Source organism: Zeus faber (assembly GCF_960531495.2).
Source record: "Zeus faber genome assembly, chromosome: 3".
NCBI classification, from domain to species: Eukaryota; Metazoa; Chordata; class Actinopteri; order Zeiformes; family Zeidae; genus Zeus; species Zeus faber.
Window position 1 is genome coordinate 8,468,566 of NC_137190.1, and position 144,179 is coordinate 8,612,744.

The window sequence follows — 144,179 nt, forward strand, 5'->3', positions numbered from 1 at the left end:
TAACGCGGTGCACTTTCTGCCCGCCCCCCCTTTGAACATGGCACGCGCGCGCACACACACACACACACACACACACACACACACCCACACACACACACACACGGCATCACTTCATTTTTTACTTTATTTATTCCATTATTCTTTATTCCCTTACTTTTGATCTATGCTTTGTTTTCATACTCTGTTAATTATTGCTTGTTTTGTTCTTTGATCTAATTGTTACTATTTTTATGCCTAATTCAGTATTTATTGGGTATCATAAGTTATTTTTCTGTTTTCATGTTGATCATCATTTTTTTCCATTAACCTTGGTAGAAGTTGGTAGAAGTGAAAAAATAAGTGACAAATAGAAAAAATGTCTCTGTCTGTCTGTCTAGAACCACTGATATAGACTGAGCGGTAATTACACTAATAGACCCTTATAGTATCTATCTATCCATCTATCCATCTATCTATCTATCTATCTATCCATCCATCCGCGATCCACAGTCACAGTGTGCAGAACAAAGACACAAAAGGGAAGAATTCCATACTGCCTTGTGCCACCGTCACCTCTCGCTTTGACCCACACTTTCACACACTCTCTCCATCCCCCTCCCTCATTTCCTGCCTCTCCCTTCCTCACTGTCTTCATTCTCTAACTCTGGTCAATCTATTTCCTTTTTTTCCCCTGTGCCTCCAATGTTTTCTCTCCACCCCATCCTCTCTCTCTCTCTCTCTCTCTCTCTCTCTCTCTCTCTCTCTCTCTCTTCTCTCTCTCTCTCTCTCTCTCTCTCTCCTCTCTCTCTCTCTCTCTCTCTCTCTCTCTCTCTCTCTCTCTCTCTCTCTCTCTCTCTCTCTCTCTCTCTCTCTCTCTCTCTCTCTCTCTTCTCATTTCAAATTGAGCGGGGGGGTGGGGGGGTGGAGGGGGTGTCTACATTAGCGTGACAGGGCAGGACCTCTTTGTGGAGCATCAACAACTTTACAATCCAACACGGACTAGGTTTTACTATGTGCAATAAAACTGTAAATAATTTACAGAATCAACAAAACAAAGCATATAAATGTCAGTACCGACCCCCCCCTCCCTCCCTCCCTTCCTCCCTCCTCTCTCTCTCTCTCTCTCCAGGCTGATTCCTCGTCATGCTGTGGGGTGGAGTGGAGGATGGTGTTGGACTCGTTGCGTGGGCGGAGGAGGATGCTGCCCTGCTCCTTCTGGTTCGTGCTGCTGTTTGCAGCTGGAGGAGTGGTGCTGTTCATCCACCTGCAGGACCTGTCTGAGATGGTGCAGCAGCAGGGCCCCGGTGAGCTGTGCGCACACACACACACACACACACACACACACACACACACACACACACACACACACACACACACACACACACACACACACACACACACACACATACTTTCTCTCTCACACACACACACACACACACACACACACACACATACTTTCTCTCTCACACACACACACACACACACACATACTTTCTCTCTCACACACACACACACACACACACACACACACACATACTTTCTCTCACACACACACACACACACACACACACACATACTCTTACATGGACACACAGACAATCATACACACACACACAGACTCATGCACACATGCACTGACTCCCTGCCACACACACACACACACAATCATGTACACACACACACACACACAGACTCATACAGATTATTTCACACAATAAAGGTATACACACACATGCAAACACACACAAAGACTCACACCAAAATACACACAAACACATGATGCACACAGACTCCCTGTCACACACACACACACATACACACACACACACATACAAAGGTATACACGTGCACACTCTTACACACTCTCTCACACACACATACACACACACACAAACATGTATACACACATGCACACACACACAACAAAGGTATACACACGCACACACATACCTACACACAGACTCACACACAATCATACACACACAGACACATCATGCACACAGGCTCCCTGTCTCACACACATGCACGCACGTACACACGCACGCACGCACACACACACACACACACACACACACACACACACACACACGTACATGAACACAGACTGGCCACATAAACATATACACATAGACTCACATTATTCACATGACTACACAACCTTTCACACTGAGGGCAATACAGCTTACAAAAACCCTCAGACACACACACACACACACACACACACACACACACACACACACACATAGATGCTCTCACAATTACTTTCTTATACACACACTCTCTAGACAAATGAAAGCACACAGTTTTTGAAGAGTTTAGCTTCTATGGAAAGAAGATCTGTTTTGCTGAAAAGTGCTGTATAGCAGATGCATCATTTTAATAATTGCTCTTGACTAAAACAGCAGCACATGCAGTCGGAAACCATGTGGGAACCACATGCATGCAAATGCAAATGTAGTTCCACCTGGAATGACCAAGACCACTATTACACTATTTACTGCTCGGCTTGTCGTCTTAAACTGATTCTGGGAGATTGTCGGTTCGAGTCCTGGAGCAGGCCCGAGACAGATACCAACGACTGCATCCAACCCCCGTAAAACATCCGATGAGCGGCCGTCAAACAGATTTATATTTACATGCCGATATCCCTCCCTGACGGCAGTGATATTCGGAGTCAACAGAAGAAAGGCCACGGCCGACGCACTCTCCCCCTCACGTCACATTGTGTTTTCATTACCTCCTGATAGCGGCGCGTCAGGCTAAGAGGCACGAGTAATTGGTGGCGAGTGATGGCGAGACAGTTCGACGTCCTTGCCGCTGCGCAGAGGGCGACGGCTGCGAAAAACACCTGCCCCAGCGGGGCGGCGTGGCGCCGGGGCCCGGGACCCCCCCCGCGGGGGGTTGGCGGGGACAGGGGAGGCCTCGGCCCCGCTGTGCCGCGGCCTGCGGTGTCACCGCCGCTGTGATTTATCATGGATATCAACACAGCGGACTCTCCAGCAACACGAGTCACTCGCGTCGAGTGGAACTTCAACGGGGTCTTCAGTCTACTTGCATGTACTGTAGTACACTCATACGCTCAAGTACCACAAATATCTGGTTTGCATAGCTCAATGGGGTGCTGTTATGTCATAAAGTCAATGGTGGAAAGTAACCAAGTACAAGTACCATGTTTACGTCTGAAACTTGTACTAGTTTATGTCCGTCCAGGCAGGAGTTCACTCAGCCATAACCGTGAGAGACCTTGATGTTAAATCGTCAAAGTCTGAAACCACAACTTTGCTGAGTGGTCCGCATCTTCGGGGTTCAGATTGCAATCGCGGACATGATGTGTCTTCTCTGGATCCCTCATAATTCAGTCGAGTCGAAACGCAATACTTTTTCTGGTACTTTTTCTGGAGTAATTTGCGGTTAGGGTATTTGTACTTTTACTTAGGTGACAGCCCTTCTCCCACCAGTCGTTCTTTTCATCTTTCGGAGGTTTTGTAGTTACTCTTGCACGGTGTAAAGCAACATTATACTAAGCAAGAGTATTGCCAACAGGACATAATGGATTTTCACTGAAGATTTCTCAGCCTTTGGACTTCCAACAGTTTTCCGAGTATATAGTATATGTTTACGGTGCAGAATTTTCTACACCGGCCCATCCCTCCATATTGCTTGCCCAATCTCTTCACTAGAATATTGCCAGTTGAGAGAGAGAGAGAGAGAGAGAGAGAGAGAGAGAGAGAGAGAGAGAGAGAGAGAGAGAGAGAGAGAGAGAGAGAGAGAGAGAGAGAGAGAGAGAGAGAGAGAGAGAGAGAGAGAGAGAGAGAGAGAGAGAGAGAGAGAGAGAGAGAGAGAGCTATCTAGCTAGCTCTGTGCATAACTCAGCTGCTCCACCGTCCTCCCAGCCCCTACGTGAAAGCACAGTGTGCAGGCAGTAGCTTCGCTTGGAGCTATGGTGCATCACCGGAGCACGGACTCATATCTAATAGTGTTGGGTCGGAATACATTGGGTGTCAGCTTTTATCTTCCTCTCTCCCCTTCTTCTCCTCTTTATTTAGGCAGCGCTGCGCCACGGAGTGTTGACGCCCTGTGATTTAGATAACCCATAATGCAGACCACAACAGCTTAGGAAAATGCAGTTTAACCTCTCAACAGCGTCCCCCTTCATCTCCTCCCTGGCCATTGTTTAGGGGCGATTCGGGGGAAAAAAAAAAACCACCCCTCTCTGGGAAGGGAGGCGCCTGAGGAGTGAGCAGTTCAGTTAAATTGGGTTTGGAAATAAACGCCCCCGAGCTCGTGGTGGCCGAGCCCAACGGTGGCTTCAGGTGGAGGATCTGACAATTTCTGGGCTAGAAAACCCTCAACTGGAAGGGAATGTGGAAGGGAGGTGTGAGATTGTGCTACTGTGCAAGCATCGTGTGTGTGTGTGTGTGTGTGTGTGTGTGTGTGTGTGTGTGTGTGTGTGTGTGTGTGTGTGTGTGTGTGTGTGTGTGTGTGTGTGTGTGTGTGTGTGTGTGTGTGTGTGTGTGTGTTTACACGAAAGATGCATGTGCATATCATTTGACATAAAGTAAACATTTTACTTTTCTTTTTATCAATAAGTCATTACATTTTAAAGGATAGTTTTTGCCACTTTTCAACTCGGGCCTCATTAAAATGTTGGTTCCCATTATTTCTTTTACGAATGCTTTACAATTGAGAAACTTACCGTTCTGCTGCAGCTTCTCACTGTGATTAAATGCAGTCCACTGGTGTACAAACCCCCGTTCCAATTAAGTTGGGACGTTGAATAAAATGTAAATAAAAACAGAATTCAGGGTTAGGGTGCAAATCCTTTTCAACCTACATTCAATTGAATACACTACAAAGACAAGATATTTAATGTTCAAACTGATAAAATATTGGGTTTTCTTTTGCAAATTTTCACTCATTTTGAATTTGGTGCCTGCAACATGTTTCTAAAAACAGGGGCATGTTTACCACTGTGTCAAATCACCTTTCCTTTTAACAGCACTCAATAAGCTTTTGGGAACTGGGGACACCAATTGTTAAAGCTTTGTAGTTGGACTTCTTTCCCATTCTTGCTTGATGTACAACTTCAGTTGCTCAACAGTCCGTATTTTGCACTTCATAATGCGCCACACATCTTCAAAGGGAGACAGGTCTGGACTGCAGGCAGGCCAGTCTAGTAGCCGCACTCTTTTACCACGAAGCCACGCTGTTGTAACGCATGCAGAGTGTGGCTTGGCATTGTCTTGCTGAAATTAGCAGGGACGTCCCTGAAAAAGACGTTGCTTGGAAGGCAGCATGTGTTGCTCCAAAACCTGTATGCACCTTACAGCATTAATGGCGCCTTCACAGATGTGCACGTTAGCCATGGGCACTAACACAGCCCCATACCATCACAGATGCTGGCTTTTGAACTTTGCGCTGATAAAAATCTGGTCGGCCCTTTTCCTCTTTGGCCCGGAGGACACCACGTCCATGATTTCCACAAACAATTTGAAATGTGGACTCGTCAGACCACAGCGCACTTTTCCACTTTGTGTCGGTTCATCTCAGATGAGCTCGGGCCCAGAGAAGCCGGCGGCGTTTCTGGGTGTTGTTGATATAATATATATAATACATTATATGTTGTTGATATAATATATATATATATAATATATATAATATATCGACAACACCCAGAAACGAAAACCCAGAAAAGCTGGCCCGCTTATGGCTTTCCCTTTGCATGGTAGAGTTTTAACTTGCAGTTGTCGATGTAGCGACGAACTGTGTTCACTGACAATGGTTTTCCAAAGTGTTCCTGAGCCCACGTGGGAATATCTTTTACAGAATGATGTCGGTTTTTAATACAGTGCCGCCTGAGGGATCGAAGGTCACAGGCATTGAATGTTGGTTTTCGGCCTCGCCGCTTACGTGCAGAGATTTCTCTAGATTCTCTGAATCTTTTGATGATATTATGGGCTGTAGATGATGGAAATAAATACATTCCCTAAATTCCTTGCAATTGTACGTTGAGAAATGTTGTTCTTAAACTGGACTATTTGCTCACGCAGTTGTTCACAAAGTGGTGAACCTCACCCCATCCTTGCCTGTGAACGACTGAGCTTTTCGGGGATGCTCCTTTTATTCCCAATCATGACACTCACCCGTCTCCAATTAACCTATTCACCTGTGGAATGCTCCAAACAGGTGTTTTTTAAGCATTCCTCAACTTTCCCAGTCTTTTGTTGCCCCTATCCAACTTTTTTGGAACGTGTTGCATGCATCAAAATGAGTGAATATTTGCGAAGAAACATCCCAACTTCATTGGAATTGGGGTTTGTATTGTGCATTTTTCACATTTTCCATGTTTTTATTTACTCTTTTGCACTTCAGCAAATCTGCTTTTTTTGACTACATCCACGCTAACGTAATAGACTAGAAATAGGAAATTTTGTCGCTTCCCACTGGCAACCCGCTGTCGCCAATGCTATGCTGTGGATGTGCTGCAGCAATTTTTGAAAGTATGTTTTTTCTTAAGCCTTAAAACTTTGCCCCATTGGACTGCATTATGCATTTCCACAAGCTGCAGCAGAGGGGTACGTTTCTCAATAGGAAAGCGGACAGTGAGCTTGTGTTATGCACATTTATTAATGATGAGAGAAAACATTTTAATATGGCCTGGGTTGAAAAAAATAGCGAAGCTATCCCCCAGTTTGTTACCCCACCTGTTAAACCGCACGTGGGATTGGACCGACGTGCGGTTTACCCCCCTGCCAGTGTGTGCTCCACCCGCTAAGATCCACTTGGAAGGAATCCCTTCCCTGCTCAGTGTCAGGGCCATGCACTGCCCATTAAGCTGCACAGGGAGTGGAACCTCTAATCCTACTGGCACAGCAGCATGTGTTATTATTAAAATACACAAGGGATGGAATTGCTAACCCTGACACTGGTACCATTATGCTCTGCCTATTAAGCTACACAGGGAATAGAACCCCTAACCTGACAAGTGTTCCGACGTTCAGGGCTAATGGCTCGTCGCCCGGCTCCATTCATTTTAAATTACAGGGAGTGAACTGAGGTGATTTGTCAGTCTGCAACATGGAAAAATTAGAAAAAAAAAACCCCTTCACATATATATCAGCAGGTGATCAGAATTGAGCACATGACATGAATTACATTAAGGGATTCCACAACAAGTCACACATACGAGGTTGTTAGAAAAGACATTGTGAACTTGCAGCTCTGCCCGCTGTGTCTTTTTGGAAGTAAAGTATTGAGCGTCATCCCAGAGACTGCAGCTGCATCATTTACAGAAAAACATGATATCTCAAGTAACAATGTTTAATTATTTGTAACCGAGGGACCTCGCATCATGCTATTCTATAGATTATTTATTGTTTACCCGGGTAACTGTTGACAATAAAATGTCCTACGGAGAAAACAATGGAGGAAAAACATTTCCGGAACAAATGGACTCGAGTCAGACATGAGAACAAAGCAAGGTCCGTACAGGACAAAGAGACATTAAGAAATTACAACAAGACGCAAAGGTCTTTGTTCTCCAGGTTTACCGGAAATACAATTGTATAACTGCATTACGAATATATCAATTTGTGCTGAATTACGATGCTGCTTTTGCCCCAGACAGTCTGAAATCGGCTTTAAAATGATCAAAATCTAATTTCATTTCAAAGATCGATGATCCATCTGCCTTTCAGAGCCCTAATCTGTCCAATGCCGCAGCCCTCCGTCCCAGCAGCTTTCCACCTCCTGCAGAGACCGCCGGCAGCGGGGCATATTGTTTCATGTCGGAAGGTAGAATTTGATCTCTTGGTCAGAGGGTCCAATAATCCCTTGAGCCCTGTCTGTTTTCAGAGTCTAATTTAGTTGTCCCTTAATGTAATTAAACTGTGCTGATGACCCCTGGAGTGGGGCGAGCTTGCAATATTCCCGCGCTAATCCACCGCAGTATGTTTGTGGAAAAAAGGTAGGGGGGGGGGGATAGTATCTTATCTTATCTTAGTAACCCGCGTTTCACCCCCCTGCCTCAAAGCTCCTTTGACAAAGCCTCCTTGTGTTGTTTTGGCGGCGCCCTCCATTTCCCGCCGGAGCAACGAGCCGACTCCGTCACTGAGCTTTTGCATGACTGGGGTGCAGCGTGCGTCGCTAAAACAAGACGGATATTGTCTCCTGGGCAACGGCGCGACGGCGGATGCGGTTGAGCGGCCTTTCTTAACGTCCTCGCCACAGCACCCGTCTGGGGGGGGGGTGTATCACGGATGCCGTAATGGCAACCGCCGCTTGAAACCCAACTCCGCCGTCCTCCTGGTTGACCCGGAGAGCCGACGGATACGCAGGTGAAGGGGGGGGGGGGGGGGGTGGAGAGGAAAAATAGACTTCCTCCAGAAAACGCAATCTGGGATGTTGTTTAGATATGAGCTGTCTGCGTAACTCACTCCAGCATCTTCCAAACTTGTGCTTTGGCAACTGGATTTTAAGTGGATCCGGTTGAAGGTCATGTGGATTTTCCATTACCATTAAAGCCTGGGGGTTATGCCAACGGCCCTGGCAACCTAATCTGTTTTCCCTCACCATTTGATCCTCCCTGCCATTAGTTGTTATTTGCCAATCTGTTTAAAGAGATTCCATTTCCCAGTTTCCTTCCTTTTGGAACAAAAGCATAAACGTAAAAAAAAAAAAAAGTTTGAAAATCAACCAAGAGCACATTTTAAATTGCCTGGAAATGTTTTTATATATTTGACGAGGGGGGAACTCAGCAGGAATAGGGGCACAGCCCCAAATCATATCAGTGCAGAGCAAAAGCTCAGATGAGCCCTAACCCCGAAAAAAAATATTCTTCACTGTCCAACAAGGGAAAAAAACCCCCCAAAAAAACCCATGAAAACGGCTGATGTGGTGATTTCGAGAAAGCCACCAAATATGAAATACAGCTCTGGAAGCCGTCGTAAAGTATGAGGCCGACTGAGAGAGAATGAGAGAGAGAGAGAGACTGAGGAAGCAACCTTTTTTTTTTTTGACACTTAAGGGATCTAAAAAAAGAAACAAAAAAAAAAGGCTCCGATCTGCGTCCTTTCAACTCGAGAGTAAGCGAAGCATCCAGTGGCCGACGGAGGTGGAGAGCAGGACGAGGACACAGGAGGCCGGAGCCGGGGAGGGAGGTCGTTTGGTCGTCATGTCGACCTTTTCCTTTAATAACACGCATCGCTGTGTTAAGCACGCCAAAGGAAAAGAAGCAGAGCACCAGGCGGATCTTACATTTCGGGAAATCTTTGAAGCGTCCCGGAGTCTTTGAAGAGACGCGATCTCTGGACGCGGTGCTCCGGGTCGCCGCCAACACAAAAGAGGCTTTTTGCTTTCAAGAACAAGCCTTAACGTGAGGCAGGCAGCCGGGCAGTAATGGACGGCCCAAACGCCCAAAAGCCCAAACGCCCAAACGCGTCTCGTTGATGTCGATTTGTTTATCCTACCTGTCTGTTCTTGTGTATTCTTTGACGTCTATGTCACAAATCAATATCCATACTACGAGCTGACACTGGGTCCTCTTTCCAAAATTGATCCATCTTAATGAGGATGAGGAAAGTGATACGCCCTTGTTGGCACCTTTTTTTTTTCTTTTGGTAATGAATACAAACAGGTCTGTCGGCGCCGCGCGGAGACGAGGGGCCGCTGATTAAAGTCGGCGCCGAGGCGGCCCTGACCGTCACTGTCTCCCGCCGCTCCGCTTCCTGTCCGCCTCCTAATCCCGACGCCTCACCAGAGGAGACGCAGTTATCGCCGACCGGATTTGGGCTTTCAGACGCCCTGTAATGAGCTCAACCGCGACCGCTGTGTCTAATGTTTTTGGCAAAACCTTACGTTTGGTACTACACCAGGCGCGTCAGCGCACGGTACGTGAGCGGCAGGGGGCGGGACGGAGCCTGTCTTTTTTTTTTTTTTTACCTGCTACACCGACGGTGTGGTGAAGCATCCCAGACCCGTTGAGCCCGTAGAGGGAGGGGGAATATTTAAAATCAATAGCGATTTAAATCTTTTTGAAGACATATTTGATAGTTTGAAGTTTTATGCCTGAAATACCACCCATGCTATTATTAGTTATTGTGTGAAAAATATACATTTCGGCTCATTACTTGTTTAAAAATGACATCACGACATGTTGATCTTGGTTAGACTCTCACAGCTTACAGTATGTTCTCCAAATCCGCAGACACTTTAAGTTAAACGACATCTTGCAGTTATCCAGTTAAAAGCAATAAAATATGTCCCTTTAGTAGTCTGCCATAAATAAATTTTAATAGAATTGAAATGTGAGCTACAACTGTAATTGTTGAAATTGGTCAGTGGGATATGTTCGTACTGTATTGCATTACTTCTGTGTATTATGACATTTATGTTTGTTCTTTATGTTTAAAACGGGTCTGGATCAATAAGCAAATCCGACAGCAGCTCTAGGCCTCTGGTGCAATGTAGACTCATATAAAAAACATTTCAATTGATTGCACTCTTTACAAAAACACTTCTATGAGACACATAGAGAAATAGCTCGCGGCCCCACATGGCGGACGTGGGCAGTGTAGCACCAACAGTGGATTAACATGTATTCAATATTGTTTTTTTGGGGGGGTTTTTTTCTATCTTTTCAAAGAGAATCTAAATGAACCTCACGTTCGTGATTTCAGGTTTCGGGGTGTGTTTTGAGTTGTGCTCGTCAAAGGAGAGCGGATAAATTTGGGGGCTGGGAGAATGGAGCGCACGGGTTCCCGGCAACCGCACACAGAGCAACTTCCCGTCCAGATGATTTCGCGAGAAAAGGCTCGTTCGCCGGCGGCGGCGTGCGAGCGAGCTCCCGCTCTTATCGGACCCAGAGTTCCTCCCGGGGAGCCGGTGTTTACCTGCCGCGCGCGGTGGCGGAGAGGCGGGGCCGCGCGTCTTCGCTGAGGCACAAAGTGTCAGGAGCTCACATTGTCATGAAGCGTCTTGAGGCTCGAGATAAACTGCAAATGGAATTCACAGACGGGAAACGTCACAGCAAGAGAGCGAGGCGACTTTGAAAGGAAACCTGAGCGAGCGAAACTCAATTTATCCGTCATGGGTTTTATTTTTTATTTTTTGTTTTATAAGAGGAGTTGCTCGGTGCGTTGTTAGCACAACAAACATCCAGCCTTTCATTTGAGTCAATTGACTTAGAGAAAATATAGAGCTGGAGGAGCCTGAATCTACTGCGTTTCTTTCCCTGGGTTTTTTAGGTTAAATTGTGCACGTTCCGACTTCCTTGTAAAGGCTGTTTTCCCGCAAGTTTGCTTCCTCAGCTCTGATACGCAGCACTGCAGAAGGGAGATGTGGCACTAACTTGTAATGAAGTTCTTGACTTTTACACAAAACAAATTGTGTGCATTTTTGTGTTCCATTTTGCATCTTAAAAAAAAAAAAAAAAAAAAGTATAATCGCTCCCAGCAATGATAAGTTCCTTCTGGGAATATAAAAATCCTCTCCCATAAGAGTCTCACACAGCTGCTACACTGAATGTGTGTGTTGGTATGAGTCACTGAAACACAGTGAGCGGCTAGGATCCAATTATTACTGCATGAATAAAGGATATTGTCTTCATTTTAGCTCTTATTTTACTTAATTTTACTGTTAAGTGAATAAGAAAATGAAACGACAACACTTCCACATGACACACACGGGCCATCGATGTATTCTGCTGACACACACACACACACGCTCTCTTTGAGTGCTCAGATGATGAATGTCAGTTGCTTCTGAATTGGAAGCGTGTGACTGTTAATGTTGATCTGCCTTGGGAGACACCGTGTCAACACCATGCGAAGCTCGCAGACTTAGGGGTCGTTTGCAAACGAGCGGCAGCAGGGAGACGCGAGAAGGGAGGGGCACCGCGAACACGTCTGCACACATGTCACTCTGCCTCACGCCACGTTCGGCAAGGCGCTCCGATAAGATCAGACACGGCTTTTCTGACAGGTTTGCTATTCTATTATTGGGTCCTAATGTATAATCATTCACAACATTGAAATAAACTGTGTTAATATGGTTGCAATCAGCAGCGTATTACTTATGCAAATGATGAATTCTGGTGTGTACATGTACATATATTGTTGAGAAAGCGGGTCCACTATTTTCCGGAAAGAAAAACAAACACTCTAAGAAAAATCTTTTTACCAATACAGACATCACAAACATTTTAATGTTTTTCAGTGTGGAATCGCTCCATCGATAACGTAGGAAATTGCATTTCCAGCCCTGGTGCAGTTCTGCTGCGAGCCACGTCGTGTTAGAGCATTGTCGCTGGTGGAGGATGTGTCGGAGAATTCACCTCAAACGGTGAGATAAACAGTCATTTTTGAGATGAATATTCATTTGTGTAGTTTTGCACGTTGTGAACAACATGGAAACAGATGCAATTATATGAGATGCCAAATGGAATTCTCACACTATTCTCCAAGTTGTCTGATTGTTGAAGAACACAATACAAAAAGTTTGAGTATATTTTGGCAAAGTCCTAATTACATGATCAAAAATTAATTTGATTTGATTTCTGGTAAATTTAATTATTTTATGCGGTAACAGGTCGATTTAAGTCATAAGAGAGAGAATGAAGAGAAAAACAATTCTGATGGCGTATGACAGTCGTATTTAACCGCTGTTTGGTTGAAAATAACACCGTGCAGAGACTTTTTGATGCCGCCTTCGGACATTGAAAGGACATCGCGACCGGGCAGGGAACCTTTACCTTATCTCATTAAATCTCCACAGGCGTGCCGACGGTGAGGTGCAAAAGAGGCGAGGCGGGGACTCAACCGTCACGGTTGAATCTATTGATTCAACGGGTCTGTTTCCATTTCTCCCGTAATGGAGCTCATATCTTACACGTGCCTTCCCATTCAGAGCGTCTGTGCGCGTCGGTGTCAGGGTCGACAGCCGCGCCGTCGAGCGTCTGCACCAGAGCCTTCTCCTCACTCGAGTCTCATCGGAGAATCGCGCTTGATGTGGTTTGAAAGGCCGCTCAAAGTGACTCAGGCACCAAACTGGGAGGTGTCGCGCTCTCTAGATCAGGGGCCCCAAACTACAGGCCCCAGGGGGCCACATCCGGCCCGCGAGACGATTTTATGTGGCATGGTGATACATACATACATGGTGATAATGTATTGATAAATGTGGCTCGCAAATGTTTATCGAATCACAATGCTTGATTAATCCACACTGTGGAAGTTCCGGCCAACCCCCGCGCCACCCGAGTGGCCTTTCCAGGGCAGATAGACGACAATGGGTTGTAGACATCAGTTTATTGTAGAGAGGAGGCGAGGTGAAATTGGCCAGGAGCGGTCATGGCAAGGCTCCTATCCTGAGTTTGTGTGAAGATGGGGGTTTTAACCTGCTGCTCATTAGCCCAACGTATGAGCAACAGGTATGCAGCCACCCTGACCCCATCACCTAGATCCAGGTCAGGTGTGGCTGCCCAAACCATCCCATCTCCACACCACACACACAAATGTGCCTAATCCTTTCACAATATAAAACGGGCTGAAATGGATCATAAGAGAGCTGTTTCTAACAGGATTACGAGGCAATTGACTGATATGCGGGAGAAAAAACAAACAAAACGCCCCCCCTAGAAGAAGACAACCTCGCCAGGGGCCCCCAGGTCATTTGAGTTTGAGACCACTGCTCTATCTGTCAGCGCATGGTAGAAAACACCACCTAGATCTGAAACCTGGGATTATGCAGTTTGACTCAGATTGACCCGCTCTATACCTGTCTGCTTCGATGATGCTGCTTAGTGAGTGCTTTTAGAACTATATACTGTACCTCACTGTATTCTGAATGTGTTCAAATACAGTAGGTGACCCATATGATGATATTCATATGTGATGTGTGTGTTGTATTGCAAAAGTGTGAACTTGTGTACCAGATAACACCTTGTCTCCAAAGTACTAAAAGAGTGGTAATGGGATTTAAATGATTCCTTAATGTAAAATTGTGGGAGCGGGTGTGAAAATGAGGAGGCAGTTCTCCCAGAATCACAATAACAGTCAAATTGCAGAGGGTGTCACGCTTCACAGAGAATGGTTTTCCGGCTGTGCCATGGAACCAGCCTCACTGGACTGGCTGAGCTGAATTCGCTTCCCGATGAATTTGTAACTGATAAAAAAATAATAATAAAATCTGATCTGTACAGATCTTTAGCGAATAGTATTCCACCGTGACATCACAGCGTCCTCGCACCTAAGATGCTTAATTGTCTTAAGTGGAGTTTCGGCAAAGACTCATCTGACTCATCATCGGCAATGCAACGTCTGCCCCGGCTCTGCCGAACAAAGAACCCTCGCGCCTTCACCCCTCCGTATCACCCCGGAGATAATTTTTTTTTTTATTCCAAAATGGATTCCAAAAATGCGTGTTGATCTGATGCGCCGTCAGACGACAGGCTCCACTTCAGAAGCGGGGAGCCGTCGCCAAGTCGCCCAATAAGCCGATGAACCCTCTGTCTCCCAGATCGAAACCTGGGATGGATATCATTGTGTGCCGCCGCACCTTCCATCACCGTAATCCCCCCCCACAAAGTGGCGACGCTCTGAGAGGAAGATGAAAGGAGGCGAGGAGTGAGCGGCCCATTCACCCGCGCGTGTGACACCGCGGAGGGCAAAGAGCCGCCGCCGCCACCGCCGCCGGACTGAGCCGGCGGGTCCTGATTCCTCCGCCAGCCAGAAAAGAACAAAAGATTAAGCCCACCCCGCCCCCCACCCCGCCGTCCGGGGCGATAACAAGCTGTCAACTTCTAAAATGTAATCTGCTGACTCTTGGAGGAAGTGGCGGTGTCGGTGGAGTGGAGTGGCCTGCCGTCTGATGCTTATCTCCTGAATGGCACCCGGTGATGGAGAGGCTGCCGAGGCTCCTGGCGAACGCGCAAACCCAGCGCTCCACCCGCCGACCGACAAAGGACTTTTCGGAGTGGGAGGAATTGAACCTCATATCCGTACGTCCCACATGCGCACTCCATACCCCCACCTCCCCGGCCGTCAGACTTCACCTCCGTCCCGTGATGTGGGTCACCGCGGTGAGGTGACGGAAGGATAAATGACAAGAATAATAAGGCCTCGCCCCTGACAATTTTGACGAGTGACGCGCGCCGCCTCCCCGTTCGGCCCGTTCCCCGGCGCTCCTCTGTTCCATCTGGGTCAAATTGTTAAACGTAAAAGCCCTATTGCTGCCAAGCCCCCTCCCCTCCCCGTCCCGACGCACCCTCCAGTGGGCTGCGGAGCGGCTGCGTGGGAGCGCTTACGCTGCCGCCGCCGGTAAATCAATCCAGACGGGGCATTTTTCATTCTTTAAACAGGGGGATTGCCAGGCGCTTAATTGACCCCACCTTTCCCTCGGAGCAGTAAACACATGTTCACCCTTTGTTTCTCACAAATTGTCCGATGCAAAATTGCTCGTATATTATCCGGTTTATCACGATGGCTCTTAAGTTGCGTGGAGCCATCCTTGATCATAGACGGTATTAATATTGACAAGCTATTTATTTATTTATTTTTTTGCTGGAGCTGTGTGGGGTTACACCTCCTAATAGGGTGAGGAATCTAATTTTCTGGTGCAGACAAAAAAAAACACTTAGAGATGAAAGGCGTCATTGCCCAGAGAGGGAATTAGTGACATTGAGGCTATTTCGGGGCCGGACTGTTTACAATTTGATTTCAGACCGGAGCCAGCTGGTCTTCCCCTGTGGACGCGGGGCTATCGATCCCTACACACCGGTCACATGATACGAAATGGATGCCTTTGGTTGTTTTCCACCCGGCCAGGAGAGACACGCCTCGGCCCCGATGCCGTGCCTCATTGCCGAGCGGGTTTGATGAATAATGCCGCCCAAATAGCGCACAGTGACGACGGCTGCCGTCGGATTTTATCTTGGAAAGGCTGGATGGATCTTGCCTCCTTGCCGTGACGTCACCCCCCCCCCCCCCCCCGCTCCGCGGCACCCCGAGGTCCAGTTACTTTATAGAAGCATGCATCCCTGTTGGATTTGACTCTTTTAGTCACCCCTTTTTAATAACATTATTTCCCCTTTCCAACCCCGTCCCTCCTTTTTCATCATTCAACTTACGCCTCCCATTAATTACTTTTTACAGTTTCACCCAAAAATACACAACACATTTTGTGGATTAAATCATTTGGCCTAAACAAACGCTGTTACATATTTCAGCTCCAGAACTTCATCAACCCCGGTACCGACGCCATTTGGACCATTGCGAACCATGTATCGACGTAACCTGTGCTGTTTCCATCATAAAAAAAAATCTATGGGGGGGGGGGGGGACCAAAATGGTGCATTTTTATTTATTCATTATTCTTTTTTTTTTAGTCCTCTCGGAGATACTTTGGCCCGGACCAACGTTTAAAGGCGCGAAAGCGCAGTTGGACTTAAAGCGACAGCACTGGCGTCAGCTCATTTGCGCTCGGCGGTGAAACGTCTTTCTAACGGCTCTGTTTAAAAAAAAAACAAACAAAAAAAAAAAAAACACGTGGCTCTTAGGTTCTTTTTTTTTTTTTTTTGCTGCGGCATCAATGGCCTCTTGCCTCCCACCCAGCCGATGGAACACACGCTGCACCTGCCTGGAGCCCTATTTATTTATTTATTTATTTTTTACGGCGCACACGTGGCGGTTCATTTTTTTTTCCTCTGCGTCCACAGTAAATTGAAAAGCTTTCAAGCAGCTGCCTGGCCGTGGGAGCCGCGTTCTCTTGCTTCAAAAAGTGCCTCCTCCCAACGAGTTTCACCGCATTAGGCTGATCCCATAACAGGCGAACAAGCCATTAAATTATGTCAGGACAAATTGAGCCGTTCGCCGTCTGTTTCCGATGTTCCTCAGGAGCTGGCACCTGAGAGAGTTAGAGTCGGATTCCCCCCCGGATGTGTTTCCCGATACGTGGATAAGGGAGTTTGAGGCGTCGCTATCGGACCTGGCGCCCTTGTTCTGCGAGGGGTGAGAGAGGAGCGTCCGGGGCTGAAAGGACTTTGCGCTGCCTCTCTCCCCACCCCACACTGTGTCATCCAATCCGGTTCCGCTGTAATGGATGTCTTCACCCTTGCCGTACGTCTCAATAGCCTTTTTCTAACTTATTGGGGATCTTCAAAAAAAGCCCAGGCAGAGGAAAGCGTCCCCTCCGCCCCCTATCTATTGATTAGGGGTGAGAGTACATTTCATGATGGAACATTTTCTTATTTTCTGGGAACTTTATTGTGGGCGTTTATGTGCAAAGAGGATTCCAGAGGATCCATAGAAGAAATGGTAGGAGCGCTGTTAAGAAATAAGCCCACTTCAATGGAGGGATTTGCAGGGCCCACTCGGTGGTGGGAGGGAGTCTTTTCAAAGCCGCCCCGATTCCAAGGCTGCGGCGCACTGTACTGCACACAGCGAGCGGCTCCATTCAGCCTGCAGCCAGCGCATTCAGCACCGCATTCACAAGCCGGAGCCCGGTGCCAAAATCTGACAAACCCTTAAGTGTTCGGCCACTCCTTTTCTTTTTTAATAAGGAATGCATCAATTTTTCTATCGCGTGTTTTCTTACGTTGTGATAGAAATAAAATAAAATAATCCAAGTCGTACAAACAATATGGACGTGTGTCTGGTGGTCCATTTTAACATCACGTCTGTTAGCTTTACTAATATAGGCCTAACCTCCAAATTAACCTGTTTTTCTTTTGTAATATATTTAGTGTGCGCGTGCATGTGTGGCTGTTTTGGAATTCTGCTAACCAACCTAGGAGGCTTAAGCCTGACAAATATGTGCACGGTTCTGCCTATCGCCTCGTGGTTGGGCTGACCCCTAAATGCCAAATCTATCAATTTAGTGTCAATCCTCTTGCCGGCGGAGCCACACAGGGTAGTGAGGCGGCATTAATTATGAGCCCCTGGACTCAGAGAGACGGTTAATCTTTGTCGCGCTGATCCGGAAGACATTTGAATCTGTCACCCGCACCAGAGCCAGGTCGCAGCGCCTGACCCTCAGCGGGAAATTTTCATTCTGCTCACGCTCCCGTTTGAGACCGGGGGGCGTTCGTCTTTTAAATTCCACGTAGGATCGTGTGCCCGGTGGAAAGTTGATCTCATTTGAAAAGTTCCGAAAAACAGACCTCTCTAAACGCTGGGAACGGAAGTGAAGAGTTTTGGAATCCATCTGTCACTGAAATATTCCAGTATTTGCCAAATTTCCAGTGATTTCCAGCAGAATAATATTTGCATTTTACAACTAATATTAGTGAAAAGAGCAGTGCCGATCCTTAAGTTGTAATACTAATATGTTGCTCGACAGTAATACCAATACGATCAAAAACGTTGATTAACGTATAATGTTAAATGGAAATTCAGGCATTACGGCAGCAAGTTGACAAAGCAAGGCAAGTCAAAGAAGAGATAAAAATCGAATTAAGTAAAAATAAAAGATATATAAACAGACAGGTTTAGTGAGGTTATAGTGACTAGTATATAGCCATACTGTTAAAATAACAATATGGCTCTATACCAGCATACAAAAACATATAAATAAATATTTATAGATAATGATATGTAGATATATACTGTATATAGATATATAGATGTTGCATATGCAACATTATTTGCATATAATGCAAATAATGTTGCATTATAATAATTACATGTGATGATAACTTGTCATTGCTTTGGGCTATAAATGGTTTCCTTCAGGCACTTTCCATCTAACACTGGAACAGAATTGAACGCAAACTTTTGCGAGGGGTTACAGAAAGTTTCTTTGCAAAGCTCATTGCGCGGCTCTGGCAATGTCTGCTGTCGATCTCTGCAGCGACAAAAGAAAAACAAAAATAATATGAAAAACCAAACAAGCGCCTTCCTTGATGAGGAAACCCCGCCCTCCTCAGGGCTCCTCCAGCACCGCGCAGGCGGGGGTGGGGGTGGGGGGGCGTCAGAACCAGGTGTAGAGGAGGGATTGATCCTCAGTGGCTCCGAACAACAAAGCAGCACGGGGAGGACTCAGCCAGGAAGCATTTGACAGAATTGGGGCATTGTCTCGATTATACCCTCTCAGTGGCCTTTTACTTGTGTTTAATATCTCTGGATTGAGTGCAGGCCTCCATCGCAGTGGCGACGCATGCCAGCCTTTTTTTTTTTTTTGGGAGGGGGCGGCTGTTGTATTCTAGAGTGCAGGTAAAGTCGGGCTGGTTACATGAAGCCTCCCCCATGTGCGCCTGCATACATTGTCTCTGCCCCAGCAGAGTCTAATGCGATGCAAACCCAGCGCCGCAGCAGATTAAGCCGCTCCGCATTATGCAGGGTCATGGGCACAGGTGCCGGCGACAGAATAAAAAGGAGAAGATTGGAAAAGCGTCTGGGAAAGTCTCGTCAGTGCCGTCACTCCGGGCTCCGCCCAAACACTCACCCCATCCGAGTGTTCATCTGTCCTGGCGGCTTTGGCAACATCCCACGCCTCCGAGATGTTGAGCGGCGTTCATCGCTGAGGTTGCGCCACCCTGGCAGACGGGACGAGCCGCGCGGTCGGCCTCGCCCCGTTTCGGGTCTGGTGTCGGTTTTTCAGGACGCCTACGCCTGGAGACGAGCGTGGGCTGTCGACGGGCGTTGGCGAGAGACAGATGTGGTCGGGTCCGTGCTACCTAGAAACCAGGACTCTCTGAGGTGTCTGTGTGTGTGTGAGTGTGTGTGCGTGCGTGCGCGGGGGGGGCGGTCTTCACCGAGTGGGCGTGAGATGGGGATCCATCTAGGATGTGTTGATTGTGTGAAGTTCAAAGGCTTCACCTCGCTTCACCGGTGGCGGCAGATCCACCCGACTCGGGGAAAAAGCCCGGCAGCTGCATCCATCTGTCGGCCCCGGAGGCTGCCTTCCGCCGTCGCCACGGCAACGTCTTGGGCGTTGCGTCGCAGGTTCGACGAGGGAAACGCAGCCAACTCGCACGGAGGTGTCAGCAGTCTGTTGCTATCTAAGGCAAGATCTTAATGCTTCGGCCAATTAGATTGAGCTGCGGCGCCTTCTGGGTGTGTGTGTGTGTGTGTGTGTGTGTGTGTGTGTGTGTGTGTGTGTGTGTGTGTGTGTGTGTGTGTGTGTGTGTGTGTGTGTGTGTGTGTGTGTGTGTGTGTGTGTGTTCTGATGTTATGGATCACCAGCCCTCGCTAAAAATAGCTCCAAGTAGGTGGTGGAAAGGTGATGCTGTAGGTGGAGAAGTTATGCATTGATTTTTTACTCTTTACTTTTTTTCATCTTTCTCAGCGGTGAGGCGCTAATATATTTTTTTCCTTAACAGGAACTGATGAAAGGATGCGATGGTCGAGAAGACAAGATTCGCAATAGATTGTTCCTTCCTTTCAGGAACTTGATTTAAACCCCTTTTCCCGAAATGAAAACACGGGCGCGCACTCACGCGCACCTACGCACGCACACGCACACACACACACACACACACACACACACACACACACACACATACTTTCTGATTATGCGCACGTTACATTGGCTCGGGGCATTAAACCAAAATATCATTGCAGATGTTATTGCAGAAAATAATCTCCTGCCTGACACCGCGGTAGAGTCCCTCATTTGTTTCATCTCATCTTTGAAGAGGGCCTATCAGCGGAGACAGCGGGCTGTGAACCGGCTCTACTGTATATTTTCGGCACGGAGGACAGCCAGGCGCCTTGTGTCCTGTCCAGAAGCATCTGGAAGCATCTCTCCACCGGCGACTGAGAACTAACGTGTAGTTTCAGGTCCATGAGAAATATGGTTGAAATATCAAAGCTGTTGGGGAACCTCCATGTTGGGGCGAAACTGCCTTTGCCATCGGCAGTTTGCCTTTACGAGTTAATGCAGCGATGCCCAGTATTTTTTATTAAGGCTTCTCTATTTTATATTAAAACCTCATTCATTCGTTCATTCATTCATTCATCCATCCATCCATCCATCCATTCATAACCTTTCCTTAAATCCTCAGAAAGCAGATCGAGGCAAAGACCTTCATTTGCTGAGGCACCATTCCTCGTGAGCGCCTCGGTGCTTTATAACTAATACCCGATAAAACCTCCTTCCCCTTTTTCCCCCCAATGTTCCAGGAAGGATTTATTTTCCTTTTCTTACACCCAAGAGTTTCTCGCTTGCAGTTTTTAAAATTTATTTATTTTTCCTTTTTTGGTCCTGACAACTGCTTAAATAACTTTTGATTTATTAGTCCCTTTCAAAGTATACTCAAAAGACAAAGTGCATCATAAAACGTGCCTCGCGTCCGTCAGGGACAATGAAGCATTTCATCGCGCTCATTTGGGCCCCGCCTGCAGAGCGCGCCGGGCGTCGTGCGCTTGGGTGCCGTGCCTCACCCTGCATCACTGTTGTTCATTCGTGGGGGAGGACGGATTCCCACACGGGGGGGCTTCTCTTTCAGCGCGAAGCCAAAACCCAAACACCACACCTGGAACGGAGGCTTCCGTTTCCACCTCGTCTCAGGCGTATTTAATAAGACGAACCTCTGGGATGGGAGCGTCGCCCTTTTTATCTGAGGGTTAGAGCCCCTCCGGCCATTCACTCCAGTTATGTTCACTCCCTACTAAAAATAAAGAAAGGAATAAACATCCCAGGCAAGTTGCCCAGTGGGGGGGCCGGGGGGGTCACGCCCTCCACCCCCACCGCCCCCTTTAATCACTCTGCTCATTAACACCGCTCTGCCCACGAGGGTGACGCTCCCGGCCGCTGCTGCAACCGCCCCACGGGCTACACGGGCGTAGGCTGGTTAGAGACGTCCATGCGATCAGCGACACGACATGAATGGCTTCCCTCCCCTCGCTGCGTCTCAAATGATCCTCATTACTTTGTCATTGTTACTGGAGTTGTACCGACACCGCTAGCGGTGACGCCTCCGAATCGGCCTAAAATGCCGGACGGGGAATCTGCGAGTCCGTGCACCCATACGATATCACGTCATTTATCAGATGATCATTGTGACGTTGAATAACGGAGACTGTCGCTGGAGACGTAGCTGGAGCCGTAGTTGGAGCCGTAGGTGGAGCCATAGGGGGAGCCGTAGCTGGAGCCATTGCTGAAGCTTAGCCGTAGCCGCAGTTGGAGCCGTAGGCGGAGCCATAGTTGGAGCTGTAGGTGGGGCCATAGTTGGAGCCGTAGGTGGGTCCGTAGGTGGGGCCGTAGGGGGAGCCGTAACTGGAGCCACAGTTGGAGCCGTAGCCGGAGCCTTAGTCGGAGCCGTAGTCGGAGCCGTAGTCGGAGCCGTAGGTGGGGCCATAGGTGGAGCCGTAACTGGAGCCGTACTTGGAGCCATTGCTGGAGCTGAGCTGTAGCCGCAGTTGGTGCCGTAGTCAGAGCCGTAGTCGGAGCCGTAGGTGGGGCCATAGGTGGAGCCGTAACTGGAGCCGTAGTTGGAGCCGGATCCGTAATTGGAGCCATAGCTGGAGATTAGCCGTAGCTGGAGCCGTGGCTGGAGCCGTAGCTGGAGCCATAGGTGGAGTCATAGTTGGAGCCTTAGGTGGAACTGACACCATTTAATCAACACACTTCCAAATAAAAAAAACAGTCAGGCGAAGCAGACGCTACGCACGCTCTGTCGCAGCAGTGCCACCTCCTCCCACATTTATTCCATTTATAAGTTACTGTTCTAAGACTGTTTTATGCTGTTACTGTACTATTCAATGCATTTTATTAACAGTTTTTGAAAGGAATTGTCATTTATTCCTAGATTTATATATTTATGTTCTTTTTTTGAGTTATGACTGAGTGTCAAACTAGATAATAAAGTTGGCTTGGCTCTGTATGCATTTGTTCACGTTCCACAAAGTGTTTAACCTGAGTCACTACTACAGCTGTTTAAAAATAATCATATATATTTATATATTCTTTAATGCACTGGTATCGGATGAGTGCTCGATCTCAGCCGACACTTATCTATCTACGAGGAGTCAAAACCAGGAGTCAAATTCCTTGTGTGTGTGAGCGTACTTGGCTGATAAAGCCCGATTCTGATTCTATGTCTGTCTGTCTGTCTGTCTGTCTGTCTGTCTGTCTGTCTGTCTGTCTGCGTTCCCCCTTTTTTCCCCCCCCCAAATTCTAGAATCACGTTGTTTGTCTCACGTGTTTCTTTTTAAAATGTCAACGTTTGCGGCCACGCCCAACTCCGAACAACTGGAAACATCTGTTTTCTTTAAAAGTTAAAGAAAATCCAAAACGACGACTTTGACGTGACGCTCAGACGCAGAAGCCAAACAGACGAACAGAAACTCTCAGCATCCCCCCTCCCCCCCCCCGTCCCAAATCCCAAACGGGCAGATTAAAGAGCGTTTGAATAATGCATGGCCGAAGTAACACCCATTCAGGGAGCAGCGGCCCCTCTGTCGGCCGCCGATAAATCACGGCTGCATTATCACTCCTGCGGAAAAAAAGTTGAGAGGGCGATAAGTAACGTGCCACCGAGACAATGATAAATACTCAGCCTTTCCAATGGACACGGAGGGGATTTGCGGATCCGCCGCGCTCTATCTTGACATTTGCGTTATTGATTCTCCTCTTTTGGACCCATTTTACTTCAAGTTTTTAATTTGTCTCGTTCTCTGCCCAAACGCCCTCACGATGATCCTCTTTTTGGGCCGCCAGTGATAACTGGATGACAATCTGGAAATGGGGACGTCGTCCGGGGAAGCAGATCCTGGTGTAATCCAAAGTGCATGTGACGTCCCCCTCAAAATGAATTTGAATGCGGTTGAATGGATTTTTTGGCTTTCTTCTTTGTCTGTCAGCCCCGGATAATGATCGCAGGTGATCAATGGAAAATGTTATTTTTACCCAGGGTTCACCGTCGGGTACACACAGAAAGACGAGAGACGAGTGTGAAAAAAAATATTAAAACGCAAATAACAAATGCAAATGTGGATCCCTGTTTGAATGGCGTCAAAGCGCCAAGGTATCGATCGCTGTGTCTCGGTGTCTGCAGGTGCTGGAATATTTCGCCTGGTTTGCATGACTTTCCTCTGGGTGCTTGGGTTTTCAAAGCAGTGCAGGTTTGTCTAATTGGAGACTTGTGTGTGTTGACCCTGGGCTGAACCGGCGTCCCGTTCGTCCCGTCTCATCTGCTGGCGGTTGTTGCTATTTGCCGCGTAGAAAAGTTGCCTTTCCGTTGCGTAACAGATTCACGGTCACTCCGGTTTTAGAATTCCACTTAAATCACACAGCATACAATACACAGTTCGCCAAAAAGTTAGAATTCCGATCTTTGGCAAAGTCCGGCAAAGCGGCGGCTTCAAACCCCCAACACAGGCGAGGATGTCAATATGAAGTGTTCATCAAGCAATCCATGTGAAACCGCAATAATAACTTATATCTTATTTTCGTATAACCTTATAACCTAACACAAACCGTAATTTCAGAAACATACAGGAGGAAATTAAGCCTGGCTTTACTGTGCGAAGCAAGACATGGAATTTGAATTATGAGCTAATTCAGTTCAGGCAGCAAACTGACCGGTGCATAAGGTTTACAGCTGCAAGTTTGTTTAATTGAACATGATGTCAATTGCCTTGATCACACTTATCATCCATCCCCCAATGGACATTTTGATTATTGCAGTTGTATAATGCATGCATCATTCGTAATAAACATTCCACCTCTTTTAAATGCACATAACTCCTGGTATAATATCATGTTTTAAGTGCTTCACAATGCCTTACTCTTCCATTCAGCAGGTTTATAGTCGTTGTAAATTGAAAGCAATACGACATACGCTCTCAAAATGACATCAACGAGAGAGGTAAAGTGACCTCTCCTTTAAAAAAAAAAAAAAAGAAATCATACCAATTTAACTGAATAAAATAGATAGATGGGGTTGAAATTGAGGATCCACAGTAGCTCACATCAAAAACTAGGCGATAAAATGAAGAATAAAGAAAATGATAAGAATAAAAATGTAAATGGTAATTTGCAATGAACCTAAGAATTAGGTAAAAATGGGCAAAATACATAAAAAATGATAGTAATACGATTATACTGTGTGTATATATATATATATATATATATATATATATGTGTGAGTGTGTATCTGTTTGCGTACATATATATGTATGTATATGTGCTATAATAATAATCATAATTATAATAATAGTTCACATTTCCGGATAAGAACCATGCATGCTGGCCCTTTCTTTGCAGTTTAAATGCTGATCTAATCCAGAATTGCAGCATAAAACAGGATCTTAACAGCAGTGCTACTGTTCTATCCCTTTCATTTCAAATCCCCTCTCCAGTGCCTGCGTCTCATAGCAGCATCCAGCGCATACACAGTTATCATCAGCAGAGTCCAAATCTGTCCCAGAGGCGATGGAAGGTGCACCACGCCGCCATCTGATACAGACATAGAGGCACCTAATAAGTGACAAATCACTTCCTGTATGTTCCATTTATTTGATTCTTCCTCCTTTGAAAGGAAGCTCCTGTGTACATATACAGTATATATACAGTATATATATATATATATATATATATATATATATATATATATATATATATATATATATATATATATATATATATATATACTGTATGTATGTATATACATGTGGATATGTATAATCTATAGTGGTGGAGCAGCTTTTGCGAATACAACTCGCTGCTTCAAGCCTCTCCCTTCCGCTCCGTTGAAGGTTTGACGTGATTAATATTGTCACAGACAGTATTAATAAAAGTCTATTTTTAAACCCTGACAAAAGGAGAGCTTTCTTCTGCTGGAAAAAAAAATAATAAATTGAGAGCATCTGCTTTGTGTGGATGAAGTGAGACATTGAGTTTTTTTTTTTTTTTTTTTTTTTTTTTTTTTAATGAATATTTAATGAGTTTTGAATAAATCCTTAGCACCTCTTCCTGTTTCGGCGTGTCTATATTTAATCCTGCAATTCCAAGATGGTATTTTATTTTATTTTTATTATTTCTTTTGAGATAGAAAATGAAATAAGAACCTGTTTTTGGGGCTGACGTCTCAGCATGCTACTGGCTATTCGGCGACTAACATGGCTGCAGCAGAACGGGAAGTCCTGTTTGTGTTTGTTAGGACTAGTTATTATTATATCCCACAATGTCTCAATATGCTTAATGCTCTGACAGCGACAGTAGGGTGTAGTTCGTATAGTATACTGTAGGTATTGTACTATAGAATATAGGATATTGTACGGATGCAGCTGCCTCAAATGGCCGGCTGCTCCATGCCAGGCTGGTGACAGCTCCGTGCTTATCTGGATGGAGCGGTACACCACCCTGTTGGGAAAACAACATAAAGAACAGCCTTGAAGGATCCTGCCGCCGGTCGTGGGCCTTGTTTATGGCTCACGCCGAGCGTATACGCCGCCGATATTTATGACAATGTAATGTCAACCACATAAAGACTAATTACAGCTTTACGGTCTCCGTTTAATTATTTTTGCATGAAACATTTCCTTTGGCGAGGGATTAAATAGCGGTGGAGTTCAGCGTAGGTCAAGGTCCCTCCCGGTGTGATGGATCGTCCTTTGTTCAAGGCTTTCCATCGCGGCCCCAAGTTTAGTGGACGGTCTATATAACGCGACCGAATGTGCTTTACGGCTACAAGTTTATAGCCCGATAGGAAGCCTTCAAAGATGAAGACGTTCACAGCTTTAATCAATCATCATTTTGTGTTAGTCTTCTGAAAAAGCGGGAGGGAGCGGCGTCCACCGGGACCTTCTCGGGGCGTTCGCGCTGTTCCGCTTATTTCTCCCCGACGACGCCATCCAAGCCAGAGAAATCTCCGCCCACGTCCGGCTTTGTCGCTCCGGTTTGTTTCCTTCTGCCCTGCCTCGCCTTCTGTCCGAGCCGCTGACCTAGAGCTGACATTATGCCGCGTGTGAGGAGGCCATCGTGCTCGTATGACAGGATTTCACCCCCCTCCCCCCCCCAAAAAAGGGGAATTGCTTTTGACACTTTTCGGGAGCTGTAGCTCGACAACCTGCTTGAGGGCGGGACGGCAGCTAGGAAGCAGACAGGACCAGGCCGGTCCAGTCAGCGGGTGACCGGACCGGCCTGGTCGTCTCTGTGACCCTTCGTTGGTTCCTTAAGACGCTGTTGGTGTCTGCTGCTCTCTGTAAAACAAAATCAACTCCAAATGAGGTGCGAAAAAATGGTATAAATGGTAATGAAGATGAGAAAGTCATTGCTATCCATTTCCATAACATGTGAGTATCCTCCCTGCCGGGTCGTGGTTTTTTTCTCGCATACCGGTCCAAAATCTGCGGGTTGGCGTTACGTTATGGAAACAAACAACAAATATGTTGTGTTCCATGTTAATAGATCATTCGTGTCCAGTCGATATAAGACATTACGGCATGTAATTGTGTTTTTATTCCATTGTTCAACACGACGAAATACACGTTGCTCTCTGCTTATATTTTTCAGCCTCGGTCTAAAAAGCCCAAATAATTATGTAGGAAATGGTGCCGCAAAGTGTTTGTGTGCGCGTGCGTTCCTTGGTTTGTGTTTGTTCATTCACTGATTTCATATTTCTGTTTTGTGCGTATTAGCCCGTGTGTGTGTGTGTGTGTGTGTGTGATTTGCTGTTGTTTTGTCTGCAGGTCTCATTAGACAGGGCAGGCAAATACTGTCCAGCAGGGAAGGTTTGGTTTGGCCCTACACTTCCAAACACATTCCTAAATGTTTAAGACACGTCCCCATTTCCAGATTGTCAACAAGTTGTATATAGCAGTAATTAAAATAATTAAAATAATCAAAAAATTAAAACTAACATGTAAAAAGATGCACTTAAAACCAGTTGTTGGAAGTATCGCTTGTGTCTCCCACTAAGTAAAAACAAACCAATATCTGCTATATGACATAGCTGCGTGCTCCGCAGGTAACAAGGGAAGAACAAAAACCACTTTGATATCATTCTGCTGGAGAAAATGGCCTCCTGCTGATACTACCTCCAAATTCACCAGTGAAACCACGGGGCGGCCAAGCGTGGAAGGTACTGCAGCGACGGGAAATCCCCGTAATCCTGTTGGACTATTGTTTCTCAAAACCCGAGCGTCTGCAAAAAATAAATAAATAACATAAAAAAAATGTTATATATATATTTTGTGTATAGTGTCTTTTTTTTAAATGTACGGTGAGAATTTTCAGTCACGCACTTACACAAGCTCCTCTGCTCTAGCTTTGACACTACTTTATTGTTCATTTTTATGTTTATTTTCATTGTTTATTGTGTGTGGCCAAATTGTTTTGAGTTCATCCCTTCTTTTTCGGTTTATTTTTCTGGTTTATAGTTTACTGTTTTCTTGTATGTTTTATTGTTCATTTCTAGGCTTCTTCGTATATTGCCAATTTTTCAAATTTTCATATACTGTTGTTCTTAGGTTTATTGCATATTGCCTTTTTTTCTATTACCTATCAGTCTGTCTGTCTGCCTGCCTGCCTGCCTGTCTGTCTGTCTGTCTGTCTGTCTGTCTATCTGTCTGTCTATCTGTCCATCTGTCTGTCTGCCTGCCTGCCTGTCTGTCTGTCTATCTGTCCATCTGTCCGTCTATCTGTCTATCTGTCCGTCCGTCTGTCTGTCTGTCCGTCTATCTGTCTGCCTATCTGTCCGTCTGTCTGTCTGTCCATCTATCTGTCTGCCTATCTGTCTGTCTGTCCATATATCTAAAAGCATTCTCTAATTATCATAACTTAACGTCATGTAATCATGGCGTACAGTGTGGGGCCAGCGGTGCACAGCGGTGGTGAGAACAGGGAACTCAGCAAAGAATCCTCTGATTAAAAACAAAAAAACCCAAAACCGAACCCCAAGTCCTGCGCTGGGTGAGCACCGCGCGCTCAGGGCGATATCCTCCACATAATACGCCGGTTGCACCCTCCCAGGCGGCCCCATCACAACGGCATAGACGGAGAGAACGGACGGAAGGAAGAAAGAAAGAAGGGAAGAAGCAGAGAATACTTTACCCCCCCTCTCTTTTCCCTCTCTCTCTCTCTCTCTCTCTCTCTCTCGTGTTTACGTAACCTGTGCTGCGTGGCACGCCTGGCGGTTTGATTCCCACTTTGACTGGAGCTTTTAGCGCCGCGGGGCGTCATGTTGTGGTGGCCGGGCTGAATCGCCTCCGTCTATTTCCATCGAAACCTTGTTTCCCCCCCGCGCGCGGAGAAGATGTTTGGTCTCAGACAGATCGGATTTTTAATTAGAAGAAAACCAGCTTTAAAAAAACAAAAAACGTGACCCCGTTCACCCCCGAGGAGCTTCCGCACTTGTCCACACAGGTCAGGCTCGGTCCGCCCCGGCCCCGTGACGCCGGGTGTGCGCGGTCGGCTGTGAAGCCGCCGGGTCGTGCGTGTTCTCACGTGCCCTCCGCTGCCGCCCGGACTCGGTGGGAGTAACCGCGGCCCGCGCCTGCCCAGTTAAAACGGATTTTACCTTTTTTTTTTTTTTGCACCTGTCTGAGGCGGACCATGCGCAGGTGACACAGACCGAACCGAAATAACAGAGCTGCGATGTTTGGCTGCAGGTCTGATGCGCAGGTCCAGTGGGTTGCGGGCGGTACAGCTTCCCTGGTTGGAGATTATAATGCATCATTTATATATAAACGATGGGAGATTGAATGTTTTAACATCAGTGGAGTGGATGTACGGCGTTGGAATGATTATTGAACTTTGGCCGAACATAGCAGTTCATACCACCCGTCAGTTTGAGGACACCGTCGGGTCGGGAGGGGATGGGGTTTGGTTTGGGGTGTTGTGGAGGAGGACGTAGATTTACTTCCTGCTGTACGGTCCTTCTTTTGCGCCGTCGGTACGGATCCAAGGACGCTTTGACCAAGCTGACTGCCAGATCTGGAATCGCTCGCTTTCCGGAAGGAATGTTTGTCAGCAAATGTCCAATTTTGGTCCAAATCCAACTAGAAAGAAAAATGGTTTGACTGTGATTGAGTGCTGGGACGCCCGTTGTATATTATTACTACGCCGCTGCCACTCCCTGTACTTACTGACTTTATCGTCGCCTCCATTTGACATCCGTGTTAACCCCGTGGATAGATGTGTACGTTATGTTGTTTTATTTGGTCTCTATCTTACTCCTCATCCCTTTCTTGACGTGCGCTGTCTTTGCAGATGTGGGACCCGGGGTTTCCCCCTGGGGATTAATAAAGTCTTATCTCATAACCGCCTCACAGTTGATAGCTGAGACCAGAGCTGCCTATAATTGGGGCGATCTCTATAGGATATCAGCGTCACACTGTACCATGATGCACTGTGACAGATTAGCGGCGATCAATTCCTAATCTCCCAGGTCTGTGATAAAAAAAAAAATCCCCCCACAGGGTACAGTGCATGAAACACAAGTGAAAGGCATAGAAGAGCTATTTTACAGAGGGGGCAGGGAAGCCCGTTTTACAATGTAAATGAGCCTTGCATTTTTTATTTTTTATTTTTTGCAGTCGCACCAGGGAGAATTTAGGAATAAGTGACTCTCCACTTTGAACATTCCTCTTCAGTCGAGGGGGTGCTCCGCTCCAGCCCGTGGCGCTTCCGCCAGGGACGGGGGTCTTCAGAGGCCGAGGGGAAGATGGAGGGAGGCCGCCGCGGAAGGGGAGGCTCATTATGGAGAGTCTTCCTTGGCGCCAGGGCAGGTCAGCGGCGCAGATTAGCATTTTAATGATGGGAGCAGCAGAGAGGCACAGCACGTTGACCCATCAGGTGAAACTCTGAGTATGTAAATGATTAATTACCCACAATACACTGGGATCCCCCTCTTAACAAGCGGATGAGGAACCTGTCAAAACGCGAATCCTACTATCAATATTATCTCTCAGTATCCACCTATCCACCAGCCATCCGCCGAACGGAATGCAATGGTAATTAATCTGGAATTAATGAGATTTCTCTAGGTAACGTTTAAGAACATTGTCTCGTGAAAATTGCTATTAAAGCGCACTGCCCATCCATAGGAGCTCGTTAGGCTGAAAGAAGACGGATTTTCATTATTTTATTTGGATTGACTTTTAATGAAATCCCCATCAAGCAAAACTTGGCACCACCCTTAATCACAGGCACGGCGGATGGAACACGGAAGGATGATGCGCAGTGCTCCATCAGGCATCTCCTTGGAGGAACTAAAAATGTGGCACACATGCCTCCAAAATGATCTCGATTCTACCAGTGGACTTGCACTGAAAAGACAAATTCCTTATTTATTTATTTTTTGGTTGACTGTTGACATTGAAGGCTTGCAGGCTGCCTGCCTGTGTGTCTGGCATAATGAAATGACAAGATTTCAAAATGCTGTGTCCTAGAATGATCCTATGCAATGGATTTGTATAACTACAGATATTGCAAAAGCGTGATATTTAAAACGTAGACATATTTTTCTCCCCCGCCCGATATGTGCTCTATAATTCACATGCGCGCCCCGCATGTCGCGGAGCCTTAAACTTTCCGGTGACACTTTATCACTTTCCCTAAACTCTGTTGAAAGCGGCTGAGACACTGGGCCAATTTGCAATATTTCTCATTGACTGTAACTGGCATTTGCTTTGTAAAAGCTGCACTTAACATTTGACGCATGTCATGTGTCTGACTCGCAGTGAATTATTTTGATCGACAGAGAGGGAATGACTCCGTATCCAATGTGCGATTTAGATTTTTATTTTATTTTTTGTTGGTCTCTGCTGACAAATTATCTGTGGGACAGATTAAGACCGACCGGCTCCAGGAAAATGTAAATGATGTTTTAGTAGTGTATGTGCTTTAAATCACGGAGGATATTTGGAGGACCCCCCCAGTTCCTCGCAGGTGTCGTAAGCCTGTACTGTAGTAAACTGGGTTTGGCTCCAGTGCAACCCACGACGTGAATACGCAGATAAAGAAAATGGACTCAAGGAACAAGTTACCGTCAAGCCGTTGAACAATCAACTGTGAATCAAAACAGCAATCTTCAGTTACCTCGTGAGGCCGTATTGGGGGCTTTCCCCCTCGGCTCACTTTTTTCCACTGAACCAAGACCGTTAGAGTGTTACGTAGAACGTGACGTGATCAAAACATTGTGAGTTGCACAGAAGGAAAACCAAACCACACATTTCAAGACATTACGATCGAGGTGAGTTTTCAACAGCTTCTCAAAGATCTCCACAGATTCTGTGGGTTGTTTTTTTTTTATAACTGAGGGAAGGGGGTTCCGGAGAGTGGGAGCTGCAACAGCAAAGGCTTAAAACTGTAAAAACTGCCCGATCTGTGTTGTCGAAATTTACCTGATTCTTGGTCAATTTTGAAGGATGTCTTTGAAACTACTTGTACCTACTGAAAGTCTAACCTGGTTTACTTCAGTCCTAAGCTTTAAAGAGTAACGGAGGGCCTAAAGCACTCGCAACTATTTATTTTGACATCGGTTCAATTAAATTTGTATCACAGTGGATGGCATCCCAAAATATATCCTTGTAATAGCAAAGGGATGATAAACTAATTGAAAGTAAGCGGACATCTGGCGAAGTGTGTGTGTGTTGTGAAAGAATTTGTTCCGCAAAAATCAGTGAAGTTAATCTGCCCGCTTCAAGAAAACAACAACTGAGAATATTCAAGCTAATTATTCTGCGGAATAAAGAGAAAGATTCAGTACTGCTCCAAAGCAGCGTTCTGATCAATCTGATATCCCCCCTTCGAGACTTGGTGTAGTCTCGAAGGGCGGAAATATGAGGTGTCTGGGAATGTTTGGCGTCCCCAGAAAGTCCCCATTGTATAATATAATTACTAACAGATGTTGGCAGGGGTCTCAAGAGAGAGAGCCCATTGCCAGGGGCCCCGGTGATAAAGGTGGAATGTGCTTAGATGTATGTCAGTCAGCTGAGCTGTGACCCATAGATTGGAATCAGATGGGCTAAGTTGTCTCTGTACAAGTATAAAGGACACTCCCTAGTTCCATTCAGGAGGGAACACATTTGACTTCGGTTCTCTCTCAGACATTCCATGGCAAGTTTGGTTTGATGCTGTTTCTACTTGTAATAAACGTAATATTATAATCAAGTCAGCGTCAGCGGAGAGTCCTTCTTCATCAACACATCATCGACAACAAAGAAACTACAATAAAAACAGAGACAAATGTTTTACCCCCCCCCCCGCCCCCCTCTGGAGGTAGAAGCCTTTGTCCTCATTCAAAATAGTTGATTGAATGCATTTTTCTCTCACAGTGCGTGCGTGCGTGTCTACATGTGCGCGGGTGGCCAAGACCCGTTGGATCCAAATCTTCTTAATTAACCCGGAGATTGCCATCGGGCTGCAGGAGCCCCCTGAAAAATAATCAAAATCACAGTGAAAACAACAAAAATATTTGGATTCGGATTGTTCCCGTCGTGGTCGCCATGCGTGTAATGGCGACCACGGCAGCAGCTGTTGCTTGTTGTGGGGTTGGGCTCTTTTCTTCCCTCTGCCTTTGTTTCCCTCTCAACGCTACACAAATCCCCTAATAAGTATCATGGAAGGCTGCTCCCTCCCTCGGAGAAGATTGAAGTCATTTCGAAAATTAAGTAAAAGAAAAGACAGACGGGTCCCCCCCACCCCCCCACCCCCCGATTATGACACCGAAGACCTTCTGCGGGGAGGAGATTTGGGTTTCCTCCTCGGGGAGAAGTTCTCCCGGAGAACACGTCTCCGTGCAAAAAAACAGAGCTCCCCGGAATTAAAGGTTTTCGCAGGGCGCGGCGTTGCAGTTGCGGCGCAATGGAAGACACGAAGAAGAAAGCACATTATTGAAACAGTATCTCGGCAGTCAGAGTTGCATGGCGCCGTGTTCCCCGCGTGGCGCTCTTTGAGGCCAGACAACCCCTAAAACCCCCTGAAACCCCACAACGGGATTATTAATGCTCTTCATGTCATCGGGACGGGAGAAATGTTTCCAGACGCGCAGCGCTTCCACGCGGCATCTGCCCCGGTTATTAAAAGTAATTCTCGCTGAGAGCTTCTCGCCGAGCCTCCCATTATTCCTCAAAAACAAATAAATAATTGAGAGCTTTTGTTTGAGTTAGCCGGTGCGGCACCACGTCGCTTTTCGCCGCGGCGCAAACTGCGGCGCATGGCGAAGGGGGTAACGGAGCATCAGCGGCAGCGCAGGGGGCCGGCGCTGGGCACAGGATACGCATTAGACGGCAGCCTCATGTATAATGCAGGCTGTATATCAGACTGGATGGGTGGCAGATGTGTATAAGGTTCATTAGTGTTCCATTTTCTGGAGACCACCGCTGAGGCTCGATGATACCTTCGAGTGCAGCGGGCCCTGATACGCGGCAAGTACGACACAATTTCCTCTCGCTTTCCTTTTGTTTTTCATACTGTTAATAACTGTTTGCATCATTTTTTTTAGGGGGGTGGAGTTTTCCCGCTCGCTCACTTCTCCAGGGCCATTGGCTCGGGCGACCCCTGCTCCTCGCGCGAGAGGCACGAGTCCCTTTTAAGGGATGTGCAGCAGTCCAAACTCATCATTACGCTGTACACAGGATTGCTTTTAAAGGTCTCCCCTAAAAACAGCCATGGCTTCCCGCGGCTCCGCCGCCCGCATTCTGATGAGGCCGTCACAGCCGCGCAGGTCGGTCGACTCCTCAGACGATATGGCGGACACCGGGTCTCGCGGGCTGATCACATTATCCAGTCTTTCCACCCGCTTCCAGGGAACAGTGCAGGAACTAGCGAGGCAGATGGGACCAGAGTCTGACTCATTCAAACAGACCTTGGAGTTGCCAGTTGGCATCAAGCCTGTGAACTGAGGCAGAAAATAACATGTTCTAAATAATGAAATAAGCCCTCATTTAATGAAAGATTCAGGCTCCGCGTCCCTTTCCCATATTAAAATAAATCAAAGTCCTTGGATGAGGCCGACGTTACTGTGGCAGAGGTTTTCTGCCGCTGAATATCGTTCACTACCTTTCCCATTCCTCTCATACCTTTTTTTTCCCCCTATCTATCTAAATTGGGTAGGACTGTACGAGGAATTTAGTGAGGTCAAATTATGCTATCCTTTTCAAATAGAGAGGAAAAGACACGCACCCTGCCTACACATAAGGTTAGTGAGATGACAAATGTGTGTAGTTGAAAAGCAACTAACTAAGTACCAGTATATTTGTACCAGTATATTTGTACAAGTATATTTGTACCAGTATATTTACCTTTGGAGCATGTTAATCATATGCTCAAAGGGCATTCTTCAGAACATCCTTTTCCAAATCTTTCTCAAACATTCAAGTGCTGTGAGAATCTGGTTATTATTAAAAATATATTTACCAGTATTTTAGTATTATAAGGTATTTTGAACTTCGACACTGCTGCTTTACAATACAGCCAGTGCAAGACAATGTATGGTGTACTGACTGGGGGGAAGAAAGAATGAAAAACGAGTGTTAACCTTATGTACTGTGCCACGGAAGATGAAACGTCAGCATACTAGTTGTGTACATAAAATGCATAAAGGCTTTTATTCTTACAATGCCATGGTAGGTGAAATAAGCGTTTCACCCCTACCTGTACCTTCTCCTCTTCCAACATTCCATTGTTGTAACCTAAAGCACAATTAAATAATTAAGGGATTCAACCACCTGACACAAAACACTGCCTTAACCTGCGGAAATATTCGTGACTAAATGTAACTATAAAAAATTGCTTCATTTCGGATCATTGCTGTGATTGCTTGTTTCGTATGATTTTACTTTATTGTTCCGATTTTCTCAACTTTACTGCATTTGCTGTCCCAGTTACTACGAGTACTAGTAACTACGACTGATGTCTAGATGATGGTAAATCACGACTTCAAACTGTCACACCAGCAGTAAGCAATCTTGGTATTCTGGTGTTTCAGGGTTTGACTATTTAAGTCTGATAGGGGCTCACGTGTTCTGTAATTCACAGTGTCCCTGGGCCAGTGCTAAACCGTACAACTAAATAAATTTCACGTTTAGACTTGCAGATGTAGCTGTTGTAGACGTTATTCAGTATTTATTCCCAGCTGATCAGCCCAAGGTTTCTTCATTCAATGAGGGTAACGCAGCGGCTGTCTCTATGGCGATGGGGAGGTCGGCGCACTTTTCACAGTGCACCGTACAGCAATGAAGACCGTCAAAACTTGTGATGGGTAATAGGTTGATTGAAGAAGATTGATTGAAGTAGATTGAATCTACTTTATCAAAAGCTTTGATTCGTTTCTTCAATTTTTATGAAAGAGAAGAAAACTATTGAAGTAGTAGTAGTACATTCTATGAATTAAAGCTCTGCTAATAAACAAAGACAAAGCTGACAAGAACTTTGCTAAAGGCCTATGGAGCAGAATTTTCCTTGTTGTTTCGGTGTGTGTTAACTTCTAAATTAACTCCACCCTCCCTCCCTCCCCCAAAAAAAAAGAATATGCCAATCATTCTCCTCTTTGAGTTGCAGCCAGTGAGGCAAAGCAGTCCCAGTCTCACTCTTGTTTTGGAACGAGGCCTTTGTACTTCTCTGGCATCACTGCACTTGTCTTTCTTAGCTACACACAGGATAACTTGCGGTGGCCCTGAGGTCTCAACACACTGCAACGGAAGAAAACACATCCAAACACACATTCAGAAAACATCTTCACCAATTTGCACATGCGCAGCATTTAGAAAACGCTCTGCAAATCCAGACGTGTCGAAGAACTGCGTACAAAACTGCTTTGCAAATTCAAAAAACACAACCACATTCGCAGAAATTGCAGAAGCCACATTACAGAAGTGAGCCACAACGGATGCACCGATTTATCTGCAATACAATATTCACCGATCAGCCCCTACATTAAAACTCGTTCCAATGGCACCTGTCAAGGTGTGGGATATATTAGGCAGCAAGTGAACAGTCAGTTCTTGAAGTTGATGTGTTGGAAGCAGGAAAAATGGTGAAGCGTAAGGATCTGAGCCACTTTGACAAGGAGCACATTGTGATGGCTAGACGACTGGATGAGAGCATCTCTAAGACGACAGGTCTTGTGGGATGTTCCCAGTATGCAGTGGTTACTACCTACCAAAAGTGGTCCAAGGAAGGACAACCAGGGAAGGGTCAGGGTCATGGGCGCCCAAGGCTCATTGATGCACGTGGGGAGTGAAGTCTAGATGGCTGGTTCGATCCCACAGAAGAACTACTGTAGAACAAATTGTTGAAAAAGTTAATGCTGCTGTGATAGAAAGCTGTCAGAACACACAGTGCATCACAGTTTGCTGCGTATGGGGCTGTGTAGCTGCAGACCAGTCCATGCAGAGTGTCCATGCTGACCCCTGTCCACCACCCAAAGCACCTACAATGGGCACGTGAGCGTCAGAACTGGACCATGGAGCAATGGAAGAAGGTGGCCTGGTCTGATGAATCATGTTTTCTTCTGGGGGTTAGGGTCTGATCCGATCGAGCAGCTGTCGGACCAACAAGCCCGATCCATGGGGGCCCCACCTCACAACTTCCAGGACTTAAAGGATCTGCTGTTAACATCTTAAAAGATACTTTTATATCAATCCCCAGTAATTATTTAAGCCATTCCAGTGTGATGTTCCAGAGAAAACAACATTTAGCGGCAGGATTGTGTCGGTCACAAACGATTCAAATCTTTTGGGTGAAAAGGGGAATTAACACGTACGCTCGCCACTGACTGGGCGTTCAACTGAACTGACTGATGAACGCATTGTTCCAGGAAGTGATTCAGTTTAGCTCATTCACCCATGGTGTTGTGTCGTTCATCAACGACACAACACCATCGGGGAGCGGGTAGGAGCCGTTTCCTCTGGAATATTGTGCAATGGCTTTAATAAAAACGGTGGATTGATGTAAAAGTTTATTAATTGCATGGAGGAAGCAGATGGAGGATTCGGAGCTGGTGGTCTCGCGTGGCGGTATTGGTCTGGTGAGAGTTTCGGCTCCAGGTTATTACTTTTATAAATCGTTATATATCATTACAGACAATAAATAATTTAGTTGCATATATTTTATTGCAGATAAATCGGTGCATCCGTTGTGACTCACTTCCGAAATGTTGTGCTTTACTTCCGTAATGTGGCTTTTTGCATTTGTGTTTTCCGTTAATGCGGTCGTGTTTTTTGAATGTGTTGGTATGCAGTTCGTCCAACACGTCTGGATTTGCAACGCCTTTTCTAAATGCTTTTGGTGAAGACGTTTTCTTCAATTTGCTTGTGTTTTGTGTATTTGCATGTGTTTTCATGCGTTGCAGTGTGTTGAGCTCTCAGGGTCACCTTAATAAGTAACCATAAAATAGTTGTTTGCCACCAACTCTATTTAGAAAATGATTTCATTAATGGAAATCCTCCACAATACCCACACCGCTGCAAAATCCAGTTTGCCTTGATGACAGAGCCAAAACCAAGCCTCGTAAGGAAAAATAAACTATATTAGGGGGTGTTTTTGACATGGTTCCACCGTCATTAGAGGCCGGCTGTCTTAGGTCTGTGCCGCTCTTCCCTGATTGAGTTAGTCTGCTTTTCAAGCAAAAGCCCTGTTTTGCAGATGAATGCAAAGTGAGTGAATTCAATGTAAGGTCAGATTAGATGCTAATAGAAAAGAAGAATTGCCCTCGGAACAAATTTGGAGGGGAGGTGATGCGAATAAGGCAAGGATGATGTCTAATGCCATCTCTGCTCCGCTGCTCAACAAGGAAGATGAGACTCTGAGCGAGATAATCACATGGCACGCTCAGCCTTTATGGAGGCAATCATAACTCCCCTAATCCCCTCCCATCGCTGCATTGCCAATGTTGTTGTATGTGCGTGTGCGTGTGCGTGTGTGTGTGTGTGTGTGTGTGTGTGTGTGTGTGTGTGTGTGGAGTCAGCCAGCTGGCTCCACCAGCAACTGACCAGCCTCTTTGCACGGCTGCTTAGGAACACACCGGGGCCCTAAGGCAGTTCTCAACACGCACGCACGCAGACAGACAGACAGACAGACAGACAGACAGACAGACAGACGTGCAGATGTATACACAGGTATGCAACCACCTGTAACTAGATCTTCTGTCTACATCATCCTGCTGGTGGAATTGGCTTCACTGACTCTTGCTTAATTGTCACCTTTAATTAGCTGATTCGAGTAGATCTGTATCCATCCCAAGGAAAGCTGCTCCTCTACCTAAATGACTCTGTCCATCACTGCACATTCCCAAGACTCCACCATTTCCCCATACTCATGATTAATAACACATACGTGAGTTTATCAATTCACCACGTGTGGAATACAATTCATTACCTTCAGCTCCTGGATTTGCGAGGATTGCATTTCTTGCTTTCCCTATTTTATGATGTCTATTTGTGGGGTGAAATTTTAAATATGAATATGAATTTCAGTCGTTTTGCTACTTTAAATAGCAGTTCAGCACACACGTATTATCCCAGAGCTGTATGCTGTGAGGCAAACACATACAACCCCATGAGCAGAAAAGCAGCAAAAAGGTGAAGAGCGGTCATGATAAAATGTTCCACAGCAGAGAAGGAAAACAATTTTATTTTTTTTTCCATTGACAACTGGAGCTGAGGGAGTCACAGCTGATTACATATACACCAACCTTAGGGTGAATGCTTACATGGCTTCTTTGAATACATTGATCAGGCTCATTTCATTCCCGAATCGTCCTTGATTAATTGGGGCTCGGAAAGAGTGAAAGACACACTGATCATCTCTTATGCAGCACATGTAATATTTTCTGTTTGCACTCCTCTCTCAGGCAAAACAAGCCGAGGCTCCTCCATCTGCTCGGTAAGGAGCATTCTCACGGCAGATTTGCCGTCAGTGTTGACACTCATTTCGCTTTCAGAACAATCTCCATTCTTTGCAAGGGAAAATGCACTTACAGATTGTAGTTTTATGATTCATTCTCTTGCATTTCCGCTCTCATCAAACAAAGATGTTCCGTGCATTTGCGATCACTCGCCAAGGCAGGGCACAAATGAGGCTGGACGACAGGGTTGCAGTGCGGTGGTTGATGCCTGTACACAAACTGTAGATTTAGTGCACAAAGCAGCCTCCGTTTTTCCGCATTCCTCGGTGGATCCGGCCGGAGCTTTGTACTGCTGTATGAGTCGATACCCCTCAAGCGGTGACAACACTGGAGCTAGACCTTTAAACTGTATCAGCCAGCGCTGCTGTCTGTAACGTTGCTTTATCTGGAAAGGCGAGGCTTAAGCGACTGCAAGAGATAGGCTCTAAATAGCTTGCGCTGGCTTTTATCTTCATGTCTCTAACTTTATCTCGGTGGCTGTTGGAAGTCATCCGTTGGAGAGCTCCCTTGTGGGACTTTAGTCAGACGGAGTGAAATGAGAGGAGTTCAACACTGGGAGAAAGTGGGTAGCATGGATTAAAAAAGAAAAAAAATGGAGCTGGAGGAAACCACTCGCTGTTATGAAACAGGGGTTCTCAACCGTTTTAAAACCCGCCTGTCCGATGCTTAGGTCCCATGCCCCCCCCCAAACACACACACACACACATAAACACACAACAAAAAGTGGCCAAGCCCTTCCAATTGAAACAAATGGAGATCACCCGTCTACTCAGCCCTGTGGGGACGACGGGCTCAGAGGGTTCAATGATGCCTTCCTACCTAGCATATTACCCAGATGAAAAGCAACAATTTGCGATCCGCAATCTCAGAACATCCCGGTTGTGGAACACCATTATAAGGGAAAGTCAAATGGCCGCCGTCGTCCAATGCAGTGGGCACCGTTTTTCCAGATTGACCGTGCGTGTTGAAGGGTAGCAACAGCGAAATGGGTCCAATTTTCCCCATTTAATTGCCAGGCGACATCAGCGGGGAGACATAGCATGCAACACATCACGCAGAACATGTCAGTGGATCTGATTTATTTACTTGGAGGGAGAATACAACCAGCCGAACCGTGAGGGAAATCATATTGAATTACAGACCTGTCTACACACTTTAATGGCAGTGCATGTTCCTTATTGGTCCTATTACCGTCATAGAATTGCCGATCATGATCTCCTGTGAATCCCTCATCATCCACTATTACTTCTTATTCAATTTGCATTTCGTATGACTCGGGAGTGGTCCCTCTCTGTTCACCAGCCTATTACGGTAACAGCGATTGAGTGCATTACACATATACATCTGCACTGCCCCTGGCTGCCGGTCATTTCTGGGTCTTGCTGCATTCTCGGTCATGCCGGATGAAGAGTTGTTACTGTAATTACAACCCTGCTGCAGTGTCCTTTGGACCTCCTTCGTGCACAAGAACAATGATCCACAAAAAGTAATTATTTTTATTACATTGAAGTGACAAACTAATTGGAAGGACCGGCGTTGTCACAGAATGGTGTCTGTGCTTTGGAGATTGGACAGTGATGCTTCATTTAATGATCGCTATTAAACGGCGGCCTGTAATTCTGTGTGTGTGTGTGTGTGTGTGTGTGTGTGTGTGTGTGTGTCTCATGTACAGTGCATGTGTGTGAGTGTGCGGGGGAGGTCTAGAGTACTAGTTTGGGTTTATGCGTGACCTTGGTAATTTTCATCATTTTTATTTCCTAGACATGATTCAAACACCGAGGCCGTGGCCCCATAGGTCAATGGAACATTCAAAGTGTTTTTTTCCACATTTTATTTCTTGTGGAAAATCCTTGTCTGCATGCATGCATGCATGTGTGTTGCGTGTACGTCCATGTGCATGTAGCTCACGCTCGCATGTGACCAGGGTTTCTACTCCCCTGGCAGACGGTTCCACCGCAGGCCCTGGGATGATGAAATGCGACTTCTCAGTGAGAATCAATGTGAGACACCGCTGTGATAAATTCATTTTCAAACCGGATTTAGAGCGGGGCGGAATACGCACACAGCACATTATCCCATGATGAAGATGCCGGCTTCACCTTCCGTGAATACCGAAAGCTTCTCCTGAACGAGGGCCCCGAATGCTGCCTGGCAAGAGCTGTAAATCAACAGGAGCATGCGTCGTGCCCGCAAACTACCTGTTGAGCTGTCGTTTGCATAATATTAAAATCTGTGATTCTTTATTACTCATATCTTTAATACCACTGAGGATTAGAATTGTGTCAGTTACTTTTATTTATTTTTTTGGTTGTTTTCCTTTTTTTTTTTTTTTTTTCACATATACGTTGGGTGCCATCTGCAGAATGAATATGCAGAGAAGACTGTCAACTGTAATTCATGGCAGCATGTTGTGGGAGGGAGAGGAGGCGTGTAAATGGAAAGTTTATTCATCAAACGCTAAACGTTGCGTCTTTCTCCTCCGTGAGATCAGAAGAACCATTTTTTTTTGTTCCTTTTTAATTTTCTATGGCAAAAACGTTCCCGGTCCCTCTGAGAGTATATACTGCACTGTGTTGGTAATATATTTTCTAAAATACCACGTCGGACAGTCGGCCACCGTAATTCACTTGAAACGTCCTTGGAAAGTTATTGTAGTTCAGTGGTTCTCAACATGGGGTCCGGGAACCCCACAGGCTTTTCGGCAAAGGACGAATAGTTGAACTTCACTGTTATTTCATTAACAAGACATTAGTGCCATTAGAGAATGTACAAAAATGACTTTTTTTTATCCTCCTTTCACTGTTTTTCTACCAAACTGGAGGATATAGACGGGTATAGAAGTTTGGACTGAATCATATCTTTCAATACAACATCCACTCAGATTGACGTCCCGGAGACAGAGCTTGTCAAATGGGGTCCGTGGCCTCATCAAATTGTGGATCCTTGATATGAAAAAAGGTTTAGAGTCACTGCCATAGTTCACATAGGTCACAGTCCAGACCACTGTCTGAGCCCATGGTCCTACTCTGCTCTGAAGCATTGATTTGGTCGACTGAATTGTAGAGACGCCGCTGAATTCATATTAATGCTTCTTTCAACGTACGAGGCACCTTCACAGATGTTTCTGTCGTACAAACACCTGGCCGAATGTTTTACAGCCTCTGTGGTTTAAACCTGGTCGTAACTCAGGTTTACATCCCTGCACTGACCTATCTACCGCCTCTTTCATTAGGTATTCCTGTCAAAATGCTCCCGCTGCTTGCAGGCAGGTTTATGAGCCACTGGCTGTTTGTGAGGCCATGTTTAGTTTATGACCTTCATTAATTGATTTCACTACCTGAACACACTGCGCAATGTTCATGTAACAGCTCAACACTGAGGGTTTCTGCTGAGTGAATTCACTACTGGTCATCCAGTGTGCGGATGCTGATGCTGTTTTAACATCCAGAGCAGAATATCTACAGTATGTGTGGCCTATAGAGTATTGCATGGTTTTACAGTATCATTGACTCATTGCCTGCAGATTATGTTCAACATGTGGTTCTCCGTAGACTATATTTTGCAAACTACAGGTACAGGTTCACCAGAGACCAAATGTGTTCCTATGATGAGGTGAAAATGTTGGTCGGGACATATGATCATTCCTGGAAGAACATGTCTCATACGGTAGAATCTCCATACCAAAATATACTCCCCCTTGCTGAAAAGTCACTCTCCTGAACACGTGTAACTTGTGATATTGGACATGTCCCCCTATATTCTGAAAGCCAGCATGAGAAGTCCATAATTGAACCCTGTACTGTTACAGGGTGACAGTGTGACAGGGTCACAGGGTACGCTGTGAAGAGGCGTCAGACCTACTTTGACAAATCTGCTTGGAACAAAGCATATGATCAGTGGTAAAATAAAGTGCGCAGATACATGAATTAACATATCACACATTGTATGCATGTATGACACACTGAAATCAAACATACATGCAGATATTCATTATTCCATTTAGTTTTGGATTGAGGGATTCACGTATGAACGCTGCAAAGGATGAGATGGAATGACCTCAACTTGCTGTCAGCAGAGTTTCCACTGGGTTTGTGTCTACAATGCCGCTGGATGATACAGAGGAAAAGTTTAGAACGGGGGTCTCAAACTACAGGCCAGGTGGCTGGACGTGGCCCCCGGGCAATGTTATGTGGCCCGCTACAGTACATGGGGATAATAGGCCTATAAATCTGGCCTGCAAATACATATTTTCCAAATGTCAAATCACAATGCTTAATTAATCCACACCAATGTACTTAATGTTTTCAAACTATAAAACACAATTTAATAGATCATAAGAGAGCTATTTCTAACAGGATTACCAGGCAATTAATTAATGTGGAGGAGAAAAAAAACAAAAAACTGGCCGGGTTTCCCTTAAAGTTCAACACGGCCCCCCTAGAGGAAGACGACCTGGCCAGTGGCCCTCAGGTCATTTGAGTTTGAGACTCCTGGTTTAGGGCCGATGGTGCTGACTGGAAACTGCAAACCTGCTAGATGTTATGAAACGAAAAGATATATTATTCCCACAACCGGCAAACCCTTTCATGAACTCTCCCAGCTTCTCTTTTGGAACGGAGCGGAGTCCGAACAGAGCCCGGAAAAGAGTCCGGAACAGAGTCCAGAACAGCGTCCGAAAAGGAGTCCAAAACAGAGCCCGGAACAGAATCCAGACAAAGTCCGGAACAGAGTCCGGAAGAGAGCCCAGAACAGACTCCGAAACAGTGTCCGAGCGTTTCAGCTTATCAACATTGTGTAGCAACATCAATGACCGGGTGAGCCAATGCTCTGATTATCTGCATTGTTTCTAGGAAAGGACAATTTAATGTACTGTAATAATCCAAGCCTGGAGCACGCCAAGCAAAAAACAAAAAAACAAAAAAACAATAAATGATCCGCTCAGAGTTAAAATAATTGTTGATTTTGTTATTTTCTTACAGCCAGAATCAGATATTTTTTAGGCCGTGCACGTTATGGGTGCATCAGTTCATTCATCAAGGAGAGGCGTTCGTAACGATCCAGCAAGGGAATCAAACTTCTGACTCTGCTGCAGGTAGTGAAGGCCATCGCTTCTCCGCATGCAGTTCAAATGATCCGTCAAAGGTTTCCTCAGGGTGCTTCACCTCCCCTCCACCGCCAAAGACGACACACACACATCCTAAATGACCCAGAGGGGTGGGATTATTATGTGCGGCGGTAACTGTGTCCAACACGTCCGGAATCAGCCCCCATGCCATGAATTGACAGTTTAAAGATTCCCTTCAAATTCAATTACAGTCCACCACATTAGATGGATGTGTGATCTTCTCTCAAAGCGGCTCGCCGTGCGGCACAGTGGAATAAAACAGACGTTAGAACCCTCGCATTTGCGTTTAACGCCCATTAAGACTTTTCCATTATTGCTCTCTGTGAGAACACTTATTTCAAATAAACATCCATTTCACATTTACAATGAGTCACGCTCAATTAAATTCGCTGTGTTTTAGAGAACGTTATTAAGCGGAGCGAGGATGTGAATTAATTAAAGTCCTACTTTTTAATTCAGTATAGGTGCCGGAGCCCCCCTCTCGGTCTCTCTCTCTGTGGCAGGATATTGAAATCAATCAGGCTTTAATATCATAGCACCTCCACCCGTGTCAGGGATGGAGCATGTCGGAGTGGCACGCCGGCTGCGGAGTGGCAGGAGGAGGGTTTTCAGGTTCGGGGTTCACCCTGTCAGCCACACGCCTTAAAGCTGGGGACACATATGTATGTACGACACCGTGGCAATCGGCGTGGCATTAAAACAACTACAACAACGCGGGTATTTAGAGGAGAAAGAAACGCTGAGGCCGCGCCGGAAAATTTGATTTTCTCCGGTTACTTAAAGTGCTGCTATTGTGGAAAGGAGTATATTTCCATCAGCTTTCCGGAATACTGGATGGTGTTTGACTGATATGAAAGCAGCAGATAATCCCTGACTTTATATGCTGCTGGGGAGGTTCTTGCACATCGCAAGATAAAGTAAAAAACAAACGTAAAGGGGAATAAATTCCTCCCTTTCCCGTCAAATTCGCACGAGTGCAAAACCAGTCAGATCACGTGCTTTTACGCAGAGATTCAATTTTTGTGTTGACCTATTTTGACACGTTGCATTACGTGAAGCGTAAGATCGTAAGGGGGACCTACTACGAAAAACTCACTTTGGGTCTCTGAAGTAAAAGAAATCCAACCCTGCCACTGCAGTGGGATGCCAAGTGTGGACTCCAAGACCATTCCCAACCTAAATTGAAATTGATTTGTTTTTTTACTTTGTCGTAGAACAAAACCAAACACATTTCTGGAAAGGTCTGATCTTGTAGGTTGCCATATGGTTTCAGAGATATCAGTGGATCCTGAACTGAGATATTGAACTTTAAACCCTGACCAGAGGTCACCTTTGAAGCCCTACATCTTAGTAATTAAAAAAGCAACCAAAATAAGGCCAACTGTTTTGGACAGCTCTGGACATTTCTTTTTAGAGGGGTGGTAGTGTGAATAGGGGTGCCACTTAAAATGGCCTCACATATAATTCCGGGCTTTGCAAATTACATACGTATGTAAATTCTAACAATGCAGATATATTCCCCGACCAAATTAACCCCGAGCAACACAGGTCGTTTTTCACCCACATCTTCTTTTCCCTTTTAGGTTTAAAATAATATAACTACCCTACTTGTGAGGCCATTGCATTAAGATACAAAACAAAAATATGCAGTTTTTGTAGTTTGTAGTTTGTAGTTTTTGTAGTTTTTGTAGTTTGTAGTTTTTGTAGTTGGCTAGGGTTTGGGTTTCAAACGTTTATAAATAATTGTGAAAGTATTTTGCCTTGTGTATATAATAATTTGTTTCTGCTCCTGCAGAAGCCGTATGATCTCAACCTTGTTTTAAGAAAAACATGTTTTAATTCGCAATGTCATGGAGAATGACTACACTACCCACAATCCTAAGTGTAACAGCCATGTCTCTAATTGGTGGAGCTCGTTGATACCATGGAAATGTTTGCCGCACTGGCTGATGGGTCCATTCAAATTTTCTACCAGGCGCACAAATGCTGACATTTATATCCAGTTGAATTGTATCTAGGAATAAAATTCACACTGAGGGTATGACTCTATATCCCTATTCTCAGCCAACCTTGAATTTAATAGACTTCAATAGAGAAAATGCGAAACCAGGATCCCGCTTTTATTTCCTGCTAGTCAGAACATAATTTAAAGCCACGCATTTTAAATTTTAATACAACCATGCCCGCCCCCCCTCCTTCCGCATGCTCCCCGCTTCTTAAGTCGAATTAAATCTCCCCATTCGAATTGGTTTAAATTGTGCTATGTATAGCACGGAAAAAGTCAAACAATCAATTATTAATTTTCGTGACCATGAGCACAAAAAAGCATTAGACCGGGTAATATATATATATATATATATATATATATATATATATATATATATATATATATATATATATATAATATATATATACTTGAGTGTATATATATATACCATACTTGAGTCCAGTTACAGAGCTGCAAGTCATAATTGAAAACAATTTATTTTTAAATAAGCGTGACATTAGATGGATACATTCAATAGGCAGTGCTCAACCTTTGCACGGGGACCGGAGCGGGAAAGTGATGGGGAAGGATTTGTGACTCCTATAAAAAGAGAGAGATGGAAAAGCAACTGACTGTGATTTGCAGTAATTGGCGAGGGGTTCTGCTCCAGCGCTCGCACACATCCCATCGAGTCACGCCGCGTGCCCCCGACTCCAAAAACACTGAAAACGCATAATTGTGTTCATTACTTTTCTCCACACAAAGTGAGTGCAATCGATCCCGGTTCGACAGGCTCGGTCTTTCACCACAAATGACACTTGGCAATCCAGCACCTAATTATTTTCGCTGACTTATCTGGAGTCCGCTTGTGTCTATGTTCACGTAATGAGGCGCTCTGCCGGTTCCCCGCTGGATTGTTAGAATTTACAAACCTTAAACACAGTTGAGGAGCAGCGGGGCAAATTCTTTTACAGCAATAAGAAACGCTCCCAAGCGAGATTGACCAAATGGGTTCAAATGCGTTGCGTTTCAATCACATCAGCCGATGTTAAATCTGTGACAAGTTGATTTCACTGACATGGGAAGTGAAATGTTCTAGTACATGGATTGTACTTGTAACTGCTAACGCTGCAGGTGAAGGGAGGCTGCGGTTTCCAGGTGCAAGGCTACGGTCACATGGCGGGCGACGGGGCGCTGGAAAGCGACCGGCTGCGATGCGTTCCGAACGGGAGCGCGGCTTCATCCGGCTGCAGTGGGCGGAGCGATGAGCTCACGGAAAGCTGAGCAGGTTTCAACTTTACGCAAATGAGCGGTGCCGGGTGCCGGGGGCGACGGCCGATTGGAGGGAAAATACTCTTGCAATGACGCTCGTCCTTGGAAAATGGACTCTCTGACCACTCTGTACTGTTCCTATTTTTTAAAATGAAAAATGTCCTTAAACCACGGATAAAGTAAGGAACACGTCATTTTATGTTTCTTCAACAAGGACAATTCTTTTTGTCCAGGGACGGACGACAAGATTATCGACGGAATTCTTTCAGGAGGTGATTTATTTTGCTATCTATCTTTATAATGTACTGTATATTAAATATGGAAAAGGAGAAAGGTTTGAAATGGTTAGCCCGTCGATATCGAGCCGACACGCCCACAAACGCCAGCGACACAAAAGCGGTGCGACCGCACGCCGACGGGACCTGAGGTGCTAGGCTTCCCGCTGCCGCCCCGTCGCCGGCGGTGTGACCCGAGCACACGAGTGGTTCCCCTGCGAGGCTCGCCTCTGTTGTGTTCATACGCTCAATATTCACCTCAAAGAAAATCACTAATGGCTTTTATGTCACTGTGGAACAAAATGTGAAATGCATGAAAATAGTCCTGTAAAACCAAAGCACACCGTTGTGCGCCGTGCAGATCAAAACAAACACTAATAATCATTTGCAAATACCATTTGAGCCGGATGGAATTCGTTTGGACAAGGAATGAATCCAATTACTTCTGCCTATTTCCTCATATCTTAGATATTAAATATTCAAGAGAAAACTCCATTATTAGAGGGTAATTATTGTGGATAAATGACCTGCTTTATTCCACCACCAATTAACATGATAATTATATTTGCCGGTGAATGCAGCCGGACACTTATTCACAGTGAGAGCATTTGGGCAAGGTCGGCGGCGTTTGGCATCCTCTGCAGTTTGGTAGCGAGGAATACGATGAGAAAAACGTGACGCGGCAACGGAACTCTTTGTGGATCATATCTACTGTCTTGAATTGTGTGAAGGGATTGTTTCATGGCAAAAATATCTCTCTTGCCGTTATCGTTTGCTTTTTTGTGTGTGTAGTAGTGGTATTAGTAGGCAAAAAAATACATACGTATATCTGTATTCGAATCATTCAGTGAAACTGTTCCCATCAAAGATCTACAGTGATGACTCATCAGCATGCGTGGTCGCTAAAAAAACCATCTGGCACAATAAACAAATTACTACTCAACGGATGTGGGAGCTATGAAATGCAATAATAGGAAATGTAATTTTAACTATTTTGATTATTTTGCAAATCCACCGCCCTGACGCGGCGAGTTTCGATCTGCTGCTACTTCTGGCGCACCTCTCTCAAAGCGCTTCACAGCAGATTCTATTAATTGCTGGTGTGTGTAAATCACATTACACCATCTGCCACTGTGCAGCCCCCGTTTGCAATAACTTCCTGTAACTCTTATTAAATATCACATTTTGTATTTAAAGACCGGGTACACAATTACACCACAAAGCAGCATGGGCGTTTTTCATTTCATTTTGTTTCATTGATTTAGTGTTAGTTTCTTCACAGTTGCAACTTTTAATCATAATATTGGGGAAGAAGCCCCTTAACTATTAATATATATTTAATTTATACAATAAAAACATTCTTCAGTACTTTTTGAAATGAAACTTGAAATGAAACTTTTTGCGTTCCATCTAGCTTCCCAGAATAAAAAAAACAGAATACAGTCCTTAAAGAAACGCTTTTTACCCTAAAAGCTTCAGAATCATTTTGAGGGTACACTGACTTGTAATACAGAGAATGGCACCTCCTTCATTCCCAGCCACTCCCCAAACGCCTGTTCTTGCACTGTGTAACTTTGGTGTTCGGGAACGAAACAGCGGGAAAGGTGTCTTACGCTTTACGGCACTACCTCACTTCCTGGATGTTTGACTCCGGTAATTACCATCTGCCAGGCCGAGCACATCTGGTACCCACACCGGTAGCGGGGGGACGATAGCGGCTGTGGACTGAGTGCTCAATGAAGGGCCGCGGTGCAAGGCGCGCCGTGACCCAGCTGTACGTTATATTTGCATCTGTAACATTGACTGTCATTGAAAAGTGACCGATACGGTTTAAATTTGTCCGGTAAAAAAAATATATTTTGGGACACCGGACCGAGTTTTATGACAGTGGCGTTAAAGTGCAATTGCACTCAGAAACCATAGGGGAGCCAAATCCCAAATACCCAAGTTACGCAAGGGCTGCATTAAAATTTGAATTGATTAATTAAAATCCTAAAATCAATTCATCGTAAATGCATGCATTCCAAGTCGCTGGATTTGCCCCGGTGTTGCTGCTTTAATCTTAATCGAGCGTCTTGCCTGTGGAGGTGGATGTTTTTTTTTCCTCTCCTCTCGGACAGTATCGGCTTCTGGAAGCCTGATCTGTCGACATTGCCCCTGAAATGGATATGTCCCCGCGCTGCAAGGCATGGCATACATTACAGAGATTACCTGATACAAATGTCAGCCGTTTCCAATCGGAATAGATAAAAAGTAGGTTATGTATGTGTTGCAGTTTTTATCATGCAGCTCGTGTCCAGGCGTCCTTCCTCATTAAGTCGGGCCAAGTCATATTACCGTAGATTAATTGCCAGGGTGAAAACTTAATTCAATAAAATATAATTTCCCTAATGTTTTATTTAACAATGGTTTATCATTAATTCAATGACTGACAACCTTTTAAGAAGCGGTAACAGGGGATGTCAAGGCAGGAACGGAGGCTGTATAAAGATTCATGCTGTTTTTGCTGAATTTATCCCAGAAAATCTTTTCACCGTTCCTGCATGAACCTGAGCGAGCTGTGGACAAATAAAAGTACAAACGTGTGAAGCGTGAAACAACGTGCAGCGTCCCCAACGTGCAGCGTCCCAATCTCCTGCTGATCTCAGCTGACGATCGCAACACCCACTCAGCGTTCACATCACTGGCCAGGGCGCCATTGATTCAGGGTTAAGTCTCTTTGGGCAAGGTCGCGGTTCTGAAGGGGACTGAGGCTCCGGGGGGCCAGCGCACGCTGAGGTTCAGGGGCCGCCGCGCCCCCGGGCCCCCGGAGCCAACGACCTGGGAGCGTGGCAAGATGGAAGAACAAAGAGCAAAGAGACGTCTTTAGCATTAATGATCACACCGGCAGCTGAAACTCTTAATGAAAAGTCTGAACAAAGAATAAGTCGGTTTTTATTTCGATCCGAAAAAGGACGTTTCTCCAGACGCACGCAACGTAGTTTTATGCTTCTCAAATAAGGTTTCTTTTTTCCTGTTCCCGTGAAGTGCTGACACTGGTGCAGGCAAGAGAGTCACTGACTGAGCTCATCGGTATTATGGTGTTTGTCTATAGGCTATAATGTGGCATGTGAAGTCATAGATGACTGTTCAAAAAATTGGTAGAGAAATGAAAAGCTAGGTGAGGAAAAGCTTTAAATGCGCTATTCCAATTTTAGAGACTCTATTTTTAAATTTGTTAGACGCGGCAAGTGCTGCATTCACACCTTTCTACAGCGTGTTGGCAGCTTGGAGATTCCACACATGGAGCCGGGTGAAGCGGCGCGTGACCCGCCTCGCAAAAGGTCAAGCAAGACGTCATTTTAATTTGCTGCACAGACAGACCAGCGCTGGAATATGCATTTAGCGTGAACGATCTGAAACACAGAATATAGGGACCATATTGTATGCAGAACGAATAAACTGCATTGATTTAATCACATTTTCTTACCGTAATTTCCTTCACTCTGAATGTATTCGACCAGGGCCAACCAGGGCCAACCAGGGCTGACCAGGGCCAAGCAGGGCCAACCAGGGCCGACCAGGGCCGACCAAGGCCAAGCAGGGCCGACCAGGGCCGACCGGGGCCCACTTCTCAAATTAAAGAAAATGAAAATCTAATTAATCTAAATAATTAAACATCCCTTCATCCCGCTCGTGTCATTGTGGTGGGCGGGTCACGCCTGTTGCTTGACACTATTGTTTTTTGTTTTTTGGGGTTTTTTTTGGTGAAGAAGAGAACAATACATTTTGTGGAAATACACAACTGATCTTCTTTTTCTCTTTCTCTTTTCTCTCTTCCCAAATGCTCGCCATGTCACTCTGTCCCGGCTGCAAACAGGTAAGCACAAGTCTTTATTCAACATTCATCTGTGAAAACAAAGATACTGTATCTTGAAATTATATTGGGATATAATTTCAACAACATATACAATACACAAACAATCATATATATATATATATATATATATATATATATATATATATATATATAGACAGTATATATAGGATTTATTTTATTTTTTTCTTGAAATGGAGATCAGTATATCTTTTTTTTTTTTTTTTTCTAAAAGTCAAAGTCAAAGTCCTAACAGGTCATTATTCTAGTGGTGAACCAACCCAATCCCACACATCAGTAAAAGTTCTTTCCTTTTCCTGGCGGTAGCGCTCTGCGGTGGCGGGGGCGGAGGACAGCGTCAAGCTGAATATTGATTCGGAGAAGAAACATAAAGCGGATTCGGATGAGTTCCACAAGGTTGCTTGTTCGTAGAGAAAAAAAAAAAAGGTGCATAATGGATATGCAAAATCCATCCCTGTGCGCAGCAGAAAACAGCGCAGCGGAGCGTGCATGCTCGCATCCGTTTGAAGACATCAAGGCTATTGTTTCCCCCCTAGAGGAATTTGGCTCGTTGGAGGACACTTTTTTTTTTTTTTTTTTTTTTTTTTTTAAGTTGTATTCTATTTTGAGGAGGTTGCACGACATAAGTTACGCATCCATTTATAAGCTGCAAGATAAAAGTAACCTTCGCAAATGAATATATTCGGAGTGTATTCGAGACTCCTGATAAACTGCCGACTGAAGGCATCACTGGAAAAACTTCTCTCTCTCTTCCGCTCTCTCTCTCTCCCTTTTTCCTCATTATCTCGACGTGTTGCTGTTGTGGCATTGAAAGGAAATGCAAGATGTGCAGTCTAAAGCAATGGGCTGTTTTGAAATAATGGAAGATTGAGCAGAAAAACAAACCAGAACCTACAGTATGTGGCCAATGTTGACAGTACGGTCCGTTAAAGACAGCAGGGTATTTTTAAATTATTAGTAATTGCTTACTAATATTCCACAATTTATTATGATTATTGTTATTATTATTATTTCAGCCAATATTCGCCGGGCTGCTCCTCCCAGAACCTTCGAGCCACAAAATACATCAAAATGATGAACCCAACAGGTCTGCTCTATCTATAACGCCGTGAAAGTTTTTCCCCAATATATATTCCACTTTTTGTGGCAAAGTGCGGCCGAGAAATTCTGCCGTTTTGACACACATTTGTAACCGGCTAAGGCTGCCGCAGTTTTGCAAGCACGCGCGCGCGCAAGTATATTATACATCAAAAAGTAGTCAATTTTGTCCTCTCCCTCTCTCTCGATCCAGCCGGTGGAAGTTATAGTCTTTGGAGCAGTTACAAATTTTACCCGAGAGGGTTCGGTTAAAAATAGAGTGCCGCGGATAAATCCGGCTCCAAGGTACGCACGCACCCGCACACCTTCGCCACTTTCCCCCCCGGAGACGGTCTAGCGTAACATGTACACGGCCGCGTCTCAGTGACGTAACCGCGTTCATTTCTGATTGTTTGTTGGCTTATTTTCACCACAGCCACAACAACAAAAAAAGTTGCGGATAAACCGGCGCGGACGCCCTTTCTTCGTCCACGATGGAGCCAAGCGAAGGGAAACACAGAAGCCCCTTTAGTTCACCCCCCCACCCCCTATGACTGACTCTGGGGTCCAGCAGCATTTGTTGGGGGGGGGGGGGGGTGTTTCCCTGCAGTTCAGACATGGATTCCTTGGCCGCCGCCGCCGGCACGCTCCGCTCCGCCCCGCACCGCGCTTCCAGACGTGAGATGTTTATTTTATTTCCGTCTGGTCGATGCTACGTGCCTGTCTGTGGCCTCGCAGGCCTCCTGAGCCGCTCGTCAGGCTGGACTCCCAGGAGCCCTCGCACCTTCCTCGTCAGAGTCCTGAATCGGGGATGCGGCGGGACTGAGGAACGCGTGGTCGGTCAGTTGTTTTGTACGTGCTGGCGCTGCGATGGTTTTTGCAGGCGTTGAGGTTCGGCGTCGGTTGTCGTGTCTTCACGTTCCGATCGGAACTTAAAAATGATGAACGTTTTATTTGGGGAACTCTGTCACAGTTTGTTTGTATTGATAAAGCACAAAGCAGCAAATTAATTATTTAGCAGCGTGAAGCCTTTTTCGAAATGAGTGATCTCACTTTTTCACAACTTATAATTCCTCGGTACTTGTAAATGGTATTTGTAGTTCCCTACTATTTATGGTAATTTTCAACTGTGTCTGGAACGGATTGAAGAGATAATTACGGTTATTATTATTGATTACTACAAATAAAAGGTAATTGAAATGGAGTACCGTAATGGTAACCGTGTTTTTACCCTTAGACGTATTCCTTTCCCAATGCATTAGGAGACATTGGTGCCCTCTTGCCATCCGCACGCACGCACGCACGCACGCATGCACACACACACACAGACACACACACACACACACACACACACACACACACAAACACACACACACACACACACACACACACACACACCTTCACGCCTCAACCTATAACTTGTTTATCACGTTTCAAGTGCCGTCTCCGATTTTCACGGGGCGCGATCAAGACACATCAGCAGCCGGTGTACGCTGAGATGACTCCATCGTGGCTGAGAGCATCCGGCTTGTTTGTTTGCAGCTGCGTCACCGTGGAAACGGCCGGCCCGCCTGGTCCACCTGCCCGGCAAGGAGTCCCCCCCCCCCATTTACCCATCCTCCCCCTGGCATAGTGGTGCTGCTCTCTCTCTCTTTCTCTCTCTCTCTCTCTCACTCTCTTTCTCTCTCCGCACATAAATTAGAGCCCATGCCGTCAGCCTGTCGCTGCAAAACGCAGCCGCGCTGCCTCGCCGTCGGTGGAGATTTATCAGGGTCAGATTCCCACGGCTGAGAGCCAAACAAGCAGACCTGCACATAATCCCGCTCCCACCAACCAGTTCCTTCCTGGCTACAGCCGATGCAATTAGCTGAACCACGCTGCTAATTATGCGTCTGTGTTTGTGTGTGTGTGTGTGTGTGTCTGTGTGTGTGTGTGTGTGTGTGTGTGTGTGTGTGTGTGTGTGTGTGTGTGTGTGTGTGTGTGTGTGTGTGTGTGTGTGTGTGTGTGTGAGGTTGTTTATATGGTCACAAGGAAAATCTTACTGAAGGCTCCTGACACTGAAGTACAAGGAAATAATGAGGATAATCGCGGGTGCTTTCTATAGAGCAGGATCGGCATCATGCTCATGAAGGCACAAATTAAAGTTTTAATTGATGGAAGGATATCATTATGATATGGGTCATATTTCAGATAATAATAAACAATGATATCAGATTTCTCAACTTTTTTTTAGACTGGACTGATCGGTGCAACAGTAACAGAAAATATATATGCCCAATTATTATTACCAGTGCAAATATGGTGTTTATTATTTCGCCATTCATTAAGAAAAAAGCCAAGATATTTCTTTAAACATCCTTAAAAAAAAAAGAAAATCCACATCCTGTGATGGCTTCCTTTGCATCATTTCTCGCCATAGTCGGATGATATTTTATCTTCTCGCCTCACTGCATTGCGACTTCAAAAGACCCATCACAGCCCACATCCAAACGCAAGGTCGGACTCTGACCTCATGAAACAATACAAGGCTGAGGGGGGCAAAAAATGGCTTAATTCTTCGGAGCTTCTAAAACTGCATTAAAGGTTGCGGTAACTCGGGTCGTCGCTCAGGAAGCTGCGCTGCCATTGGCCGGGGCCACGTTCCGTCGGCCGCTCAGTGGATTAGAAACCAGCGCTCCTCGAACGTGTCACTCACAGCTCCACAGCCTCCTTTTTTTCATTATTTTGACAATTACGTACAGATTTTTTCTCTCTCTTTCTCTTTCCACGCATGCACAACATTTGTTCTCAACTAATTTGCACTTTTATTCCTAATAAACTGTGTGCTGTACTTCCCTCTTAACGCTGATTGAAAAATAATCATCGTTACACCGTTTCTAACCCGGTTTGAAGCTTTTTCGTGCTCATAGTCACGAAAATGAATTTATTGAACTGTGTCCTGGAGCACTATTTGTATGACTTTTTCATACTACGAATAACGAAATTTAAACCAATTCATATGAATGGAGAGGTTTTCTTCAACTTTAGAGAGAGGGGGCATGGAGAAGGAGGGGGTTGCAGATACATACACTAAAACTAAATGGATGTATTAAATGGCATGGTTGTATTAAAATTTTAAATGCATGGGTTTAAATTCTGTTCTGGCTAGCACAATATTAAAGCGGGATACTGGTTTTGCTTTTTGTTTATTGAATAGTCTTTTAAATTCAAGGTTGGGCGAGAATAGGTATACAGGGTTTAAGTTCAAGTTCAAGAGATTATTTGTCACATACATATATGTCATACCCTCAGTATGAATTGCATTCCAGGATGCAATATAAATGGATTTAATGGATATAAATGTCATTGCTTGCGCGCCTGGCTGAAAATTTGAATGGACCCATCAGCCAGTGTGGTAAACATTCCATGGTAACAGCGAGCTCCAGCAATCAGGGACGTCGCTGTTACACTTAGGATTGTGGGTAGTACAATTCTGCGCCATTTTGTTGTCTTGATGCAGTGGCCTCATGGGTAAGGTAGTAATATTATTATACTTCCTTCCTTTTAATCCTAAAGAGGAAAAGAAGGTATGGGTGAAATTGACATGCATGTGTTACTAGAGGTTGAATTGGTTGGGGAATATACCTGCGTTGTCAAAATTAACATATGTAATTTATGAAGCCCTGAATTATATGTTAGACCATTTTAAGTGGCAACCCCTATTGACACTACCGACTCTCTAAAAGTAAATGTCCAGAGCTGTCCAAAACAGTTGACCTTCGTTTGGTTGCTCTTTTAGTTACTGAGATATGGGGCTTCAAAGGTGACCTTAGGGTCGGGGTTCAACTCATCTTGTAGGTTTACATATTATGTTATATAACCTACAAGATGAGACCTTTCAAAAGTGTGTTTAGTTTTGTTCTACAACAAAGTAAAAAAAGAAAACCAGATTTTTATTCCATTTAGATTATCAATGGTCTTGGAAACCACACTTATCACCCCACCACCATGGCAGGGTTGGACAATTATTTTACTCATGAGGTAATTGCATCAAGATGCATAACAAAATGGTGCAGAATTGTGTTTTTGTAGTTTCCAGGATTAGGGTTAACATTAGGGTTTGAAACGTTTATGAATAATTGCATAAATATTATCCAATGTATATAATAATTTGTTTTTTCTCCTGTAGAAGCCGCAAGTCTGTTTGATTTCAACCTTGTTTTAAGAAAAACAACATGTTTTATTTACAATGTCATGGAGACTACACTGCCCATACTCCTAAGTGTAGCAGCAACGTATATGATGCATATTCCATGGTAGAGCTTGCCGTTACCGTGGAAATGTTTACCGCACTGGCTGATGGGTACATAGGCCCACAAACACTGACATTTATATCCATTTAAATTGTTATGAATGAAATTCATATTGAGGGCATGACCCTATATCCATATTGTCACCCAACCTTGAATTTAATAGACTATTCAGATAGAAAAAGCAAACCAGTATCCTGCTTTTATTTTATTTTCCTCCCCACGGTGACGTTCTCCTGATTAGTTTTAGTTTTAGTGTACGTATCTGCACTCCCCCTCGTTCCCCATGCCCCCCCTTCTAAAGTCTGTGAAAATCTCCCCATTCAAATGAATTGGTTTAAATTTCCTTATTTGTAGCACCAAAAGAGTCGTACAGTCGTGCTTCGGGACACGATTCAATACATACATTTTCATGACCCTGAGCATGAAAAAGTGTGAGACCGGGCTGGCAGTTTCACCAGCATGCATCACACAGTTTATAGTTTTAATTCATTTTTCTGTGTGTGCGCATGCGCTTGTGTGTTATTAATCGAGTCATGGCCCCCTGCCCACCTTCCTCTCAGCACAGAAACTCAGAAGTTTCTTCATCCTTGTAATTATTTGTTTGCAGCCTTGTGGCTAGGTTATTGCCGCTGCCTCTGCTCTGCTCCGGTGGCGTCCTCCTACAGCGAGCCCATCGCAGGAGGACAGAGAAGCAGAGGAGGCGCATTCTGCAGCCCCTCCAGCCCAAAACCATTCTCTGCAGGCCTGGGTGGAGGCCCGGGTTGAGGGTTGATCACTTCTCTGCAAATACCGCAACCAGTGACTCCGAAGTCCCGTGTGAATTCCCACGCAAAAACAATCTACTCCTCATTTATTTTCTTCCTTCCTCCTTCTATGTAAAACTTGGATGAAGCTTGTTATACAATATGAGGTTCCCTGGCTGTGTCTCATTAAAAAAAGAAGTAAAGGACGTATTACCGGCTCTCATAGGCTCTCCACCAGTGTACCTCAGTTCCAGCGGCGCCGATAGTAGTATTAGCTCCTTTCCTTTGATTGAAGTTTGGCATACATCCGCCTGATGGATGCTATGAAAGGGCTGAGCCGCGTAGGAATTCAAGCAGCAACGGAGCCCCATCGAGGGCACCTGAGACCTTTAGCTTCCCTGCTTCAGAAGGTGTCTGTTCGTTTTACACCAGATAAGTGGCTCCTCCTGTCACGCCACGTCACATCAAAGGAGGGGAGAGAAATGAAATGATTCTGGACTACGGCACCAGACAAGCAGGGCACACCCAACTCTGTCCATTGCCAAATTGGAAGCACAATGACCCGGTGTCAGCAGTAATTATAAACACATATTCCAGAATACCAGCTTTTCAAGGAAATAGTTTATTTAGCATATTGTGGAAATCCTCTCTCTTATGAAACATTCACCAGGGCCAGGGTGAATGCATGAAAGGATGTTGAATTATAATTGCGCTCTCGCGGTGCCATTAGGACTCTTCCTATCAACTAGTATTGCTTTATCAGACCTTATTGTCTGGAGATCGGGAGGCAGTGAGTTAGTCAGCTGTCAGATGAAACGGTATGGAATGGCTCCCCAGAGAACAGACGTCTTGATGTTTAGACAGCAGGGCCCGCGCCGCATGCACTGTCCCTGCTTTTACACATTTCATTGCCGTTGTCTCATCCGCTGCAGCCCTCCTACCCATTTGTAGAGAGAGAATTCTTTCTTTCCTGAATGCAAATGTGTGACTAATTTCAACCCAGCATCCAGTCGATCTGAGGGTGACTCGTGTCATCTATTGCCTCATACAGTAATATATAGAACTTTTAAAAAAATATTCCTTTTTTTTTCCAGAGAATGAGTAGGTGTGACAGTGTTAATTCTTTAGTTGTGTGCGGTGAGAAACCTTGGCACGGCGGTGACATTGATCATATTGTTATCTGACAGTGGCTATTGTCCCTTGCCAGTGCAATGTAAAGACAGAAGATTATTCTCAGGGAGAAAATAATTTTGTATTAAGGCTGTTGCATAAGGCCTCAGATCCATGAATAAAAGAGCTGTTGTGATGTTATGTATGTACACGAAATAACATCCACGCACAATTTCATATTGTGCGGCCGGCAGAGCAACAGCCACTGCAAAGTTTCCCAACGGCACAAAAGATTAAAGCAACACTTTTTTTTTTTTCTTTACCTTAAAAGAGCTTCAGAATCATTTTGATGGTTCATTGACTTGTATTATGGAGAACGACACCTCTTTCATTCCCACCCACCAAACACCTGCTCTTGCACTATGAAACTTCTGTTTTCGGATACGAAACCGCGGGAAAAGTGTGCTACGCTCTACGGCACTACGTCACTTCCTTGATGTTTGGCTCACGATTTATAAACTTGCCGGTCAAATTGCCCGGTGATAAGGCTCATACGAAATGTAGCCACTCCACCGCCCCAACGAAGGGGATGAGACGGGCCAGTGGTGCGCCTGGCACCCGCACTCACCGGTGCGCGCCGGCCCTCACTTTCATTGCGCCACGGGGTTCATTTCACCCTCTGACTCGCGGGTGCGAGCTGATCTGCCAGGCCGAGCACATCTGGTACCTACACTGACAGAAGGGGGCCGATCCCCTCAGCTCTCGGAAGCGGCAAGTCCGTGCGAGAGCCGCTGTGACCTAGCTTACATTATATCTGCTTTTGTAACATAGACTGTTTTTGAAACATGACCGATAAGGTTCAAATTTGTCCGGTAAAATAAATTATCTTTTGACACCGGACCGAGTTTTATGACAGTGGCGTAAAAGTGCAAGTGCACTCAGAGAATATAGGAGTGCAAAATCCCAAATAGAAAAAGTTACATAGCGCTGCTTAAATATTTAATCAACCTATCTGACCATTATGATAAAAAAATAAAATAAAATCATAAATAAATGCTAAATGTAAAAGTCTGAAGTTTGAAAAAATTACATTTGTTTGTTTTATGAATACATTTTGAGTAAATCTTAATTTCCTCATCATCCATGAGGTCATCATGCTGTCCTTGGGCCACGGGTTGACCACCACTGAACACGCAAATACACCTCTACACAACACAAAGAGTTTGTAAAAAGCAACACCGTTGACCCAACAAACAATAAGATAGAAGAATTCTAATAAAATCGAATAAATTAAAATGAAATAAAAAATTGTACATTATTTGAATTGTTATTTATATCTTCTTTGTCGCATCAGAGTTAAGGCAGAGTTGTAGTATGTAAAGCCTGAGCAGACGGCAGAAAGTGGATCTGAGACTGGAACCCGTCGTAGTGGGTTCCGTGCGGAACAAAGTCACGTATTTTCTGCCCCGTATTGAACACCAGCCGAAAATGAACTAACATGCCTCCTCCTCTCTGCAGAACGCTTATAATTTGATGGGTTTTTTTTTTCTCTCATTTTCGATGACGCAATGCTGGGCAAACACTTCCGCACGCCAGAAAACTTTCTTCGTTTACTTGCGTAAGCCCGCACCGGCAACTTTTTCTTTCGGCGCATTCATCACATTAAATGTGATGAATGCGCCGAAAGAAAAAGTTGACTTGACTTGACTACAAATTTTGTAGTCAGGGCAATAATGAATAATGAAACAATTATGACAACCGGAATAACACTCTGCTGCATGCCAATATAAAATTATTCATTGATGGTCAATTGATCCAACATTTGAATTGAATCGGGCTGCTTAAGCGTATTCAATCACCCAACCTTTCAAACAATACATTTGCGGTATTACTCGGGCGGAGTAAGGAGGAGCAGTAGGGTTTGCTCATGGTCCGACATGAACATTGCTCTGAAAAGAACCTTTGTGGAACATTATTCGGGAAGTACCAGTCGGTTTCAGCGATGTGAGACTCTGCTCCCATTGTCCTCCCTGGCTTCACAATGGAACAGAGGATTATTTTGGTATTGGAGGCAGCGGCGGTGACATTTGGAGGAAGCAAGCTTCACCAATGGTGAGAAAAAGCGATTGAATGGAGACACTTTATATGCAAGGCAAAGCTTTAAATGACATTATAGGAATAGATTTAGATATGATCTGCTCTGTCGCTTTTTCTGAGGGAGGACTAATGGAAAAGACTGTTTAAGGTGTACACTTTTATCTGTATCTATCTATGTATCGATCTGTCCTTGTATCTGTAATGCATTTATTAGGTTTCTTATCATATTCTACCTCATTTAGCCCAGGGTAGCTGTAAAATCCAAGTCTCTCAGCCCCTGCTGCTGTAACAGGTGACTTTTCACAACATTAACTATTTATTGGCATTCCACACAGCACCTCCATGCCTCCCTCCATCCATTATTCCAGGAAGGAGGAACAATGCATGGATGTGGAACATGAATTCCTGGAGAGGATGAATTTGAGTTCATTTTTCCAACCTGGCAATTCATTTGTCATCCTCGCAGCCTGAGGAACGCCCGCAACCTCCCAAGTCCCTGATTAAACAGGAGGAAATTAATAACAGGTGTCTGCGGACGGGGACGCTCCACCTATTGAATACCAGGCTCCGTGGGAGAAAAAAAAAAAATGGCCGGGCAACAAGCCACAATCTGCAATTAGATGAAATGACCAGAGGATATGGTTGGGCCAGCTTTGTTTCTTGGGTAATGTCAGCCCAATTCTGTTCGATGCGATAAGATATGGGTGTATAATTGAGGTAAACTGGTTTTATATTTGCAGAGGTCTCCATTACTTATTGGCTCATGAAGCATCCACCAATGGCTGACTTGTTTTCGATTCCATTTATTGAAACAAAAACTACACATTCTTTCCTATCAACATTGGTGTTGTGCTTCATTGTAAAATATAACAAAGGAAAGAGGCTACTGGTTATGGCTTTTAGTTTTCTCAGTATAAATCTGTATTCAAACATAATCCATGATTTATGCCTGCAGACGGCAGTTTTTCATTCTGTGCCCTTTTGAAAGCTTCTTTGATGGAAAAAAGTGGAACGCTCAAGCCGCTCGCTCTGAGCCCAAGCAACACATTCAGGAGAATCTTTGATTACCTCTAATACGGTTATGGGTAATGGTGACCTGTCTCTTCAGAGCCAAGCCAGAGCCAAATTATATTTGAAATCCATTAAATGCTACCTCAGATCCATGATTTGCTTCCAGCGCATGGCAACCCTGGGCGTTTGGTAATTGAATTTCAAACCTGGAGCCAGGAAGCAGATAGGGCCGCTAGCTAAGCTCTACGTATGAGAAGGAATACTGTCATGCATAAAGTCATGATTCATTTGTACCATTCAAGTCCTGTGATGAAGGCTATCTGCCATCGAAATACATAACCCCCATTTCTTAAAACCACATGGTCTGATTGGGGGAAATATAGGCATACACAGAAACTAATCATTATTCAATCATGTTGAAATTCATGACTGTGGAACTTGAGGACGACTTGAGGGGACAGAAGGATGCACTTCATTCCATAGACAGGTCGGCGCTCAACATGGCTGTGGTACTACACTGATGTGTGACTCGCTTTGGTAATTGTAGCTCGTTCGCACCCCCTGCTTCACAGAAGACGATCATTATACCCCGAGGCGGTTAATAACCCAAAACCTTCTTGATTATCGGGGTGGGTGGAGTCCTCCTGTTCTTGCACTCCGCGGCTCCTCGCTTCTGATGTTCTCTGATAGCACACCAAAATCCAAGGAGGCGAGGGATCATGATTTTTGCCCGTGGGCTCTTGAAGTCGATGATAAATTAAAAAAAACACAACACCTCAAGTACACGGTCTTATATTAAACAGGTGTAAAAAAAAAAACCCTAAAAAACTGTTTTAATAAGCAGGCACGCTGTGGCCTGGCTGAGTCTAATTGTTGACAGTGGGCGAGTTCTCAGTGAATCTTCTCATGCAGGCCTTTTAACAGGAGGATCCTTCTCTCTGGGGCCAGCTTTGGCTCCTCTTTCTCCTCGCTGTCATCGCTGCTATTTAAAGGCATCCCTCACAACGGAGCCCAGACAGACGACACCCAACTCAATAGAGAATCAATCACCAGTCCAATTTAACAATTAGGCTCATTATTCTCTATAAATAAACACATCACCGCCTTCCTACCGTCCCAACCCCCACCCCGAGAGATGTTGTCTGAAGAGTCAGTCTCAATAGGGCATATTGGTCAGGGATTCTGTCGTGCCGTTCACTGCACAAGAGGCTGATTAAGCGGGAAACTGACCTCCCTCCGACTTGATGAACTTAGATCTCTATTCCTGATCAGTGCCATAGGCTGACCAATGTCCCAGGTTTACATTTGTTTGGGAAACCTGAATAAAAAAACAACCCTAACGTGTTGAGTTGGAAAACAAAGCATTTTGTAATGTATTCTGACAATCAGCTTTTGGCCTTTTTTCTTAAAAAAAAATGTAACCGCTCAAACATGACAGTGCAACATGGATGCAAATTGTTTAATCAACTGACGTGATAAATGTTTTATTTGCCTAGAGGTGGATTAGGACTACTGTCTAGGTTGCGTTGACAACCATGGTTTCCTGAGGAAAGAAACCGGATTATTACTCATGGGACTGATCATCAGAGCACGTAATCCAATCGAAACGCTCTGCATTCACGCCTGAAATGCAGACAAAGTGACAACATTGCGTTTCTGTACTGCCTTGCGGGTATATATTGTGGCTCGACTTCCACTTCCTTCTCTTTTCGCTGCTGAGCACCTCAGAAGGGCACCGTACCGCAGCGCAGTAATAGATCTGGTAGATAGATAGATAGATAGATAGATCGATAGATAAGATAGATAGATAGATAGATAGATAGATGGATAGATAGATACTCATGCCAGGCGGAGTGTCTGGTCACGCCGGGTGGGGCGTCTGGTCCGCTGTGGGCCTCCCCCCTTGTGCGGGTCGTGGGTGGGCGTGGGCGTCCAGTTTTCCTGGACCTAATTCAGTTTTTCAATACATGTTGTCGTCCAATGTTCATGTTTTTTATGTAATTGTTGTTTGTTTCTATGTTTATTTGTCTCACCGTGGTGATTCTCCCCCTCTTGGAGTAGTGATCAGTTGTTTATAGACCCAAACATGATGAATAGTTCTCCAAAGAGGGGGGTTGGTGGTGGCTCTCCATAACCAAAATGGTGCTCTTGTCATTCTACAGGTGGTCCACAGGACAGAGTTATTGCAGCAGTTCTTGATGATTTAAGAATTAATAAAGAGTTGCATTGCAGGTTGGAAACTTGAACTCCACTTGCAGACTAACTCTGTCTTAGATGCAATGGCATACAAACACTCTGTGTTGTATGCCCAGCATGCTGACAGCACATGTAAAAAAAAAAAAAAAAAGATCTGGTTCCTCCTCATGGAACCTTGGTTGCCTACACAATCTAGACATTCTCTATCACAGGGACTGTGATCTATTACTCCTGAGAGAGTATACCATCATGCGATAGTATGGTGATCAACCGAGGGAGGTTCACGTAATAACGTACCCCTTTGGAGTGTCTGTGCCAGACATGTGAGTGGAAAAATACTTTCTGTAACACCTGCATACTCAGGTCGTTACGCAACACTGCATGTGGCAGCATAGACCTAGTAACATCCAACATGTAAAAGTGCACAAATGTGTGCATGTGGGGAGCTCCAAGACACTGCCCGAAATATATCCCCCAATGACGCCCCCCAGAAGAGGGCCCCGTGTGGAGTGTGCCTGCAGGCCTCAAATGACCAACTTCAGTCGGCCAGGTCTATGGCTTCCACCAACCCATGAGCCTTGCACAGGGGCTTACCCTTTGCCTGGCGCTGAAGCATACAAACAACTGTTCCCTGCACCTATATTCTTTAGTGCTGCCCATATAACACCGCAGCACCCGAACCAGGAACAAAAAGTTCAGACTCTCCTGCTCCTCTGACTCAAAAGACGGTGGAGAGAAGACTGCTTACTCAGTGAACTGACTCCGAAAGCGAGTGGTCATGACCTTCGAGGAGAAAGAAGCATGACCACTCTATCACATCCACCCCCAAACTGTATGCAGGATGGGTGGACTGACAGTGCCCACAGCTCGGCCATTTTCGGAGAAACAATCTTGATGTCTGTGGTTCGCAGGGGCTCGAACAAAGGCCCGGCAAGGCTACCAATAAGTTTCAAGAAGGGATTCGGGACACCCGGGCACAGGCGTCACATGCCCGCCATAAAGCGAGATGCCAGCTGGTGACTGCCTGGTGTGAAGCCGTCCAAGCCCACATGACATGTGGAACTAGCTGCCAGATAGACCTTTAGTGAAACTCTCGCCCCCGGCTGTCGTAGCAGTTCTACCGCCACTCTCACACATTTTCTGACCTGTGGGGCTAGAGAGAAACTGAACAGAAGTTCCCCTGAAAGGCAAAGCCAAGGTGCTCCGTGTACTGGGGGTGAATGGAGATGTGAATGTATGCGTCTTTCAGATGTTATTCCACAACCCAGTCGTTTGTTCGGATAAACCTCAGGATTGATGTGGTCTCCATCTGGAATTTTCTTTTCACCTGATTATTGTTCAGTATTCGCAGGTCAAGGATTGTGCAAAAATTCCAAACCATTTTGGCACCACAATGTATCTGAATAAACAGCCCTAGGTGACCGTTTTCCAGATTCACGGACTCGTCGTGCAAGCTAGCCAAGCCGCTGCACTTTGCAGCGCTGGCTTGATGGAGAGGTGCACACGGGTTGTGCACTTCCCCAAGCAGGCCCTTGACATCCATGCTTTGAACATGGGCGCTTCGTGAACGTGGCAATGTAGCGCACAATCAGTGGGGAAAGTGCTTGCACGCCCACACGTTCAACCTGTGGACCCGCGGGTATGATGCGATGCGTAGGTGGGGCTTTCAATGGCTTGGGCATGTGCCCGCTCATGACCAATTGATGCCTCGCGGGCGATATGTTCTAATAAAAACCCCTCTGGTGCTGCATGACACAATGGGACACCAGGGTTTATGAGTGTCACACGTTTTGTTGTTGAATCTGTGATTGGGCTCAAAATGGCGCTTTGTGGTACTGTGGGGGTGTGTGCATGGCAGGTCAGCTATATAACCGAAGCCTGCCGCCCTCCAACGGTGGTGCGTGGGGATGGGGCATGTGATTCATGGCACAGACATTTGGCCATCGAGGTGGGCAAATGGTGCTTGTGTTTTTCACTGTAAGCGTGTGCTTTCAGGCAGTAGACACGGGGAGAAGAAGAACGCTTCGGAGGGATAGAACAGTCGACAGTCCCTCCCTCGTTTCCTCTGAAGTTCATGATCTGCTCGCCCTGGCAGTGTACCACTGCTGCAGTCTCACACAGGACCGGGGCACCCGGTCTGCTTTACACCTACGGACCTTTGATCGACGTACTGAACCAACGCTATTTTATTTCCATCCCATATGAAGAATGCAAAAAGAGGAGGTGCTCAAGGAACTACACTGTGCCAGACCCGCCCGGTCTGTTTGACGGTCACGTCTGGCCCATGTACGTCAAACACAAGAACATCAACAACAACTGCCTAAGGGGCAGCTGCTCCTGCACTTGGCTGGTGGGGTGGAATGTGTTCCGGGTCCAGCCCCGTGGCTTCTGCTTCCCCTGGGTGCTCTGGGGAGGAGTAGGCGGAGGTGGGCGGAAGTCCCCTTCCTGGCTTCGCCTCTGCTGCGCGTCTACTGCCTAGTTGGTAGGGGGCCGTGCAGGGGATCCAGGACCGAAGAGCCTCCCACTCTTCTTCTCCTCCATGAACCTCCTGTCATGAGGCCCATCGCCTCACCAAAGCAACGGTGGGGGACACTGGGGCGTCAAGCAGCTGCACCTTGTCCCGGTCCTAGTTAGGCCCAACCAGAGGGTTCAGGGCCACGCAGGCTCCTTTGCTACGCCCGGTAGCTCAGGCTGCGCATCAGGTGAGGCGGAGGGAGAGGTCCGTGGCCTTCCCCACCTTCACCAGGATTTCCTCGTCCACCGAGGCTGAGCCGACGAGCTGTGCCAGCTGTTTTGCCTGGTAGCGCTGGAGTAGGCGCTGTGTGTTAACAGTGCAGGCCGCCTGCCCCGACTCAAAGTAGGCCTTTTCGGCGAACACCACCGGCTGTTTGGACACCTTGGTGTGTAGGGTGGGCTTCCTCCCCAAACTGAAGCCCTGTCCTGGGGCGAGGAAGCAATCGACAGGTCCTTCCACTGTGGGGAAGGTCAGGTGTCGTGGGGAGTAAGGGTTCTCCAAACCCTTCACCAGCTCCACGTGGACCTCAAAGAAGAGAGGGATGGTCGGATTTTTCTGGTGGTGGGCTCCGGCGTAAAATTCCCCACCAAGCGTGGACACAGCCGTGTCCGGGACCGCTGCGATGGAAAGTCTTAGCTTTCTGGCTGCACACTGGGAGACCGGCAGGAGCTCGGCCTCCAGCATGTCTTGCACCCCCCACCCCCGAGGCTCGGGGGTGGGGGGTGCAAGACATGCTGGAGTTCGGCCGCAGGCTGGGGAGGCTCTCCTCTTCGTCTGTCTCCTGTGAGTCTGAAGACACCCGGTGGGGATGTGGGAGCCGGGCTGGAACTAGGAGTGGTGACTCGAACTGGGAACAGCTCCTGTGCTAATGCTAGCCGGGGGAGCGGGCTTGTCTTCCAACATAGCTCCTCCATTGGCTCCTCCTCGCGGCAGCGTGCTGCCCATCTCCCAACGGTAGCCAGGGAGAGCTGGACGCAGGCTGAGAACCCCATGGTGTCCTCCAGGAGCCCCGCCTGTGCCTGCTGCCTGCCCAGGGACGTGTCGCAGGACAGATGACGGTCGCCTTTCTCCATGCGGTGTCCGCAGTCCGGATACGACCTCCTCCACAACATGACTATTTATTTTCGCAGAGGAAAAAAATAGTTACAGAGATATACTGTAAATAATGAATGTTAGAATATACTGCCTCACCGAAAGGTACTCAAGCCGGTGATTCACACCGACTCACGCAAATGGGATCCGGGAAGTGAAGCAGGCGTGGAAATACAGTTATCTCATTCTGGATTCTTCTTAAGCAAAGTAAGTCGGAAGTGGGGCATCATCACTTCCTCTGCCTTCATGGCGTGAATGCAGAACGTTTGGATTGGATTTCATGATCTGACAGTTACATGTATATATACATGTTATAGATTGTAGTCCCTGCGAAAGGGAACTTGATGTGTTGCAAGTTGCTCCACGTCAATGGGGACGCGTGTTCTTAGTCAAAAGTGCTTTAGACATCCCGATAAGTCCCAGCTACTGGTCAGGGGTACAGAATTCCTTCTATCCAACACTTTCACCTTTCCAACTCACTGGGGACTCTTGCTCATCGTACTTGTGAGGCCATTATTGTCAGGATCCCTCAATGGTGAAATCTCCCAATCGCACCTTTTCAGTTCATCCCATCCATTTTATAGCTAGCCACTTCAAACCCTGAGCCCAATGCACGCTCACAACCCCACAACCCCCGCCGCGCTGGCGCACATGACACGGGGACTTCGCTCATTTGTCATTTGCCAAGGCTGTATCGATTGCTCCTTTATTGAAAGTGAGTTAATCTCAGGCATTAGTCTGCCAAAATGGTCGCCAAAAGGTTATGGGACACTTTTTTAGGAACTCTTGAAGTGCAAAAACCTCAGTTTACTCAACAGCTCATCCACTCTTAATAGTTAAAGAGATAGGCCTTATGCCCAATCAAAGCTTGCATGAAGAATCTTCAGAATTCAGTCAATAATAAAAGGATTTCCCAAGGTCCCTTGTTCAATCGAGGCAAATCCCAAAACAACATAATCATATCTCAATCACAAAAAAAGGCCCACATTTGCTAAAATGAACTTTGCTGTCTGATTTTGTGATGTCTAAATCAGTTGGGTTGGCCAGAGTTAACATTTCAAGGCCTGTTTTATAATTCATGGCTGAAGGAGATGCACTCTAATGATACAAGAGCTCTTGGCAGTGTCTCCTCCCCTGGCAGGGCGGCTCCCTCGCCGGGCCTCCAGCCGGAGCTGCTGCAGCTGCTGAATGCTCAGATCCTTTACCCACCTGTCACTGTGCAGCAAAAATAATATTTAATTCACATCCAGGGACACTTGTCACTCGTTTTCACAGACGACCCCAAGCGTGTACAATAACTACCACATCACTGGCTATGGGGGAGAAACAGCTACAGCTATTATGAAGGTGCTCCTGTCCAAATGTGAGTCACGGGATTTTACACAAAGTATAAACAAAAATGTCCTTTTTCAGAAAAAAGAAACTGTCAACACTATCAGCTTATAGCCAGCTAACACTGTCGCACATGGTATTATTTCATTCTGAGTCCTTACAGCTATCTTGCACTTGTATCTGGTTGAATTTAGAAAGAGGGCACTTAAATTTGAGGTCCCTCCGATGGTCGACATCTGCTTTGATTGTTTCGAGCCTTTCATTTAAGTCGCTTTAGACAGAGCGACTGCAAAATGAATAATGTAAAATGTAAGAAGGTGATTATACGAAATGCAAAAGGGCAATGCAGGGTTCAAGGACAGTTGAATATCCTAGTCATACCATACATAGCATCACCAGGTTTTCAATGGAAAGAGAATTTATCACCATTCATGGTGGGTTGGGGGTATCTGGAGAAGCATTGTCAATAATGTACTCAGTAAACCACAGAGTGGAAGTGCTTCAGGATGTAGAATACCGCACGTCTTTCAACACAAGTGTTTCTTCAACCAGTGACCTACCCCAAACTGCCAAGTGCATCATCCCCGGAATAGAAAGAGAACTGGTTATTGACTCCAGACGACGCCCAAGTGGGCCATATGATTTAGTGCAGCGAGCCGTCAACTCTCTGAGCAATGTGCAACAAACAAAAAGCATTTTATCAATATTCCATCAGCCAGGAGTCCTCTCTATGTTAATATAGTGCCAAGGCACATCTTAGTACTCCTTGAGACCTCACATTTGGGCAGCGCCTCGGCCCAGAGGCTCTTCCAGGCTCACGGGACCGTGTGGAATTAAATGGACCACCACTGGTCATGTCACCGTCTTGACAGGCGTGTGATTGGTCTTCTCGTCAAATATTTATGCCCCGCGTGTTGTTTCTTATCAATCTTTATTTCTTTATTATTAATGCTATGAAAACACTTTCTTCGCTTCCATTTTGAGAAGACGGGCCGGAATCATAAATCAGCCTTAACTTTTTACAGTATGTCTACAAACCTCAGCAATACTTTTTTTTATTTGTAAATGATTAATATTATGATGATGTAATATTTCCATAATGACCCTAAATCATCCCCAGAACTCAGGGATGAGTGATTATTCATTCATCTTTATGAATGTATGTTGTATTAATTTAAGCTGAATGTAATAACTGTTCAGTGGATGGTGGGACAAATATTATTCCAAAATAGTGCAAGGGAATTACAAAACTCAAAGTAGTTTTATCATCCTGACATTTCTACTCTTTCCAAACGTAAACATTATTATAAACCGAGTCACTGCTACTTCAAACGAACGCAGACTAGCTTTGGCTTTTCACCTTTTATTTTTTTCTCATTTGTCTGAGCGCCGTATTCCCTTCTCCGTGGATTTGGTTTATTTTCAGCCACTTTAACCCCTTGAAGTCACCGGGGACAACAGACGGGATGTTTCATTCTTTTCTTAATAACTTCTCGTGTTGGTAACACAAAGAAACAAGCTGAGAAAACCTGCCGAAAAGTGCAGATACCGAAGGTGTCAAAGAGCAATAAATATCACATTAATGTCTCGAAGTGGAACTGTCACAGGGATATTATCATATGATGACAAATTCTGGCTGAGCTTAAATCATTCAATGCTCACGGAAAGACATTGTTTATGAGTTTATCCATAATTCCGTCATTTCTTGACAATCAACAATCACAAAATCTGCCGAATGTGCAGACTCCAAGGTTGTTGTTGGATTTACTAGATTTCTCTATTGCTGGTTCTATTTTTGCGGTTGGCAGATAGATCCTCATATAGAATTGACAAAAAGATAATTTCGACTTATAGCTGAGTTGGTGCTGAAATTAATCAGGGGCAAGACAGCTGTGTTTTGCTTAACAAAGGCAAGTGAAATAGCGAAATACCCCACACAAAATACTGTGTGTGTGTGTGTGTGTGTGTGTGTGTGTGTGTGTGTGTGTGTGTGTGTGTGTGTGTGTGTGTGTGATGACCCAGCAATGAACTGGCATCCATCCCATCCTTGTTTTCCTTCCGCTACGATGCACAACAGGCTGGGCTGGGTTCCAGCCTGCGAGACACTGACCACGAATACAACCTTAAAGAGTATTTGTGAGTGAATAATTATGGGAGAAAAGTATTTGTATCCGTTAACGTGTATATTTATATGAAGAGAGGATGGTTGAGAGGAGGGCATTCTCACGTGCGAGCTGAGACGCAATAAAGGGTGGTGGGGGACGGATCCCATTTAAGAGGTGGAGGAGGAGAGATGCGGGGGGCGGAGATATTAATTTTCGTAGCGAGGCAAAAGAAAGGGAGAGGCTGATGTTTTGACTGGGCTGCAACACATATGGTGACTTAACTTGGCAGAGGGCATTAATATTTCAGTCGCTATGCAAGAGGTGTTTATCCTGGGTGAGGTAGAGGAGGGTATCCTGCTAAACGCAACGAGGAAATTGATTTGAGAAGGCACAGGAGCCCATTATCCACTCAGGCCGTGTCAGCAGCCGTTTTGAGGCTTAAGGGTCAAAAGTTATGGTGGGATGTAGGGCTAATTGAGAGAGTAGTTGATGGTATTGAATCGAGTAAATGTGCATCCGCCTCAGTCATAATGCAGTATCCAAGACGGGGCTCGATGAATAACTCCCTAGTTATTGAACTGAACTCTCCGTTGATTGATTTGTTGCTTGTTCATTGATTCATTGACTGACGAGTTCATGTAAACCACTAAAACACAATGCAAATACGAGGAGCTTCAACGGCTGTTGAATGCAATTGAATTCCCATGCTTCACTCCCTCTCCTCAATGCAACCTTTCATTACTAGGATGGAGCAGAGAGAGGGAGGCGGGGTCCTGAGTGGAGGATACGTGACGTGCGCTGCTGAGGGTGATGATATTCATCATATGGCAGCTCGCCATTAACCATGGGGTGATAATCCAAACAGCCGTTGGTAATAAGGAGACGCCGCAGTAGATGATTGTAACCCTGAGGAGAGGGGAGTTGAACTGCTGAACCAGAGTCCAGCGAGACGAGGAGCCGCCGGCTGCTGCGCGCCGCCATGTGAGGAACAGAATCCCCAATTCCTTGACCGCCAAGTGAAAATCAGCCAATCCGTGCCCAGTGATCATGTCAATTTCATCACCAAAGTATATCCTATATGATCGCCTGCTGTAAATTGTAGGGGATTGTTTTGCACCCTACCCTTCGCACCGGTGGAGGATTACTGAAAGCCAAAATGGGCGTCTTTGTTTCCTGTTTCTATGCAAACATTTTGGACAGAACCCACCGTTGTCTTTCTTTTTTTTGGCAGCGAAATATCAACTCCCACCGTGCAGGTGGGTGACCCCCGGCAGAATGGACAGAACGTGGTTTGATGTGTGGCACAAAATCATCGTGCGGCTCTTTGGTACTACATCTTTTGCACAAAAGGGATTTGAGTTTGGATCATGGGAGCAGTGACTTGAGTGGCAGAACGCTCATAATGCCCGGGCCGGTTCTAATGAGGCGGCTTGATGTAGCGACCAGGTCCAACGGGCCCACGAAGTACCAGATGTCGCCAGTACACTCCCTGGCTCCCTTCAGCGCAGCCCACATTCACCGCTCAGCCCATCTGCTGCTATCAAGCACAGTCAATATTTAGCCACTGGGGAAGGCACAGGCACACTCTGTACCTAGATCATTGTGGTGCCTCTGGTAAATTGGATTTTTTTCTCTCTTCTTGTCTAACTAAGAAAAGTAAACACTGTCTTTCAGCCCACACACCCTGACCCCTCTGACCGGACCTTGTGATTATTATTTTTTTTTTGCACACTTCTCAGTCACAACTATTCTAATGAGGAGAGAAGGCGAGATGTTTAAGTTCTCCGTGGCGTCCAGCAGCAGCTGAACTGGCCTCCCTGCTTTCACTGCGTGAGTCAGCAGTGAATCACGGCTTTGCCAAAGCACCGCTGATTAAACTGGCGTTTAATATGCCGATTCTCGCCTGCAGACAAAATTGTTGTCGAGCATTAACAAATGATTAATGAGTAGGAAGAGAGGACGCCGTTGAATGCGATTAAATAACGCTGTCGAGGTCTGAATGGCGCAAGTTGTTTCTCTTAACTGAAGGGATTCATCTCAGCGTCCTCTGTGTTCTTTTGCTCAAGGAAACATCACCGCCGCCATAAAGAGGTAGAATCAAACAAAGGCAGCATTTTAACAGGTTTTGGTTTAAGTCCTACTGGAATTGTAACTTGAACGGTGATTCGATTTTCAGCAACTTTGAGATAAATGGAGTAATTAACTTTTGGCGATACGAAATGAACATGGCTCCTATACTGACGCTCAACAAAAAAAAAGCGATGAAAGGAAAACAAAACAATGGAAAGGCATGGCTGATGGAGGCTGGCTCAGAGGGTTGCAACATTGTCTAATTCAAAACGACTTGCTAAAGAAACTCGAAACACAACAGAGGAAGAACACCTAGGCACTTAGGGTAAGTGACAAAGTTCCTAGTTCCGTCAGCTCAGTGGGAATTGTCGCTACCACCGCGACCAAACAGCCCGTCCTCTACATGCAATTGTCCAAAATGCTCTGTTGGCGTGCGTCCGTCCTCCACAGAGGAATGCTGGACGAGAGCAAACTCTCCAATGGTGCATGACTGCATATTTCACATCATAATCACTTATCCCAGTCGTGCCGAGTTCTGGTATTTTAAAGTTATTTCCGAGTGGAAAAAAATCATTGATGGTTTCCACCCCTTTCCCTTCCTCCACCCTGCATGGACAAATAAATTCAGCCAAGCGGCCCCCGAAGGCAGCAGCACCAGTTCTGTTGTTGGCCGGCCGCTCGCTTCATGCCGATTCACAGCTATTCAGTTTGTGATTGATGGTTTTATCTTCAAACTTAATCAGCAGCGTCCAGGCCTGATCTTAGCTCGGGATGGAAACGAGGGATCTTTGTTGTGTGTTGTATGACAATAAAGGGTGTCTCCTTTCCTTTGTGTGGGCTGACATTGGAGCCTGCGAGGCTGAACGATGATTGAAATGATAATGCGTGACGAACCGGGAGGGGACATAAATGCCTGGCTGTTCGTCAGTCTCGTAGACAAGCTGAAGGAATCCGTTCCCTGAAATGTTTGTGTTTGTGTTTGTGTTTTTTTTCCCCCTCCATGAAAAACAAGAAGCACCATTAATAATTGTTTTGGATGTGGCCCACTCATATTTTAAGCCGTTGCCAGTTCAATCATGAAATTTAAGCAGTTGCGTTTTTACCAGGCCAACAGAAGTGACAACAAAATAGGTATTTCCAGGGGATCTTCGACCCTGACAAGCACGGCGCCTCACTGCGTGTTTGATTCCCTACGCTCCGGGAGCGTGACGACTGGGCGGGTACAACAACATCACGGGGAGCAGGACTAGGCCCGGGCAGGAGATGCTGTGATTATGTCTCGGTCGGGAGATTCAAAGACACCTCGTCAGCCAGCTTGACACACGTCACCATGTTGTGTTTTGAGCGTATACTGACATAAACTGACTATTTTTCAAAGATATCAGCATAGAAGGTCATACATGTACCACACATCAGTATCTTTCCGAAGGATTGGGCTAATTATTGAACGGTGACCTTCCAAGGTCTATCAGAAGATGGCCTTGCCAAAAAGAGATCATGTTTTAAATTTACCACATAACCTGTCCGGTAATTAGTCATTCCTCCATCTCAAGGCCTCGTCAATATTACATGTGTAACAAGCATGCTGAGAGGAGGACGGCCTCAGTGTCAGAGGCCACCTCATCACTTCTTGCAGCAAGAACCTGATGGATCGAACATTTCATCTGACTCTGTAGCTCCCTTCCTGAAAGAGACGTTCACAGAGGGGTGCTTGGCAGCGCTTCCCCGGGCTGTGGAAGATTCAAGATTCGTATCGGGTGCGGGGCGGGGGGACCCCGGGTTTTACTTAGTATTTTTAGGTTTAAGTGCAGTGACTATAAAACCTTTAAATAGTTTTAGTAAATCTATAAACAAACTTACTCTTCCAAGACGGTTCATTTATTGCATGGATAAAATGTGTGTAAATACAATTTTTCACTGAAGAAATTCTAGTTCTCACTGAATATTAATATTACAATGTGGAAATTAGTTAGTTTTATATATTTTGCCCCACGAAGTTCCGGGCAGCTGCATCCGAGGCCGCGGCCTACGGAGCTGTCCATGGAGGTTCGATGCCAACTGTGGTTCATTGCCAGTTTTGACCACTTTATCGCTATTCCCTATAACTTTTGGTTGTTTTTTTCACTTTTGGACTGCATTTTGAAAACCACCATGGACTACTACCCTTTCCACTACCTTCAGATGCCGCGACAGTAATAATAATAATAATAATAATAATAATAATAATAATATCAAAATATTATTTACAAATCACTGGAAAGTCTGGGCGTGACTCCCTTTATAAATGCCTTTCAGTTGCACCAGCTCTGTGCAGGCGATCACACAGCGTCACTATTACTGCTTGTGGCTATTAGCGCTGGTGTTTGTGAATTGGATGGCTCATTTGCATAGAAAGGGGCCAATTTTGCAGCAAATTCAAGTATAATACCAAATTTAAATATGTGCAAATAACACCGGAGCACCGAGACGCTTATTTGTGTGGCAGCGCATTTACTTCGTTCCACAGTTTGCAGGTGCTTTGTGAATCAGTCGCCGGCTTTTTCTTTAATTTGAGCGGGTTTCGTGGCCGCAAAAGCCGTGCATTCACGGACCCTCAGTGTTTTGCTTAGGGACCCTTCAGCATCGGGCAGTCGGATAGAATTATAACCTGTGGTTCAGGTTGAAGGACATGGTACCTTTTACAAGCGAACAGAGTCCGTGGGAACTCTGCATCAGATAAGAGACTTCCTCGCTCCCCGGAGCAATCCGGGCAACTGTGCATGTGTTGAACATTTTAACAGTCCTGAAGTTTAAACAGTTCCCTCATTGAAAACCTTTCATGACAACGCCTTCACATGTTCCACTATCTGCTTGCTGAGGTCTGCCTCGGGGATAATCTGCCTGCGTTTCGCCGACAAATACAGCAGTACAACAGTGATGCATGACAGCAAGTGGAAAGCACGGGACGCATGTTTACATCATCTCTGCCGGACGTGATGTGACGCCGCGCGCAGTTGCTTTACCGCGGCTTCCATTGCGTCAAGGCACCGTCGGCGTCACGGCGCCTCCGAGTAACTTGAGGGGATGTGTTCATGTCCGCTCGCTGCCTCGGTTTTCCAGGCTTGCAGGAAAGGAGTTTTGTTGTTTCGCTCTTTCCGCCGCTCCGACTGGGATCCCGCTTTCTTCTCTGTGTGGGTCTGATGAACCGAGCGGCACCAGTTGCAGCTCATTTGCATCCCCCTGCCACAGAAGGCTTCACACCGTGCCTCAACTTATTATGAAAATTAGTGTTAATAAGTAATCGCGGCTTAAAACTTTACTTCAAACTCCACAAGATACTTTAAATGGTAAAATTACACTAATAATTGAACAGCCAGGATCTAAGCATGTATACTGTATATACTGATGAACAGAACAGAAGAAGGGTTAGTTCATAGCATTTCACTCCCTGACTATCAAAGCCCATCCGATCTTTCAAGAAGTGTCGGCTCGCTTCTCTCTGCTCCAGTTAGCAGATAATTCCGTCTACAACTATGAAGTCATTTATTTCATTTATTTGGTTCTTATTTTTATGCACTTACTTTTAGACTTTTACGTTACACTTTTATTTTTTGCTATTTTTTATTATTAGTCCTCTGCCCAGGGACTGACTCCGGATCTTGACCGATGCCTTGCTCAGGGGCGTCCGCAGGAGTGTCTAACCCTGACATGAACGTAATTAGGGTGGGGGAAACTGGAGCACCTAGAGGAAACCCACATCAACAAGAGGAGAACAAGCCTGAGACGTTTTTTTCAAAATGTCTGACAGATTACGGATGGATACCTTTTATTTTGGGGGTATACAGGAGTATGGAAGTAAAATGTTTGAACTGAAATACTGCCTAATGTCTGTGTTCTTTAGACTATTGGTTTATCACAGCACATAATGCAAATTGCAAACATTTTGCAAGGGAATGGAAATGTTTCCGGGATTTATTCTTCTCCCATCTAATTTTTATCCCTGTGTCCCCTGGGGGCCACGGTACAACAGATCCCGTCCGGCGCAGGTTTAGCTTTGTGCCGCTCCCCAGTTCAACGCTGTACAGCGGCACATTCACCGCCACCTCGGCCATCACCCACATCCCCGCCCGTGGCCTCTTGGTGGAAGCTCAATGTACTGTAAGCACAGCGCGGCCCGCACTTATGTGTTATCAAACACATGCATCCGGCCGCGCCACCCATGAGCTCAGTGCCACATTTCCGCATCATTAGATCCGCGCATAACGGCGCCGTTATCGGGGCCGATGCTTCCCGAGGGCCAAACTGGCCTTTTCAGTTCGCGCCTCTGTAATGTTGCTAACATCCCGGTAATGCAGACACTAAGCCTTGATGATTGCCCATTGGCAGTCAGCGCCCGTTCAAGAAGGAGATCTCTCTCCCTGGCTCGCTGAATTGATCTGTCAGAGAAACTAGAAAAGCGGGGAGAGCTTGAAGCGGGTTGATGTGGAGGGCAGAGGAAACACTGGGTTTGGGTCGCGGTTGTGTGGGATGCAGGGGGGGGGGGGGGGGGGGGGGTTGTTGAAAGGGACAAAATATGAGGGAAAACAGGAGTGACTCCATCCAACTAGTATATTTTCATTTTTTACCAAGTTGAAAAGCAGAGGGCGGTCAACTGCGGAAAAATACAACCAACAAATGAAATTTTGATGGCAGAGGAGCCGTGCTGCTGTGGGAAATAACTGCTGTATTCCTTTGTGGCGTGCCTCACCTACCCGCGGAGAGTTGTTTTTGTGTGTCTGTGGCGCATATAATTCTCCCCCACCGCCTCCTTGTCAATAGTTTTTGGGGTAAATCAAGCCCTCTGAATGCCGCGCTGCGCCGTCCGTCTCCCCTTCCCGCCCTCGAATTTCGACGGCGTACAAAACAGCTCCCCGTCACTTTTGTAAACACTGGACAATAAAGGCAAGCGGGCCGTCGTAATCTCTCCCGGTTCCCACGCCCCATTTCACATCGGACGCACCTTGTACCAGTGCATTTCGTTTTGCATTGAAGACCCAGAGCTGGGGATTTCTTCCGCACTTCACAGATGCACTCCTCTCGTAATTGGAGATGCACGAGATGCATTTTATAATTTTTTTATTTTTTTTATCCACCGAAAAAAGCCATCTGCATGATGCAGCGTTTACAAGCACATATGTTTTCGCGCGCTGGTCCTATAGAATATTCATGAAGGCGCATTAAATGAACGTGCCTCCATCAAGTGGGCGTGCTTTTGTCGCGGTGAGGCCGTTCTTCCGGGCAGGGGATCCGCTGAGTCGGCGCAGCGCCCTCCGCCTTCCGCCAAATGATTCCGTTCTTTCCTGCGCCCCAAAATTCCACACACTCCAAAGATGCCCATTGCTTTTTCAGAAAAAAAGACAAACAACATATTTTCCTCCCTTCCCCTTCACTGGTCTGCTTGCATGCAAAATATAAGGCGGCAAGTCATTCATTTTTCTTTCCCAAAAAGCTTTAATTAGAAAATAGCATATTTTAAGGGATAGCGGGACGTATCAGCCATCGCTTCTTCAAAAATGCCTCCGAATGTATTCCCCGTCTCCCGTTCCTCCATCGGCAGCCTCGGAGCTCCGCACCCTCCATCCCTTTCTCCGCCGGGCCCTTTCACCCCGGCAGCCGCTGAACAATCCCCGCTCAAAATTTGCTCGTGACTTTTGGGTGACACTGACTTTGAGTAACCATCACAGCAAATAATTTCTTGTTTGAACACAGCAGCCGAGTGAGAACAAGCCGCCTCGGCCGTGCCAGGAAGGATTTATTCCTCACCCACGGCGTCGGCCAAAAGCGGAGCTCTGTATTCCGATTGAAATAAAATATCTTCCCCCCATGGCGACTAAACCCTTACAGTAACCGTGGCATCGTTCGCCAAAGCCTTCGTCTCAAAGTAGAGCTTTCACTGTGGCCCCGCTTCAATGGCGGGATTGAAGATAAAAGATGAGATTAAGTCGCATATGGTATTTCTTGGCATCCTCCTCCTAAATGTTTTGGGCGCAGGTGTTACCCGCAGCTCAAACTATACATCAAAGTTCTCCCCGTGTGACAGCTCGTCCTCGACGCACCCCCCACTCCCCGTCGTTGGCGGGGAGACCCGAGCGGCGGGTTGGGGGGGGGGCTCTCATCCCCGGCAGATATTGTCGATTTCGTAAGAAAAATCAAATAAAATTAAAAAAAAAAAATGAGGAAGCGGATTTATGTTGTTTAATGGGGATTAATAAACGGGGAAGAGCGGAAGTGAGAGAGAGGATGAGTGAGCGAAGCAGATGGTCTGCGTGGTGTGCGAACGCTCGCGTGTGGAAAACAAGGCCGGGAGCGGGGGGCGGTCCCTCCACGTACCCCTTCGGCCGCGCGACCAAAGTGGCGGGGGGGGGGGGTGCCCATCGCCGTTCTCGCTCGACATTCTGGCCCCGTTTCCTTTCCCGCGAGGGAGGGGGGGGGCCCTCGCTCAGCAGACGGATGAGAGGCGAGGGTGAGGGATGGACTCCGGTGGAAGTCGGATCAATGCGAGCGATGAAAATGAAGGGACAAAGCACGCGGCAGGGGGAGCCCTGGAAACATGTCATCTCTCTCCGTGGGGGTTCCACTCTCCTCCATGAAGCGTGGGGAAAGGAATAGAAGCGACAAGACGGGGGGGCGGACGGGGCCTTTCAGCGCCGCCGGAAGAGGGACAACACCAATCGCATCGCCCTCCATTCTCGGCTCGCCGTGATGTTTTTGGTGCTGCAACCCTCGGACACAAAGGCCCCGCCGCGTGCCCGCCGCCTCCCCGCCGCCTCAGCACTTCGTTTCCACCGTAAGCGGGGAAACGGGACGCCCCCACCGGGGGGTGGGGGAGCCTCCACCCCTCACCCTTTCCATCGGAGATGTTACGCTCCCTCGCGCACGTCATGCGGGCCCCGATCGGCGCAGGGACGGGGTCGGCCCCCGGGGGTCCCAGGGGCCGGGGGGAGGGGAGGGAGGGAGCAGGGGTGGGGGGAGAACTCAAAAGTTACACAGGTACTCCTCACTTAACGGCCGAGTTCCTTTCTTAGGACCAGGTCGTTCAGCTAATTGGTCGATAAGCGAGGAGCCGTGTTATTTCACAGGAAGGAGGTGTTGCTGGTATATATAGCGTATATAGTATATATAGTGTATACAGTGTGTATAGTATATATAGTATATATAGTGTAAATAGTAAATATAGTACATATAGTGTACATAGTATATATAGTGTATACAGTGTGTATAGTATATATAGTATATATAGTGTAAATAGTAAATATAGTATATATAGTGTATATAGTATATATAGTGTATATAGTGTTCAAGATTCAAGATTCAAGATTCAAGATTTTTATTTGCCACATACATATACATACTTCCATACATATATGCAGTGAAATGTAATGCAACGCACCCGGTGATAGCACACAATAAGTCCTAGGAAAAAGTACAAAAATAAAATACTAGTCAATTCCTTTCTAATAGACTGACTAACTGACTCCTAAAACGTAATACAGTAAGTGGAATACTTATAGAATAAGATAAAAAATATATAGAATAAAATACAATAAAAAATAAATTGAAATAAAATGGAATAGGTTGAAGGAATATGCCTATGTATATACAGATATGTGCATTTAAAGTGGCATGTGAATTAAAGTGGCATGTGAATGTGAATAGTGTGAGGTAGTGTTTGGGATAATACAGCACAGTATACAACAGTACGGCGCAGCAATACAGCATCACGAACAACCCTGAACAGTGATACAGTATGCGGTACAGTATGCTACATACAGTACAGTAGGTAGTGGAGCCTAGTGCATGGCTCAGTTAGGACCCCTGGTGAGGTCAGCGTTGACAGTTCTGATGGCTTGAGGGAAGAAACTCCGTCTCAGTCTCTCTGTTCTCGCTGCGTGACTGCGGAGGCGCTTGCCTGACCGCAGCAGCTGAAACAGTCCGTTGTTGGGGTGATGAGGATCCTTCATGATCCTACGGGCTCTGCTACTACACCTCCTGGTGTATAACTCCTGCAAGGGGGAGAGGGTAGTTCCAGTGGTACGTTCAGCTGAACGCACCACCCTCTGCAGGGCCCGCCTGTCCTGGGCAGTACAGTTCCCAAACCAGGCAGTGATGTTGCCTGTCAGGATGCTCTCCACTGCTCCAGAGTAGAAGGACTTGAGGATCCTCACCGAGACCCGGAATTTCCTCAGCTGCCTGAGGTGGTAGAGACGCTGCCTCGCCTTTCTCACCAGAGTGTCTGTGTGAACAGTCCATGTTAAGTCCTCTGTGATGTGGACTCCCAGATATCTGAAGCTGCTCACCCTATCGACAGAAGTCCCATTAATCCACAAGGGCGCGTGCGTCCTCGATTGTGATCCACGCCTAAAGTCCACAATCAGCTCCTTGGTTTTGCTGACGTTCAGGTGGAGGCTGTTGTCCTGGCACCAGAGTGACAGGTCAGCCACCTCCTCGCGGTAGGCCTTCTCATCGCAGTCGGTGATCAGGCCCACGACCACGGTGTCGTCAGCAAACTTGATGATGGTGTTGGAGCTGGACCTGGCCACACAGTCATGTGTGTACAGGGAGTACAGTAGGGGGCTGAGGACGCAGCCCTGGGGGGATCCTGTATTCAGGGTGAGGGAGCTTGACATGTACTTCCCCACCTTGACCACCTGGGGGCGGCCTGTGAGGAAGTCCAGGATCCAGGTGCACAGCGGAGCATTCATGTTATTTCACGGTAAGGGGGCGTGGCGATTGCGAATGCTAGTATAGTGAATACTGACAGACTGCAAGAACGAGACTGAGATGAGATGTATACAGTGTATATAGTGTATACAGTATTTACGGTATACAGTAGTGTATATTGTGTATATAGTATATATAGTGTATATAGTGTACATTGTATATATAGTATATATAGTGTATATAGTATATACAGTGTATATAGTGTATATAGTCGTTATACTATAAAGTCTATATACACTGTATATACTATATACACTATATATAGTATAAAGTTTATAGTGTATATATATTGCATATAGTGTATATAGTGTATATATTAAGTGTAGTATATAAAGTGTATATAGTTGATATAGTGTCTATACAGTATATAGTAGATATAGTGTATATAGTATATAGTGTATATAGTACATAATATATACTATTTTACAATACATATACTATAAAGACTATGTACACTATATACACTATATACACTATATATACTATACTATATAGTGTATATAGTATATATAGTGTATAAAGTGTATATAGTATATATAGTATATATAGTGAATATAGTGTATATAGCATAGATAGTGTATAAAATATATATCGTTTATAGTGTATATAGTATATATAGTGAATATAGTGTATATAGTAAAGATTGTGTATATAGTAAATATAGTATAGATAGTGTATATAGTGTATATAGTATATATAGTGAATATAGTGTATATAGTATGTTTAGTATATAAAGTATATATAATGAATGTAGTGTATATAGTATATATAGTGTATATAGTGAATGTAGTATATATAGTGTATATATAGTGTTATTACAGGGTAAGGGGGCATGGCGGTTGTGGCTGCTGCATCCCATCCATCCAGTTTCCATCCTCGTAGCTGAGCATGGAGGCAGGCTTGGCCACGCACGCCCTGCGCTCATTCCTTGTGATTCCTAAAGATCAGTACGAAGCAGCCAGTGACCCGCGCGGCCGCAGGGGTCCGCAGGCCTGTATTTATAGCCTCCAGTTCATTCGCCTTGTGCCCAGCGTCGTCATCCTGGAAACATCAGTCACACCGGGGGGGAGGGGAGGGGAGGGGGCGCCGCCCGGCCTGGGTTGAGAAACAGGCAGCGCCTCGCTGACGACCTAGCGGAGGTAAAGGTGGCGGTGGTGTGGATGACGGTGGCTTGGTCGTCGGCGGCGGCGGTTTAAAATCCTCGCGGGGGACTGGCGGAGTGAGAAAATGAGGTCAGCGGCGTCTTCCGTCAGAAACGCTTCACGCGAGTGTGTCAATGAGTCACAGCTGTGAGCTAATGCAGAGTGAATAGGGCTTTCACACATCGCGTTGCAAAAATCCCAAATTGTAATATTAAACTCACATGGTGCGGAAGAGTGAATAATCAATTAGAAGCTGAATAAATTGGATGGTGGGCAGGGGGAGGGATGGATGGCTGATGACATATTTATCAGGGCGCGATCACCAGCGAGGACTGCCTGACAGATGGAGACTGTTTTCTTCTTACACACACCCTTCCCTGGAAGACAGGTTTTTAGCAAAAATGGGACACTGCAGTAAATTTCTGCTATTGGGAGGAGACTCTTATTTCAGCCCTGGAGGATGTGTTATTAACAATTTATCCCTTACCTGGAATTATAAAGAGTGCGTTTTTGAATTATGCATGTAATCCAAATGCGCGGGTATCCAACATTGTCGCGATAAAACGCTATTAGAGCGAAGCAGATTACCCCCAGACAATGAGCTCTTTCTGTGAGTGCACACAACTAATGCCATTAATTGGCTTGGCTTTAAAGGGGCTATAAAGAACACAGAAAAAATTAACTGATTTAAAGTGAGGAGTGCTATTTTAAACCTTCTCGCTGGCGGCCACCACAAGTGTCTTGCGAGATGTTAGTCTACTACGCCGACGAAACAATGCAGCTTCCCTGGCGAGACGCCTCCGAGATGCAGTGACTGTGCCCAAACAAAGCCGCAGCTGGGCTCAGATGTATTTATTTTTTATTTTTTGGACGGCGCCACGTGCCCCAAATGATTCACCACAACATTAATTTCAACAGATTAATTCCCCTCAGAGTGTATTATTTATTGGGTTTTCTTAGGCTGAGTACAATTCGACTTAAAACGCCGCTTGTCATTTTTCCCACTGACTGAAGCGCGGCTAAATTGTCCTGAATAATTCAGCGCGCTGGTAAATAAAACAGCACGCCGCGCTTATGCTTGGCCGAAGCAGGCGGTTAAGAGCCCCCGATTTGTAGGTGAGGCGACTCGCCCCCCAACTGAGGCGGGGGAGGCAGGAGGAGAGGGGAGAAGAAAAGAACAGGATAGGGTCGGAGAGAAACGCACATTATTTAAAGGTTGGATCCGCCGGGCGTCCGTCCAGCACAGGTAGAGAGCGCTGGCGGTGGAGGAGGTGGAGGAGGAGGGGGAGGAGGAGGAGGAGGAGGAAGAGGGCTTGGCAGGCAGCGGCCCCGCCTGGCGCCGGGGGGCTCTGGGGAACAGACGGCGAGGCCGGGGAGAGGGGGACGCCCCCTGGGGCCGAGCAGATACAAGCTGTGGTCAGTGAGCTGGGGAAAGAAAGAAAGAAAGAAAGAAAGAAAGAAAGAAAGAAAGAAAGAAAGAAAGAAAGATGTCTTCATTCAGGCTTTGATTCATTTTCATTTCGCGTCTGGCATCGGCGGTCATGATTCCTGAGGCTGTCCCCCTCGACACCAGAGGTGTAAGTAGGATGGGTGGGCATTTGGATTATTTGGGTGGGCCGCAATAAATATGTTGCTTTTCCTAAATAGTGCACGTGAGTGTAAAGCACGTGAGAGCGACTGACAAAGGCTGCCACGGTGCCCGGCGGTGATTTGAGTTTTTTTTTATGGGATGGGCAGACGATTCCTCTGGGTGGGCGATACCTGCCGCCGCCCACCCGTAGCCACGCCCCTGCTTGACACGTTCAATAATTCAGCATTTCTTTGGAACCTGCAGTTTTGAGCTGCGACTGCCTGCCTGCCTGCCTGGCCTCTTTGGAACTCTGTTGCTTAAAAAATTGTAAATATTGTAGCGCTCACGGAGATTTATTTGGAGGCATTCAATCTTCAATCATTCAATTCACCACGTCAGCCAAATTTGTAACTGTGATTTAGATACTTCAAAGTTAAAGTTAAGCTTTTTGGTTTGGTGTTATTTTGTCTATTATGTTTGTCATGATTGTTTTTTTAGAGAGAAAGTTGATTATGGAACCTTAGTGTGTAACTAGACACGTCATTATATATTATATATATATTATTATATTATATAATATAATATTATATTATTATAAAAATATTATTATTATATTATATTATATTATATTATATTATATTATATTATATTATTATAAAAATGTGATTATAGTATAATATTATATAATATTATATAATATTATCATACAAATATTATTATAATATAATATTATATAATATTATATTATATTATTATAAAAAATATTATTATAATACAATATTAAATAATGTAATTTTATATTATATTATTATAAAAATATTATTATAATATAATTTTATATAATATTATATTATATTATTATAAAAATAATCATGCTTTACAAGAAAAAAAAGGAGAAGTTTAACAGAATCAGAGAGTGCATTATGATTTCATGCAATGTAATGTAAAATAGATGAAAATATGAAATGGATAAAAATTATATGAGTAAGACAAGTGAAAATCGAGAATTATTATTAGACATTATATTTCAAAGGGACCATATCCTCTGTCCCCTGAAACGCCTCTCATCTCACCGTTTGTGCTAAAAAGTCCTGACAGGTCGCAGATGTCCCTCTGAAATGCTGTCGACAGCGTCTCCTCGTCCCTCACCTCGCCCTCACACCGTACAGGTAGGAATTGAGACGGAGAGACAGCGGTCGCTGCAAGCACATCGCATCGCGTAGAGCCTCCCCCTGCACGGGCCTGTCATAGACCCCGATGGTAATGGAAACTAATGGGAGACTCATTGAACCATCACAGTGTATTTTCTTTGCTGGGCCTGATGCGACGTGATCGCTCGTACACAGTGGACTGTGCCAGTGCCAGGGAAGACAGGTCTGCTGTGAGGGAGTCCCTGAATGACTTAAAGGAGAGTCACTGCAGAGGTGGGTTGCGTTTCGTATTCTCCAGTCCGATAGATTATTAGTCATATTGGCGGTGTCGGGACGGATGCTGATTCACTCACGCTGGAAGAAGTGCTTATTCCCACACATCACACAAGATACAAATGGATTCTTTTAATAATTAATAGCAGATTTAAATTCAACTGTTCACTTATAACAACGTGAAGGAGTGTATAGGCCACTAGAGGCACTCAACATATTGCGGCTTCACCCTTATCAGAACAAAGTGAAACATTATTTTACCATGTAGGAGGGAGAGCCCCAGCTTGTGTTTCCGCCTGCTGACTTCACCTCCGTCCCAGCGGCTGCCAGGGCAAGCTCAGAGGAGCTCTTATTTCATCAGAAGCCAGGTTCGCTGAACGTCCCCAACATGATACGGGCCTCACGGTCCCACAGGGACCCCCGCCGAAGCTGTGCCAGCGCTCAGGAAATGAGTCCCCACCCTCACCCGCTCTCCCCCTCAACCCCTCCGACCGCCTTCGCAGGTGAGATGGCGGCGGCGTCAGAGAGCGGAGACACCGGTCCTGATGAGAGCGAGCAGGCATCGCCCGTCGCCCAATCATTCCTCGTAGCAGACGCGATGCATAATGGATGAGGCCTTGTCAGCTTCCTTAGACACTGCCCCACCAACAATCAGCAGCTTCCAGCCATATATTCACCATTACTCTGCCTAATACGGCACCTTCCCTCTCGGATGGACAGGTGGACTGCATATGAGATACTGGTGGCGTGGTGCGTGGCTCGCCTGACTGAGCGCCTCATTGGGCTGTCAGCGTGGAGGGGCCTCCACTGTGTGATCTACTTCTACAGCTACTGAGTCTACAATGATTATCCTGACGCCGAGCGCCTAATGGTCCGCCGGGGAGGGGCGGTGGTGGGTGTGCATTTGATCACCAAGGAATACACAGCATACAAAGCTTTTTATTACCTTTATCTTCAATGTTTTTTTCCTTTCATCCGGGAAAGACTTATGGTGCAAATGGGCCACCATCACATTCACGCACATATTAGTAACACATGGAAGCTGCCAAAGGCATCTGCTGTCTACTGCCGTTTGAGCCATTGAGCGGCTCTGCAAGAGCATTTGGGATCTAACTGCCTTGGTCCAGGGCACACGGGGGATAGGGAAGATGTGATTTAGGTCGATGCGCCACCTGGACATTTTCAGAAATTCAGCGAACTCTTAAAAGTTAAGTCTAGTTGGGTAAAGCATTTGTAACTATACTTCCCTAACTGCAAAGTTTCCAGCAACCCTCCATGTTGTGAATATGACCTGCCCTTCCGGTGGCATCAACATGAGATATTTCTAAAAGGGGCGAGCATAGCGGGGTTTGGATTAACCCCAGGTTAGGGTTCAATTTGAAATAAAGAGGTCCTTTCAAAGGCGTTCTCTGTGACGTACCGTACAATAATAGACAGGACGTGTAAATCCAGAGAATCCCAGTTAAACCAAACAACTCTGCGCACTCTCCCTGCGCTTAAAGAGAGCACGTCAGTCAGTGCCGTCATTAATCTCCATAAACCAGCTCCCAAAGGCTTTAATCGCCTACCAAGCTGTGACAACCAAGTGGGAGCCTTCTTTCGCCGACGTTTCGGGAAATTTGGCCGCGCCGCCCTGGGAAGGCCCAGCGCTGGGATCCGGGCGTCCCGGAGCCACCCTCGACCGCCGTACCCACGTTTTTCCTTTCATCCAGGAAAGACTTATGGTGCAAATGGGCCACCATCACATTCACGCACATATTAGTAACACATGGAAGCTGCCAAAGGCATCTGCTGTCTACTGCCGTTTGAGCCATTGAGCGGCTCTGCAAGAGCATTTGGGATCTAACTGCCTTGGTCCAGGGCACACGGGGGATAGGGAAGATGTGATTTAGGTCGATGCGCCACCTGGACATTTTCAGAAATTCAGCGAACTCTTAAAAGTTAAGTCTAGTTGGGTAAAGCATTTGTAACTATACTTCCCTAACTGCAAAGTTTCCAGCAACCCTCCATGTTGTGAATATGGGCGTCCCGGAGCCACCCTCGACCGCCGTACCCACGTCCAGCTCCCCTCTGCGTACGACTGTTCTGTCTAGAGGGCACGGTGGTAGTCCTGCACGACCACCACGGGCACTGCACCGTGTTCAGCGGCCACCACGCGTCCCTAATTAGCCCCACCGATACCGTACCGGGCGTGTCCGGCGATGAAATCTCACTGGCACGTTTGAGGCATGCGCGGTGGCACCGGTTACATCATCCATTGCCATCCATTCTTAACTTCCACCCCTGGCACCGTCCTGGTGACTAATCCCACTGGCACCATTGATGCATGCTCAGTGGCAGCGCTTCGGTACGGGCGTCCTCGGTGGCGACCATCCATCCCCAGCGACCGTACAGGCCTTCCCACGCGGTGACTAACCCCACTAGCTCCACATGAGCCGTGCTTCATGAATACCGTTCCATTCCAGTCCACACTGTACAGAAAATACTGGAATTGTGGCAGATTTTGGGCTTTATAGGATGTTTATGAGGGGAGAGAATTATTCGTCAGTTCACTACCAGCTCAGTTTGGCCCATTTTACGGTAAACAGCGTCGGCGCCGCTCGAATAACGATCGGCCTCTAATATGGAGTTGAGGCGGGGGGTTAAATTACTAAAAATGTAAATTCATCTACATGATGGGGCGACTAATTTGCAACCCTCCACCTCTGCGAGCCGCTGCGACCACGGCCCCGCGGAGAGCGAGAGCACGCGGCACGGAGATATTAAAAATCTCGCCCCGCTCCGGTTCGCCGGCCCCGTCTGAACCGCACGCCGCACCTGCTGATCAGTAGGCTAACGCAGCAAGGGGAATTAAAAAAAAAAAAAAAAAATTTAAAAAAGAAAGGGGGAAAAAAAAAAAAGGTTCTGTTGACAATTTTTCCCACCCTACGATCAGTACACAAAACATGCTTGAATGCAATACTGGTTTCAGGCATCAGCAAAATGCTAAATTGAATTTATGGAGTGAACTACTCACGATGCGGTGCGACGTGACGTGACAGTTGAATCAGTCAGTCGGGGGGTTGAGGTCCAGTGCGGTGCGAATGTAGCTGAGGTGGTAAGATGGACTAATTACGTACTAATTAAATACCCTCTGCATCCATACTATAATGCCGTAGCGACTCCTATTTCCTCTCTGAACAGAAGTAGCTGGTTGAGCCTTCTGAGCAAATAACGAAATAGGTTATCTGACAAATGCAAAGTATTGTGACGGTGACACATATTGACGGCTGCAGCGCCGGGTAAGGGCTGCCTGCTGCTGAGGTCGTCATCCGCCTGGAGCACGGCTTGAGCACAGCCACTGTAAGTTTCGACTTTCATTTCTTGGATTGATTCGGCTTAGACGGGTCCCTACCCGTCAATAATTGACATGAACTTCCCAAAACAGCTTCCAAAAACATCCCTTAATCACCAGCCCTGCGGCAGTCGGCAGTAAGGGAGTGTCTTGAAATATGTCTCTCGCTCTCTCTCTCTCTCTCCCTCTCTCTCTCTCGCTCTCTCTCTCTCTCACAAACATATAATCAAAGTAGATTCATGTATTGTCTAAATAGCCAGCGAAGATAAACTTACTTTTTTTTATGGAAACTCTATTTGTGTGCTAGGCAGGTGGCACCCGGAGGTGTGCCTTTTCAACCTGCCTGCCAGCCTTAAATATTGATGCACTTGGCGGCTGCAGGCTTGTCACCAGAGCAGCGCGGCACGCGCCACGCCCCGAGAGAGGCTCTTCTTGTGTCACGGACTAAGCAGTTGAGCGCGCGCGACGAAACAACAATGTGTCCGCGCCTGAGTGTTTTTGTTTGTGTGTGTGTGTGTGTCCGGGGGGTGGATAGTCCTGCAGGGCTCACACTGGAGCAAAAAGCTGAGTCTTGGAAACTTGGACTGTTTCACTCAAAAACCAGCCGTGCACCTGTGGATATAAATTGTGTTGAGTGGGAATTAAATTCCCATTAAATCAAATTCATCGCTGACCTACTCTATGTTAGGGGAAATCATACAGGCAGTGAACTCTTAAAACTATCATGCAAGGTCCCCCCACCCCCCTCCCTTCCCGTCAATTTTCGACAGCAATTCAGCCATAAATATGAATCATCGCCCACCCCTTCTGAATAGAAAATATAAATATCCTCATATCATGGCATTGAAATCATTATTCCAGAGGAGTTGTGGAGATGCACTGCATGTACATCACAGAAAAGACTGCATTCACTATTGTGAGACACAGAAGAGAATTTTGAGATGGAGAGATAAAAATGAACCCTTCTGAGGATATTAAATGATGAGGATATTACATCTCTTCAGGGGAATCCAGCCCAGTGTCTATGGACCGCAGGAATTTTAATAACAATAAAATATTGCTTTGGATATTCATAATGAAAACGCCAGTCTTTCCAGTCTGCTTTCTTTCATTTCCACCATCATTATTCTTATGCTCCTCGGCTGGATGGAGTGACATTTTGAAAACTGTGCTTCTGTTCGTTAGCCATTTATGAGGCTGGGGAGTGTGTCTCATTTACATTGGAAGAATAGCTGTCTGCGCTACCTGAGGAAGCAAGTCAATATTAAAGCGTGCACACAGTGGGTGGCATTTCGTCCAGAGCAGGAAGCTCCGGCTGTCCTTTTTTTCTAGTGTTCACATAAAAAGACCGGTATAAACAAATTTGCATGTAAAGTCCAGGACCCTGGAGACAATCGCTAAAGATTCCACCTCAGCTTTTCGCTCTCTGGTCCATTGTGTAAACCACTGGTGTGTCTGCTTCAGTGAGTTCAAATGGCGCCGTTCATGATAACATTCCAAGATGCCTTCTCGCTAGGGGAAAGAAATGTATTTATTTATTTGTCATAATTATTCCATAATTTTGATTGCTCTTTTAATAATAATAATAATACTTAAAGTGTCCAGAAAAATATGAATATTCATATAATAATAATAATAATAATAATAATAATAATAATAATAATAATAATATTGATGATGATGAAGATGATGATAATAATAATAATAATTGTAATAATATTACATTTATCTTTCTATCTTATTTGTGTGGCTTTGTGCTGTGCAGAACAGTAAAAATGTGAAATTGCTGTATAAGATTACTGTTGTAGTCAGTGAAAAAAGCAAGCGCAAGATATGATTTTACTTTATGATTTGCAGGAAATGTGCCAAGTAACAAGTAACGGCAATCTACCATTAATATTATCACTCTACATCTGTCAAGCTAGTGCAGGGATCATAATCACAAATCATTATTATATAATGATTTTATTATACAACATATGAAAGTGTACTTTATAAATCTTTGTACGTACAGCTTAAATGATAGTGTAACCTGCACCGACTGTAGGTCATGCGACCACGTGAACAAGGTTCTGAACAGGATATGTTGGGGGGAGCGGTGGCTCTTTGGATTCCTTTCTGTTCCAACGGCAGCTGGTCGTGGTTTCGGGAAAGCACGAGTGTTATTAACGCCCGATCGACTATTGGAGTTGCTCCTCAATCTAATCCCGGGTCTTATCACAGATCCATTGTTTCCTAACTGGCATTTGTTTTGTCATTTGGTGGATTATCTTGCACGAGGCAGTATTTGTGTGCAAGTCAACGTTAGTTCCCACGTGGGATGCAATCTGCTGCACGTATCACACCTGTCGAGGAGGGACTTTTATTTTTAGCCTTTTGTTGTCTGATGAAAACAAGTATGGATTTGAAACAGATTTCGCACCTCTGTCCGTGGTGCTGAATCTAGGATTGGAACACGGTTTGGCACCGTGGCCCACTCTTAAGGCTGGAATGGATGGATTTAAATGTAAAATATGTTTTAATATAATAACAACGTTACATTCAACATCTTTGCAGCTGTTCTCCTAAAGTTGTGTGTGTGTGTGTGTGTGTGTGTGTGTGTGTGTGTGTGTGTGTGTGTGTGTGTGTGTGTGTGTGTGTGTGTGTGTGTGTGTGTGTGTGTGTGTGTGTGTGTGTGTGTGTGTGTGTATACCTATTATGGGGCGACAGGAGTGTGAGCTTTTTCATTTGGTTTTGTGTGTGTGTGTGTGTGTGTGTGTGTGTGTGTGTGTATGTGCATGTGCGTGTGTGAGTGTGTATGTGTGTGTGTGTGTGTGTGCATGGCTGTTCATCTGTGTGCAGGGGTGGAGTGGGCTGGGTTGTGCTATGGGCTGACCTTTGTCTGATGGATTGTTTTCTCCAAAATGGAGACGTGATGGAGACGGGGGGTGGGGGTGGGGGAGGGGAGGGGGTGCTGAGGTGTAGCAGGTGGGGGGGGGGGGGCTTGCAGGTTGTCTGGGAGCACCCAGAGATGAGCCCCCACTCTGCCGTGTAATTATGTACTCCTCTTTCGACTCCCCCTGCCCGCCTCCCTTCCACTCCCCCGTGCCCCCTCTCCTCCGCCGGCTTGCGGCTGGGACGCAGGTGGAGGCAATCTCTGTTTGTCCCACCACTCCCACTGTACGGAGAGCCTAGGGGCCGGGGGAATAATCTCTCTCTCGCTCTCTCTCTCTCTTTTTCTGTCTGTCTTTCTTTGTCGTCTGTCTTTCTTTCCGTCTGTTTTTCTTTATTGTCATGGCAATATCGTGTATCACACAAACATAATTGTGCGCGTGGGTCACCTGTTGACCACTGCGCGCGCGCGCACGCGCACGCACACACACACACACACACACACACACACACACACACACACACATCCCATAGTGCTTCTAGCGACCAATTCTAACTCATCCCGAGCTGAAACATTAAGGTTTTGGACAAGGTCGTTTCTTCCCCTCCGGAATCCCTCCGCCTCTCGTTCATCCTCCCATGCGGTCGCTGTGTATGATTTCAGCCTCATCTGCTGCTAATCTAGTTGATTTTTACCACCGCCAGAGTTCGCTCATCCATCTCGCGGCTCGCGGAGGGCTGCGATTTATTGAGCGCGCTGGGCGTTAACACGCTGCCACGACTGGAGCAGATGGATCGCTTTAGCAGATAGCGCTCTCGAATAAGATGGAGCATTCAGATTAGCAGCGGTGTCAAATGAATTGCCGGCTACAGCGGTAGCGCCGCACTTCTAAAACAATATCCGCCTTATTAGATCTGCCCCAGGTTTTGGCACAACAGAGAGCAAATGAGGCGTTGCCGAGCATAGGCAGAATCCCAGGAAGCCTCTCACAGCAGATCAGACATCAGATAAAAGCGTGGACGTACAGTATGTGCGCACACACACACACACACACACACACACACACACACACACACACACACACACACACACACACACACACACACACACACGTACACACATGCATGGATATGCACCTACACACACAGGTGAGCTGCATTCGTATGCGTTTATACTTGCATTTACACAGACTAACACTAAAGCACAGCATCTCACACACACCCCCTCTCTCCCTCTCTCACTTTTTCTGTCTCTCCCCTTGCACCTCCACCTCTCTCTAAGTCTCCTTTATCACTTTCTTCTGCGTCTCATCGTGCTCTTTCTTCTGTCATTCCACTCCTTTTGCTCCCAGTGGTTCCATTGGAAACCTGCATGTGCAAAGGGGATCAGCAGGTATTTTTTTTTCTTTCTTTTCCAACTAGTCAGACTCTCGGCACTGAGGCTTTCAACTTTGCAGCTTTTCATCAGGGTGTGACAGACAACCGAAAAGAGGCTGCGCATACTTCCTATAACTTTATCCTCGTCTGTGAAATTCAATTCCACTCTGATATCCTGGCATTAATGTCTAATTTTCTTCCCCATGACCATGTTCACTCGCAAATTCCATTTTTGTCCCAGAATAAAAACATTAATTACAGCGTCAATTACCTGAAGGGTAATTACAAATGCCTGCCTGTAGCTGAATTAACATTGCAATAATAGGATTTACATTAAAAAAAATGGTTTACCGAAAAAGAAACCACCACGAGCACAGTTTTTTTTTTCCTTTGCTTGAAAGTGACTTTCTTTAGCAAGTCTATCTTTACTAAGTCTACTCTAAGAGGACCTGAAGTGTGTCTGGGGACTAGCTATTGATTGAGATGCGCCGGTCCAAGTCCCGGCTTTCTCCTTTAATCACTTAATCACATTTCCTCAATCAGCTGGTTTACATCGGGTCAAGAGACGGGTGAGCTCCATGGGGCCCGTGGGGCCCCTGGGGACACGCCGCCACACGGGGAAGCATGTGTGAGAGACAGGGCACGCGGTGCATCTGAGAATACATGGAATACATTGAAACACCTGACAATAATTGACCACTTATTTCCCATTTTGGGCTGCATTCCATGATGATCGCAGGTTCCCATCGCCACAACCTCTTTTGCTTTCAACCTAACCACCATGAGAGCTCTCTGTCTGGTGCTGTAGCAAAGATTTGGGCTTTTTTTTTTTTATTGATGGGAGTGTTATGAATATTTTAAGGCCCTTTCACCACAGCAAGAAAAACTTAGAGGCAACCACTGGCCTTTGAGAGAGAGAGGGAGAGAGAGAAAGAGATGGAGAGAGGCATTTATCCCACTCTCACACAATGTGCTACTCTTTTTAAAAGCCATTTTAGGCCAGAAGGCTGGAAACGCTGCTGTGCAGGACCCTCTGCAGTGGTATGTCAGACCATCCATCGATCTATCTTTCTATCTGTCTGTCTGTCTATCTATCTATCTATCTATCTATCTATCTGTCTATCTATCTATCTATCTATCTATCTATCTATCTATCTATCTGTCTATCTATCTATCTATCTATCTATCTATCTATCTATCTATCTATCTATCTGTCTATCTATCTATCTATCTATCTATCTATCTATCTATCTATCTATCTATCTATCTATCTATCTATCTATCTATCTATCTATCTATCTATCTATCTATCTATCTATCTATCTGTCTATCTATCTCAGTGGGCACTGTTGCACAGTGCTTGCACTGCTGCCTCACACAAGAAGGTCCTGGGTTCCATTCCTGTTTGAGGCGCTGTTGGCACCGTGCTCTGGTGGGTCCCTCTCCTGGGACCTTTCTGTGTGGAGTTTGCATGTTCTCTCTGTGCTCACATGGGGTTACCTCCATGTAAAGCAAAAAGATTGTTGCCTGACTATTGACTTTTGGAGTTGGCGCATCGCTGTATGCTGCCCCCCAGAGGAAGGACAAGCAAGGACGGGTTAAAAGCAGAGAACAAGATCCTAGATGCAATGGCATATGAGGTAGTCTGTGTTGTATGCCAAGCATGCTGACAGCGCAGGTAAAAAAAAAAAAATGCAGCGAACAAGTTTTTCACCGGTCACTATTTTAAGCATGTGTGTTGGTCGCTGTGTTTGCCGTGTGACAAATAAAGAATCTTGAAGAAGCTTGGACTCTCACCCCCACGGACTGCAATTTAAACTTGAATTACCAACAGCACACATTTAGCGCTGGGGTGGGTGGGTGCTTGCAGGTCGGTAAGGGCTCCTCTGTGGCTGCAGGGTGGGGTGCAAGGGGCTTCCCTGTGGTCGTGGGGTGTCTGTACAGCTACGGGACACAGGGTGGCTTCGGGGTCTTTCCCGTCGCTTGGAGAAGCTACGATATAATACCGACCTTATCCAACAGAACCAATTGGGACAAGTCCCGAACACTCATGGGTAGACACACACACACACACACACACACACACACACACACAACAACACGCACACACACACACACACACACACACACAACAACAACACGCACACACACACACACACACCCCACCCTCCTGGTTGCATTCTTCTCCTTTCCTCCCTCATTTACCGCCATAACTATGACAGGAAGAGGCCACGTGCTGAATTGCTGTTCCAATTTTCCTGGATTTAATGAACTCTGTTTTGTCGATACATGATGTCATCTGATGTTTCTATGTTGATGTTTTTCCATGTACATGTTGTTTGGTTCTATGTTTATTTGTCTCACCCCTGGTGATTTTTCCCTCTTGGAGCAGTAATGATGATTCGTAATTTAAGTCTCAAAACATGGTAGGATCGTTCCCCAAAGAGGGGGATTGGCGGCGGTTTTGTGTAACAAAAAAGCTGTGCTCTTGTAATCCCACAGGTCGTCCACAGGACAGAGTTACTACAGCAGTTCTTGATGATTAAAGAATGATTAAAAAGGTAGCATTGCAGGTTGAGAAGTTGAACTCCACTTGCAGAGTGAAGCTGTTTTCACAATTTAACAATGTAATATTGCATGTAATCAGGTCGGGGACGTTGTCCAGAGTTGCCCTCTCACACATGTCGCTCACAACCAGAGACTGTCTGTGTAAAACGTGTTCACACTATCTGGAAATACTCCGTTTGGTTTACATGAGGGGGGGCGCCTGGGTAGAGAGAGCAGGAGGCAGGACGTGAGCAGCTCAGCTCTGTCCTCAATGCAATGGCATGCAAATACTCTGTGTTGTATGCCAAGCATGTTCACCGCACAGGTTACATTTTTTTTTATAAATAAATACAAAATAAATAAATAATATTATACTTGCCTGCCTGCCTGTCTACTGTATCTATCTAAAACCAAAGTTGCATTAACTACTACGGTATCGAGGTTTGGTATGGATGTAGTTTGAATTTCAGTCGGTTGAATTTTGATACTCAGTATTGAATACATTTCAATACCTGTTTGTATTGTTGTCACTCCACCTCGACAACGCCTCCGCTGGCCCCCCGTCGCAGCTCACAGTATCTTCAAAAGCTCTCTGCTAGGGTTACAATGCCGGAATGTTCAGAATTTCAGGTTATTTTGCTGTTGAACTCTCTTGTTCTGGTCGTCACTATGGTTAGAAGCATTAGCCAAATGTCTGCAATGAAAGCGTGAAAGCAGTGGAGGTATTGAGCAGTTGGCATTGTTTGGGTTTGGCAACCGTTTCCTTATGGAACGACAAAACCCCCCTCACCCCCACCCCCAACCCAAACCCCCAAATCGCCACTTGGCAAAATGACTGGAGCCTTGTTTGTCGAAGCCCCTGATGTCTCTGCATCCTCGCAGCGCCCCTGGTATCCAGACACTGCCGCTCTATAAAAAGCTTAGAATACGAAGTTATTATTTTTCTTCCGTCTGTAATGTGGTGGAAATGATGGTGTTGTCGGTGCCTTTTCATCGCGAAACGATGCGTTGAGGGGCTTGGAATCTATTTTTGACTCTATTTAAATGGATCCATACTTTCTGTTCCTCGGGGATGTTTTGGGAAATTGCAGGGGATGTGTATTTCCGGCCGTTCAACTGAGGCAACCGAAATCTGAGTAAACAGTAAACATGATCAAATATAACTACGAGGGAGGCTATTAGCCCTGCGGTGAACTTATCTCGGCTATAACTAAGATAATGTTCAGCTGGAGATTAGCAATTAAAGAAGATCTTATTCCCCCCTCCCTCCTGCTTATCTGTGGAGCATTAGAAGGCCTCCAACTTCACCCCCATGGTGTGTTCTGAGCTCCCACACCATGACCTTATCCGTGGGGACTAGAGGAAGATTGTACTCTTCAGGAGCCAATCTCTGCTCTGGCACCAACTTTTTTGGGGAGCAACTGAAATTGGCACTGAAATGTGAAAAGCCGGGCCGGACCGCGGGAACAGCGCTCCAGTGTATACACCGCCGTAATGAACGATGCCTCGCAGGTTTCACTGGCAATTAAGGTTAATTAGCAGACGAACGGTCTCTTTAATCTCGGTTTTGACTGAGGAGATATGAGGGCCCCGGCGCGACAGAAGGGCCACCCTACGGACCGGCACTCAGCCCACATCGGACGCGGGCGGATGCCAGACGTCGCTAATTAGTTTGTGTTGTGTCCCCGCGACGCTCGGCGTGGCCAAACAGTCAGAGAGGGAGACGGGTGTTACATAAGAAGCCGAGGGGGGCGTCCCTGCTTTTCTGCCTCGTCGAGGTGACACGGTCACTGCCACGGCCCGGGCAGGAGAGGCATGTTTGAAAATCTTTACACCCGACATCTGTGGGAAGCAGAGGTGTGTGTTTTGCCCGTGCATCTGGGTGTTTACTCATACGCATACATTTTTATACATACACGTATAATAGTAGTATATTGTACACTTATGTGTGTGTACAGTATATGTGTGTGTGTGTATATATGCAGTATATTTTGTGGAAAAAATATAGTATTAAAATATTTGTACATAAAAAACAATTATTTAGAAATGTAAATAAAGAAAAGAAAAGAAGGATATACAATTACATTAAGGACCCCTGTTGGACTGCAGACACCAGATTGGGAACCCCCTCATTTGTGTGATTGCAGCTTGGCACCGCTCTCATATAGTTATTCATATAGCATGTATACACCGCATTAACTTTTAAATAACTACATTAAATACTAAGTGGCTTGAGATACCTGCGTGCGTGCGTGCGTGCGTGCCTGCTTTTGAGCATCGCAGCCTTAACTGCAGCGCTGATTGATTTTATTGCGTCCAAAAGCCGGGGACCACGCCGTGGCGGAGAGCCACCTTAAGGGAGGACATCACATTAGATATTCAAATTCAGCCGCGAGTGCTCCATCAAAGTGCCATGACGTTCAAAATGATGGAAACACTCAATGGGAGGCGGCGCCCGCGTCACACCGGCAGGCAGCGCAATTACTGGGCATCACTGCGGGAGAGGCGGCGAAGTTAACGGCCTTCACTTCCTCAAGAATCCCCCCCGCGTCCGCTGTGAAGGCCGATCCGGGATGATCGAACTCATATCTGTTTCGGGGCGTGCGAGTTGGAACCCTCCTCTTATGCCAACACCTCTAGTAGCCGTTGAGCAAGGCATGTAACTCCTAACTGAACTCGTAGCGCCGCTCACTCGAACCTCAGTTGATCCGTGTGGTTTGTGCCGCAGGTTCTCATGATCCGCGTGTCCTGGAAAACCCTCTTCGTGGATGAATAAAATGATGGCCGCCGCCCTAGCACACCGGGCTTCAGGTGGAAACCTACGTTCGGAGGAGCTCCGGAGAATCCCCGTCGCCTCTGCGCGGAAGAGCAGCCAAGATAAATGCTAGGTGCCCAGCGCGTGAACGTAGCCGTGTCATACCCGGGCTATTTTAATTTGATTGGACGTTTTGAAACCGGGGCCACGGGGAATCACAGCTACTCCACCACGTGGGCGCACCATCTCACTGGCTGTGGAAGCGGCCGCGCAACTTTGTGGAGGAACCCGGAGCGAGTGGCAGAGCGTGGGCCGCAACTCCGCCTCTCTTCCGCAATTATAAACCGGCGGGCGTCTGACCGGGTATCGATTAGGAACGGAGTTAATGCATCTGAATAGTGAAGCGTGTCATTTATTCATTACCGGTCTTGGTCTCCGCGAGCCGTGCGGAACCTCCGGGTTGGCGCGGCTCGCCAGCCGCTGCAGCCGTAATAAGGCTTTAAGCGGCGGTCGTTATTAACGCTGAGCTGTCATGGTGCGGGGATGATTGATTTCGGGCTTGTGGGTTTCCGGTTTGTGGGGCCGGAGTCATTAGAATGCGACCGGCTGTTTGGCTGTCGATCCCCCACCACAGCCTCTCGGTCAGCGGCGGGTCCCGGCCCTCGCCTCGCCTCGCCTCGCCTCTCCGCTATCTAACGCCCACACTGTTAGTTTTCCGGGTGTCAGTCACTCCACTGACAGCCCGTCCACCTGGAGGGGGATGTCACGCCTTCTCTGGTGTTGAGCTCCTAGCTTGATGGGGTAGGGGGGGTGTTGGTATTAGCCGGCCAGACAGACAGACAGACAGACAGACAGACAGACAGACAGGCAGCAGATGCTAATGGCCTTCAGGCCATGACAGATTGTGCTCCCTATACCCGCCACAGCCACACAAACCTGGTTGTCATCGCCACTGAGCACTTGAATGAGTGAACTGTGTCTTTCGTTAAAGTGGTAATCCGTGAGGTCGCCCCCTGGCGGGGGGATCCGCCCGGTCACTTTCTTTTCCCCAGGGTTTTCCTTCTTGCGATCCACTGATTTGTTTTGCTGCGTTTCTTTGTCACCCGGGTGGCAGAGAGAGTTTTATTCTATTTTTCTGACTGTTCCGACATCCACAGTTTATTGACCACAGCCAGCTACGCCGCCTTAGCAAAGCAGTGTGCGGGCCGCGTGTCTGACAAATAAAGTGTCTCAAAGAAGAGCCTCAAAGAGTCTTGAACGAGCTTTCACCGCCATGCCCCGCAATGTCAACTGCAATTACCAACTGCAATTACCAACGTCACACATTGAGCACCGGGGAGGTGGTTGGCCAGGGTGGGCGACCGGTTGGGCCCCTTGCCGGCTGGGTTCAGGTCCTGGCGGCTTGCACCTGGCGCCAGGTGGTTCTTGGCCTGCTGCCACCCGGCGGGGTGGCCAGGAGCGCCGCCTGGTGGTCTCACTGGAAACAGCATATAGAAGGGCACACGCCTCACACAAATACATTAAATGGCTGTTTCTCATGAAGTGCCAGCTGAGAAAGGTATCAGATATGGAATTCAATTTCACTAAATAATCTTATGGAGTACCACTTTCAATTTGGTCAAACAGAAAAGGACAGTTTCAGGAAGGTAGGAAATTATTTAGGTGAGGGATACAGTTTAAAAAAAGAGCAATACAGACACACAAAAACATAAAACAAAAGTGGGCTGCAGCCAAGAAACTAAGGTAAAAAAAAATCTACTTTTAGAGAAACATGTAAAAAATATAGCTGCACAAAGCAATACACTGGGTCTAGTTTATCCGTTTTAGGTACTTATTACAGTTTTCCGGGTTCCGTGAAATACAGCACGAGTTACAATGTTCCAAGTTTACATTGAACGCCGCATCAGCTCTTCCGGTCTGTCGTCTGGACAAGTGCAACTACCACGCGAAGCAACCAGGTTTACACAGCGAAATTCTCCAAATGCGAATGCGAACGCCTGGAGTTATAAAACATCAGTTCACGATATCACAAATTGCCCCACCCCACAAACTAATCAAGGTATGCCAATGTTCTTCAACTTCCGGTAAGATTGCAACGTTTTTTCACTAATTCCTGCTACGAATGTGGATGGAGGATAAAACTTGGATAAAACGTGGTTAAAACCAAAGATGTGCGAGCGTCCCGGTTCCAGCGAGACCTCAACCATGTCCGTGGGTTCGGTGGTTGCCGTGTTCGAGACACCATTTGCACCATTAGGAAAAATGGCAAAAGGATTAATAACAACAAAAATCAGAGCAATAACAACAGATTTTAAATATTATTAAAATATATGTTTAAAGTAAAAAGGCGGAGGTGCACAGGTGCAAGCAGCGCTGATGAGCTGCTTGTGGCTACAGTCGCCGGCTCCTCCGAACCACCACTGACCCCGATTCATGAATAATTATTTCAAAGCAGAGGAGGGGGAAGGCGGTGATCACAACGCACTTCACCTTCCGCTGCATTCCTTTGTCATATCGGGGTCACTCCCTGCTCTGCCCGTGCTCCGCCGGTTCCCTCCGCCTCTCCTCTTTTTCTACCTCACTTGCTCCATCTCTCCACCTGTCTCTCCACCCCCCAGCACTGTTTCAGCTCAATCTCAAATAGGTTTAGTGATTTCACCATATACCATCTAGTAATATATGCAAGGGTTTATCTATCTATCTGTCAATCTGGCTATCTATCTATTTAACTATCTGTCTCTCTGTCTCTCTGTCTATCTGTCTGTCTGTCTGTCTATTAATCTGTCTATCCACCTATCTATCGCTCTATTTCTCTATCTATTCCCCATTTACTGTTCTGATTGTCCCTCTCTCTCACTCTCCTCCTATTTATTTCCTTCCCTACCCTTCCTCTGTCATTGCTTTCACTCTTCCACCCGGGTGTTTCCCTCTCTCTCATTCTCTTTTTCCACCTCTATCGCTCCCCTCTCGTTCCTCTGACATGAATCCCTGAATGTTGCGTCTTGAAAAGCCTGTTGTCGCGCGGCCGAGTCCCACCTTCCAGCCCAGAGCGGTTCAGCGACACAGGTCAATCTCTGGTCAATTCTTCAAACTCGACAAACAAAATAAAAACTTGTAGTTTATTAGTAAACTATCTGCCTTTAAAGTGTAAATCCATAACGTCATCAAGTCCCAGAATTCCATTGGACGTGGCAACGTTTCGATTTTGTTCAACATCGTTTACCCCGATCTCCATCAAATATTGCATTTTATGAACAAAACTATCGCAGTTGTCAATGATTTCAACTGCCGAATAAAACAAAGGTCAAAGGTCTTGGCTTGATGATTCAATGATTTATCAATATTAATACTAAAAGCCATCAGGCTTTGATGGCTTCATGATCAGGACTCTTCTAATACAATTACTGAAAATAATATTGTGGCGGACAGCAGCATGGCTTCCTTCCCCGCGCCCGCACAGCTGCCCCGAGTCGGACGAGTCGGCCGAAATCAGCGCCCGCGCAGCGATGATTGTTCCGATCCGGGACAGGGAGCTTTCTTAATGTTTGTATGTCTTGCAGAGAGGGATGGGCGCACAGTCTTATCAGCCGACCAGGAGCCAAGAGCAGAGACTCCCACAGCTACGGGTTTAGGCAGGGAGACAGGGAGACTTTCTGGCTGTGGTTTGCCAACGTGGCGAGAGTTTTATGATTGCAAACTGAACAAAAAGGCCAAAAGGATAAGTGATGAAGAATAATGAGTTCGGACGCAGGAGGAATGGCGGGCTGACGGGTCCGTGCGCCGATTCCTCTCTGCGAGATGGACAAACATTAAGAAAGCTCCCGGCCCCGGATCAGCTGTGCGGTCGCGGGGAAGGGGAGCCATGCTGTCGTCTTGGTCCCGCCACAAATATGTATTCTTTAGGCTTATTTTAAATAAAACGGGCCTCTTTTGTCAACATTAAACTGCGTTTGTCACACCACAGAAAAATGTGTTATTAACCACCCAGCCAAATGAGAATGATTAAAATAAATCACCAAGTCTATAAAATGTAAAAGGCAGTTCCCTCTGCCCTGAGAGGCTGGGGGCTTGTCCACTGAAGACAAGCCCAATCGCATTAATCATGTTAAATGTTTACGTTGGAGTAAATCTCCTGCTGAACTCAGTCCTGTGTGTCTAGTTGATCACCCCAAAGCGCAACCCCCCCCCCCCACCCCGCCCGCTCTCTGGCAACTTGTACGGCAGGTCGCATCCCAGTATGAATTGATTAGCACATGCAATAACAAAGTGAATTAAGACATTGTGTTGTGTTTCCAGTTCTACACTATCTGGATGTGTTTGGGGTCTTGTGATGCTGCTTGAACGCTGCGTGGCCCAGTTCTGCTGCGAGCGCTGTCGTGAGATGTTGACACGTGATGTAATGGAGTAAAGGGTCTTATATAAATGCCACAGAGGAGCGATCTCCTCAGGTGTGTGTGGGCGTGCGCACGCACGTGTGTGTGTGTGTGTGTGTGTGTGTGTGTGTGTGTGTGTGTGTGTGTGTGTGTGTGTGTGTGTGTGTGCGTGCACGTGCGTGTGTGTGTGCTGCAGATGGTCAGAAGGTTTTTTTTTTCTCCCTCAGGTAGACACAGACAGCTGACAGAGGGTCTGGAAAACACTTACCAGGTTCATTGGCATAAATTCTCCCCAGAATTCTTTCTCTCCATCGTGCTCTCTCGCTCTCTCTCTCTCCCTCTCTCTCCCCCTCTCTCTCTCCCTCTCTCTCCCTCTCTCTATCTCTCCATCTGTTTTCATCACACTCTGAAAAAACCTCAGTTTTTCTGTTTGCCCATTATGTTTGCCTGTAGATCTGTCTTTGTCTGTCTTTTGTCATCGTAGTCTTTCTTTTCTTTCTTTCCTCCCTTTTTCATTGTCCGAGGGGGTCTGAATTTTGAGATTTATATTGATTTTATATATTATTTTTACTATGTTTAAGTACAACTTTCCTCAATGTACTCTATCCATGTATATGTCCTGGTCCTGCTGTTATTTCTTTGACATTCTCGCTCCGTCCCATTGTTTTTCCATCCATCCCTCACTCTCTCTCTCACTCTCTCTCTCTCTCTCCATCTCCCTCCTGCCCTCCCTCCCTCCCCTCTCTCTCTCGCTCACCCTCTCTCCGTCTTTCTGTCTATCCTACACGGATCTGAACCAGGGCAGCAGTTCTGGACTGCTGCCTGTGCTCCTCTGGGACCTCGACAAAGAAAAGAGGAGGTACACCTCAGGCCAATGCCTCCAGCCTCCTTAGCCTCATCTTTGCCCATGCACACGCACACACACACACCAACGCACGCATACACACACATGCACACACACGCACGCACGCACACACACACACACAAACGCACACACACACACCAACGCACACATACACACACACACACACACACGAAGGCACGCACGCACACACACACATGCACTCACACGCACACAAATGAACACTCATAGGGAACACTAGCACAAACACATAAAGGCATGCACACGCAACGCACAGCGATGTGCTTGTGCGTATGGTACAAGGTTTTAATGCCGCCTCTAATGCAATGATAATTATATCCATATCAGTGCTTAACAAAGCATAGATGCCTTACTGAGAAGATGACAGTGTCGCGTCAGAGGACTCACACACAGACATATCATCTCAGACAGCAGTACACACACACACACACACGCACACACACACACACACACACACACACATACACACACACACACTCACTCTCACATCGCAGAAATGCAGTCATGGCTAATGACAGGGTTTTGACAGCAGGGGAGCGAGCTGAGTCACTCCCGGCTCGCAGGCCGAGAACCCACGCGTAAATATCCGCGGCTCTCGGGTTGCCCTGCGATATGGCGCTGGCCTCCCCTCGGCCAGCCCGCTCATTAGCCACGGCCGGTCCCTGCGCCGCGTGGTGGGCGGCGAGGTGCCGGAGGGAGCGGGGAACGCGATGGGAGGAAAAAAACGCCGTCCTGGGTGAAAGGGTGGACTGTGACCGGGGGTGGTGTCGTCTTGTTGTTTTTTGCTTTTGCGGTATAGCTGAAATTCAACATTTATCTCCTTTGCTTAAGTTAGTTTTACTTGAGTTAGTTTCTAACAAAGATTCACACTAAGCTGTTTTTACATCCGTACGCACTGTTAGAGGGGTGGAAGATTCCAGGTTCAGAAGGGGGAAATCCGGTTTCCGTATTTTTGCTGGAGCCGTGCACCGATCAGCTGGATTCACTCCTTAGGTTGACGGCATGTCCACATGGTTGACTCAAAATCCCGGAGTGGAACTCTGCTTTCTGAAGCCATATTTTCCACCTCTCTGAGACTGTAAACAGCTCAGAAGATGCCACAAATGTAAATTCCAGAGCATTTAGTTCGTTGTCGACTGGATTCCAGCGGTGATGATGTTGAGGGACACAGATCTGTGTCCCCGTTTATTGTCATCGATTGGTCAGGAGCGCCGCAAAGGCATCAGTGTTGTCATCAGCCGTCAAATGTGCCCGGCTTCCCCGAGCCCTTTTCCTTATCACCGCTTCTAATTCTACTCAAGTGCATTATCTCTGCAGTAAAATCACTCTTACTTAAGGGAATCTCCACTGACACCTTAAACCTTCTTTCACGATCACTGGGAGTCAATGACGGGGCAAGCGTGATCGCATTCCCCCGGAAACCGCGAGTGCCGACTTTTATCACAGATTATTTTGGTCCACCTGACGTTTTATTTTGTATTCCTCATGAGCTTTTGCCGTTTAAAAAAAGTTTGTTTTGATTTTATTCCTTGGGCTGGGAGGTTTTTGAAACTTTTCAAACTCGCCGTTTACTCACTTGTCAATCTTCCCGCTGACTGTTATTATATTGCGTTGAAGCCGTCACTCAATCACGTCATCCCTTCGCCCGGCGGGACAGTGGTCTTTGACAGGTGCATTTTCTGACAAAACCGCCGTCTCTAGTTACTGCCGCTTTTGGTTTCCCTCCGAAAGCGTCTGGCTCCAGCGTCTCAGAGCGGGCGGCCAATCAGACGGCCCCGCTGCGAGCGTCCCGCTGGGCCGTGGCCCAATTAAAATCGCTGCCACTCCAGCGCTCTGGCCAATGCCCAGTTGTTATCCACAAGTTCACCATCTCGCCAAATCATAATTTGCCGCGTTCCAGAAGCTGATTCTCGCGCGGCCTCCGACACAAACAGTTCTGACAAAAGGCCAGATGTCTTGTTTGTCTGATTAGCCGACGTTTGCTGCGGACGGACAGCTTGTGAAATGTATTCCAAGAACCTCCAGCTTGCACGCTTTCTTTCTTCCCTCCATCCAGAGTCAGACATGCCTCTCCCTAAATGTTGAGCTCTCTCTCTCTCTCTCTCTCTCTCTCTCTCTCTCTCTCTCTCTCTCTCTCTCTCTCTCTCTCTCTCTCCGTCGGCGTGTGGCGCATTGACACGTAAATGCTATTCCAATTATTCTGTGTCCTCTCTGCTCGCTGTCAAATTACCAGCGCTGGGAGGAGTGGAGCCTCGGTTTCCCCGCGCCTTGCTGGCATTTTCTCTGACAGGAAGAAGAAAGGAGGCAGGCGGGGAAGCAGCCGGACGTGGAAGGGCTGCTCGGGCTGGGTGAGAGACAAGGTGAAGGAGCCTTAGGAACGCTAAAGCCTCGTAATCGAAGCGACTCAGAGGGGGCGGCAGGCGGGTGGAGGCGACGTGTTTTACCTGATGCATTTCGCATGCAGAAATGTGCTTTTCCAGCATTCCAGATTTTTCAAAACACTGACCACATGCCTGATACGGCAGGTGATAGTGCTGCGTTGAACCGAGATACACGCAAGTAGATGCAACCTGGTTGATGCGGCAATGCTTGACCTTAAAGGTTCTTTGTATTGCACATGTGCAGGCATACAAAGGCTGAATACGTCCGAGGAGGGGGGCTGAAAAAGCTAAGGAAATAAAGGTGCAGCATGTGGTTAGGACCCCTGTGCAAGCTTGGCTGATGAAGTGAAGTGAAGCACTTTTTTTGTTAAATTTTTTGTAATTTAATTCAAAATGTATTTATTTGTTGTTTTGAAAAGAACTATATAATTAAATGCTTTACTATTATTTTTATTCCTACAAATTATTATTGTGGCAGTTCCCCCGCCACACACCACCCAAGTGGCTTTTCCCGGGCTCCTCGACACAGAGACACAGGCGATGATGGTGAAGACAAACCATTTTATTAAGAGAGTGGCAAGATGTTACAAGCCGGGAGCAGATAGAATGGTTTCATGACAAAGGCTCCCCTTCCATGTGTGTGGGGGGATGGGTGATTTAACCTGTGCTCATGACCTGTTGTCACCACTGATCCAGGGGCCCAATCACATAGACCCAAGACAGGTGTGGCTGCTTAAATCACACCACCCCCACACCACAATTATTATTATTATTATTATTATTATAATAGCTACTGCTCATTTCAATAGACACAATGTCCACAGTAAGTTCATTGGTCACATGCCAAAATGAAACTGACGTTCTCTGTGTTTTCCAATATGGAGGAAGAGAATAAAGGATTCTGTTCTTCACTCCAACAGCTACAACAGCTAGCATCAAGGTGCCTTTGAAACAAGACGTGTTCCTCCACTGCAGGAACACAGAAGTGGAGGAAGACAGAAGTGGACCCCCGTGGTTATGTTGGGCAGGTTTCCGATAAGCTTTTCATTGAAAATTTTCGGGAAACGTGTGTGCACAACAAACGCTTCTGACACTTGTACTGGTGATCAATGACTGTATTGATCCTCAGTGGAGGATCACCTGTACTGTAAATGTACTGACATCAGTAGATTTGCTTTGGGCATCAGTTTATTGATTGGAAGTTCCAGTTATGACAGTAACTAGTACAGGATGCGGCAAAGAGGCAACCACATAATGACATAAAAACACTAAGGATACCAAAGCTGCACCAATCCTTTGTACCAAGTTACATAGGATGTCCAAAGAATGTCCAAGCCCTGAATCTTGTTTTCGTGTCCTTTTGTGGTTCCAACGTAAACAGATGATTTTGATAAAATCATTTATTTTTTTGTGTTTTTTTGGGGGGGGGGTTTTTGGAGAAAAATATTTTTGTTTTCCTCCACTACAGGGCTGGCAGCGGGCTGACAGTCAACATGGTGTAAGCCCCGGCACAAAACAAGGCAGCATAACAAGCTGTGTTTCTTAAATGACACCTCAGCTCCAGGGATCTTGGGGCTGTAGCCACCTGACGTGCATAAGAGTTATTTCAGGCATAAGGGAGTGTCAGACAGACTGACATTACGGCAGAGCATGTACACCTACACACACACGCACACACGTGGGCACACACACACACACACACACACATGTACACACACAAACACAAACACGTGCACACTCGCACGCGCACAACGCTCTCATTAGCACAGAGCTCCAGAGGGCTTGAGTAAGCTCTGCTCCGTTCTGATGTTCACACACTCTGCACTGCCAGTCAGAGCCCCAGCGCACGGGGCCCGGCGGAACCAAGGCACTGCTGCCGAAAAGTCTCAGAGTAGAGAAACCTTCTTTTCTTTTCTTTTCCTTTTTCCTCATCGTCGGCGGCGCAGGGCTGAAGGCAATGGCAGACTGCGCAGCAGCCACGGCGGTTGTCATATTGGGGATTTGTAGGAGTGCCGCCGTGTTTATAGTTTGCAGCAGATTTTTTATTGTTTTTGTAGTCATCCGCGGCAGAGGACAGTGGCACAGGGGGCACGGAGAGGAACCAGAGAAAATTATAGGTTGTGGAATGGAGGCCAGAGGTGAGACACTCCACTGGAGTGAAGTGGGATGGAAAGGGAGTAGTGAAGAGATAATGCACGTGGGGTAAGAGGGAGTAGAGGAAGAGCGGCGGTGGCGATGCGGGGGTGGGTTGGGTGAATGTGCTGGCGTTGGTGGAGATAATAGAGGGAATGTAAAAGAAAACAGTACACCAGTGGCAAGAAAATGCCGGGGGCTCAAGACGTGTTGCTGTGGGGGTCTGGATTACCGCGGTCTTGTTTACCAGCCAGTGGGAGCCCAGAGGTGAGCCACTGGGCAGGTTATGAATTAACGCTTTGGCATCCACAGACAGAGAGAGAAATAAGGGCAGGAAGAGGAGGGGAGCGGCGTGGAGGAGTCAGGCCGCTGGCCCTGTTCTTCCCTCTTCCATGGAACTCGTAAAAAACACTTTTCCAAGGTTTACCTTTGACAGCCAATCAATCTGAGTCAGTGCCCATCGGCAGTTCGGTGTCAAGGAGCGATGTGATCTCAGGATAAGGAATCACATCCTTAATAAATCTTTTTTTTTTGAAGGTGAAAAATAATATGTTGCAAAATATCAGATTGACCTAAGTTTTAAGATAAAACAATCTAAACAGGAGAAAAAAAATTGCATCCTCGTCAAATGTTTACATACATTAAAATCAGTATTTCTTCCTCACAGAGAGTCATCACAAAACTATATTCCGGCTCTGAATGTTTGTAATGATGTGTTTTTAATCATGTTGGTCAGGGGCTTTGCCAGCAGGGAATTTATTGGGGTGAGCTGCTGAAGTCGATATGTTTAACATCCAATAAATGGTTGGTTGAGGGTGGCAGCTCAACGGGCTGATGCTTCCAGCGCAGTATTAGAACGTTACTGTATGTTGTACTGTTAAATATAAATACTATGCTTGACACGTTTTCTGGCTTTTAAAAAATGTGCGGATCCCGTCCCCACTGAAAGAGCTCGCCCATGCAGCTCAACTCTCGTGAAGTTCGAACCGTGCAATGCGGCATCTGCACTGATTGCACCGCGTTTCCCAAGGGATACATACCCCCATTCAGACGACAAGGTTAATACCAATTTCCTCCCCCGTGTCCAGTGCAGAGATAGCGACAGGCAGCATGCTTACTGAGTTAGCGCAATGCATGGCTGCGGATGTAATCAATTAGCCTAGCTCCTGTGAAATTAGGGAAATACGGCATCCAGCATCTGAAAAAGCTGAGTTGTTTGAGCAATACATCTTGTGTCACCATGACGACTAAAGATCAAAACACACAAAAAAGATCTTAGTTGTTTTAAATTCATTTTACATTTGAAACTATTTTTAATGTACAACCCGTTACCACTCCACTCAAACTGATAAACATGGATAGCAGTTACCAGGGATGAAAAAAAATGTACCTTGTGGTCTGAATATGGGTAATACGGACGGTGGTGTGGGGATGGTGGGGTTTGAGCAGCCACACTTGTCCTGGGTCTAGGTAATTGGGACCCAGGATCAGTGTGGCTGCCTGCCTGTTGCTTGTTGATTGGTGGAACAAGCAACAGGTAAAACCCCCATCCACACACACACAGAGGAGAGGAACCCCTGTCATGACATGTTTCCATCTGCTCCGGGCTTGTTCCTCTTTGCCCACTGTCTACAATAAACCGGTCTTTTCTCAACCCCATCGTCCGTGTCTCCATGCGGGAGGTCCCTGAAAATGCCACTCGGGTAGCGTGTGGCAGCCCAAACTGCCACACCGACGAAAAATGAATTCTTCAAAAAAACTGCTGCATCCCTTTAACACAAAATAGAGACGAGGGCAATTTCCCCAGCTTGCTTTGTGATTTGAGCACTTTCTGTACCACCAAACTAACTTTGGCTGCTTTAACTTCCCAAGCAGTAGCTTTCTGCACGCCGATGGAGATTCATAACCCGAACCGATCGGAGCTGCTGATCTACAGATGTGTGTGTGCGTGCGTGTATGGAGCGCCCTTACAATTCTCCTAGGTATCCTGCCTTGGTTGCCACGCTCTCCCCCACGCCCCTGGACTCATCAGGCGCCGCTGTAATCACAGGCGGGCGTGACAGGAAAACAACGGCGCGTGCGAGGGAACGTGAGGCCCGCTCAGCGGAGGGGCTCGGGTAAACAGTGACAGGGCCAATTCCAGCTCCCAACATCAGCCCAAATGGGGGTGAACAGGAGAGCACAGACGCCTAACGAACACACAGCACTGCGCAGCCTCCTACCGATCACAGCATCCCAGCAGACCCCGGGCATGCCAATAGGTCCCGAGAAAAAGGATTTGGCTTCGCCTTTTATCTTGTAATGAAAAACTGTGGCGGGAGAAGGCAATGAAGGCAGGTCATTAAAACTTTACGCCCTTTACCCTCCCAAACACCTCGCGCACTATGGCAAAAACAAAAGCCTCTTGGAAAGGTCGCATCCAACTTTCTTGAATCAATGTGATCTAAAATGAAAAGGTCGCGGTTGTTTTAAATGATTTCCCTTATTTCGGTTTATTGTCGCTTTGGATGTTCTTACCCTTTTTTAGCTGCAACCCAGATGTCTTACCTTGTGGGCTTTTATTTTGGTGCTATGTCATGGTGGTGTCATACTTTGCTGTTTTTTAATTTGTATATTGTATATTATATATAATAATTCTTACATATATTATATTATATATATAAAGGTTGAATTCTATCAAAAGGGTTTCACATTGTGTCATCACATCACATGGAATATGGAGGAATGATCTTCACCTGGACGCGTCTCGGTAGGTGAACTGCGTTTCCCCATGTAATCTAACGGGAATATTTAACTCCACGGTGAAACATTTTTCTACTATTTATAAATCAAACTCAGTTTTGAAAACACGTTGAGAGATAAAAAAAACATAAACGAACACGAATCTGGAAAAATCTAATTTTCCTTCAAGAAAGTTTTTTTCAACTTATTTGGCTGCTCCTGGCCATTTTAGAAATGCGTGAGATGGCGAGTTTTGCTGTGGCGGGACACATATTTTCAACGATGCATCTGCTTTTTAACCTAATTTCTATCGATCTTAAGTACTTTGTAAATGCGTTACACAGAGCACAGCGGTTGTACCGTTGTTTTCATAGAGTTTGGCACGACAGAACTCCTTGGGCTTCCTCTTTCACGCTCATTCTCATGGGAGCCACATCACTTTGCACACTATGATGCTTCATACGATGGGATCTGGCGCCACCCGTTCCGCAGCGGGTCCTCCTCATCAGACGGACACCGTGGACGCGCGTCCAACTCCCGTCGTCTCGAATCGCCGAATCCCAGACGATCGACTCCAGGAACCCGCGTCGCTGACAGGGGAGCGGCTCGCAGAGCGACTGCCGCAGCTCCCCTCGCTGTGCGGGTCAACGGCTCCGCCGCATCCAGATAAGGCACGCGCCAATTAGATCTCGGCGCGCTCCGTTTCTGGCACGATAACTCACTTAACCCCCCGGATCGGGGCTGACAGGTAGCGTTTGTTTACGCGTCCCTGTGCACGCAGGCTGCCCGTGTGTCCTCTATCTATTTCATATTAAAACCACCCACGTCGCACCACACCCACCAGATATGCCTCTACGACTCGCTGTTTCCATGGAAATGTGCATTAGCAAGTGCTTGTATCACCTAACCTTGAAGGTAAGGCGTGTAGGATGACTCCGGAATATATCATTGTCAAATTAGATTGCCATTAAGACAGTCAGTTCCATGTTCCCCGTCCCCTTTGGGCTTCCTTCCATCTGTGCCTTTCATTACTGCCCCTCCTGCTGCGTTTGCTGCCTAACCTACCAGCAGAATCATATGATTTTTCAGGAAATAAACCCTAAGATATCCCAATTTGGAGCCAACGGAAGCGCCAGGCAGGTGTATATGGCCACTGTTTGAAATGCATGAGCGGCGGTTTCTCCTCTCCTCTGTCTCATTAGAAAATGTGGCAATTTAATTTAATGGCGTTGTCAGGACAGCTTCGGTTTCACATTGCGTGTTGATTTTAAGGGAACTAAGTCTGTACCTGACACTGTGCAGGAACTGCTGGTAAACATTGTCATTGTGCTTCTGACCTTCAATTGAATGTGAGCTACTATTCGTTAAAAGACACAGATAAAAGACAGATAGACACATAGATAGATAGATAGATAGATAGATAGACAGTAAACACATTCCTTCTGCCTCACATCTACCCCAGCTTTCCTCCGTGTTGGGCGTGGGGCTTTGAAATCATGAATATCGATGTACTTCCTGTTTGTTCGGTTGCCGTAGCTGTGTGTTGCTGTGGAGACCTTTGAACGGAGGCATGTGTTATTTATGTTGCATGGAAGGAACACTCACTGATTTAATGTGAGGACCTGGAGTTGTCATCCTTTTTCCTTGAATTTCAACCAATCAGGGCGCCCCGGCAATTTATGAGCCCCTCTAAATCCTTGACCTTCACGTGGGGGGAGGTCAAAGGTGAGAGGCGGGCCGAGGCGCAGCGGAGTGAATGTGACGTGATTTACTCGCGGCCGTAATGAATGCACATTCACAGGTAGTGTAGCCTCCGAGCTGCTGAGCAGCCACAGTCTATCTATCTATCTATCTATCTATCTATCTATCTATCTATCTATCTATCTATCTGTCTATCCATCTACCCATCTATCCATCTATCTGTCTGTCTGTCTGTCTGTCTGTCTGTCTGTCTATCATCCATCTATCTATCATTTCAAAGCAAATATCAATCATTTTACAACATTTCACAGTCGCCTTACTTTAGTTTAAAAAACGAAATCCAGATTAATATTTACACATTTATATGAAAAAAGGTTCAGTGGACACTTTATTCCCTACTATGGACTGTTTTAAGCACCTGATATGAAATGTACATTTAAAAGTGAGTACTTATATACTTTTGCTCGAGTAGAAATGTCAGTGCAGTAGTTTCACTTTCACAAGAGTCATTTTGAGTCGGGGTATTTGTACTTTTACTGAAGTAAAAGTTGTGAGTACTTCTTGCAGCGCTGACGACTGGGTTTCAAGTTGAACTGGGGGACCGTCGAGCTCTTTGGTGAAACCTGCTCCGCTTCGGAACGCGACTCAAGTAAATCCAGCAGGGACAGAGGAGTGGGAGCGGGTCGGTAGCCGGCACCTTCGGGCGGCAGAGCCACAGATTTCCTCCTGTCGTACTCTGCGTTTCTGGGGGTCAGTTCCTCCGCCTCACCTCCTCCGCCTCCTCCCTGATCGCTGTCCGTCGGCAGCGCAGACCGGGAGCATTGTTTTTTGCTTTTTATTACGTCCCGCCACAACAACCCCGGAGCATCAACAGAGCGGAGCTTACCGTCTAATACCAGTGTTCTCAAACGCCTTTCCCCTGATAAACCACACCGACCCCAGAGAGCCGCGAGAGCTCCGTTCTCCCACGCGGAGTCAAGTTGTGGAGACGTCTCCGCGGAAAGCAGGTGGTGCCAGTGGAGGCGGAGGGCAGCGGTGGCGGGGGTTGCTGGCGGGGGTCGCGGCGCTCCCATGCGCGGAATGACTAATGAGAGGCAGGAAGCGCCGCGGCTTACCCGCCGGAACGGCGGGTTGCGGGGCCCCCCCGCCGTGCCGTCTCCGGATAAGGACGGGCGGAGGGAGGGTCTTCCAGAGCGCGGGGGCCCGCAAATCCTTCATTTAACAAGCTCATTATTTCATATTGTTTTCATCCGATAATCATCCCCAGCCACGGCGGCGTGGAGGCTGCGTCTGATCTTTGTCTGTGTTCGAGAGCTCCGCGACGAGGGCCTCCGAGAGGGAGCGACGGGTAACGGGCGCCGCTAATGATGCGGCCCCGGCTGTAACGGCACCCCGGGATAACAGTGCGCCGCCCGCCCGCCCGCCCTCCCTCCCCGCCGCCCGCCGCCGCATGAATATTCTCGGAAGCTTTGTCAGTGACAAACTGGGAGGACGCTCAAGGTCGGCCGCTCACGACAGTGTCTGACACCAAAGTGTCGATTTCCGGAAAAAAATGATGCGAAGGCGCAGGGCAGAAAAAGTTTGGGTGAAGGGCGGGGCCCCGCCGGAGCGAGCCGACCGATGAAACCTTTACCGTTCGTCAGAGTTTCAACCTGCGCCGGTAAAAATGGATGAATTGAGGCTGAAACTGCAGTCAACAAGAACACCACAGTATTAGCACACAGATTAATGACCTCCACAGTTTGTGCTTTGTTATGATACGGGTTTTCGATTATTACAGATGGAGAAATATAGATCTTCTGACCTTGAGGGAACGTTGCATTTTATTGGCGAACCCTGTTTGTAAACCCTACGTTTGGACGCCTCAAAGAGTCCAGGTCACCGAAGAAACTCCAACAGAGGCGAGGAGCGGGCGACGGCGACTCGAGTAGAGACGGAAAACATGAGGGAATCAAACCCGGGTTGATGAGTCAGCGGCGGCGAGTCACGTGTCAAAGCGGCGGGGACGCGCCGGGATATTGATAGTCAACAACACACGCGACGGTGCCGCAAACACCTCCCAGAAGAAACCAATTAGACCTTTTGGAGATTTCAATTACCGCCCTAATGGGCTTTTCAGGATGAATAGCAAAGAGTGTTTTCCGGAGAAGACGAGCGCGCCCTCCTCCGTGGAGCCGCCGCCCCCGCCGCCGAAATAACATCGCAGAGGTGTGTTTCCCTGGCGAGGTGTGTGTGTGTGTGTGTGTGTGTGTGTGTGTGTGTCTTCCCCCTCTCTGTCTCTCTCTCTCTCACACACACACACTCACACACATACACACGCATACACACACACACACACACACACACACACACACACACACACACACACACACACACACGTTACGAGCAGCACAATTCGATCAGTAGTCAGCAGTGGTAGAGAATCTATGTTGAATCTCAAGACCTGTTTAACTTGATTGAAGGATTTTCACGCGCACGGGGCCGACACAGAAGGCGGGACGCCATCGCCATCCCAAGGGCGTGGTCACGGCCCCCGTGTGCGTGTGTTTGTTTGGTTGTTTGTTTGTTTGTTTGTTTGTTTGTTTGTTTGCCTCCGACCGAGACTCAGACAGATCCATCATGAAGGCAGATCCTATCACTTAGGAAAGGTTGTTGCCCCGCGTACGTCCCCACACACCTCCACCCCCGCCCCCGCCCCCCCCCCCCCTTCACTCCCAGGAACCCATCACTTCCATCTTCATATTGGAAGTGACAGGCCACTCAGGCGGAGGTGTCGGCCCCCCCCCCCCATCAGCCGTACTCAGAGCTGTCAGGCTGATTACACATCTTAGGGGGCGGGGGGAGGGGGCGGGCGGAGTCGGGGGACCTGTGGAAAAGGAGATGTCCAGCTGACGGAGACAGGGCACTCACCACGGGCGTCTCTCGGTGGAAAACTCCCCTCCGACGGGAAACACACCTCGTCTCACTTTCCATTTGATTCCTTTTCTCTCTCTCTCTCTCTTTCTCTCTGAGCCCCACCCCACCCCACCCACCCCACCCCGCCCCCCGTTGATCTTACTCCTCTCTCCTCTCTCTCTCTCTCTCTCTCTCAATCTCTGTTTACTTTGCTTCATGTCTTCTGTTTTCTTGCTTCCCTCATCCTCCAAAGTGACGGCACCCTCGTCGGTGTGTCGTCTCCTTCCCTGTGTGTTGTGACTCTTTGTTCGGCGCTCACCGCCGGCAGCCCAATTCGTGGACCAACTTTTTATTTTATTTTTTCCATTTCTGGTGACAGGCTCTTTAAGACCGCGTAGACCCCTCTCCCCACCGCGGCCCCACCCCCCACCCCCTGTGCTCCAGACAGGAGCCGCGGAGACGCTTGACGTGCCGCCTGATAGGAAGCGCTGAATTATTGTTGAGGCCGACACGTCGATGTTCCCCTACCATGAGGACAAAAGCCATGTTGTTTACTTAAGTAGTGATTTTCCTTTTCTCTCTCTCTCTCTCTCTCTCTCTCTCTCCAGGTGTGAAGCTCGGTGTCACTCTGCGGCAGTCCAGAGAGGTGTGTGTTGCCTCCACACACACACACACACACACACACACACACACACACACACACACACACACACACACACAGGCGCGCACACACACACACACACGGCTCAACGCCGGATGCTATCTGTTATCCACCGCAGAGTCACTGTCGCTCTTGTTCCTCTCGGTGTGTCCGATACGACGCCGACCTCCCGCTGACGACTCGGGAGCTCGGGCGGACGGGGCTAAATGGCCTCGGTCGAAGCCGAAGCCCGGCCTAGTTGTAGCTCTGATTTTCCCTCTCTCTCTCTCTCTCTCTCTATCTCTCCCCCTCTCTCTGTCCCGCGAGAGCAAAAAGGCATGGCTGGCCGTAAAGCTGGGAGGATCAAGGGGCCGAGGTTACCTCCGTACAATACGGGCCTTAAGGTTCAGACAGGTGGAAATTTATTTTTTATTTTTATTTTTTTTAATAAAACAGCTGCAGCCGCCGAGCCATGGACTCAAACTTCAGGTGCTTTGTCAGGTTGGAGCGGCGCTCGGCTTTCTACCCCGCAGCTGATCGCCCGTGCGTGCGGCGCGTTCCACAATAAAAATGAGAGTCTTAGAGTATTGCCGCAGCGCGCGGAAGTACGTGGGTTTGCTGGTGAGTGGGACGCTGCCCTGCACTCGCCTCCGCATGAAACAGATCAATGTCAAAACAGGGAGGACTATTTGTTTTCATCATTTCCAAATAAATTAATAATGATTAAAAGAAAAAAAATGCTTGCGTGAAGCAAAATTAGCTGCCAGTGTGGTGAGAATGCTTTCATTTAGAATATTTCACAAAATTAAAAAAGATGTAAAAAAAAAAAAACTTTGAAAAAACAAATAAAATAATGAAAGATATTTCTTCTTTGAGTGGAGAGCATCGCACACCTGCTCCTAGGTTCTCCTCATTCCTATAAATTCATAGTATTTGATGTTTTTGTTCCCCGCGTAAAGCGAGGCCGCACCCTATTTAGTTTAATTTATCTCACAAGGAATATAATACGGCCTGTTGTTTATTCTGAAGATTTTCCGCTTGTTAATATTTCATGTTTGGGAGGGTGGTGAAGTGCCACTCCCTCCCCTTTCCCTTCCAGATGTCTCCTAGTACGAAGGAGTGTCGCCATTTAAGACAGGCCGGGACCGGGATGGGCCCAGATTCATGATGGTCTCATAACCTTGTCTGTTGTAAAATTAAAATTATACATTCAGCCCATTGGCTTTATGATGCCATTATAGCTTTTAATTGAAATAAAAAGTCAGAATGTATGATAGCCCTGGGCGGCGGCTGATGGCAGTCAACCAGTGGATGATTCTAATTTAGATTTGACATTAAGTGTTTATAAGACATTTATACGATATTACAGCTCAGTTTATTGTTAGGTCATGGGAGTCATTGGGGAGTGTTTGACATTTGAATGGAGCTCGGAGCGTTAGTTCAGGTGTGGAGAAACAGCGCCACCAAGTGGCCTACGTGTGTAAGTTTGGATTCAAAAGTCAGTGTGTGAGTATAAAACTAGATTAAAAAAAACCTGACATTTCCAGCATCTCAGTATTTAGATGGACAGACAGACAGACAGACAGACAGACAGACAGACAGACAGATAGATAGATAGATAGACAGACAGATTGATAGACAGACAGACAGACAGACAGACAGACAGACAGACAGACAGATAGATAGATAGATAGATAGATAGATAGATACATACATACATACATACATACATACATACATAGATAGATAGATAGATAGATAGATAGATAGACAGACAGACAGACAGACAGACAGACAGACAGACAGACAGACAGACAGACAGACAGACAGATTGATAGACAGACAGACAGACAGACAGATAGGAACAAATGAAAGATCTGGATGTTTTGTCTTTGATCTTTGTTTCCCCGTCTTGCGTGTGTTCCTCAGACCCTCTGCACTCAGGACCGAGAGGGGGTCCAGTCCGACACCTTCCAGGACCGGCCGGCGGCGGCGGACCTCCTGTCCAGCCCCATCCCTCCCATGCAGTTCCCAGACTTCGAGAGGAGCAGGCAGACGGCCACCCCCGGCTTTCACGAGCGGGACGTCGGCTCCCTCCGTGTCACCAAAAGGCACCGGAAGCTGCTGAAAACCAGCCCGCTGAGCCACCACTCCAACAACACGTCCTCCTCCTCCTCCTCCTCCTCCTCCTCGGCGGCGTCCCCCTTCTCCCCTCCGGCGAACTCCGCGTCCGGCTCCGACTCCCTCCCGGCGGAGAGCTGGAGCCGACTCTCCCGCATCCAGGAAGCCCGGCAGCGGCTGATGAAGGAGATGTGCGCCAAGTATAAGAGCAGCATATCAAAGACCATCACGCGTCACCACGTGGCCAACATCTTTGTGGAGGACAAGTACAAGCTGCTGTACTGCCAGGTGCCCAAGGCGGGTTGCTCCAACTGGAAGAGGACCCTGATGGTGCTGGCGGGCCAGGCGTCCAACGTCCAGAGCATCAAGCACGACACCGTCCACTACGGCAACCACCTCGGCAGGTTGAACAACTTTGACCGGCAGGACATCATGCAGCGGCTACAGAGCTACACCAAATTCGTCATCGTCCGCGAGCCCCTGGAAAGGCTGGTGTCCGCCTACAGGGACAAGTTTGAGAACCCCAACACCTACTACCACTCCCTGTTTGGAAAACCCATCATCTCGAAGTACAGGGTGAACGCCTCCAAGGCCGCCCTGAGCACCGGCAGCGGGGTGACGTTCGCGGAGTTCGTCCAGTACCTGCTGGACGTCCATCGGCCGGTCGGGATGGACGTGCACTGGGAGCCGGCCAACCAGCTCTGCAACCCCTGCCTGCTGGACTTTGACTTCATCGGCAAGTTTGAGAACATGGACGAGGAGTCCAACTTCCTCCTGCGACGGACCGGGGCGCCGGGCAACCTGACGTTGCCCAATTTCAAGGATAGGAACCCTGGTTCGGAGAGAACCTCGACGCAGATCACGCAAAAGTACTTTTCACAGATCAGCATGTGGGAGCGGCAGCGGATTTATGACTTTTACTACATGGACTACTTGATGTTTAACTATTCAAAGCCTTTCAAAGATTTATATTAAGGACGTCTCTTAAACACTTTTCTTCGATCAAACCGACATTCTGCTTCATCTCACGTCACATCACGGAAGCACCGTCATCACACGAGTCGTTCCCAGATCACATCCATCCACGTGCAGTAACCATGGAGCACCCACAGCATCCTGTTCTGCCTACAGTGGAGCCGAACACGGTTCAAGAAATCTGAAACATTAGAGTTATTGCGGTGGTTGTGTATTTCCCCCTGTTTTGTAACTAGACGTCCCTTTAAGCGGTCACCTGAAGGGATATTTGTAGGTGAAAAGTACTGGAATGAGAAGATTGAGGTGGTTTGGTACATCAACAGTCATCCATCGATGACCAAGGAAGGTCTGTAGTATCCACCTTGATACCATGGTCAACAAAATAAGTTAAATTATTATATTTTATCATTATTATTATTATTATTATTATTATTATTATTATTATTAATAATAATAATAATAATAATAATAATAATAATTACAATAAAAACAATAATGATAATAATAAATTGTAAAATTATTATTAATTATGAATAATACATTATTTCTGATCTTACCTTTATGACACATTGTATTTTGAAAATCCCTCACAATTTGAAATTGTCCTTTGAGCCGCCACCCGTGTCTGACCTCCTCCATATCTCAACGGCATCTCATACACATCTCATGTGAAAGGTGTTACTCCACATGAAGAGTAGCGTAAAAAAAAAAGATATTACAGTTCTTTATAATGTGTTAATTGCTGCCCACTTTCGATATGTATTGCATTTATAGTTATAGTCTCTCTTTTTTCTTTTTTTTACCTCTGAATATACTATACCTGTAGCTTTACTCTTAATATTTAGCTGTCCCGCTGCGCTAGATGCCGGTTCCCGGTGGATAACAGACAAAGCCACCCGAGGGGTTTGGGTTCCATCCTGTAACGCATTCACACACGTGACGCTGGAAAATTCCTGTTAAGACGCCGACCCTTTGTACCGGTGATCGCACCGCCGGCTGTTTCCGCATCGACGTCCAAGCCAATGCCTCAGACCGAGAGAAAAACACGGCAGGAGCGTCGGACTTTTGGTACAAAGAAGAACACGTGGCCTGGCCCCGGTCGACTGGTCGACTTCAACCAAATTTCCAAAATGAGATGTTCGGATTTGGTTTCGTACGCGGCTGTGACAAAATGTCTTCAACCAGAGGAAGGGTGCGTGCCCCGCCCGCCCAAAGCTTTGCCTCATGAAGTGTATCTGTGAGACGGAGACAAGCTGTTTCCATATAGAGCGATGACACTGTTGACTCCCCTGCTTCCCTTTATATATTATATGGTATATATGGATCTATATATATACACATTGAGTACACTCCGCACCACTATTGAGCCTTTTTTCTGGCTTGTTCTTCTAAACTGTACAATGGGCATTCAGATAACTATATCTATTTTTATATGTATTTCTATATTGGGATATATTCTGTGCTTCTCTCTGAAGTTTCTTTTTCCCCATTTTTCATGTCACTTCCTTTCATCTGAGTGACGCCCTGAAGAGTTCAATTCCGAAATTCAACATATACGGGTTAAAATAACTAAATAAAATATTTAGAACAAAAAAAAAAAAAAAGAGGGGGGGTTAGTTATCGCAGATGTTAAGGCACTTTTGCTAAAATTAAAGTCACGCTCCTGGGTGACCACTCAATGTCTTTGGGTTCTGTTGTACACAGCGGTGGTTTAGTTCAATACCATCCAAGGTTTTTGGAAGAAACTCTGGTGGTTCTCGCCGCTCGGTGTTCCGTCTCCGAGGACGCGCGTCCCTGTACAGATGAGCTGCACTTGGCCTAGATCCCCACGCTGCGTCCCCATAGCAACTCCATCCCGTCCCTGCGATGGCGCCACACAGAAGATTAGATACCGACACCGTCACACACACGCACACACACACACACACACACACACACGCACACACACACACACAATGCAGATTACTTCACCCATCACCATGGTGTGTGTGTGTGTGTGTGTGTGTGTGTGTGTGTGTGTGTGTGTGACTGAGTGAGATAAGTGTGTAATAAAGAGAAAATAAGGGGTGTGTATGTGTCTAACTGAGTCATAGTGTGTAAGTGTATTAAAGACAAAGTAAGGTGTGTGTGTGTGTGGTGTGTGTAACTGAGTCAGAGTGAGTAAACGTATTAAAAAGAAGATAAGGTGTGTGTGTGTGTGTGTGTGTGTGTGTGTGTGTGTGTGTGTGTTTGCATGCGTGCGTGCGTGCGTGTGTGTGTGTCCATGTAGCTGCTACAGTCTTTACATTGCACATACACACTCTTTGCCTCTTTTCAAGACTCCGCACTGTACAGAGCAACATGGCATCCGGTCTCCAGGCAGAGCACCGATCTGAGTCCAGGTTTGGACTAACTGGGTTTGGACTAACTGGGTTTGGACTAACTGGGTTTGGACTAATTGGGTTTGGACTAATTGGGTTTGGACTAACTAGGTTTGGACTAACTGGGTTTGGACCAACTGGGTTTGGACTAATTGGGTTTGGACTAATTGGGTTTGGACTAACTAGGTTTGGAATAACTAGGTTTGGAATAACTAGGTTTGGACTAACTGGGTTTGGGCTAACTAGGTTTGGACTAACTAGGTTCGTTCACGTCGCAACGCCAACACCCGAGCATGGAAGCCAGGTTTAACCACGGCGAAATAACCTTTCTGCTGGATTTAACCGTCATGGAGTACCAGAAGGGTGGTGTTCTCGTTCTCCACCTCCAAATAATTCAGGCGGTGTAATGCCAGATACCTGTCAGAGGAGATCGAACCAAATTCACTTTCAAATACTTTTCCTGATGTTTGTGTTTTTTGGAAATCAGTGAATATTCCACTGGAGCAAACTTCACTTTCCCAAAACTGAAATCGTTTAAAATGTGTTTATTTTTTCCAGTACTTATTTATGCAGCTGTGTTTGAATTTGATGGAGGCTAGTTTCCTTTAAGTCCTCCTGTAGTAAGTCAAATTAAAAAAAAATAAAAATACTTCTGTGTTGCAACACACTGTAGCACTACAGATACTTGGAATATGGTCCAGATTCCTGTGGGGAAAAAAACTGATAAGGGAATGGGAATCGTATGAAATCTGTGACCCGACCCAATGGAAACCCTGAAACCGAGCTCAATTCAAATAAATTACAATATATATTATGGGAGAAAGTGTTGGTTTGTGGCAAGATATACATTTATATAAGCGGAATCCTATGTAGATTATATTTTATTTTCCCAGCTAAAAAGGCTTGATGATTCATAAAGATATTATAACAAACGTATGAAATCCTGTGAGTGTAGCTTGTTGGCTTTCGCACTTCCAAAACCTCGTTCAGGTGGCGGTCAATACAGTATTATATGTAGGTGTAGCCGATCTCAAGCCAAAAAATCTATAGCAGAATTATGAGTGTTACTGTACTTTAGCAGAGTTCTATTGGTCCCCTCTATTGGTCCCCGTGCTAAATGGCGTTATTTATATTTTATTTTATTATATTTTTGGTAGCCTTTGTGGGTTTATGGGCAGTACAGAGATATATCAGAAAAAAATATTTACAGTAACAAGTGAATGTATAACTGTTTAATTGTTGGTGCATCAAATGTATAAAATGCGATCGGAAACCCCTTTGCCTTATTTCACACTGCCAATCAAAATGGTGTATTTCAGGAAGACATTCTTCAGGTGGCTGTTTTTCTTTCTGATGAGTGTCTACTAATAAAATATCTTTAGCATTTTTCACACGCCTCCTTCCATTTATAATTACATCTTAATTTTTCCTGAGTGCATTTCATTGACATCTTTCTTTTAAGCAATGAAATGAAATAAACACTAAATGGCAATACGTGTGGAGATCGTCTGTGTTGGGCTCCCTATAAATCAAACAATTCCATTAAAATCGGAAACGTTTGATCGATTGATTTGGATTCTTTTCTTGGTCGCTAGGGCTGAGGGGAGTATTTTTGTTCTTTCTTGTGCGTGTTCATCCGTCCATCGATAGTTCACTGACCACAACGCATTACGCCGCCTTTCGACCTTTGCATTCTCGCTGGCAAAGGCGGCGCACGCCACACTATGAGTGGAAACAGCATAGTGAGGAACACGTGCAAAAGATGCATCGAATGGCTGTTTCTTAAAAAGCACCAGCTAAAAAGAAAAGGATCAAACATGGGTTTTTTTTAAAACAAAATAATCTCATGGATCACCACTTTAATACCATATTATTGCATTTAAAGGAGATAATGTCAGATAATGTCTGGATGATTATACACAGTGCATGTTTGTATACATACTGTTCCTACAGTATTTAGATTGTTATACATGGAGTACCTTCAGTGAGGGATTACGTAGTGGAACAAAAATGTAAATTTATTAATTTTACGTATTAGAATAACAATAATTATTATTATTCAATGGAAGCAAATTCCCTTCAGCACGCAAATGTGTTTCCCTGTAATAGAGTGCGGGAGAAATGACTGCTGCAGTCTAGTGTGAGTTAAATTATAACACTCTATACATTCAGACAGGTCCTGTGCCAGGTTGAAGTGACTGAGCGGGCAGTTTAAAATGGCAAGGGGGCAAATACTTTTATGAAGTAAAACAGTAGGTTATCATCCTACAATGCCGATCTCTGCCTCTTTTTTTTATCCTGTGGGTGGCAATATAGTGGTGCAGGCGTGTTTTTGTTTTTTTACAAGCGTGAATGGACATTGATTTTTGATATTTTTTAACCCAAATATCGATTGTCAAGTTTTGACAATCAAATACAATAATATAAGCCCAAATAGTAGTCATCATTGAGTGGGCGCCACGGTGTGGTTTTAGAGGGAAAAAAGAAGACGTAACTCATTTACCGACATTACTTTTAATAATCCAGACTAGTAACTATAGCGTGTTAATGAGTCGAATATTCCAGAATAAATCACTTTGTTTAGCCGCTAGTAAAAAGGAGAAGAGACAGTCCAGACGACTAGCAGATATGATAAGATATGAATATTCATGACGTACCTGTTCTGTGCGCGTCCTCATTGGTCAAGTCCAAGCGATTGGTGGAACTGGTGTCAGCGCTGAACGCTGTTCAATGCTGTGCAGCGGGAAAAGAGACTGGATCAGATAACAAGATTCAAATAACGCCTTTACTGCCGTTATGACACTTGTATCTCGGCCAATATTTCTATTGTGTTCGCTATTTTTCTATAGGGAACATAAAACCTAAACGTGGCGCCGGGCCCACACTCGGTTTCCTCTTTCACAATCCCACGGCTCAGGGGCTAAATGTTAAAATCTTGGTTTCCACTAAAGGGTGGAGCACAGCGTTCTCAGCGTGGCTGTCGGAGAACTGCCTATCGCGGAAAATGAAGTCCAGCACGCGCTGCTTACACTGACTTGGATCTATCGCACTGGTTAGATTAAGGTCCGTGATATGATTTAGATCTTCCGGCCCCCTGCTTCTCATAATCCATAACAACACAGTGATGAAAGTTTTCACAGAGAAGTGAAACCGAAGGATCCTCGTCTTGTTTACGGGAGTGACGTCAGCATTTCTTTTTCGATGGTACACGTTGGTACACGCCCCCTCCACAATGACGTCTCCATGTGTGTATAAAACACGTAAGATTTAAAGGTTGAACTCTATCAAAACGGTTTCACATTGTGACTTCACATCACATGGAATATGGAGGAATGATCTTCACCTGGACGCTCGCTTTTAAGGAAACGATCGATCGGCGTTGTTCAGCGCTATTCAGTGTCTCGGTAAGTGAACTGCGTTTCCCTAGGTAATCTAACGGGAATAATTAACTCCACGGTTTAACATATTCTACTATTTATAAATCAAACTCAGTTTTGAATATAAGCTTAGAGATTAAAAAAAATCCAACAAAGGAACACAAATCTGGAAAAATCTCATCGGGAAACAAGGAAACTTTTTCAGACATATTTGGCTACTCCTGGCGATTTTAGAAATGTGCGAGGGAGCGGGTTTTGCTGCGGTGGGTCACATATTATTGTCGGACACGGCATGGAACGGATGACATGTATTGATTGCCACCTACTCCAGAAAGGAAACAGGAGTATTGCTCACCTCAAAGAAGACATCCGCAGGCTATCAGATGACCTAAAACAGAGGGATATTCTCGTGTCCAGTTTCACTGACACTGCCTCTGTTCAGGCAGAAAAGAGAGCTGCGCTGAGCTCCGCTTTATCCGACACTATCCCATGGGACACTTCTGCGCGACTGGGACCGTCCTGCTGCTCAACCCCTGAACTCCCAGGCCACTCAGACCGAAGTGGTGGAGTGGTTGGAGGCTGCCGGAGGAGCGGTCTCCGGGACATCTCACCTCAAGCTCTCAACCTCTGGAGGCTCTACCGAGGGAAGCTCCGGTCCACCCAGCGGATGTATCCATGGCTGCTTCCGATGTACGCTGCCCCGCCGCTGGTGCAACTGCTCTCTCCGTCCGGTCCCGCCCTCAATGCCTCGGGCTGCGTTGCGGCCGCCACCCCGGTGCCTTCGGCCATCGCTACGGATGTCCCACCCGTGGCCACCGCTGCTACTGCGGCCGCCACATCCAGGCCTTCACCGCCATCCCTGCTGCCTGCACCCTTCCAGGTTCGTCCACCCGGGCAAAACAGGAGTACCGAGGTGCATGGGAGGACTGTGGTTCTCTCTGCGGGAATAGGACCTGGAGATGCCCTCAACGTGTCCCACTATCCCTCCACTCTCGTTGTCGGCTCATCCACAACACGGCACCTCAACCTCCCAACAGCCGAGAGCACCTGTTTCGGATATCAACTCATCCTCCATCCGTAGTTCAGGATCATATTGCTCATATTGGGTCTCATGACATCAGACTCAAGGAAGCTGAAAAACGGGAGGCTGATTTTTTAAACCCTTATAAACACATGACTTGACTCTGGAAAGCAGTGCATCATCTCTGGCCCCGTTCCCACGGTCTACAGTGCATTTTTGCTTTTTTTGCAAGGTGTGGACGGCATTTAAACAGATCCGGGACAAGACTTCCACCGACATTATTGAACTCGGGCTGCAATCCCAAAGGGCTCTTAACAGTTGATCCGTGGTGAGTCCGATACCATTTGATTTTAATTACAGATGTGGATTTGTATCACCTGTAGCATGGGTTTTAATGATCCCAGTCCCAACACGGCATTCAGTACCTTGCTCATGGCTGGTGCAAAAACGCTTTCAACTGTTTTTAGGCCTATGTTCCCTTTTAACACTGTTATACCTGTACCACTCCACACTGATGCCTCGCCTTTTTTTCTCATTCCATCTATTATTACTGTGCAGAGAAAATTAAGGCGTAGGACTAATGTTGGTTGTCATCCCATTAAATTACTTCGACATCTTAGTAAAACCCTTGATCCATACAAAGTTAGACATAAATATCAATATGGCACTTCTAAATGTAAGATCACTCACAAATAAGAGTTTTTTAATCAATAATGTTATCTCTGAAAATAAATTACATTTTATGTTTCTTGTGGAAACATGGCATAAGAGTGATGGCACAGCACCTCCTGTTGAAACTCTGCAGATACGTACAGTAAAACTAAAACTAACCTGACGAAAGTACGCCACTGCTGGGGAGGTCGGGGGCATGGCTGTATTAAAATTTTAAATGCATGGGATTCAATTTTGTTGTAACTAGCATGAAATAAAAGAGGGACGCTAGTTTTGCATTGTCTCTCTGAATAGTCTATTAAATTCAAGGTTGGTCGAGAATAGGGATATTGGGTCATACCCTCAGCATGAATTTCATTCATAACAATTTAACTGGATATAAATGTCAAGGCTTGCACGTCTGGGAACATTTGCGCGCCTGGCTGCAAATTTGAATGAACCCATCAGCCAGTGCGGTAAACATTTACATGGTAACAGCAAGCTCCACCAATCAGAGACGTCGTTGTTACACTATTATATTATAGCGTAGTATTTCTCCATTAAGTTGTTAATAAAACATGTTTTTCTGAACACAAGGCTGATATCATACAAACTTCTGGCTTCTACAGGAGCAAAACAATAACAAATTAATATATAAATTATTATATAAATCAGGGAATATTTACACTATACATTATGTATATTATCACTATACGTATATACATATATGTATATTTAAATATTTATAAATTACAAAAAAAATACAATTCTGCGGTATTTTGTTATGCATCTTGATGCATTGCCCTCATTGGTAGTCCGTACAATATCAACCTTGTCATTTCTACCTATAGCAATGCTATCTGCACTGAGAGAATAACCCACTGTTCAAAGATCATTGCAGACAATTTCAGCAACTGTAGGGTACTGGTCTCAACTACCGAGCGATTATTAAAACGTGCTCCAGCCTCTGACGTTCTTAGCCTGGCTTCTGCCTCAAAATTTGAAGAATTTGCACAATTCACAATTCAAAAAAATAACAACTGTTAGAGCTGGTAATGTCAGAAACAATAGTAACTCATATGAAATGCTCCTTAACAGACAATTATAAGGAACAGTAGCATCTCTGATGCAATACTCTGTAAAATTGTGAACAGAGGGAACCTTGAACCTTCAGCCGTCTTGACCCTGTCCCTACTGAATATACTGTATATGTACTATGATAAAATTATTAAATATTATATATAAAATGTTTTTAATACTGTCTCCACATCTGATCTTAAAATAAAAATGACATATCTCTTGAGACTGGAATGTTACCCAACGGAATTTAAAACTGCGGTTGTGAAACCGCTATTGAAGAAACCACATTTAGACTATACAGTAGCTGTATAGCTGTACCCTATAGTAGGGTGCTGTGTAATTACAGGCTTATGTCCAACTTACGCTTCATGAGCAAGATACTTGAAAAAGTCGTTTTTGATCAACACAACAGCTTTGTAAATTAAAACAGTATTCTAGAGGAGTTGCAGTCAGGTTTTAAATGTAATCACAGTACAGAGACTGCTCTAACTGAAATAGTCAATGATCTTAGACTCAGTGCTGCTGCAAACAAGGTGTCACTTCTTATACGCTTGGATTTGAGAGCTGCATTTGACACAGTTGACCACCACATTCTAATCAACCGTCTACAGACCTGGGTCGGTCTCTGTGAATGTGCTCTTAGCTGCTTCCGAACATAAATTACAGAGAGACAGTTTCATTTTAATTTTCGTAGCTCTGCTGGCGTGAAGAGATGCACTTTCTAATAGCTAAGGAATTTGGGTCATCAGAATAAAAAGGAAGTAACAAGTCTAGGTGTAATTTTAGACTCTGATTGAAATTTTGAATCCCACATTCACAAGGTGACCAAAACAGCATTTTCCCACCCACGACATATTGCCAAAGTACGCCCGTTATCAAGTCAACAGGATGCTGAGAAGCTCCTTCACACTTTTATTTTCAAGTAGACTGGACGACTGTAATGCTCATTTAACGGATCATCTAAAAAAGTCAATTGAGAAACTACAGCTAATTCCGAACTCTGCTGCTGGACTTTTAAGCAAAACAAGGAAGAAAGAGCATATTGCTCCTGTTTGAGCTACAGTGCACTGGCTCCCTAAACCTTTTAGAATTTACTTCAAAGTTCCAAAAGTCCCCCAAAATTACCTCCTCCTTCAGTTGGGAGCGCTGCTTCAGGGGCCTGGGGTTGGGGAGACAGGGCTGCTGAGGCTGAAGCTGCATCTGTTGGGCGTGGCACCAGGCAGGGGCAGGGACAACTGATTTAGGATGAATACTTTGCTAAAGGTTTCCCTGCATTGATTAAATGCCGTCAAATAGGATGAGCGAAATGTAAACACTTTGAACTCTCTGTGACGATATGAAGTAACTGTTAGGGGGGGCAAAGGTCGCCTATTTCACTATGGACTCAACTAACAGGTTAATTTCCACCACTCACGGACCACACCCGCCTTCCTTCTTTGTGAAGGAAGGTGTCGCTCCAGGAAGGTGTCGCTCCTTTCTTTCTTTTCGGTTAGAAAAGATTTTTCTTTAGGGAGCTGAGACATGATGTTCCACCTGCTGCTCCTTATTCACCACAATTCACTGCTCCAGTGCAAGTACCATTCACACCTGGTTTTGTGGCTGGACCGAACCATTTCATGTAAATGGGGGGGGGCAATACAGAGGCTCTCTGGATGTTTACGTTTCGCCAAAAACAAGAAAAGAAGAAACCGTTAGTTTTATAAGTACATTGTAAATGAAATATTCTATTAATGATAGGTTGATAATTGAATATTGGAAAAAAAAATGACCTAGTGTCATAATAATTGTTAAGGGCCCCTGTCGGTCACAAGCCCTTAGAATCGTCCTAACTTTCCCTCCCATACACCGCAAGTGTGCAGAAGCAAATGTGTCGAGAAGGAAAAACTGTAGTTTACTTACCATGTACTTTCACAAATTAAATTAATATTTGATATTGTTTTGCAAGTGATGTGTTACTACCTTCTAATATTAAGTCAAAAGCGTCACATCGAGATGTCTTACATCATAGGTCATCTGAAGAACACATTCTAGTTGTGAAACACTTACTCGACAACGCAAGTTTTTTCTCGTTTCAAAACTTCTGCCACACGCCGCTTTCTCTCGGGAAACGCCCTGGCAACATCTTTCCCGGAGGCAGACTCACGGCGGCAGGATTTGTTGTTGTCACGATCTGGCTACCAGGGGAGGGAAGGAATCGAACCGGCTCCCCAGCCGACGCGTTCCGGGGTGCTTGCTTACGCCATCCCGCCGCCGGGTCGCCTTCCCTTTCTGGGCGCTCTTAAACACGTCTTCGGGGTGCCGCCGTTCTAAGGATCCCTCGGCGTCTAGTTCTACAGCAGCTCATCTTTTTGAGCCACCGAGTGAGGTGCCTCTGCACACCATCCATGTCCAGGGTGGCAGTGGGGTGTGGATCCACTCCCAGTTCTCTACTGGTGGAAGGAATGGAGGATAAATGGGACGACGGTAGACACGCGCACACACACACACACGTGCGCACACACACACACACACACACACACACACTGTAATTAACCAGATCAACAGACACCAACACAAGCAGACAACCCAGAGCAAGGTTTGAACGGAGGTTTCTGGTGTTATGTGGCAACAACATTATTTGTTAATGACTGAGAATAACAAACACACGATAATACAGTCAGGTATTTATATTCAGGACACTAGGCGAAGAAAATGAATGATTTGTATTCTGTATTGTATGTCTAGATAGATAGATAGATATATAGACAGACAGACAGACAGATCATTGTGTCAATGTACGACCACCTGCTCGTTCCTTCCGTCTGATTGTGGCTGTGCAGTGAACACCTTTAACCAATGCTTCCAAACTCTCTTTGCTTGTGCGTCTGAAGAACACCGCGGCCTAAACGGATCATCCCGGAGAGGTAGAATTTTGATGAAAGGCTTCGGGGCTTATTTCCACGGCGGCGCTTTGGAGGAGGTGAAAACAGAGAGGCAACAAAAACAAGAGACATCCATTTAGCTCATTACCGCGTGTGGAAAAGCCTGACGCGCTCCGAGGGGAATGTGGAAGGCGAAGCTAAATCAACTGCAGGCCACGAGCAGCCGGCACTTCAACCACCCGGTCCCGGTCGAGAGAAGGGCTGAGGTATCGTTTGGGCTCCGTTTTCCCAGGTATTGTGTGCGCCGTCTGGCGAGTTGGTAAGTGAATCCTCAGATTTGCCTCGGAGGCGCGGCGAACGCGTCCGAACGCACTTAAGGCTCTGTTCATTCTGCGACAATTCAACCGTTCTGTTTACGACGCACTGCGCGCGGCTGACGGCTGCCGCGGCTTTTAATGGCTCCTCACCACCTCCCTGTTTGTCGGCGTAACAAAACCAATTTTAGGCTTTCGTTCAGCAGCCCGGCTAATATTTCATTAAACGCGGAATATTTTATCGAAACGTGGGCGTGCGGGCCGCGTGACTCGCACGCACGCCAAGTGAATTTTCTCACTTTCGCATGAATTCCTTGTTTGTTTTGGCAACGTGCTGGAGCCCACTCAAGACCCATCCGGCGCTGGGATCTGCGAGTGGAGAGCTCATTAAGACGATTTGCCGGAGCTCTGTTATCAATCGAGCAAAAACAAAACGATGAGCGAGGAGGCGCTTGATGTTTATGCGGGGAAATCTGAAAGACCCGAGGCTGCTGAGGACACGCCCTCACCCCAGCGTTCAGGCCTCCCCGCTCGGTCCACGACCAACAGCTGTTGGATCTGTATAAACAGGACGTTATCCCGGACCCGGTGAGATAACGCTTCTTATATATTAAAGTGGTAATCCATAAGATTTATTTGGGGTAAAAAACAGTTCCCGATTTTGAAAGAGCCCGTCACTGTGTTTGCATCGTCTATGTGCTCCTCTCTGCGCTGTTTCCCTCCAGAACGCACTGATCAGGCACACACAAGAAGAGAATCAAGAGGTAGTCGGGGTCGGTAAACAGTGGATGGGGAGAAGGGGCGGTTCTAGGCACGGGCAGGGGGCGGCAATGCCCCAGTCAAATGCTCCGACTGCTTCACGATATGCAACACCCCATGCTGCGCTCTTAGTGTTTGAATCAATTACTCTTCGCTGTTTTGTTAATTCATCCAGCGTTTCGCGGAGGGAGAGACGGTGGTTGACGGTTCCGTATAGGAGGTTCCACACACTCTGTCTGTCTGTCCGGCCGGTCGAAAAGGAAAAACGTGGCCGGTGATGGGCCCCAAAAGAAGAAAATCTTCGACCAAAAACAAAACGTCCAGAGAGTCCACGGGGCCTCCAGAATCCCCGTCGAGCGTCGGTCACTGCACCCGGATCCGTATCCCTCCACCGCCACATGATGGCAGCACCACATCTGAATTATCACCGGGGCCTCACACGGGCACTGACTCTCCAAGAACCACAGAAACCTCCAAAGTGCTCGGGTGCATATGGCACATTGTAAAAGCGTCTCTCACTCACGCTCGTATCTGACATTAAAAGCGACGATAAAAGGCAAAGCACCACTTCCAGCCCTGCCGCGCGCCGGCGCTGACATGAATTATGCAACGGCTTTAATGAACTTGAATCAATAAACACTGGGTCCATAATGAGGCCCGTCACGCAAGTCAGTGGGCAGAGCAGTTCTTTAACCTTGAGGCTGTTTCTGCTCCGGGTCAACGCGGCGATCGGGAACGAGGGAACCGTTTAGGTGACGAAGCGACGCTCCTGTTTGCCTTCCGATATCGCTGCCGTCTTGGTTTCCCTCTAATGACGGCATATTGCAGATGTATTTTTAATGAAAAAGCACATCTCGGGACATCTGTGCTGTGATAAGGACGGGCGCGGGGAGCGAGGAGCCGTATTAAGATTACAATCTGCAGATGACAAGGAGAAGGACGGCGGAATGAGGCGGCGCCCCTGAAAGGTTCGGCCGTATTAACGTTTTGAAAACAACTTTATTATTCTTAATTTCCCCCTGTAATAGGAAGACCTTGATAATGTAGAATATAATATACTCTACATTATCAACATGGGTAAAGGTTTTGGATTGTGGAGAAATAATAATATTATTACTATTTCTTCACAATCCAAAACCTTTACTGCACAAAACCTTCACGATGCCACAACTAAAAAACCCAAGAGTAAAAAACAACAACATTTTTTAGAAAATGTCTTATTTCAGAGCTTTGAGAGTTTTGTGCCATAAAACACGGCACAAAACTACTTTTTGTAATTGCCACCATACACACAGAACATTCGGGAGGAAATGATGAAGCGGCGCAACTTCCTGTTTCTAGTATGTAACATTAGCGCAGATGTACTGTATACCCAAAAGAGCTTTATTTGAGTCTAGGGGAAAAAAAACGATAAAATATAAAGTTTGCAACCATCTTTTAAAAATTGAACATATGATGACAGTCCCGTCTCCAAAAATATGCTGCAGAGCGGTAAGATATTCACCTTTGTTTAATACTTTAATGCTGCACTTAAAACCCGGCACGAAATCCCTGGGAATAAGAAGGAGGCCTTTTTCTACATATCGCTCATAAAAACAAGTTCTCAAACCTTCAGCGTTTCGGCGTGATTCATTTTATATTTACTATTTCTTAAATCCCGGCTCCCCCACAAGTATCTGACGTCTTTCTCGGAATGTGCCATTTTCTTCTTTTGCCGCACAGGCTCCCACTGTTTCCCCGCCGCTCGCTTACGGGAGAGCGGTGAAAACCCCCATGAATCACCCCAAACCTCCCATTGTGCCCTGAACTGTCCGTCTCTTCTCCGTCAAGCAGGGTGAGGGATGGAGGCGACACACAAGACACCTGCCCTGAACCGCCGCCAACAGAGAGGCGGAGAAAAAGAAATATGGTGGAAGGGGTGAAATGAGGGATCGGCGGTGCCTGATGGAGGAAGCAACAAGGCAACAAACTGGCCAAGACTCAGACTATCACTTATAGTGACAGGCCAGGAGGTGCCGTGCTATTAGCACGCCGCCGGGCTCGCCCTGAGCCTGGCCCGTCCCAGCAACGATGGATGGGCCTCTCTCCCGGGACTAAATTAATACTGGGAGTCTAGTGAATTGCTTTTGGAACAATGTGCTCCTAAGGAGCTAATCAGACAGGAGTTATCTAGCAGAGCCTGGAGGCTGCCGGGGCGATCGCGGCGCTCCCTCGCCGGGGCGGAAGGGGGGAGGCAGGTGCACGGTGTCGACCCACCGTAGTTTATCCAGGGGTCTCGCTCTAGAGAGAATAAACGCTGGAGATAAATCCACTGGAAAAGTTCCCAGGATGTATTGACCGTCCACACCAAGCCCATCCGGCTCGCCGTCCTAAATGTGTCCCACGTGGTAACGCAGACGCTTCAGACCGGCTGAATGTTAGAAATGAACTATTGTCACATTATTTCAGAAATACCTGTAACCCTGAAAGTACCACCAGAAGCAATGTGCATTTAGGAATATTTTTTTGCAAATTAATGCAAATTAATTAATCTGTTAATAATTTTTTTGTAAACTGATGAGGATAATTTGAAGACTTTGTGCAGCGAAACCCACAACAATGGAAATTCAATTCAGGCCCCTAAACAGGTTATAATCTGGCCCCAACATGTTGCAGTTGAATAGCTCTGGTCTACAATGACAGTATGGGCCGATTTACAAGAAGAATATTGCATGAGGGCTTTTACACAATGAGTGAAATTGAAATTGGAATTTGTTTCTTTTTTTCACTCTGACGAATACAAAGTTGATTAAATCACCGAGTAGCAAAACATGAATATAAAAGCTTCACGTGCACAGGGTCCGAGAAACAACAGCTCCAAATCTCTCTCTCAAATAAAGGGAATAGTACAAATGTAATTCTAAATCTTAATCTAGACCGACAGACAAACCATAAAATTATCATCTTTCATATTTACCTCCCAGGCCAGCAATGATAACCCATGATCAAGGCCTGGAGATTAATTTTCAGGTTTTTCTTTTTTCTTTTTCCTGATGTTAAAAAAATATATTTTTACCAATCAATTTATAAAAAATAAATTCCTCCTGATGAGCTGCCTGAGCAGTAGTCCATATTATTCAATATTATGCCGTCACGTTTCTTGACTGTCCTGTGAATATACTGTTTTAATCTGTTTTATCTCTTCCTTGTTACAGCGGGAACTGACTTTCACCTTGTCGTTCGGTGCCCGGAACATAAATCAGGCTGTAATTGGGCCATAACAACTACTGTAGATGAAGCTCGCTGGATTCAATTCAAAGAAAACGTCAGCGTAGGCAAATCTGGCGCCAGTGCAACAGCAGAACTGGCTTCATTTGGTGAAGCGCATCTAATCCGTGCAACTACAACCACACAATTCGATACATTATGATATGACACAATTTATAAATCCTTCCCCCACCCTTGGTGAGTGCAAAAATCGTATTTTTGCGGTTTTTTCCCGTTCGCCGCGAGAGTTGATGACGACGGCGCGCAACAATGGAGCTTTATTTGTGTGGATGAAACAAAAAAGAGGCGCCCTTTAGTGTGTGAAAACTGTTTTTTTTGTTTTTTTTTCCCCCGCCGACTAAAGTTGGTGGGATTGCATGTTGGGACCAGAAAATGTCATCAGCCAGCAGCCTGCGTCCATATCAGGCAGTCTGCTGCACAGAGCACTCTCCCCGTGGCCCCGGGCGCTGGCCACACTCGCTCGCACCCTTCCCCCTCCGCCCCTGTCTCCATCCCTCCCTCCCCCTCTCTGTCTCTCTCTCTCTCTCTCTTTCTGTCTGTCTCTCTTTTTACAGGCTGAAGTGACCCACCCCCCTCCCCCGCCGTGTCAGTGCGGAGGCCTCGGCGGTGACAAAGTCGCAGGCCTTCAAAAGACACATCAAAAACAAACTGTCGGGCGGCTCCGCTCCCCACAAAAAAGGGACGGGGGGGAACTCCAGCCGCAGTCGCCGGCCGTTCCGAGTCACGACAACACCGCCAGAGAAGGAGCCTCCCGCCCCCGCCCCCGCCCCCGCCTCCCGGGGAGAGAGAGGTGCGCACCACGAGCCGCGTACATCGGCCCCGCTCGGCTCGGCGGCAGCGATGGCATGACGCCTCGGAGTGACAGCGTCGGTGACGGATGGTTTCGAATGCAAAGCGTACGTCGGGGCCCGGGGGGCCCGATGCAGCCCTGACACATGTGCTCTAACGAGGGCCCGGGCTGGGGGTTTTGCTCTCTGGTGCCGGGGTCTCCCTCCGAGGCATGAGAACAGGAGGAATAATATGCGATGCATAACAGATGTGATTGGAGACATGGCGCTCTCCGCATTGTTATCGCTAACCAAACAGTCGCAGCGGCAGCCAAAGTGTTGCCTGCTGAACGGTTTCCCTCTGTTCACACATTCAAAGGGTTGATGTTTGAAGTCACCAAGACGACTTTAGCCCAGCAGCAGAAAAACACATTGCAGAGGATTATGAAAGAATTTCAGAAAAGCCGTGCTCTCACAATAGAGGCCTGTCACCGACTGTTTGGATGCCAGTTACCAGTCGGTACGAGGGACGCGCCGTCCTGGAAGACAGCGGGTACAACCCCCCTCCCCTCCTTTTCCTGTTTGATGAAATAATCAAAAATGCCCGACTCCATTTACACGCGATACTACTCCTGTTGTTCTATCGAGTTGACACACCCACGCACACCTTTGAAAACGCCATTATCCCAACAAGCCATTGTACGACAACAAAGGAGTGGGTGTGATGGTACGGTAACCGTTGGCAACCGCCCTAACACCCTGGAAAAGGCCTCCGCTAGCCTCGGGGCCTCCGCTCTTCTTTGCTCAGGTGTGGAGGAGGAAGTTTTGCTCTGTGCATACTCTGTGATTAGAGCCTCAGACCACATGGGGGCAGCAAATGAGATTGTCTAGCCAAGGCACAAAGGTATTTTATATTTATTTTTTGTTAGAATGAAGTTGAAGTTGATCTGTATATGATTGGAAAAATAAATGAGGAAGTGGTGCATCACTTACTCATTTATTACCGTAAGACAATGTTACAGTAAGACAATCTATAGGACACGAGAATGTAAAAAGTAAAAAAAAAATAATAAAAATGGGCCCTACGGTAAGATAGAGGCCCTAACTATTATTGGTATCTGGTCATTTCTTAGCTGGTTTTTCAAGATGCTTCAACCCAACATATTGTTATCAGGTAAAATAAGACCTGACTGTGAGACGGTCATGGTAATACTACCTGTAAAACTGGGTGTGATATTATATAAAAATTTTTTTTTACAGCAACAAGGAGCTCTCTGAATTCGGCTTCAGAGAGCTCGGCTCTCGGCTTTAAAAAAAAAAATTAATTGCTGGCATTAGGCACTTGGGGGAATAGCTGTGCTTGTTAGGTGTTTGTGTGCAACACAACCCCACACATGCTATTAATAAACTGACACCACCGTTGCTCTCTCTGAAATAATGAACAATAAGCGTCGCTGCTGCACCTCAGACACAAATCGACATCAAGCAGAATGTCAAATGGCTGCGAGAAGGCAGCGATTGACAGCAACCGGGCTCCACGAGGCATGCAGATTACTTAAAGCAAGTTCTGAATGTTCTTCTCAAACTTTCTCCACTTGCCGGAGGCGGAATACGGGAGTGTTATTCAGACTGGAAGTGCTTGAAAGAGGCTCCTTCAGATGCTGGTGTTTGGCACAGAGGATGTGACTCCATCATGTGTAGAGTTACAGTTCTTACCTCGGCGCACAGGTACAGTTTGCCGGTGACCTGGGTGATGGAGGGGTGGGGGTGGGTGCAGAGGGGAACACAGAGTGGGCAGACGCCTTTGAGGAAGGGTGAGTGCGAGAATAAGAGATAATGACAGAGGTTGGATGAGTGCATGGATGTGGCCTTAATGATAATGAGCAACCTATCGTTGTATATTTATAGATGGGTTAGGGTTAGGGTGGGGGTAAGGGTTGGGGTTAGGGTGGGGGTTGGGGAGGGGGTAAGGGTGGGGGTTAGGGTTGGGGTTGACTTTGCAGTCTGCGTCGATTAAAGTGCATTCATTTTCTAATTCCCCCCCACATTCATATGGTTATCATTCATGTATATTGTTACGATATGCTCCCCGTTGCACAACTCACCACTATGTGACATACTGTAAGTCCCAGTGTGATGGCGTGCTCCTCCCAGTGTTGCAGGTTACCAGTAGGTGGTACTATGCTGCACAGTGCTCTTACCAGCGGCTGACTGCCTGCTGCTGGGATAGGTCCTGACCTAGTTGCAGAGGATCGCATCAAAAATTACACCAAGAGGCACAGCAAAACAGGCCCACAGCGGCATTTACTATTAACGAGATCACTGCTATGAAGTCTCACAACCAGTCGACAACACATTGTTTAGGAAATTAGTACCTTGTTTCGATTTCTATTTATTAATTTTTTTTTTAACATGCGTCAACCATTAGACAAATATATCTAAAATTTTTCATTTGTGAAATTGAAAAACTCTGGTATTCGTAGCTGTGCTGGCTCTGTTGTGTATGTTTCTTAAAAGAGGAGTACCTCAGTGAACTCAGTACCCAGAAGAAATGTGGTTGGGGAAACCTCCAGCTCCCGGGCCAGTTATGGCCCTCCAATCAGCACCACACGGCCAACTGTGTTTCCTACATCTGATATAAACGGTGTTTTTCCATTTTTAAAGGGCAGTCAGTCGTACCCTATTTAGCAACAATTTGTTGACCAAAATGATGAAACCTTGCCATGGAAAATGAAATAAATGAACAGCCTATATTGTTCTTTATTTAATCGTATTTTATATATACTATATATATATATATATATATATATATATATATATATATATATATATGAATTATTATTATTATTATTATTATTATTATTATTATTATTATTATTATTATTATTAATAATAATACTAATAGTTCATAGTATTCTATGGTCCACTATTGTATATGTAAATATTGATCTGGAACAAAACAGGAAAAAGGTTCCCCACCCGTTGCGTAGACAGATTCTGAATCCCTGTTTTCCTCACTGCCCATCATGTGTAGAATGATGACAGTCAGGCCTACTGGTTGACACCGGATTAGCCTTTTTTATATTTAAATTGCAATAAAAAATACATAAAAAAAATCAACATATGGATCCCAGAAAAAGGGGCAGCACACGAAAGAGAGGCAACGCTAATCATGGCACCTGCTTTAGGACCTAGGGCTAAGTAATTGTTCTCATAAGGTCATGCATTTATGTATGCTCCTCCTCATTAGCATATGATCTCTGAAGGAGCAGTCATATGTTGAATTATTTTCATTAGATATTTACTGTTCAATATTTCTTTTACACCTCATGTGCATAGTTAAATGTGATTCTACAGCCATCAGTCCAGATGCTGTTAAAGCCAAATATCTCAAGTGTATACGAGAAATTTGGCGGAACACTGCTTTGATGGGAATTAAAACGTAGAGTCTTATCTCTGAGGCTTATGCATTTGGAAAACCAACCACTAGTAATCCTATTACTTGGGTCAAGTATCATAATCAGATCTCGTTTTTCCTTCTTTCTTTTTTTTTAACCCTGAAGGACAGAATGTGGATTTGTAATTGGTGGCTTTAAAAGATTTGGAGTTTGAGTTTAGCAAGAACAAACAAATACAAAATGTGCATGTGGACTGTCTTATAGCAGATGACTGGTCAGGAAGACAGATATTAGTCCTGCTCATAAAAATATAAACTGCATGTAAATCAACAAGATGACCTACTTCTTGTCTTTTTACATTAGACACTCCGCTAAAATCCATAAATTAAGGAAATTAACTGATGGGGCTCCGGGCAACTTTGTAAGCTATTTAAATCTTTAAATTTACAACATCCCTGCATGCTTGGTGTAATTGAGCTAACTCCGGGGTTGTTACTTTAATGAGAAAAAAAATTCAGTTTTGCCTCCAGTGTGTACCCCTGGAAACAACAAATCTGAGCCAGAAGGCCCGAGCCCTCAAAGCCAGAAGCTGAGGGGAGCCACGGTGGCTCGTAATGAGGCTGATGCATAATGGAAAGATGGATTCCTTGTATATCGTTGAATATCTGCGAGTGAGATGACTTTTGACTGACTTTCCTTTTCTTATTTTTTATTCACATTCATCAATCATGGTCCGGAACAAAGAACGATGAAAAGGAAAGAGGCGAGCCCCTCATCAAGGGCATAACTCGGGGTTTAGGTCTACCATTCTAGGACGGTCCAGGGATGTGCTCACATCTTTTTTTTAATTTCCAAAATGGCTTTTAAATGATGCTTTCTCCCGGATTATAAGGGGGAAAGACCAACAAAACAAGATATACACATCGCAAGTAATGCATAGTAAAAGCACCAAATTGGGCCCAAGGGATGAGTTTGCAGGGGATGGGGTTGAAAATAAAATTGTGTTTTTTGGTTTTTTTTTTTTGCTTGCTAATGAGAGACGGATTGAGGAAAAAAAACAACAATTGTGGCAGTTCCGCCCGCCACACGCCGCTGGCTTGGCCACACGCCGTGGCTCATCTCGGGGCTCGTCGACACAGAGACACTGGCCATGATGGTACAAACACACCCGTTTGTTGGATAGAGCGGCAAGACGTAACGAGCCGGGATCGGTTGCGCTGGTGAACAACAGGTGCACGGCCGCCCCCTGCTCCCGGGCCCCGCTGACCAGACCCAAGGCGGGTGTGGCTGCTTAAATCACACCACAACAATGTTATCATGTTTTACAACAGTAACTACTTTTTCGTTCACCATGACGAGAAAATCGGGGGAACACGTATCGAGGCCCGATGCGCTTGAACATGCTGTCGTTGCCTGTTTCTTTGCGAACACGTTAATTTATACCGGGAGAGGGGCTGTATTGACCTGTTCTGGTTATCGGGTAAGGTTACAATCCCCTCACCCCCTTCAGAATCTACACCTTTGCCCTTTATTTATCTGTTTTTATTTTATTTTTTGGGGGACCAATAATAATTCCCAACACTGGTTGGCGCCAGATATCAAGAAACGAAGCCCCCCCTCCTCCTCTCCCAGGATGGAGCGCAGCAGCCTAATTACCAGGCTCAATGCTGCATCAATTATTCACACTTATTTACACGCATATAAACAAACATGCAAATAAATAAATAACCAAGTCGTCAGTTTGAGCACCTGCACACAGGAAGACAAGACAATCCAGGCTCTAGGTGCCACAAGACTCTTACTTTTGTGCAAAACTTGGGGCTATTGGCCTACATTTTTTTTTTTTTTTTTTTTTGGGGGGTGGGGGGGGGGGGGGGGTGGGGGGTACTGTGCATACAAATGTTTAGAATAAAATATATCAATATTCATCCAGATATTTTTTATTTATTTATTTATTTATTTTCATAAGTCAACCTTGCCTCCCCTTCTCTGCATGGGTTGGGAGCCCTCCTCTCAGACATCTCCATCCAGCCTGCTGCCATAATTGAAATGGTGCGTGTGGCTGCAGGCAGGTTGTGAGGCTTTTCTGCAGCAGCAGCGTGCATGTCGACAGGCGTCATTCGCTTTTAATGGCCTGCAGGAGATTTTGCTGTTGCAATTGCCTCGGAGACATTAAGGGAGAAGGGAAAAGTGTTGCAGGGATAAAATAGCCTATTTGCATCTTCAGCATATTTTTTTATTTTATTTTTTACCAGAGACTTTATTATTATTATTATTATTATTATTATTATTATTATTATTCTCAACAAGTTAACCATCACTAAACTGAGGGATTCTGGCAGTCTCGACTTGATTCTTTTTTTTTTTTTTTTTTCATTTTACTCCAAATTGATCCAAGGCTTCGAGATGGAAATTCATGCCTACTAGCTGGAAACGCCCGGGGACCTATTGCATCAGAACGAAATGACAATGATTAAAATCTGCTTTTTCCTGCTCTAAATCTACTGAGCGACTGACACCACAAGAGCCTCAAAAAAAAAAAAGAAAAACGAAAAAGAAAGAAACCTCTCTGAAAGACAGAACTTTAAACCGGCTCTGGTTCTTCTTTTTATTTTTATTTTTTTATTTTTTTATTCTTCTTCTCCTTGTTTCACTTTTGCTCGAAAAAAAAGAAATACCACAAGTTATTCTATTCTATTGTGTGTGCAGTCATAATTTCCAGAAAGAGGAGTATGCGCGGTGCCTGCTTGGAGAGTTGGAGTTGAGCTGATTGCAGCCTAATCCTCAGCCCCAGAGGCGTCTGGGGGCCAGCCCGGAGCCAGGAGTCTTTTTTAGCTCTGTTATTTGGAGACGGGATTACTGGCTTTCTTCTTCTTCTTCTTCTTCTTCTTCTTCTTCTTCTTCTTCATCTTCTTTTCTCTTCTTGTTCTTGTTCTTCTCCTTCTTTTTTCTTATTCTAATTCTTATTCTCAGGACAAAGCGGCAGGTTTTTTTATTTATTTTATTTTAGCGAAAGACCAAAAAATAAAAAAATAAAAAATAAATATATATATATATATTTATATATATATATAATATAAAAGAAGGAAAAAAAAAGGAAAAAAAAAAAAGGAAAAAAGGAAAGGAAAACGCGAAAGCCCCGCAGAGGAAGAAGCTGGAACCCGGAGCAGCGCGTCTGAAGTAGCAGAGACGGGGAAGCGGATCCATCCATGTTCAAGGTAGGAGCGCACGCTGCAGCCTCCCCCGTGCGCGCCGCGCCGCCGGAGCTCCGCGCGTCTCTCTCCCCCCCCCCCCCCCCCTCCCCCTCCGCCTCCACCCGCCGCCTCCACCCGCCGCCTCCTCCCGCCGCCCCGCAGACGTTTGGAGACGGACCCCGGCGTGCGCTGCGCGCTACAGCACCCTGCGCGCTTACACGCGGTTCCGTTGCCCGGTGCGCGGCGGTGGTGTTGTTGGGTTGTTTTTTTTTTTTTGTTGTTTTTTTTTTATTATTATTTTTTTTTTAGGGGGGTGGGGGCAGGTGGGTGGGGGGGGGGGGGGGGGTGGTGGACGCGAACGGGGAGGAAAAGGAGCCGGAGACAGGGAGCCACTCGGACGGATTTTGACGCCGACGCGGATTTTGTCCCCCCTCCGGACCCCTGCGATGTTCGAGACGGTACGGTAGAAAAAGAAAAAGGAAAAAAAAAGAATAATAATAATAAAACACCCGATATGACTGGAGGACCTACTGCTGCGAGCACATTTCACGTTGTTAGGTGTTTGGATTTTGTTTTTTTCCCACCCCTGGTGTCGTGGGGTCTCCG

General features: G+C 46.1%; 1 protein-coding gene across 1 annotated transcript; it reads left to right on the forward strand.

Moving 5' to 3' along the window:
* Positions 1-1,122: 1,122 nt before the first annotated feature.
* Positions 1,123-120,524, forward strand: chst8 (carbohydrate (N-acetylgalactosamine 4-0) sulfotransferase 8; the record flags this gene model as incomplete). The annotated part of the gene is given in 4 exon segments (XM_079998075.1): positions 1,123-1,131; positions 1,133-1,283; positions 117,397-117,434; positions 119,358-120,524. Coding segments are annotated over 4 exon segments (1,365 nt in total).
* Between the last annotated feature and the right edge of the window lie 23,655 nt (positions 120,525-144,179).